General features: G+C 45.2%; 5 protein-coding genes across 5 annotated transcripts; 2 read left to right on the plus strand and 3 right to left on the minus strand.

Annotated features, from left to right (window-relative positions):
* Positions 1-9,346: 9,346 nt before the first annotated feature.
* On the plus strand, positions 9,347-12,205 carry LOC130267609 (E3 ubiquitin/ISG15 ligase TRIM25-like). Its single transcript, XM_056517643.1, has one exon. It carries the CDS (start codon positions 10,171-10,173, stop codon positions 11,854-11,856), a length of 1,686 nt encoding a protein of 561 aa, XP_056373618.1. The 5' UTR covers positions 9,347-10,170; the 3' UTR covers positions 11,857-12,205.
* A 3,490-nt stretch (positions 12,206-15,695) lies between these two features.
* On the minus strand, positions 15,696-80,496 carry LOC130367515 (uncharacterized). Its single transcript, XM_056569937.1, has 21 exons — positions 79,982-80,496; positions 76,761-76,928; positions 76,437-76,553; positions 76,209-76,286; positions 72,869-72,991; positions 71,526-71,635; positions 71,094-71,259; positions 70,725-70,804; positions 68,941-69,096; positions 62,131-62,135; positions 56,563-56,862; positions 56,227-56,469; positions 55,545-55,656; positions 29,085-29,148; positions 26,262-26,378; positions 25,305-25,382; positions 20,697-20,819; positions 19,740-19,849; positions 19,024-19,189; positions 17,917-17,999; positions 15,696-16,910 (listed from the first exon to the last, which is right to left on the minus strand). The coding sequence occupies exons 1-21, from the start codon at positions 80,066-80,068 to the stop codon at positions 16,868-16,870; spliced, it is 2,529 nt and encodes an 842-aa protein (XP_056425912.1). The 5' UTR covers positions 80,069-80,496; the 3' UTR covers positions 15,696-16,867.
* Positions 55,640-58,008, plus strand: LOC130267610 (E3 ubiquitin-protein ligase Midline-1-like). The gene has a single exon (XM_056517644.1). The coding sequence runs from the start codon at positions 56,284-56,286 to the stop codon at positions 57,913-57,915; it is 1,632 nt and encodes a 543-aa protein (XP_056373619.1). The 5' UTR covers positions 55,640-56,283; the 3' UTR covers positions 57,916-58,008.
* Positions 80,497-81,047: 551 nt separating the features above from the next.
* LOC130267632 (prostaglandin-E(2) 9-reductase-like) lies at positions 81,048-104,640 on the minus strand. Its single transcript, XM_056517675.1, has 9 exons — positions 104,480-104,640; positions 93,680-93,847; positions 93,468-93,584; positions 93,245-93,322; positions 86,033-86,155; positions 85,843-85,952; positions 85,013-85,178; positions 83,259-83,338; positions 81,048-81,408 (listed from the first exon to the last, which is right to left on the minus strand). Exons 1-9 carry the CDS (start codon positions 104,564-104,566, stop codon positions 81,366-81,368), a joined length of 972 nt encoding a protein of 323 aa, XP_056373650.1. The 5' UTR covers positions 104,567-104,640; the 3' UTR covers positions 81,048-81,365.
* A 3,302-nt stretch (positions 104,641-107,942) lies between these two features.
* Positions 107,943-119,921, minus strand: LOC130267641 (dihydrodiol dehydrogenase 3-like). The gene is made up of 9 exons (XM_056517695.1): positions 119,728-119,921; positions 118,118-118,285; positions 117,785-117,901; positions 117,561-117,638; positions 115,068-115,190; positions 114,860-114,969; positions 113,481-113,648; positions 111,133-111,210; positions 107,943-108,073 (listed from the first exon to the last, which is right to left on the minus strand). Exons 1-9 carry the CDS (start codon positions 119,812-119,814, stop codon positions 108,031-108,033), a joined length of 972 nt encoding a protein of 323 aa, XP_056373670.1. The 5' UTR covers positions 119,815-119,921; the 3' UTR covers positions 107,943-108,030.
* Between the last annotated feature and the right edge of the window lie 24,258 nt (positions 119,922-144,179).

The raw sequence follows: 144,179 nt of genomic DNA on the forward strand, positions 1-144,179 counted from the left end.
GCCGATAAGAACATTAGGGCCGATGCTCTCTCTCGTTCCTCGGACGCCTCGGAAGTAGAGCTTTCTCCGCAACACATCATTCCTCCTGACTGCCTGATCTCCACTTCTCCAGCCTCCATCAGGCAAACTCCTCCAGGGAAGACCTTCGTCTCTCCACGCCAACGCCTCGGAATCCTCAAATGGGGTCACTCCTCCCATCTCGCAGGCCATGCGGGCATCAAGAAATCCGTGCAACTCATCTCTCGTTTCTATTGGTGGCCGACTCTGGAGACGGATGTTGTTGATTTTGTGCGAGCCTGCACTGTCTGTGCCCGGGATAAGACTCCTCGCCAGAAGCCCGCTGGTCTTCTTCATCCTCTGCCTGTCCCCGAACAGCCTTGGTCTCTGATTGGTATGGACTTTATTACAGACTTACCCTCATCCCGTGGCAACACTGTTGTTTGGGTGGTCGTTGATCGATTTTCCAAGATGGCACATTTTATTCCTCTTCCTGGTCTTCCTTCAGCGCCTCAGTTGGCAAAACAATTTTTTGTACACATTTTTCGTCTTCACGGGTTGCCCACGCAGATCGTCTCGGATAGAGGCGTCCAATTCGTGTCAAGATTCTGGAGGGCTCTCTGTAAACAACTCAAGATTAAATTAAACTTTTCTTCTGATTATCATCCTCAGTCCAATGGGCAAGTAGAAAGAGTTAACCAGGTCCTGGTTTCTCTCCCAAACTTGTTTCTCCCACTCCTGTTTCCGGCTCCTCGGACATCTTCTCCGTTAAGGAGATACTGGCCTCCAAGAAGGTCAGAGGGAAAACCTTTTTTTTGGTCGATTGGGAGGGCTGTGGTCCTGAAGAGAGATCCTGGGAACCTGAGGACAATATCCTAGACAAAAGTCTGGTCCTCAGGTTCTCAGGCTCCAAGAAGAGGGGGAGACCCAAGGGGGGGGGGTACTGTTACGCCGAGCGCTCCGGGTCCCCGCTCCTCCCCGGAGCGCTCGCTACACTCTCGCTATTGCAGCGCTCCGGTCAGATCCACTGACCCGGTGCGCTGCGATCCTGCCTCCAGCCGGGATACGATTCGCGATGCGGGTGGCGCCCGCTCGCGATGCGCACCCCGGCTCCCGTACCTGACTCGCTCTCCGTCGGTCCTGTCCCGGCGCGCGCGGCCCCGCTCCCTAGGGCGCGCGCGCGCCGGGTCTCTGCGATTTAAAGGGCCACTGCGCCGCTGATTGGCGCAGTGGTTCTAATTAGTGTGTTCACCTGTGCACTCCCTATGTATACCTCACTTCCCCTGCACTCCCTCGCCGGATCTTGTTGCCATTGTGCCAGTGAAAGCGTTCCTTGTGTGTTCCTAGCCTGTGTTCCAGACCTCCTGCCGTTGCCCCTGACTACGATCCTTGCTGCCTGCCCCGACCTTCTGCTACGTCCGACCTTGCTTCTGTCTACTCCCTTGTACCGCGCCTATCTTCAGCAGTCAGAGAGGTTGAGCCGTTGCTAGTGGATACGACCTGGTCACTACCGCCGCAGCAAGACCATCCCGCTTTGCGGCGGGCTCTGGTGAACACCAGTAGTGACTTAGAACCGGTCCACTAGCACGGTCCACGCCAATCCCTCTCTGGCACAGAGGATCCACCTCCTGCCAGCCGGCATCGTGACAGGAACCATGGACAATTGGGTAGATTGGCCAGTGGTCTGTATCTAAAATAAGTCAGATCTAGTTATTTAGATGTCTTTTCTGGGTTCTGAATTTGTTTAGATGTTTATTCTGGGGTTTGAATTTATTTAAGGATCTGGTCTGGGATATGAATTAATTTTGTGATTTAGTCTGATTTACTTTTTAAAGGGGAACTCCGGTACTTAACTTCTTATCCTCCGGTACTTAACTTCTTATGTGTTTGATCGCAGGGGGTCCGACCGCTGAGACACCGGTGATCTCCTCTCTGGTGCCCTGGCTCTCCTAATTCACGGACGACCATCTAAGAGAAGTAGTCCTTCCGGTGAAGTCTATGGTGGTTTCACAAATGGCTGGGTGGTTTTGTTAACCTGGTGGATTGAGCAGCCTATGAAACTGGGTCTAGCACAATTTAGGAAGTCCTTGAACCCCGGGGTACACTAGAGTGAGGTGTCTGGGGGGTGTACCCGTGTTGTTGTATGCAGCAACCATACACTAGACACAGTTTACTGTGAAAGTAGAAGGCAGCTTTACTGACGTCCTCTGTGCATATTTCAAAAGATAGTGATTTAGCAGCACAGGATGGTGGGTTACAAGACTTCATTGTGAATGTAGAGAATTTGGGTCACAATTATCTTGGCAGCTGCTTTGTCAGGAGTTGTTTTGTCTAAAGGTCTCCAAATATGTTTCCCACATGTTTTCCCATGGTTTTCTATTTAGCTTTAGTAGATTACTTCTTTTTTTTATTGAAATTATTAAAGCTTAAAAGTACAAGAAAATACAAAGTAGCAAATTCTAGAAAGAAATATAATGTGCTGCAAAGAACATGTACAACAAGGTCTAAAGAAAAACAAAAGTAGAAGTAAACAAGTAGATTTCCGTAAACAGTCGTAAAACAGTGAAACAAATGAATTTAATATTCTTCATGGAATGGAAATTTTGGATGATCTTTAAATCTGCAAAATCAAGAAGAATTATGTTAAAATTGTATTCCGTCCTCATATCCCAATTTAATATACCAACCTCATATCCCATTCTCATATCCTGACCTCATATCCTGTTCTCATATCCCGACCTCATATTCCAACCTTATATCCCATCCTATCCTGTTCTCATAGCCCATCTTCATATCCCATCCCCATTTACCGTCTAGATAATCCGTCCTCATATTCCGACCTCATATCCCAACCTTATATCCCGTCATCATATCCTGACCTCATATTCCGACCTCATATCCCAACCTTATTTCCCGTCCTCATATCCTGACTAGAGATGAGCGAACTTTTCAAAAATTCGATTCGGCCGATTCACCAAATTTTCCGAAAAAGTTTGTTTTGGAGTGTGCTGGGGTAGTGAAATAATACTGTTATTCAGAATAACATGCAGATTACCGGCATCGCTTTTAGAATCACTGCCGCACAGCAACACAATGACAGAGCCTGGTGGTGGCATCAGTGTCAGGAGACCATATAGTGACTGAATGACACAGCATGGAGGTGTTGCCAGCATGAGGACACCATATTGTGGCTGAATGGCACAGTGTGGAGGTGTTGGCAGCATGAGGACACCATATAGTGGCTGAATGACACAGCATGGACATGTTGTCAGCATGAGGAGACCATATAGTGGCTGAATGACACATTGAGTTCACACCAGGGCTTCACAATCCACCCCCAAAAAACACCACAATTTTAGAAATTTTTGAAAAAGATTTTGGATAGCGGGTGCTACCTATGAGAAAATTTGAAATTATCAGACCCAGGCCCCACAGCGGCATCAGTAACCCATATATTGCCTGAAAGACACAGCCTGGAGTTGGCTGATGCACGAGTTCACACCAGGGCTTCACAATCCACCCCAAAAAACACCACAATTTTAGAAATTTTTGAAAAAGATTTTGGATAGCGGGTGCTACCTATGAGAAATTTTTTAATTACCAGACCCAGGCTCCACAGCGGCATCAGTAACCCATATATTGCCTGAATGACACAGCCTGGAGTTGGCTGATGCACGAGTTCACACCAGGGCTTCACAATCCACCCCAAAAAACACCACAATTTTAGAAATGTTTTAAAAAGATTTTGGATAGCGGGTGCTACCCATGAGAAAATTTGAAATTCCCAGACCCAGGCCCAGCAGCGCCATCATTTTTTGATTTGAAATTTAAAACAACCTTTGCTTGTCCCGGACCCCAGTGTGTGGGTACGAAGGACCAAATCCAACAAGCCCCCACAGGGCTCATGTGGCCGTGAGATTTAGGCGAAACGTCTCCATTGCCCTGACCGGCCATTGTTTCCAAGACTTCTCGCCAAGGCAAACCATGTGAAGAACAGCGTGACACCGCCGTGACCTGCACACATGGTATGCTGAAGGGCCACTGAGACTTGTCCGGGCAGTGGAGGCTTAAGACACAGTGGAGGATGTGGAGGCGGAGTAGCACACTGTCGCAGGACCAACGGGCTGACAGAGTGTAGCAGGAAGCAGCATTGAGTACACACCAGGGCTTCAGAATCCCAAAGTAAAAACAAGGATTTTTAAAATAATTTTAAGAATATTTAGGACAGCGGGTGCTACCTATATGTTGCATGAATGACACAACCTGGAGTTAGCTTATGCATGAGTACACACTAGGGCTTCACAATCCCTCCAAAAAAACACAATTGTAGAAATTTATGAAGAAAACCATATATTGCCTGAATGACACAGGCTGGAGTTGGCTGATGCATGAGTACGCACCAAAGCTTCACAATCCCTAATAAAAAAGACAAAACATTTTTACGAAAAATTTTTACGAAAATTTAGGACAGCAAGTGCTCTCTATATGTTGCCAGAATGACGCAGCCTGGAGTTGGCTGCAGCATGAGGAGACCATTGAAATGTGTTATTTTTTTATTTGGAATTTAAATCAAAATTTGCGTCCCGGACACCGCCGTGGGGGTACAAAGGACCAAATCTCACAAGCACCCACAGGGCTCATGTGGCCGTAAGATGTAGGCGCAACGTCTCCATAGCCCTAACCGGCCATTTTTGGTTTTTGTACCTTTGTTTAAGAACAAGCGCATATCCAAGAGTCCAGAAGACACTATAATGCAGGACGGTGGACCACCAAAAGACATTCTTCCCAAAAATAATAAACGACACAATTTGTGAAATTTAAAAAAAAAAATTTGAAATTCCAAGACCCATGCCCCCACCTCTGCTGCATCAGTAACCTATATATTGCCTAAAGGACACAGACTGGAGTTGACTGATGCACGAGTACACACCCGTCACCCGGGCTTCACAATAGTTCAGAAGACTCTATAATGCAGGATGGTGGACCACCCAAAGACTTTCTTCTCAAAAATAATAAACCACACAATGTTTGAAATAAAAAAAATAAAAATGATGACATATGTGTTTAAGCGCATCTGTCTCCAAAAGATCAGATCACCAAAGGAGTTTTTCGCCAAAAATGATTAAGCAGAGTTAATCCCTCTCAGTATTTTATTTATTTTTTTCATTAAAAAATCACACGCAACAAGCGTTCCGTTGTGTAACGATTGGCATTCTGCAAAATCAAATTTTATTACTGATAAAATTATCAGTAAATTTAAAAATAACACTACCCAAGAGTGTTTAATTACCCCATACATTGCACCAGGAACAGTCAGGAGTAGACCTCAGCAGTACCCAAGAGGCTTTAACAACCCCTTACATTGCACAATCAATTGCGAGATCGAGCAATAACAGGTGTGTTATGGCCTCAGATGTCCGGGCCGCACTAGCGCTCCACTGAACGGATTAGCGTGTCTCTATCTTTCAACGGCAGGTGCGGGTAACCCACTACCTCTCTGAAAGGTAAGCTGCCTCGAAGCAGGTGGTCTCCCCTGGGCACGTTTGTCTCCTGAATTTCCACTACTGCCACCATGCTGACTGCCAACCGTGCTACCGCCTTGCTGACTCAAGGGCAACCTGCAACTCTCTTCTCCTGATGATGATGAAGCCCCTTCTGCACCCGGCTCCCAAGTGCGATCGGCTTCATCATCATCAACAGTTGTGTGCACGTCACCGATGTTCCCCGACAGTGTCTGCTTCAAGACCCTGAACACTTGCAACACCGCCTCCCATGTCACTCTCCGCATCACTACTTGGCCGCCTAGCGGAGCAAGCGGCGCACGTCTCCTCCCCTTCTTGGCTGTCCAGTAGCTGCTGACTGTCCTCTATTGGATCGTCCTCAGTAAATAGAACCCACAGCATAAGATACTTCTTTAGGAGAGGGAACAGCATAGGACAAAGGCAATGGGAGGACAGGGACTGCTCCCAGGCCATGCCAACTGAGGGTTGTGTCTGAGGAACCCACCGACTGTTGACTGGGGGTGTCAGATGTCACTTGTGATGATGTGGATGAGCGTGTTAACCAATCCACGACGGCAGATGGGTTGCTGGTCGAGACACGACCGCTGGCTGATAACGGGAGCTCAGGCCTCTCGCTGCGACTCCTGCTGCCACTCGCCCCCTAGTCTGCTGCTAACTCTGCCTGAAGTATTTAGGCCTCCGCCACTCCTCTGTGCACGTCCTGGCACTTCTCTGCCTGACATAATTAGTACATTTATGAGGGTATTACAATACGCTACACTACTCTTTAGACAGTATTTGTCTAGAACAGCAGCAGGTGATTACTTAAGGCTGTCCTTGAACAGTGTGTAGGCCCTTGACAGCTTAACATGTACTAGATGGTACAATACTTGGATGTACCTATGCGCTATGCACTGATGAGGGCAGTAATATGCCTAACTATTAGCAGAAAAAACTCAGTTTTTTTGTAAAAAACACCAGCCGGTGGATACTATGGTTTGGACTTTGACGGTATGGAGCACCTTGACAGCTTAACGGGTACTAAATGGTACAATACTTGGATGTACCTATGCGGTATGCACTGATGAGGGCAGTAATATGCCTAACTATTAGCAGAAAAAACTCTGTATTTTTGTAAAACACCAGCCGGTGGATACTATGGTTTGGACTTTGACGGTATGGAGCACCTTGACAGCTTAACAGGTACTAAATGGTACAATACTTGCATGTACCTATGCGGTATGCACTGATGAGGGCGGTTATATATGCGTAACTATAAGCAGAAAAAACTATAAAAAAAAAAAACAGCCAGTGAATACTATTGTTTGGACTTGCACAGTTTGTAGCCCCTTGACAGATTAACAGGTACAAAATGGTACAAATGCACTACAGTCCACTGAACAATCACGTATTTCTGAACAGCAGCAGGACCCAACAGTGCAGCACCACAAAAAAAAAAAATCCAGGGATTAAACCCTAAATTGCACTCTGCCACACAATTCTGAGCAGCAGAAGATTTGTGGAGCAAATAAAAATAAACTCAATTGGGCTGAACAAGGAGGAGATAAGATGCTTCATAAAGTTCAGGCAGCTTGGAGATCTGTATGAGGCAGCTGACAGCTATCTGCCCCTCTCTGCTGCAATGCTCAATAACGTGAATAGGAGGTTTAGCAATCAATGGTCCTTCTCAGAGTAACAGCACAGCACTCTGCACTCCTGCCTTTCCCTAATGCTGATGTGACTAGCAGTTGCAGTGTAACGCTGTGGTATGAGCTACTCACACACACACAGTCCCGTCCTCTCCATCTGAGTGCATAGATGAAATGAAGAGAGGCAAGATGGCCGCCTATTATATAGGGGCTGTGACATCACAGGGGTCAGTGAACACTGATAGGCTGCATCTCACATGTGGTTCTGGGTCAGCCCGCCTACCTTCATTCCTGCCGCTATTTCCCGCCCTCCCATAATCCCCTGCCCCATGTAGTCACATGTGGATCTGCCATCTTAGCTCTCCAATAGCCTGGAACACTGTAAAATGGAGTTTAATGAAGCGATTTGCGCGATCGAATCGCGGCGATATTCGCATTCGTTACGAATCAAATTTTTCATGAAATTCGTAACGAATTCGGGTTCGTCAACTCCGATTCGCTCATCTCTAATAATAATTTTGCCGGCAGTCCTGTATAAATACAAATATTTCCAGGATATTTTGTGGCTACAATTAACTTTGGACAACCCTCTTAACAAAATATACAAATAGGCACTCTGTATCCATGTTTAAAGCACAAAGAAGAAAGGGTGGAGCGTTAAAGAGGGAGGGGCAGAGTGAACAGAGGAAGGGGGTGGATCTTAAACAGGTAAAGGTGTGGTCTTGATTTGAAGGGGCAGACAAATTAGACTACAAGGGTGCATAAGTTTAGTCAGGCCTTGGGCCGCGCAAAACCTAAACACACCACTGATGGAGCCAACCCTGGACACTCAGGAAACTTCAGGGAGTAGTTAGGATATGTGTAGTTAGGATATGTGTATGTGAAATATATTCATTACACTGTTTATTATATATCACTGGGTCCAAGAGGTTAATGTGGACATGGGTCATTCTTGCTGTAAAAAGAACAGAACCATGACCGATCAAGATAATAAGTCTTTGGGGTCTTTCAGCCACTGATGGGATCAAAGTTTCAGGCCCGTGTGATCTTTAGCTCCAGCGTGGGGGCACAGGCCACACTAGGCGGTACCGTTGTCTAGGCAACCGTCACACCCTCAGTAAAGCTCCATACACAAGCCATCTTCTGATGAATGGGACTCTATTGGCCTTCGTTCCCCCACGCTGCAGCTGAAGATCACGCAGGCCTGGAATTTTGGACTTGCACTTTGCATGGTCTATAGTCAGTTCCTCTTATAATGTCTGGGAAATGTAGAGACCTTTTCAAGGAAGGTTGTGGGGGGCCGTCGGTTGTTTCACACATTAGTGACAAAGTGTGTAGCTTTTAATATATTCTCTTTACAACTGGGCTAGACATTTCCACAACCATCGTCACGTCATATCTATCTCGATATCTTCATCAGAAAAAGTCTGATATGGCCAAACCCTAGCAAACATTACTGAACAATGGCAGGATTTATGAGGCGTGGTGTAGGTGACACAATCTTCTGATAAACAGTGGGCGAAATTTTTTAGACAATGTTCAGTAACTGCACTGGAAGACTATGGACCTTTTCTCGAAACAAGAAACATTATTTTTGAAGAGAAAAGTGGCAGGTGACCAAGAGGGTCAGTGTCTAGTGTAGTGGTCTTCAAACTGTGACCCTTTGGATTTTGCAAGACTAAAACTCCTGGCATGCCCCGAGAGCCAACGTTTGTCCGAGCATGCCGGGAGTTTTAGTTTTGCAACATCTAAGGGCCACAGTTTGTAGACCACTGGTCTAGAGAAGATCAGGTGTTATTGAACGCGGAAGCTTGAGTCTTCCATGTTTACGATGTCACGCCACACCCCTCCAAGGTGGAAGGGGGCATGATGACTAGTACATTGCTGCCATGCCTCCTCCAATAGACATGAATGGAGGAGACATGACAGCTGTTGTCCCCCGTCATCCGGCACAGAGTGGAGTTTGCTTTGTGCACTGCGGATGACAGGGTTGCCGCTGGCCTGTACAGTTGCCGTGGCAACAGTACTGAGTTCAGCGTCACTTCCTTGCACAAGTTCTTTTCATCAGAAAAGGGATCATGCAAGGTGAGTGTGGTACGACTGACTCAGCAACTGTAACATCTAAGATGGCCTGCGTTTCCCAAAGCTGGAGCTGAATAATGCATGGACCTGAAACTTGGGACTTTCATTTTAATTTAATGCATACACTAAAGGTCTTGCATAGGGCCAAGGGTTACTATTTTTTGCATATGCGGTACAAAGTTGATTAGTGCATTAGTCACATGCTACTGCAACCATTGTAGAAGAAAGTTTTTAGCCGAATCTTTATACCATAAGAAGGAGTGGACCTATACGTGTTAGAACCCATAAGTTAGTCTGGCTTAGGTCAGAGCCATGTAAACATCTCCTAACTCTGCCTTGCTGAGAGTTTTAGCCAGCCAGAAAAATGTTCATTTTCCTTACCCTGCTAATGTAAGGCATAACTACATCTAAGCCACAAATGTTATACCTAGGTCTAAAATCAAGTTATTGTTCCTGCTCATGTTCCTGAAAACTTTGTTGTTGCAAGAGAGGAGAACACTAAACAAGGGCCTCTATGAATTACTCTAATCTCTTTGCTGGTCAGGTTAGTGGCACCATCCCTCTGCCCTGGTGCAAGAACTTTTAAAGAAAATTTAGCTTTTTGGAGAAATAGGGAACATATGTGTGAAGCTGACTGGAGAGGCAGATACCACCATTTGACCTAAATTAAGTCAGAAAACGATCCTTGGAGCAATGTCCCATCTCGAAATAAGGGCATCTTGGCCCCTCTTGAACATATTCAATGAATCAAGACTAGCAACAGGAAGGGACTTCCATTATCTCATTGATCTTACTGTAAAGAAAGAGCGCAATGACTAAGTTTATCCTGGTAGATAATCAAAATCCAAACAGTCTAAAATAAAGAAAACTATGCCGGACCACACCCTTCTGCCAGTGATATAGGTCATATTTGGTTTTCTTCCTTCTAAGTAGTCTTTACTATGGCATCTAATGATCTGGAGGAAGAGCTGCTCTGCTCCATCTGTCTGCAGATCTATACTGATCCCATAACCCTGAGATGTGGACACAACTTCTGCCGAAACTGTATTGATCAGTTCTTGGATACACAGCATGAATCTGGAGTTTATTCCTGTCCTGAATGTAGAGTAAAGTTTCACGATCGACCTGTATTGATAAGGAACATAACTCTACATAATGTAGCAGAACGTCTCCAGTCTTCTCAGCCACCTCAGGAGGAGGCCACCGGGATCTGCTGCACTTTCTGCGTGGACTCTCCTGTACCTGCTGTAAAGTCCTGTCTGCACTGTGAGACTTCTCTATGTGAAAATCATCTGAGAGTTCACAGCAAGGAACCTGAACACGTCCTGACTGACCCCAGCACTTCTCTGGAGAAAAGGAAATGTTCTGTCCATAAGGAAGTTTTAAAGTACTATTGTCCTAAGGATGCTATATGTATTTGTGTGTCCTGTGGTTTGGCCGGAGAACATCGGGGACACCAAGTGGAGATGCTGGATGAGGCCTCTGAGAAGAAGATGAAGAAACTGAGAAATGTTCTGCAAATACTGACAACTAAGTGGATTCAGTCCAAGTACAGAGTCCAGAGTCTGGAGGAGCGATGGAAAAGAGCTCAAGAAAAGGCAGCTGGAGAAGTGGAGAGAGTCACTGCCGTATTCATAGACATGAGAAGACGGCTGGACGACCTGGAGAAGAAGGTCCTGAGTGAGATCTCCAGGCAGGAGGAGCAGATATCATTGTCACTGTCTGCTCTGATCCAGAATCTGGAAATAAAGAAGGACGAGCTGTCCAGGAAGATGAGGCACATTGAGGAGCTGTGTAACATGACGGATCCACTGACTGTCTTACAGGATCCAGACACAGGTGACTTGTGTGATCCTGAGGAGGGGGGAGGGGATGAGGACACAGGGGGACATGATCAGACACATGATGTAGATGGGGATCTGATTATAAGAATGATACATGCAGGTTTCTCTGTCATAATGACATATCTACCGACCATCTCACCTGCAAAACCAAAAGAAATGCCGCCAAAATCCCCCAAAGCTCGAACTCTTCCTAAGAAAACACAAGTTTTACGTTTGCCAAGTACCAAGTATGTGCCAAGTATAAAGTATGTAAACTTGGGGATCAAAGGTGTTGGGGGTAAGGTATCGGCTGCAGGAGATGGAGGGATCTATGGGCAGGGTCCTGCAGATATATCATTGGATGTAAACACGGCTGGGAATAATGATAATCAGGTGATAAGCAGAAGGAGATTCTCCTCGGGACGACATTACTGGGACGTAGAGATCAGTAAATCCGGATGGTGGAGAGTGGGGATGTGTTATTCCAGTATGGACAGGAGGGGTGGAGAGCCAGTCATTGGAGATAACAAGAAGTCCTGGAGTTTGTGTAAACGGCTGAGGTTTTTTGTTACTCATTATTCAGTCAGACATGATGGTAAAGAGACCCAGTTACCTCACCAGGTCTCCAGTGATAGAGTCAGGATCTGTCTGGATTATGGGGCCGGGCAGCTGTCCTTTTATGAGCTGTGTGACCCCATCAGACACTTACACACCTTCACCACCACCTTCACCGAGCCCCTTCATGCTGCGGTATGTATATGGGAAGGTTCTATAAAGATATCAGGGGGGGAGGAGCAGCTGTGAGGAAACATTATCATAGAATAATCCTGCCCAGATGACATCACAGAATCTGGTTGGTGGAGCAGGAAGTATATGATACTTGAGGGAGGGGCTAAATTTAATCTTTTTCTCTATATCACAAATTTTCCTGATGGTTATGAATACTTTCCCACTAAGAGATAATAAAGTTTAAATGTCAAGATGAAATTTTAGTAATAATCTGTTTATTATTTTCATTAAAAAAACGGATAACGTGCATAACACCCATCCCCCAGGTGTTCCTCAGTCCTGAGTTATGACTCTTTAAATTGATTGATACATTAATAAACCTGCTCTATTACTCCATGATGTTTCGGCCTCATTATTAAAGGGGTTATCCACCATAAGGTGATTTTAGTACCTGGCAGACAGTAATGGACATGTTTAGGAAGGATCTGCACTTGTCTTGTGGCTAAATGGCTATGTTGTGGGATTACGATAACACTGTGGCTAGCTTTTTGTGAACTGATATTTCCTATTTGACTTTTCTTTTTTTGACTACAAATGCCACAATTCCATTTTCCTCCCTCCCACACATCAGCCACCCCCCCCCCACTGAAACATAAATGAGCTGCATCCATTCAAAAGACCTGTGGTTTTCAATCAGGGTGCCTACAGCTGTTGCATTAGTTGCAGATTGATCTCTCTCCCACCAAGCGATCACTAGACCCATTGAAGCAGAGAGGCTCCCTGTCATCAGCTGACTAGTGAGTCAGGTCTCGGCCGCATTGCAAGATGGGAAAAATCTGAGACAACAGTAATGTTGTATGCTGGTAAAAATAAATATTGGAGTGAAAATCACAGAAGAATTGTGAGAAAACCGTCACACACAGGTACATACACTATATTATGAACTACACTAACTTTACAGTCCCTGTAGCATAATAACAAAATTTTTTTTTCCCAGAATACCCATTTAACCATAGCTAAGAACTAGTAAGAAATATTTTAAAGGTGACAGAAAATTGTTTTAATATGTTACATGAAATACATGGCCGCGTTCTTTAAGAAATAGTCCATCAGCTGTGTCTTGTAGCTGTGCACCAGTCACTTGATTGAAATACTAGACACAGTCCATGGCGCTGTTCTTGAAATAAATCGCCTACATTTTTTTTAATTTTACATAGTCCTTTTAAAAAGATAGCCCCGTGCCCCAGCGTTCTGAACACCCTGTCCAGAAGCTTGGAGCATGTGGCCGCAGTCGTGACATCATGGCCACGCACCCATTATGATGTCACACGACAGCCCCTCCATTCATGTCTATAGGAGGGGTCGTCATGCCCCCTCCCATAGACAAATGGAGGGGGCGTGATATCACATCACAATGGGGGTGTGGTGGGGATGTCTTGACCGCGGCCGCCTGCTCCAAGCTTCTGAACAGGATGTTCAGAATGCTGACGGTCGTCACGCCTCCTCCCATAGACATGAATGGAGGGGGCGTGGCATGACATCATGACCCCAGCCGCACGCTCCAAGCTTCTGAACAGGATGTTTAGAATGCTGGGGCACTGGAGTATTCCTTTAATTTTAAGTGTATGACAAGAATGAGCAGGGAGAGAAGCACATGGTTGTGCTCTCTTCTCCCACTGTGTGTCTGAGACATGAATGGACATACTTACATTAGGAGTCCACCCTAGCCAGGAGAAAAACACATGAATATACTTCTCTCAGCTTCTTCTTGGGATTGCTCAACCCTTGGACCACGACTGATAGAAACTTAATTTGTCTCTACTACATATAAAAAAAAAATAAAAAAAAACAGTGACCAAAGAAAAAACTTATGTATGGTGTCAAAAAGTATAACAGAGCAACTTAATATAACGTTGTTAGCCATAGTACTAAGATCTTCCATATCACTGTGTTCTCTCTTCCTTGTAAGCTATGATGTCATATCACAGGCTCAGAAAGCAAGTCTGTTCTATTCATGCTCCCCCCTTCCCTCATGTCAGCAGGGACGAGACCAGTAATGTGAAGGTAGGAAGCTGATGTTACTTTAGATTTAGGACTCACTATATAAGGTAGCAGGGAGACCATTCTGACGGAAACTACTGAGAATGGCTCTCTTTTGCCTTATTTAATAAGTCAAAGCTAAAAGGCAGTAATACCAGCTACCCCCTTCACTTTTCTCCTCTCGTCCCTGTACCTACAGAAGGAGAGGAGAAAGACGGAACAGGAGTTCTCTGCATTCAGAGCCTGTGATGTCATAGCTTACAAGGAAGAGAGCAGAGCTGATTGAGATATCTGTGCACAATGGCTTATAGCATTAAAAGGGTTAATCCCGTGGAAATCTTTTATTTTATTTTTTTTAGATCAACTGGTATCAGAAAGTTAAACAGATTTGTAAATCGCTTCTATTAAAAAAATCTTAATCCTTCCAGTACTTTTTAGGGGCTGTATACTAGAGAGAAAAGGTTTCTTTTTGGATTTCTTATGTCACGACCACGGTGCTCTCTGCTGACCATTTTAGGAACTGTCCAGAGCAGGAGAAAATCCCCATAGCAAACATGCTGCTCAACAGTTCCTAAAATGGACAGCAGAGGTCAGCAGAGAGTACTGTGCTCGCGACATAAGAGAAATCCAAAGAGAAAAACATTTCCTCTGTAGTATACAGCCCCTAAAAAGTACAGGAAGTATTAAGATTTACTAGAAGTAATTTACAAATCTGTTCAACTTTCTGGCACCAGTTGATTTAAAAAAAAGTTTTCCAAGGGAGTACCCGTTTAATAAGTTGTTTTATTATACTGTAACATATACAGGCCATTTCTTTTGGCAAACAACCCATTTCGTTTTTTTTATTTACAGTTCTTGGAGGAGGCATTCTTTTTTTTAAAGTCCTTGTTCCATGTCACCATATGTAAAGGTTTCATACTGTTCGCCCTTTATACTAACAAATATTTCACTATAGGTAAACCAGTTTGTTTCCAGGTTGTAATTTTTGTTTTCTTATTTTCGTTCATTATTATGGGGGCAGCAACAAGCCTCTGCTGTTAACAGCATTCAGATATAGTTTATGGCCAGTTCCATTGACATTCACAATAGACTAGCCTAAAATAAGTTAGTTGGTATTCTGGGCATGCTCTGTGACCTGGGCAGATGTCATTTAAGAGGGAGCAGGAGGCTGAGCCGTGAACATAATCTATTGGCTTAGCTTTATACTTGCATCACCTTTCACTCTAATCCTGTCTGTCAATAAGAAAGAGGCTGCTGGGAAATGATCGAACAGGAAGCTTAGTTTTAGGCTTAGTGGTCAGCAGAGGCATAGCTTTTAGTTTCTGGGCCCCGATGCAAAATCTGGCATATGGGTCTCTGTTGCAATTATACTAATCTCTTATGGGACATTTGCGCTTTTGGGCCCCCCTTAGGCACCAGGGTCCCGGTGCGACTGCTACCTCTATAGCTACGCCCCTGGTGGTCAGAATTAAAACTGCAAGCTCATTTTCTGATGTCACATTCACCTTAAATTGAGTCTTAGAAGTGGTTTGAATGTTCACAAATCTTTGAGCCTTTACAAGCAGGTAAGTATTTTTTTTATAATTTTTTTTGTATTTTTTTTTCTTCGTCAAAGTAGCTGTATGCTTGAGTAGTTATTGTTATGGGATTAGGGTGGGTCCACACTACAATTTTGGGAGTCAGATCCGGCTGGGGAAGTGAGAACCGAGTGTTCCCGTGTCCCATAGAGTGAACTCACCCTTAGTTGTATTTATTGCCATTATTGTTTCATGTATTTAATTTTTTGATTAGCATTAAATTTTTTATTTTATTTTTTTGGGGGGGGGGGGGAGGAGGAAATTAAAAGAATCAATAAATTCAAAATGATCTTTTATTTTTATTTATTTTTTATTATTTCACAATAAAAATATTGTCTGTCTGAAGAAACGCCCGGAGGGGCGTGAAACAATTGTCACTCAGTGTTACTCCCACTGCTCCGGCGTCCCACGCCGCTGTCAGCAGACTGCCGCATCTACAATAAAGAAGCCGTGATCCACCTTCTGAACGTGAGTGCCTCCTGATTTTTCTATCTTTCTTCTGCTTGACAATAAAAATATTGTTTTATAGAAAAACGTAACATTTGTGTTGTTGCGATCTTTTTTTCCCCCCCCAACTTAATCATATGGGAGAAAGGAGAACTTTTTCCAGAAACTGACCATTTCAAGAGATTATACTGATAAGGTTCTAGGGTCTTGAGAAATATAGGAGAAGACCACAAGAAAAATCCACTTGAGAAGCAGAGAGTCACTGCCCTGTTCATAGACCTCACAAGATGGCTGGACGACCTGCAGAAGAGGGTCCTGAGTGGGATCTCCAGGCAGGAGGAGCAGACGTCACTGTCAGTCTCAGATCTGATCCAGCAGATAGAAATAAAAATGGATTAGCTGGTTTATGAAATTAACTTTTTTGTTCTACTAGGAGACTTGAATCAATGTTCCATTGCTTATATAATGCTTTCATTTCTCTTCTGCCATAATAACTTAGAGAACAAACGAGGAAGAGACTGAAAATGTATTCAGAAACTGAACATCTTGAAAGATGATACAGAGAATAAAGTTCCAAGGCCTTGATGAATATTGGAAAGGACTACAAGAGAAATCAACTCTAGAAGCCAAAAGAATGTCTGTCCTGGTTATAGACATGAGGAGACGGCTGGACGACCTGGAGAGGAGGGTCCCGAGTGAGATCTCCAGGCAGGAGGAGCAGACGTCACTGTCAGTCTCTGATCTGATCTAGCAGATAGAAATAAAGAAGGACGAGCTGGACGAGAAAGATGAGGCACAGAGCAGTGTAACATGACGAATCCTTTGATTTTCAGGTCAGTATAATCTTTAATATGTTAAATCTTTTGTAATGAAGCAAGTTTTGTTGTATCAGATTCTATTTATTGAGTTCAATCTCTATCTTCCAGTAGGTTTGTGGCCTGTGCGCAGACTCTTATTTTGACTAGTACTTTTCTTTATTATTTTTGGACAGAAGAAAAAATGTTCCCATACTTCAAAGGAGTTTAATATTCTTCATGGAATGGATATTTCGGGTGATCTGCAAATTTGAAAAATAAAAAGGAATTGTTAAAATTTGTAGGAAAACAGCGGTAGGATTGAACTTTTTCAGCCAATTTTTATAATTACTGCCAAATCGCAGAAACGGTTGTAGACCGCAGCATAGAGCATTATTGGGTACTCCGGAGGGAAGACATTTTTATTTTTTATTTATTTTTTTAATCAACTGGTGCCTAAAAATGATAGAAGTAATTTACAAATCTTTATTTAAAAATCTGAATTATTCCACTATTTCTCAGCTGCTGTATGCTCCACAGGAAGTTGTGTAGTTCTTTTCAGTCTGACCACAGTGCTCTCTGCTGACACCTCTGTCCATGTCAGGAATTGTCCAGAACAGGAACAAATCCATAGTGAACCTCTCCTGCTCTGGACAATTCCTGACATGGACAGAGGTGGCAGCAGAGAGCACTGTGGTCAGACTGAAAAGAACTACACAACTACCTGTAAAGAATACACTAGCTGATAAGTACTGGAAGGGTTAAGATTTTTATATAGAAGTTATTTACAAATCTGTATAACTTTCTGCCACCAGTTGATGTTGATTTGACTTTTTTTCCTCTGGTGTAACCCTTTAAGGGGTCATTTCTTAACACTTGACTTTAGTTTTTTCCCCCCCATCTATTTGGCGACTTAATAAAAGGCCGGCTAATCTCTATGGAGCTAATGTGGAGCGCATTTGTAAGTAATCCCGGCGCAGCTATCTGCACCTGGTCCTGACTGGAGTGGCCCTTGCGCAAAACTGTCACACCTCATAAATCAGTGCGTAAACTGTGCGCCTTGCAAACCACACCACGTAACGCTCACTGGATTTTAAAGATACCATTTCTCGCATCATAAACGTGGCGAACACCATGTGTCGAGACTTTCGGAAAATTTTAACTGATTTGCCCATTGATAAATGACCCCCTAAGTGTATTAATGAGGCCTAAATTTCATTTGTAATATTTTTTTTATAGAAACCTATAAAAACATTTTTTTACAACTTTTTACTTACTTGGAGATGTCCACGTAGCGTTTGTTCAGGTTCTGTCCATTCAGAGCTTTTACTTCTTCCTCGCTCAACTCAAAATCAAATACCTGAAATTGAAATTAAAGAAAACTTTGTCAATTCCTATAATAATTAAGTTATATATATACACACACATATGTATATATAGTATTTATAGTCCTGAAATCATTACAATCCACTTTTGCAAAAAAAAATATTCTACCATTTTGTCTCCACAGCTCCTATGCAGATCTATGTATCTCTGTGGTAACAGACGACAATCCCCCTTGTGTTACTGTCTCTTTTCCCCTCCTGCTAACTGTAGATTATTAAAGGGGTAATCCACTGCCTCAGCATTTGGAACATTTTGTTCCGAACGCAAAGTGCAGGCGCCAGGGCTCATGATGTCACGGCCACTCCCTTTTGTGATGTCATGCCATGCCCCCTCAATGCAAGTCTATGGGAGGGTGTGTGGCAGCTGCAATGCCCCCTCCATAGACTTGCATTGAGGGGGCTTGGTGTGACGTCACAGGGGGCGTGGTCATGGGAAGGGCCTTCACACCCCCTCCAATTGACTTGCATTGAGGGGGCTTGGTGTGACGTCACAGGGGGCATGGTCATGAGAGGGGCCTTCACACCCCCTCCAATTGACTTGCATTGAGGGGGCTTGGTGTGATGTCACAAGGGGGCGTGGTCATGGGAAGGGCCATCACACCCCCTCCCATAGACTTGCATTGAGGGGGCTTGGTGTGATGTCACAAGGGGGCATGGTCATGGGAAGGGCCATCACACACCCTCCCATACAATTGCATTGAGGGGGCGTGGCTCTGACGTCACAAGCCTCCGGAGCTGCACCTGAAGCTCTAAACAAACACCAGGTGTAGCAGGGAGATCTAGGGGGGTCCCCAGTGGCAGGAGCCCCATGTCATGATCAGACATCCTTAGGATAGGGGATAAGATGTCTAGGGGCGGAGTACCCCTTTATTACTTGTTTCTGGGTATTCCATAAAGAAGATCACAGACATGGTTTGGCCACATGATGTCACTATGAGATGATCTTTAGTGGACCACTTATCAAAAGTGTGCACCTTCTCAAGTTTCTCAGTCTCCCACCTGAAGATTCTTCTTGATCCTCTCTGGCTGAAAACTCTTGGCAAGTACGACTATGCCCCTCTGCAGCATGTGTCTCATTGCTACTTGGGCAGGAGTTCGGCCATGTTTTTGGGCAATTGCATTGAGTACAAGGTCCTCCAGTAGGACAGGAGCAGTTGGGTCAATCCTAAAAGAGCAAAGATAGAATATAGAAAAATGTAAATTCATATGGACTAAGATTTACTCTAGAATATTAAAAGGCAACAGTGTAACTTAAAGGGGTACTCCGCTGTAACCATCTTATCCCTATCCAAAGGATACTGGGGACCCCGGGATCTCCGGGCCAGCAGCAGCATAGTCCGCAACATGGAAGCATGCAGCAAGTACATAGCCGCCACGCCTCCTCCCATAGACATGAATGGAGGGGGTGTGGTGGCCGACATCACCAGTCATCGGGCACGGAGCGGAGTTTGCTCTGTGCACCAAATGACAGGGGTCATGGGGATTGCCCAGCGGAGGGATGCCTGCAATCTAACATCTTATCCCCTATCCTGTGGATGGGGGACAAGATTGTTTCCAGCGGAGTACCCCTTTAAAAAAAAGTACAGGATCAAGTAGTCTAAAGTAAAAGCACGATGACAGTGATGTCCTGGCATCGGGGATTGGAGGGGGAGGCTATAAGTTTTGGTATGAAGTTGCAGTTGTAACTTTTTCATTTCTAAGAGAGTGCTCCTTACCAATCCATACCACGAGGGGAGCCCAGTACTCCATATGCTACCAGGACTATGTTGTGTGACTTGCAGAACTTCAGTAGCTTAGACTGACTCAAGTAGAGGTGACACTCCACCTGGAGATGGACAAAATGATAAAAAATACATGTAACCCTCATTCGATAATAGGACACATAACCTTAGTGTAGATAGGATTAATTGGGATAAGAAATATTGGGGTACTCTTTACAGATACCAATGGCGATTTTACAAGTTTTATCCCCTATCCCCTGAAATCTGTAGGCCGGCACCATGGCGTTCTGAACATTTATGGGCGGCCGTGGTTGTGACGTCATGTCCCCTCCCATAGACATGAATGAAGAGGGTGTGGTGTGATGTTCATGATGCAGGGGTGCTGGCCTGGAGATCGTGGAGGTCCAAGCGGGCTCCCCACGATCAGACATCTTATCGTCTACCCTTTGGGTAGGGGTTAAGATGTCTAGAGGTGGAGTACCCCTTTAAATAAATTAAAAGGAAGCATGTGACCTGGTTGGCCCAACACAACTATTTCTACTTTGCATTACTGGTCATTCTTGGATCCCAAAACTTTCATACATATAAACCTGATATAGCAACATTTAGGGCCTCTACTGTTAGACATTTAAAGTTGGGTTTAGTAACATAATTCCCTTTCTCCAAGTGCTGAATTTCAACTGTGCCAGAAATTTAGATTCTCTCAAGAATGGGTGCACCAGAAAATCGGGTGGCCATAGTAATGTTTCCAAGACGTGAGACACCAGTAGACTTGCTGTTGGGCCCATGAATATTTTGTTAATGTTTTCACTGCTTATAAGTATCGGGCTACAAAGTAGGGTTTTGGTGGAGAAGCCCATAGACAATTTGCTATTGGACCGGCTCGTCTAAGTACATGTCATGTCAAAGACTTGTATATTTTTGTGTGTGCTTGATATAGGCAACACTTACCTGGTTGCACACAGGTTTGTATCTCAGTCCCGACATGTTGAGGATGAGCTCGATTTGTTTGTGGTTGAAGTTGGAGACACCGATAGATTTCACCAGCCCGGCTTCTTTACAGTCCTCCATAGCCTGGGATTATTGTAAAAAAAAAAAAATCCACAAAGATCACAGAATTAACATAAATCTCTAACCGGAACTCAATGTCACCCCCTGCCAAGTGATTTTTAAATTGTTAAAGGGGAACTCCGCCCCTAGACCTTTTATACCCTATACAAAGGACTCTGGGTAAGGCTGGTGGGGGTCGTGACGTCACAACCACGCACCGTGTGATGTCACACCTCGCCCCCTCAATGTAAGTCTATGGGAGGGGGCGTGGCAGCCGCCACGCCCCCTCCCATAGACTTGCATTGAGGGGGCAAGGCGCGACATCACAAGGGGTGCGGTCGTGACCTCATGACCCGACGCCCGCTCCATGCGCTTGGAACAAACTGTTCCGAACGCTGGGGCAGCGGAGCACCCCTTTAATGCTTGAAGGGATACTTCTGATACAAACATTTATCACCTATTATATACAGTATGTTTGTTATTGTTAGATTATTGTGAATCAAGCCATGTAAAGAGCTTAAAGGGGTACTCCGCCTCTATACATGTTATCATCTATTATAAGGATAGGGGATAACATGTCTGATCGCGCGGGGGTCCGGCCACTGCCCCCCCCCCCTCCTGGCCTGCGCTGCAGCGTTATGTGATCGTGACGTCACGTCCCCTTCATTCATATCTATGGGAGGGGGTGTGGCAGCTAGTACACAGCCGTCACGCCTCCTCCCATAGACATGAATATAAGGGGGGTGGCTGCTGTGGATAACTGGGGTGCCACAGCAGAGATCGTGAAGGGTCCCCAGCAACCAGATCGCCGTGATCAGACATGTTACCTCACAGAATGTGATAAGGGGTGCAGTGAGCATTTACACCCCACAGGTGTCTGGCAGATTTTTTGGAACAGTGGTCTGTAAAAACTAAAACTCACTGCACCCATTATTACATTCAGTGAGGGGTGTAGTTTACAAAATGGGGTCACGTGGGGGGGGGGGGCGGGTCTACTGTTCTGGTAGCATGGTGTCTTTGTAAACGCACATGGCCCCCGTGCAATGTGCAAACAAATTCTCTCTCCAAAAGCTCGAAAGCTCCTGCTCTTCTGAGCATTGTAGTTCGCCCGCAGAGCACTTAACATCCACACGTGGGGTATTTCCATACTCAGAACAAATGGGTTACGAATTTTGGGGGGCATTTTTTCCTATAACCTTTTATAAAAATTGTAAATTATGGATAAAAACTGCATTTTAGTGAAAGAAAAAAAAATTCCATTTACACATCTATGGTGCCTTGTGGGTGTGAATGGTGATCGGGATGTTGCTGTGCAGGTTATAAAGGGTGTTATTAACCCTTGTCAGTCGTGATGCCAGGGTGAGGGTTAAATGCTGTATGACTTGGCCTATTGACACCCTTCCCAAGGACTATAGGTGTTTGCAGAATAAAGTTTTGTCCACAACCAGAGCTTCGCTGAAAACTTGCATAAACTTTCCTGAAGATTTTCTGTAACATGCGAACATAAGAACAGTCTTTGTAACAGTCTATGAACAGCTTGGCTGAGATTGACAGTTAGTTGGGACTTTTAGTAAGTTCTTTAGCTTGTAGGGATTTCGGATGCGCAGATCCGCTGGATTTAGGGTTATGTTTAGGTCCAGGGTCCTTGCAGATAATTGTGGGGAAATTTAGAAGAACTCACTGTGTAATTCAGCCGAGGCCGCAAGGCTTTGGCCTAGTAATTGCCATTGAAAGTTGCGGAGGTCCTACCTCATTCAGTGACAGCAACCCAAGAGAATAATGGACGCAGCTCCCGTATATGGGCAGGGGCTGGCCGTTTTAGGATAGGTCCACGCCATCTGTCAATCAGCCTCACAAAGCATTGTGGGTATCACATGGCCTATGAACCTCCAAAGGTCCTTTTTAACTACCATAGAGACTAGAGCATCGTCACGTGACCCGCAGGTCCTGCGACGCTAGCGCAAGGTAAGTACACTCTATATACATTTATACACATTTACCTGAGCAATATATAAGTTATTTAAGGGGTGACTAGGGAAAGACTAGACCCCATAGTTCCTAGAAACTCTGACTTGGGGGACCCCTACCAAGGTACGGTATGTATTACGGTACCGGGACACCACACATCCGACTTTAACGAAAAGTCATCAAACACCTGTGGGGTGTTAAGGCTCAGTGTACCCCTTTTTAAGTGCCTTGAGGGGTGTAGATTCTAAAATAGAATACCATGTGTTTTTTTTTTTGCCGTTATGGAACCATAGGGGCTTCCTAAATGTGACATGCCCCCCAAAAACCATTTCAGAAAAACTCACTCTCCAAAATCCCATTGTCGCTCATTCCCTTCTGAGCCCTTTAGTGCACCCACAGAGCACTTTACATACACATATGAGGTATTTCCTTACTCAAGAGAAATGGAGTTACACATTTTGGGGGGCCTTTTCTCCTTTACTCCTTGTAAAAATTCAAAAACTGGGTCTACAAGAACATATGAGAAAAAAAAAATGGAGATTTTTAATTTTCTCCTTCACTTTGCTGCTATTCTTGTGAAACACCTAAAGGGTTAAAACACTTACTGAATGTCATTTTGAATACTTTAAGGGGTGCAGTTTTTATAATTGGGTCATTTGTGGGGTATTTCTAATATGAAGACCCTCAAATCCACTTCAAAACTGAGCTGGTCCCTGAAAAATTCCAATTTTGAAAATTTTGTGAAAAATTTTAAAATTGGTGCTGAACTTTGAAGCCCTATGGTGTCTTCAAAAAGTAAAAACACGTCAACTTTATGATGGAAACATAAAGTAGACATATTGTATATGTGAATCAATATATAATTTATGTGGTTTGTCTATTTTCCTCACAAGCAGAAAGCTTCAAAGTTAGAAAAATGCTAAATTTTTAAATTTTTCATGAAATTTGGGAATTTTTCACCAAGAAATAATGTAAGTATCGAAGAAAATTTACCACTACCATAAAGTAGAATATGTCACAAAAAAAACTCTGAATCATATTCATAAATAAAAGCATCCCAGAATTATTAATGCTTAAAGTGACAGTGGATAGATGTGCAAAAAATGCCAGGGTCCTTAAAGGAGATCTGTAGTGCTCTAAACTTTATCCCCTATCTGAAGGATAGGTGATAAGTTTTAGATCATGGGGGTCCAAGCGCTGTGGCTCCCCGCGATCTCCTGTACGGGGCCGTGACAGTGTACAGGAAAGGGGCGTTCCGTCCCCACATGACGAGGCAGCCGGCACGCCCCTCCATATATCTCTATGGGATTCATGGAGGGGCGTGCTGGCTGCCGCGTCATGCGGGGACGGAATGCCCCCTTTCCTGTACATTGCCGCAGCCCCGTACAGGAGATCGTAGGGGGGCCCCAGCTCTCGGACCCCCCTCAATCTAAAACTTATCCTCCATCCTTCCTTAAGGGGTTAAGGTTTCCCTTTACTGGAACTATGGCACCTAGAAAAACCCTTTAAAAAAACATCCCTCTAGTATTATCCTTCCTTTATTAAACCCTACAGCTGGCACAATGAAGTCAGGTAGGTAACATACTCCTGGCATTCACCAAACCAAAACTTGTCCACCACCCAATCCGATGGTTGCCATTGTTCTTGGTGGTATATGGCTTGCAGCGCGACCATGGAAAACTGTGCTCTGAAGCTCCTGGTGCTGGTATGGTCGCAGCAGAGCGTTGGCAAATTTTACGCACTATGCTCCTCAGACGACCCTGTGATTTCACCTGATCGGATGCTGGAAGATCTAGGAGGGAAATCATTGCAGGATGTGAATTGTTTCAATGGTGGATCCTATTATGGTACCACACCCTTTGAATGACCCTTTCTTTCTCAATTGTGTAATAAAACGCCTTACTTCAAGGATTACAAGGTTCACTATTATTTTTGTCCATTCATGTCTATGGGAGGGGGGGGGGGGCGTGATGGCTGTGGGCGAACAACCACAGCCATCACACCCCATCCCATAGACCTAAATGAAGGGGGCTTGACGTCACAACCATGGTCACCCAAAGCCAGCATTCTGAACATAAATTTTCAGAACGCTGGGGTGCCAGGACGGAAATCACAGGGAGATCCCAGCAGCAGGGCCCCCGCAATCAGACATCTTATTCCCTATCCATGATAACCCGGATTAGAAAAACAGAACTGAGTTCTTCCAAAAATAGTGTCATGTCTGTCCCCAGGTGGTGTGTGGTATTGCAGTTCAATTCTTTTGAAGGGTATAAAGCCTAGTTGTAATACCACACACAACCTGGGGACAGATGTGGCACTGTTTTATGGAAGAAATTAGCTCTGTTTTTCTATTCCTGGGTAATCCTTATAAGATTCGGTCTGAAGATCTAAGGGTTGAAATAATCGTAGTCACTGGAGTAAGAATTAACCACTATAAGTGCCCGTGATAAAATCAGATGATTGTGTTAGCATATAGGACAACAGGGCTATATCTTCAGGAACTTTAGGTCCACCTACAGATTTTGGGGTTGGTCTTCATACCTTCCAGGTGTCTCGTATATCAGTATTGTGATAAATCACTTTTCCGTTTTCATCTGTTGGGTGTGGATCGTCACCGGGCTTAAGAATCAAAGAGAAAGTCATGAAAATAAAACCTTGAAAATAAAAAAATGGAGAGGATGGGACAAGCGGGACCTGTCCTACAGTCTCCCATCCACATTAAATGGGCAACCCAGTGAAAAACGATATATTTTTTTTAAATCAACTGGTGCCAGAACATTAAACAGATTTGTAAATTAGTTATAATAAGTACTTAGCTGCTGTATGCTCCACAGGAAGTTCTTTTCTTTTTTACATTTCTTTTCTGTCTGACCACAGTGCTCTCTGCTGACACCTTTGTTCATGTCAGAAACTGTCCAGAGCAGGAGAGGTTAGCTATGGCTATTTGTCCATGTCAGGAACTGTCAAGACCAGGAGCAGAGGTGTCAGTAGAGAGCACTGGTCAGACAGAAAATAAATTAAAATTGAAAAAAACTTCCTGTGGAGTATACAGCAGTTGATAAGTACTGGACGGGGTTAAAACATTTTTAATAGAAGTAATTTACAAGTCTACAAAAAAAGAAGGTTGCAGCACACTTGGTCAAAAAAAATGGAGGCTCTTAGCACACTTTTTGATGAAAACGTGTCCCCCATGCGGAGGTGGCCTCATTTCGAATGGGACCCTAACAGTCATTGTGAGCCTCCATTTTTTGACCAAGTGTGCTGCGGCAACCTTCTTTTTTGTATACTCTAATAGCCACAGCAGCATGCACCCGTGTATTAGGTAGTTGTGCTGGCTATTTTATTTTATTTTTCTAATTTACAAGTCTGTTTAACTTTCTGGCACACGTTGCTTTAAAAGGAAAAAAATTCAATTAAATAAAAGTTTTTCACCGGAGTACCCCTTTAGGCTCTAAAACATTAATTAAATGTTGAGCATTTTGAGGGTAATATCCAGACCTTGAACTCCAAGGGACTGTGAATAATAAAGAGATCCAGGTAATCCAGCTGTAGATCCTTCAAGGATCTCTCAAGAGCCGGACGGACCAACTCCGGGGACTGAAAGGTGCTCCAGAGCTAGAAGAGGGGGGAAAAGCAGAAGAGAAAGTGTGTAAGAATAGTATTTCAGTTAAGAGAGCGAGCTAGCTATGAGAGAGCGAGCTAGCTGTATATGAAATAGATATGAGACAGCTAGATAGATGTAAATGAGATAGATATGAGATAGTGTTAGGGACAGGGAGAGAGCCCTAAACTGACCCTAATACCGCTCTCCCTACCTACTCACCTTAAACGGTGAGTCGACAACTGGGTGTCGGTCCCTCCCATTACTAAAGTGCTGGGGCCTAATAAAAACACACTAACAATTAGTCATCAACCAGAAAACTAACCGAAACATACAACTCTGATATATAAGTTCAGCGGACACAGATCAGAGAGCAGCACAGAGGACACAAGAGCAAACAGTGTGAACAGACACATAACAGAAAGGATAATAAAATCATAAAACCGACTAAACGAACACAGCTAAAAATCTACTAAGAGCATGCCAAATAACAGCTAAAAGTGCAAGAGCATGCCAAATAACAGCTAAAAGTGCAAGAGCATGCCAAATAACAGCTAAAAGTGCAAGAGCATGCCAAATAACAGCTAAAAGTGCAAGAGCATGCCAAATAACAGCTAAAAGTGCAAGAGCATGCCAAATAACATAGCTAAAAGTGCAAGAGCATGCCAAATAACAGCTAAAAGTGCAAGAGCATGCCAAATAACAGCTAAAAGTGCAAGAGCATGCCAAATAACAGCTAAAAGTGCAAGAGCATGCCAAATAACAGCTAAAAGTGCAAGAGCATGCCAAATAACATAGCTAAAAGTGCAAGAGCATGCCAAATAACAGCTAAAAGTGCAAGAGCATGCCAAATAACAGCTAAAAGTGCAAGAGCATGCCAAATAACAGCTAAAAGTGCAAGAGCATGCCAAATAAGAGCTAAAAGTGCAAGAGCATGCCAAATAACATAGCTAAAAGTGCAAGAGCATGCCAAATAACAGCTAAAAGTGCAAGAGCATGCCAAATAACAGCTAAAAGTGCAAGAGCATGCCTAATAACAGCTAAAAGTGCAAGAGCATGCCAAATAACAGCTAAAAGTGCAAGAGCATGCCAAATAACAGCTAAAAGTGCAAGAGCATGCCAAATAACAGCTAAAAGTGCAAGAGCATGCCAAATAAGAGCTAAAAGTGCAAGAGCATGCCAAATAACATAGCTAAAAGTGCAAGAGCATGCCAAATAACAGCTAAAAGTGCAAGAGCATGCCAAATAACAGCTAAAAGTGCAAGAGCATGCCAAATAACATAGCTAAAAGTGCAAGAGCATGCCAAATAACATAGCTAAAAGTGCAAGAGCATGCCAAATAACAGCTAAAAGTGCAAGAGCATGCCAAATAACAGCTAAAAGTGGAAGAGCATGCCAAATAACAGCTAAAAGTGCAAGAGCATGCCAAATAAGAGCTAAAAGTGCAAGAGCATGCCAAATAACATAGCTAAAAGTGCAAGAGCATGCCAAATAACAGCTAAAAGTGCAAGAGCATGCCAAATAACATAGCTAAAAGTGCAAGAGCATGCCAAATAAGAGCTAAAAGTGCAAGAGCATGCCAAATAAGAGCTAAAAGTGCAAGAGCATGCCAAATAACATAGCTAAAAGTGCAAGAGCATGCCAAATAACAGCTAAAAGTGCAAGAGCATGCCAAATAACAGCTAAAAGTGCAAGAGCATGCCAAATAACATAGCTAAAAGTGCAAGAGCATGCCAAATAACATAGCTAAAAGTGCAATAGCATTCCAAATAACATAGCTAAAAGTGCAAGAGCATGCCAAATAACAGCTAAAAGTGCAAGAGCATGCCAAATAACAGCTAAAAGTGCAAGAGCATGCCTAATAACAGCTAAAAGTGCAAGAGCATGCCAAATAACATAGCTAAAAGTGCAAGAGCATTCCAAATAACATAGCTAAAAGTGCAAGAGCATGCCAAATAACAGCTAAAAGTGCAAGAGCATGCCAAATAACAGCTAAAAGTGCAAGAGCATGCCAAATAACAGCTAAAAGTGCAAGAGCATGCCAAATAACAGCTAAAAGTGCAAGAGCATGCCAAATAACAGCTAAAAGTGCAAGAGCATGCCAAATAACATAGCTAAAAGTGCAAGAGCATGCCAAATAACAGCTAAAAGTGCAAGAGCATGCCAAATAACAGCTAAAAGTGCAAGAGCATTCCAAATAACATAGCTAAAAATGCAAGAGCATGCCTAATAACAGCTAAAAGTGCAAGAGCATGCCAAATAACATAGCTAAAAGTGCAAGAGCATTCCAAATACCAAAATGCTCGGCTGAGTAACCATGCTATAGGGGGGGGGGGGGGGGGGTGAATGGCTACTGGACAACTCCAGGGACAATAGCAGAAGATGGCAAATAAAACTCGGCCAATACAATCTACTGCTCCCTGTTATCATCTGTTTCCGGCTGGGGTAAGGCTATGACTGTAGACGACATTAGTGGAATGAATGATAGGAAATCCTCACCTCACATATCTCCACCACTGAGGACCCCAAAAACATCCATCAGCGGCTCCTCTTATAACATCCCGGACTATTATAAGCTGCGGTGATAACTCTACCGTATGACTAAATCAGCTAATTCCTAACACTACATCCCCCTAATAAATCTTGTGGGATTACTGTACTATTATTATTGATAGAACGAGTGACCCCCAGACTTGTAGCCAACAGCTCTGACTACCCACCTCCGGCGGGGCATAGGTGCCCAGGCCAACAACCGGAATCTTGTGCCCATCGTTCAGGGTAATTCTTGAATGTTTTGTCAGCGCCATAATGCTGCTCATAGCTCAGACCCGTACTGAAGTTCCTGTGTGAACGTTGACTTGTTGGCCCAGCCCCAGCAGCTCCACCTCTTGGCTGCATTATCGTATGATCTGCTCTAGTAGACTTGTGCCAGCCTATGCCAAGATACTATTCTGCGTAATTATTCCATTATCAAAGTTCACTCAGGGCTGGTGCCTCGTACGGAGTAAGGGGGGGGGGGGGGGGGGGCTGGATACTAAACAGGATCTTATATACAGGGCCGGGCCTGGTCACACAGAAAACAGGAGGCAGTCACGGCAGCACAGACAGAAAATCTAAACCACTGTGGTAGGTATTGACTGCTACGCCTTCCTATGCCACTAGGTGGTGGTGTAACTGATGTAAAAAAAAAAATAATAATAAATATGTGTGAAGGCTAATTTATTAAGCCTGAATTTGTGGGAGGGGCAGGGAGTCCCTATAACAACCCGCGGCAGTACCTGTCCTGACGCCGCGGGTTCTTCACGTGATCTCGATCAGCTGATGTACTGCCAACCCGGCCCCCGGTTTTCATATTCTGGGACCCATGTGCCCTGTGACTGTTCGCTGGAATAGTATATTTTGGCGCAGGGAGTTAGTATGGGGAGCCTAGACGGGGGCTCCGGTCCAGCTATTGAGGCCAGGTCTATGGGCGGCTTGGGCCCACTCCCGCAGTAGACCTTGTGTGGAGTTCTCGGGTCAGCTGACACGGCGAGTCAGCTGACCGGAAGCGGTTTCAGCAGCAGGGTTCGAGTAGATGACCGGGGCTGGCCTGGGTGGCGGCATTTCCGCGCAGCCCCCTCTCCGGAGGTAAGCCAGAGGCAGGGGTGTACCCTTGGCCAGGCTCGGCCTTGGGCTCAGTAACTAGGGGATATACGCCCCATGGGGGGAGATTTTCTTCTCCAGTGTTAGGCGCACAGCGGGTCACCTCCAGCAGCGGGACCTGTGATGGTGACACGCTGTTGCCGACTGGGGATGTCTGCATGAGACCTCGTTCCCCCACGAAACCCTGAGGAAGTACGGATCCCCTGTGTCAGTATGGATCCCCTGTGGCAGTACGGATCTGAATGGTTCATAGGTGAATCGGTGCTGTCGCCCTGGGGCTGGCCCCCTGCTCGTCGTATCAGAGGGGTGATCACAGGCTTAGATTGATCCCCTTGGCGCTGCTATTTTATGGAGAGTCAAGAGTGGGTTAGAATTTGGCATGTCTATATGTTTAGCATATGCGTCGCATAAACCCGCCTTGTTTTTCAGGTGCCCGTAAATATGCGGCATTTAGCTGTTACATACCCTTAGATTATATTTCCAGGCACACGGTCATTTATTTGGTGCATATGATTATATATTTATTCTGTGCACATTCCTATAATTTACTCTATAGGTACGGGTAGTTGTTCTGTGCACCCATTTCAAAATTTGCTCTGCATGCGTGCTCATATATTTTATCTTATGAATACAGTCATAGAGTTGTTCTGTGCACGCGCTCCCATAATTTATTCCACGCATACGCTCATATGGTTATTCTGTGCACACGCTCCCATAATTCCACGCATACGGTCATATAATTTTTGTTCACATATCAGTGTCACGTTAGGGTTATTTATTTTAACTGGTTGCACGAATGATACTGTCACAGTACACGCATGTTAAAGTTGTCACATTTATGACCTACGGGTTATGACGAGCTTCAGTTTGCTTATCATTTTTTCTTATACATGCCACTAGCCTCGCTGACGCATTATTTTCCATTATAGTTGTTGTTAATCTTAGGTCCCTGTGGGCATTACTGCGCACACGCTCATAGCATTTATACATAGGTTATACACACGTTCGTAGGATTTATACTGTACAGACACTCGTAGGATTTATACTGTACACACGCTCGTAGGATTTATACTGTACAGACGCTCGTAGGATTTATACTGTACACACGCTTGTAGGATTTATACTGTACACACGCTCGTAGGATTTATACTGTACAGACGCTCGTAGGATTGATACTGTACAGACGCTCGTAGGATTTATACTGTACACACACTCGTGGGATTTATACTGTACACACGCTCGTGGGATTTATACTGTACACACGCTCGTGGGATTTATACTGTACACACGCTTGTAGGATTTACACTGTACACATGCTTGTAGGATTTACACTGTACACACGCTTGTAGGATTTATACTGTACACACGCTCATAGGATTTATACTGTACACACGCTCGTAGGTTTTTACTGTACACACGCTCGTAGGTTTTTACTGTACACACGCTCGTAGGTTTTTACTTTACACACGGTCGTAGGATTTATACTGTACACATGCCAGCAGCATTATACTGTACACACGCTCGTAGGATTTATACTATACACACGCTCTTAGAATTTATACGGTACACACGGTCATAGGATCATACTGTACACACGCTCGTGGGATTGATACTGTACACACGCTCTTGGGATTGATACTGTACACATGCTCGTGGGATTGATACTGTACACACGCTCGTGGGATTTAAACTGTACTCACGCTCGTGGGATTTATACTGTACTCACGCTTGTAGGATTTATACTGTACACACGCTCGTGGGGTTTATACTGTACACACGCTTGTGGGGTTTAAACTGTACACACGCTCGTGGGGTTTATACTGTACACACGCTTGTGGGGTTTATACTATACACATGCTCGTAGGATTATAGTGTACACACGCACGTGGCAGGTGTTCGGTACATACAGTCATATAGTTGTTCTATGTACACGCTCCTACAATTTGTGCTATGCAGACGGTTATAAAGTTGTCCTGTGCACATGTTCCCATAATTCATTCTTCACATAGTCATATAGTTGTTCTGTGCACATGTTCCGATAAATTATTCTACGCTTATAATCATGTAGTTCTGGGCACACGCTTCTATAAGTCCTCTTACAATCATAGTTGTTCGGTGCACAAGTGTCACGATTCGGCTCACAGGTTGTGGATCCACTGTGTCAGCGAGGGATTGGCGTGGACCGTGCTGGTGGACCGGTTCTAAGAGGCTACTGGTTTTCACCAGAGCCCGCCGCAAAGCGGGATGGTCTTGCAGCGGCAGTAGCAACCAGGTCGTATCCACTAGCAACGGCTCAACCTCGCTGACTGCTGAGAAGGCGTGGGACAGAAGGACTAGGCAGAGGCAAGGTCAGACGTAGCAGAAGGTCGGGGGCAGGCGGCAAGGTTCGTAGTCAAGAAGGATAGCAAGGGTTCAGGTAACACAGGCTTTGGACACACTAAACGCTTTCACTGGCACAAGGCAACAAGATCCGGCAAGGGAGTGCAGGGGCAGTGAGCAGATATAGTCTGGGAGCAGGTGGGAGCCAATTAAGCTAATTGGGCCAGGCACCAATCATTGGTGCACTGGCCCTTTAAGTCTCAGAGAGCTGGTGCGCGCGCGCCCTAGAGAGCGGAGCCGCGCGCGCCAGCACATGACAGCAGGGGACCGGGACGGGTAAGTGACCTGGGATGCGACTCGCGAGCGGGCGCGTCCCGCTGTGCGAATCGCATCCCCGACGTCCATGACAGTGCAGCGCTCCCGGTCAGCGGGACTGACCGGGGCGCTGCGGGGAGAGAGACGCCGTGAGCGCTCCGGGGAGGAGCGGGGACCCGGAGCGCTAGGCGTAACAGTACCCCCCCCCCCCTTAGGTCTCCCCTTTTCTTTGTCCGGTAACTGCCTCCCCTGGGATGAGGACACCGGGAAAGAATGGAGGGTTTCCTCAACGGCAGGCAGTACAGCAGGAGTGGGAATGGGGAGGGAGGGCAGAGGGCGAAGCCTGGCACGGGGCAGTGTGACACCAGGACGGGGGCCATGAGGAGGCACTGAGGCTTGCCTGACGGGACTGGGAGGGGGGGAGAGGCACTTCCTATGGCAGGCAGAGTCCCAGTTCTTGATCTCCCCGGTGGTCCAATCAAGGGTGGGAGAATGAAGCCGGAGCCATGGCAGACCGAGGAGGACCTCAGAGGTACAGTTGGGAAGGACGAATAACTCAATCCTTTCGTGGTGGGGTCCAATACACATCAGGAGGGGTTCTGTGCGGTAACGCACGGTGCAATCCAATCTGACTCCGTTGACCACGGAAATGTAGAGCGGCTTGACGAGACGGGTCACCGGGATGCTGAATTTATTCACAAACGACTCCAAAATAAAATTCCCAGAGGCACCAGAGTCCAAGCAGGCCACGGCTGAGAGGGAGGAGTTGGCTGAAGGAGAAATCCGCACGGGCACCGTGAGACGTGGAGAAGCAGACTTAGAACCAAGAGACGCCACACCCACGTGAGCTGGGTGCGTGCGTGCATTACCCAGATGTGGAGGACGGATAGGGCAATCCACCAAGAAATGCTCGGTACTGGCACAGTACAGACAAAGATTTTCTTCCCTACGGCGATTCCTCTCTTCCTGGGTCAGGCGACACCGATCCACTTGCATGGCCTCCTCAGCGGGAGGCCCATGCGTAGATTGCAACGGAGGCTGTGGGAGAGGTGCCCAGAGATCTAAGTCTTTTTCCTGGCGGAGCTCTTGGTGTCGCTCAGAAAAACGCATGTCAATGCGGGTAGCCAAATGGATGAGTTCTTGCAGGTTGGCAGGAATCTCTCGTGCGGCCAGCACATCCTTGATGCGACTGGATAGGCCTTTTTTAAAGGTCGCGCAGAGAGCCTCGTTATTCCATGATAACTCGGAAGCAAGAGTACGAAATTGGATGGCGTACTCGCCCACTGAAGAATTACCCTGGACCAGGTTCAACAGGGCAGTCTCGGCAGAAGAAGCTCGGGCTGGCTCCTCGAAGACACTCCGGACTTCAGCGAAGAAGGACTGGACTGTGGCTGTGGCAGGATCATTGCGGTCCCAGAGCGGTGTGGCCCAAGACAAGGCCTTTCCTGAAAGAAGGCTTACTACGAAAGCCACCTTAGACCGTTCTGTAGGAAACAAGTCCGACAACATCTCCATATGCAGGGAACACTGAGACAAAAATCCACGGCAGAGTTTAGAGTCCCCATCAAATTTGTCCGGCAGGGACAAGCGGAGGCTAGGAGCGGCCACTCGCTGCGGAGGAGGTGCAGGAGCTGGCGGAGGAGTTGGTTGCTGCTGAAGCAGAGGCAGAAGTTGCTGTAACATGGCGGTCAACTGCGACAGCTGCTGTCCTTGTTGGGCAATCTGCTGCGATTGCTGAGCGACCACCGTGGGAAGGTCAGCGTGACTTGGCAGCGGCACCTCAGCGGGATCCATGGCCGGATCTACTGTCACGATTCGGCTCACAGGTTGTGGATCCACTGTGTCAGCGAGGGATTGGCGTGGACCGTGCTGGTGGACCGGTTCTAAGAGGCTACTGGTTTTCACCAGAGCCCGCCGCAAAGCGGGATGGTCTTGCAGCGGCAGTAGCAACCAGGTCGTATCCACTAGCAACGGCTCAACCTCGCTGACTGCTGAGAAGGCGTGGGACAGAAGGACTAGGCAGAGGCAAGGTCAGACGTAGCAGAAGGTCGGGGGCAGGCGGCAAGGTTCGTAGTCAAGAAGGATAGCAAGGGTTCAGGTAACACAGGCTTTGGACCCACTAAACTCTTTCACTGGCACAAGGCAACAAGATCCGGCAAGGGAGTGCAGGGGCAGTGAGCAGATATAGTCTGGGAGCAGGTGGGAGCCAATTAAGCTAATTGGGCCAGGCACCAATCATTGGTGCACTGGCCCTTTAAGTCTCAGAGAGCTGGTGCGCGCGCGCCCTAGAGAGCGGAGCCGCGCGCGCCAGCACATGACAGCAGGGGACCGGGACGGGTAAGTGACCTGGGATGCGACTCGCGAGCGGGCGCGTCCCGCTGTGCGAATCGCATCCCCGACGGCCATGACAGTGCAGCGTTCCCGGACTGACCGGGGCGCTGCGGGGAGAGAGACGCCGTGAGCGCTCCGGGGAGGAGCGGGGACCCGGAGCGCTAGGCGTAACAACAAGTTTCCATAATTTATTCTACACATACAGTCATATAGTTGTTCCATGCACAGTCATTTAGTTGTCATGTGCATACGCTCCTTTAATTGTCATGCTCCCACAATTGTTCTATGTATACGGTCACATTCCACATATATGCTCTTTATTTATTGCTTTATTCATTTGGGTGCGACACGGCCCTCCTGCAAATAGGAGGGGCAGGTCATGGGTTATCATTGCATCGTGCACTTGTAGCCTTTGTGCAGTGGCAGTATTGTTGTGCGGTGCAGTCGCTGCACAGTACACATGCTCATAGTTTTATACCATGCATACGCTCATAGTGTTCTACTGCTCATAAGCTTGTAGAAGTATACTCGTAGCCGTTACACTGTGCATGCACTGGTAGCATTTATGCTGTACATGCACTGGTAGCATGCCGTACATAGGCACTTGGCTTTATGCTGTTTGCACTTGGTAATACAGTGTAGGGAATATGATGTGCATGAGTACGTGAGCATTTAATTTACTTCATGCGTGCGTTTGGTTTTTCTGTGCATACGTTTAGTAAGTCTGTTTGTGAGGACGCTCATATAGTTTTAGGGAAGTGCGTATACGCATATCTTGTTCGGAGCATTCGCGCATATAGTTTGTTCTCTGCATGGTTCGTTCATGCACACATGCACAGTTTGTTTCGTGTTTACGCTCACAGTTGTCCTGGGCACACGATCGGGTACTTCGTCCATTACATACGGGCATGTATTTCGTTCAGGGCATATGCTCACATAGTTATTAGGTGCTTACGCTCATATAGTTTCTCTACACATTCAAGCATAATTTGTTCTCGGCAAGTTCACATTGTTCATGTGCATAAGTGTATACAGTTGTTTCTGTGTATACGGTCATAGAGGTATTCTGTGCAGAGTTGTTCGTGGCGTACGCGCAATTAGTGAGTTCTAGGCATGAGCGCTTTCATATGTGGTCCTGGATTACGCTCATATTGTTGTCAGGTCCCCATGCTCATACAGTCCTGTGATTACACTTATTTAGTCCGTCATAGTTATGCTAAGGTGTTGGTTCTGTGCTTATAGGCTTAGTCTATCTGGCTATACGCTCAAATTATTTGTTCCATGCGCATGCTAGTTAGTCGTTGTTGGTTCTGGGCAGATGCGTGTGTAGTTTGCCTTGTGCGTCTACTCATTAGTGGCTCGGGGCACATACTCATTTAAGTTGTATACTTTCTCAGTCTGGTCTGCACTTACGTTTATGTTGTTGGGTCCATGCACACTGTCTTTGTTTGGCCATACGCGCACATTTGTGCTGTGTATTTGCTCATAGTCTTTCCAGTCACAAGGGCATATGACTTGTTCTGGTCACTCACGCATTTAGTTCATCCAGGCTATCTTACACTATTATATACTTATTCAGACCACTCGGTTATTCAGTTGATTGGTGCATACGCCCGCACAGTTTGTGCCGTACGTAGCTACATAGCTTGTTTAATATGTACATTATATATAGGGTATGCTGGCAATTTGTTCAGGTTGTGGGGTTAGGGCATTCAGTCTTAGTTTCTCCAGATATACGCGTTGACAGTCTGCTCTGACCATACGTTCCGACAGCTCGGTTGTTAGAATTTAGTGTTTCATAGATGTGGTGAAGTGGGGTAGACAGCGTTTGTAGGAATTCATGATTTGGGTCTAGCATCAGGGCGTCATGCAATAATACTGTTTGTACTGGGCATAGGCATGTTGATATAGGTGGATCAGTTCATACGTTAATTCATGTAGTCCAGTTCAGCCTCACATTCACATAGTTTGGGTGGTACAGGCTCTCATGTAGCTTAGTCGGTATGTCTAGCATTTATGCTAGACATATGCTTAGAGCATCTATACTCGGTACATGTTCATACGTTAGTTTGGTACATACGTTACTTTAGTTGAGGCTTTCAATTCCAGGATTGACCAGTCACGTCTACAGGTCGATCCGGATACAACCTGACACGGTTTCAGGTTGGCGACAATGCCGTTAAATACGTGGTGTTGGGTTAGACAAAAAAATAAATACATTTTTGCGTATATAGGCCAATTCATGCTTATGAATTGTCTCTGCTTCAAGTTGGTAGTGATACTATTAGTTATATTTAGTGGAGTTTGTTTTCAGCCAGACCTGTCACGTCTACAGGTCGGTTCAGTCACTACCTGACACGACTTTGGGTTGACGATAATGTCATTTTATGTGGTATTTGGGATGTGCATTTAGGGATATAGATTGGTTCTGCTGAGGTTTTTCTGTCTCAACTTCAGGTTGTAGATGATATTGGTTATGTATTGAGTTTCATGATCATGCCTGTTGCATAAGTGGTTCATGGCCTGTCACGTTCACAGGTCGGTCAGTTACATCCTAACACGGCTTTAGGTTGATGTCTAGGTGCTTATCTGTGTTACGTGTTTAGCACTAGGATTTGTGTCCACGGGCAAGGTTTGTTCTGTTTAGATACCATTCATTCCTACTTGCATTTGTTGGGTTTTTGGCCACTATTAGCTGCATTTAGCCCATACTGTCTAGGCATGTCTGTCAGGCTATTAGTATCATGTAGTGTTGTCTTTCCTGACAGGGCGTCTTTGGACACATATCATGCTGGCAACGCGGCTCTGAAGAGCATTCAAAGATGGAAGTCAGTGGGCCTTCTGGCCATCAGGCATTGACAGCTGGCCTGGTAAGAGGCTTAGCAGACGCCACATAATTCCAGATTGGATATCTGGGCAGCTTAATGAAAGCCGCTTTTCCCAGGTAATTATGGTTTTCTAGGGTTTGAGGAATTCACACACAGGTGTATGATTACGTCAGGTATGTGGTGATACAGTTAATCACTCATCAGAATTGTATAGCAGCATAATGTTATTGCTCGGTCAGGTTGTCAGCATAAAGTTTTCCCAAAAGTGGGCCCAGCTCGAGCATTTTGAGCTTTACCTTACGCACGTTAAGGATCCAATGTGGATCAGCCATTTCTGTCATTTAAGGTGGGGCGGCACTCACTACGATATAGTTTATCGAACATGTACGTGTTTCGGTTAAATGCTTAGGTGGGGATCCGTCCATTCTATCCACATACGCATTGGGGGAGCTGCTCCGATGTCACGTCATAGCATGCTAATACATGTTATTAGGAATAGGGGCACTGGAAATCCAGTGCTATATGCGTTGTACCCCCGACCTTAAAGGGGTACTCCACTGCTCAGCGTTTGGAACAAACTGTTCCGTACGCTGGAGTCGGGAGCGCGTGACATCATAGCCCCGCCCCCTCAATTAAAGACTATGGGAGGGGCCGTGACGGCTGTCATTCCCCCTCCCACAGACTTGCATTGAGGGGGCGGGGAGTGATGTCATGAGGGGGTGGGGCTATTATGTCACAAGCTCCCAGGGTCGGCTCCAGCGTTTGGAACAGTTTGTTCCAAACACTGAGCAGCGGAGTACCCCTTTAAGTCAGATATGCACAATGCATTCCAGTCATTAGGGATGTGATCACTATGGGTCTGAATAGCGCTTTGTTCTGATATTGGGTTTTTGCCCTCTATTTTTCAGGTGTACTCCTACGCGGCAGTATATGGCACAAATCTAACTGCCTAGATAGGTTACAGGATTCAGTAGGATATAGGAGTTTAGTAAGAAGTTCAGTTAGGTAGGCTCGCTATACTCATGAGCACCGACCACAAATATATATATATATATATATATATATATAAGCAATGTTGTTTTTTTCTGTTTCTTCGTTCTTATATATATATATATATATATATATATATATATATATATATATATATACACACAGAGAGAGAGAGACTGAGAGAGACTTGTTGGTTTTGATTTAGTCCCCATTTTGGTTGGCCAGTAAAAACATTGGTCATTGTTGCCAATTGTTATGTCTAGTAATTCTTTATAATCGAAGACGAGAACAATGCGATAACAATGGTATAAGTCTCTGTACCACACTGCTTCCTCCACGAGTGGGGTACAGCCAAAAAAATGCTCACAAAAAAAAAATATAGTTTTGGGAGGGCTTTAGAGAAAAGTCAGATATACCTAGTGCACGTGCCGGTGTCCTGTTAACCAAACTTATTTTGTCTTGATGTTAGAAAAGAGGTTGGGGACAGCTATGGGAGACACTTTTTTAGCCATTTTTGCCATTCCGAATCCAAAATTAAATAAAAACTTCAAAGATTTAATCATCTGTAATCTATAGATGGGGTCTTGATGAACCAGCAATAACCATAAATAATATCCTTATATCAGACGACCTGAAAATTGCAACAATCATCCACAAAAAGCTTTCCTTTTATGAGCTGTGTGACCCCATAAGATACTTACACACCTTCACCATCACCTTCACTGAGCCCCTTCATGCTGCGTTCAGGGCCGCAATCAGGGGGGTACGGCCAGTACCCCTGTAAGGGGCCCGGGCGCCAAGGGGGGCCTGGGCCCCAGCGGACACCATCGCACACCGTGCCCTGCCTGTTACTCCACTAATGGGGCTGAACAGATTGATACCTTCGCCAGGGCCGCTACCACTTTAAGATAGCAGTGGTCGGCGGGAGGTAGGGTAGCAGCATGTCACACAGCCTGCGAGCAGGCACGTCTGCTACAAGGATTATCATCAGGCCGACATCACACAGAGCGGTGGAAGCCTGGGCCATCCTTCTGTCACCTTCAGACCCCTGGAGGAGTTGGGTTTGAGTACCATAGAAGAACAGTAAATTAACCTGTTCTCTACTGCTATGTTCCAGGATTGGGATCTACAGGCCAGGCCTTGAGCTGTGTAAGGGGCCCCACGATTTGTGATGGCAGCCCTGGCTGTGTTACATATATTGGGAGGTTGTCACGATGCCGGCTGGCAGGAGGTGGATCCTCTGTGCCAGAGAGGGATTGGCGAGGACCGTGCTAGTGGACCGGTTCTAAGTCACTACTGGTTTTCACCAGAGCCCGCCGCAAAGCGGGATGGTCTTGCTGCGGCGGTAGTGACCAGGTCGTATCCACTAGCAACGGCTCAACCTCTCTGACTGCTGAAGATAGGCGCGGTACAAGGGAGTAGACAGAAGCAAGGTCGGACGTAGCAGAAGGTCGGGGGCAGGCGGCAAGGTTCGTAGTCAGGGTGGATAGCAGAAGTTCTGGTACACAGGCTTTGGACACACAAAACGCTTTCACTGGCACAAGGCAACAAGATCCGGCAAGGGAGTGCAAGGGAGGAGATCAGATATAGCCAGGGAGCAGGTGGAAGCCAATTAAGCTAATTGGGCCAGGCACCAATCATTGGTGCACTGGCCCTTTAAGTCTCAGGGAGCTGGCGCGCGCGCGCCCTAGAGAGCGGAGCCGCGCGCGCCAGCACATGACAGCAGGGGACAGGAACGGGTAAGTGACCTGGGATGCGATTCGCGAGCGGGCGCGTCCCGCTGTGCGAATCGCATCCCCGACGGCCATGACAGTGCAGCGCTCCCGGTCAGCGGGACCGACCGGGGCACTGCGGAGAGAGAGACGCCGTACGCGCTCCGGGGAGGAGCGGGGACCCGGAGCGCTAGGCGTAACAGTACCCCCCCCTTAGGTCTCCCCTTCTCTTTGTCCGGTAACTGCCTCCCCTGGGATGAGGACACCGGGAAAGGATGGAGGGATTCCTCAATGGCAGGCAGTACAGCAGGAGTGGGAATGGGGAGGGAGGGCAGAGGGCGAGGCCTGGCACGGGGCAGTGTGACACCAGGACGAGGGCCATGAGGAGGCACCGAGGCTTGCCTGACTGGACTGGGAAGGGGGGAGAGGCACTTCTTAAGGCAGGCAGAGTCCATAAAGACCTTAGGGAGACCGGATACAGGGGGAACCACAGGGTCACGGCAGGGAGTACTGGGAACCGGTTTAAGGCAGTCCTTGAAGCAAGAGGTACCCCAGCTCTTGATCTCCCCTGTGGACCAATCCAGGTTTGGGGAATGGTGTTGAAGCCAGGGTAGTCCAAGGAGAATTTCGGAAGTGCAATTGGAGAGGACCAAAAAATTTTTCGTGATGAGTTCCGATGCACATTAGGAGGGGCTCCGTGCGGTAACGCACGGTGCAATCCAGCCTGGCTCCGTTGACCGCGGAAATGTGGAGTGGCTTGACGAGACGGGTCACCGGGATGCGGAATTTATTCACCAAGGACTCCCGAATAAAATTCCCAGAGGCACCAGAGTCCAGGCAGGCCACGGCTGAGAGGGAAGAGCTGGCTGAAGGAGAAATCCGTACAGGCACCGTGAGACGTGGAGAAGCCGACTTAGCATCAAGAGACGCCACACCCACGAGAGCTGGGTGCGAGCGTGCGTTTCCCAGACGTGGAGGACGGATAGGGCAATCCACCAAAAAATGTTCGGTACTGGCACAGTACAGACAAAGATTCATTTCCTTACGGCGATTCCTCTCTTCCAGGGTCAGGCGAGACCGATCCACTTGCATGGCCTCCTCGGCGGGAGGCCTAGGCGCAGATTGCAATGGAGACTGTGGGAGAGGTGTCCAGAGATCTAAGTCTTTTTCCTGGCGGAGCTCTTGATGCCTCTCAGAAAAACGCATGTCAATGCGAGTGGCTAGATGAATGAGTTCATGCAAGTTAGCAGGAGTTTCTCGTGCGGCCAGAACATCTTTAATGTTGCTGGATAGGCCTTTTTTAAAGGTCGCGCAGAGGGCCTCATTATTCCAGGATAGTTCAGAAGCAAGAGTACGGAATTGTATGGCGTACTCGCCAACGGAAGAATTACCCTGGACCAGGTTCAGCAGGGCAGTCTCAGCAGAAGAGGCTCGGGCAGGTTCCTCAAAGACACTTCGAATTTCCGAGAAGAAGGAGTGTACAGAGGCAGTGACGGGGTCATTGCGGTCCCAGAGCGGTGTGGCCCATTACAGGGCTTTTCCAGACAGAAGGCTGACTACGAAAGCCACCTTAGACCTTTCAGTAGGAAACTGGTCCGACATCATCTCCAAGTGCAGGGAACATTGCGAAAGAAAGCCACGGCAAAACTTAGAGTCCCCATTAAATTTGTGCGGCAAGGACAGGCGGAGGCTAGGAGTGGCCACTCGCTGCGGAAGGGGTGCAGGAGCTGGCGGAGGAGATGGTTGCTGCTGTAGCAGAGGCAGAAGTTGCGACTGAAGTTGCTGCACCATGGTGGACACTTCCGACAGCTGGTGGGTTAGATGGGCGATCTGTCGGGATTGCTGGGCGACCACCGTGGTGATATCAGAGATATAAGGCAGAGGGACCTCAGCGGGATCCATGGCCGGATCTACAGTCACGATGCCGGCTGGCAGGAGGTGGATCCTCTGTGCCAGAGAGGGATTGGCGAGGACCGTGCTAGTGGACCGGTTCTAAGTCACTACTGGTTTTCACCAGAGCCCGCCGCAAAGCGGGATGGTCTTGCTGCGGCGGTAGTGACCAGGTCGTATCCACTAGCAACGGCTCAACCTCTCTGACTGCTGAAGATAGGCGCGGTACAAGGGAGTAGACAGAAGCAAGGTCGGACGTAGCAGAAGGTCGGGGGCAGGCGGCAAGGTTCGTAGTCAGGGTGGATAGCAGAAGTTCTGGTACACAGGCTTTGGACACACAAAACGCTTTCACTGGCACAAGGCAACAAGATCCGGCAAGGGAGTGCAAGGGAGGAGATCAGATATAGCCAGGGAGCAGGTGGAAGCCAATTAAGCTAATTGGGCCAGGCACCAATCATTGGTGCACTGGCCCTTTAAGTCTCAGGGAGCTGGCGCGCGCGCGCCCTAGAGAGCGGAGCCGCGCGCGCCAGCACATGACAGCAGGGGACGGGAACGGGTAAGTGACCTGGGATGCGATTCGCGAGCGGGCGCGTCCCGCTGTGCGAATCGCATCCCCGACGGCCATGACAGTGCAGCGCTCCCGGTCAGCGGGACCGACCGGGGCGCTGCGGAGAGAGAGACGCCGTACGCGCTCCGGGGAGGAGCGGGGACCCGGAGCGCTAGGCGTAACAGAGGTATTATAAAACTATCAGGGGGAGGAGCAGCTGTAAGGAAACATCATAATACAGGAAATCTGCCCGGAGAGTGATGACTTCACAGGGAGAAGAATCAGGCAGAGCGGACAGGAACTGCATCATTTTTTATTTTTTTTTTATTTTTTTTTTGCTTTTCTCTTCTCCATTTTATTTTATTACATTTGACTATTTTACTACTGGGAGCTATAATACAATTTTATTGTTATGATGAGTAATATTCTTGTTGTAATATATAATTTTCTAACAATATACTGAAAAGATAAATAATCCCCCGAAATGTTACGAAACTGACAGCTGTTCACCCGCACTAAACCCAGTGGGTTATAGTGCAGGTGAGGGGCTTTAAAATGATGCGTGGCTCATGGTTTTACCTCACGTATATTCATATTTCTGCCTGTTCCACGGTCTTAGTACAATGTGCTCTAGTACGCATTGGAGGCAGGGAGCAGATGCTCACAGCTCCCCTGCATCATCAATTCCACCCCCGGTCCACCCCCTTTTGTGATGTGAGCAGGGCTGGTTTTAGACTACGTGTGGCCCTGGGCAAAAATAAAAAATGGGGCCCATGGGTCACCTGACCAAAGATCACCATGCTGAATTGTGTTGCCTCTCAGCTGAAGGCCATAACACAAATGCATTATAGGGTCCAAATCTAAGCTATATAGGGGGAGACAAAAACTCGTGCAGAGGTTCAGTGGTGGAGTTGCCCATAGCAACGATCAGAGGCCTTTTTAACAATGAGAGTAGCATCCTCTACATAAGCTTTCATAAATCTCCCTATAGTGAATACTTTTTGTTTAAAGCGCAACTGTCACATGAAAATAGGTCAATAACCCATCAGCGCAGCACAAGCCGATCACTGGTATACTGCAGCCATACATTTGTGTTGGCACTCCTTGTCTTCTATGCTGTAAAAATGACACAGTTGCCAAAAGTCAGAGAGGCGTAGTCAGGGATCTGCAATCTCTTTTCCGACATCACAGCACCGCCCCGGCACTGCTCACTGACTGAGAAAGAGTCAGAGCTGCGTGCCAGTCAGACTCTGATGCCAGAGAAGAGAGGGGCATTGTAGATCCCTGGCCACTCCTCTCTGACTTTTGGCAACTGTGGGTAAAAGTAATTTTTACAGCATAGAAGAAACAAAGTGCCAAAACAGAGAGATGGCTGCAGTATACCAGTGATCAGCTCATAGGCTGCAGTATACCAGTGATCAGCTCGTAGGCTGCAGTATACCAGTGATCAGCTCGTAGGCTGCAGTATACCAGTGATCAGCTCGTAGGCTGCAGTATACCAGTGATCAGCTCGTAGGCTGCAGTATACCAGTGATCAGCTCGTAGGCTGCAGTATACCAGTGATCAGCTCCTAGGCTGCAGTATACCAGTGATCAGCTCGTAGGCTGCAGTATACCAGTGATCAGCTCGTAGGCTGCAGTATACCAGTGATCAGCTCGTAGGCTGCAGTGTACCAGTGATCAGCTCGTAGGCCGCAGTATACCAGTGATCAGCTCATAGGCTGCAGTATACCAGTGATCAGCTCGTAGGCTGCAGTATACCAGTGATCAGCTCGTAGGCTGCAGTATACCAGTGGTCAGCTCGTAGGCTGCAGTATACCAGTCATCAGCTCGTAGGCTGCAGTATACCAGTGATCAGCTCGTAGGCTGCAGTATACCAGTGATCAGCTCGTAGGCCGCAGTATACCAGTGATCAGCTCGTAGGCTGCAGTATACCAGTGATCAGCTCATAGGCTGCAGTATACCAGTGATCAGCTCGTAGGCTGCAGTATACCAGTGATCAGCTCGTAGGCTGCAGTATACCAGTGATCAGCTTGTAGGCTGCAGTATACCAGTGATCAGCTCGTAGGCTGCAGTATACCAGTGATCAGCTCATGGGCTGCAGTATACCAGTGATCAGCTCATAGGCTGCAGTATACCAGTGATCAGCTCGTAGGCTGCAGTATACCAGTGATCAGCTCGTAGGCTGCAGTATACCAGTGATCAGCTCGTAGGCTGCAGTATACCAGTGATCAGCTCGTAGGCTGCAGTATACCAGTGATCAGCTCGTAGGCTGCAGTATACCAGTGATCAGCTCGTAGGCTGCAGTATACCAGTGATCAGCTCGTAGGCTGCAGTATACCAGTGATCAGCTCGTAGGCTGCAGTATACCAGTGATCAGCTCGTAGGCTGCAGTATACCAGTGATCAGCTCGTAGGCTGCAGTATACCAGTGATCAGCTCATAGGCTGCAGTATACCAGTGATCAGCTCATAGGCTGCAGTATACCAGTGATCAGCTCATAGGTGTTACGCCTAGCGCTCCGGGTCCCCGCTCCTCCCCGGAGCGCGTACGGCGTCTCTCTCTCCGCAGCGCCCCGGTCGGTCCCGCTGACCGGGAGCGCTGCCCTGTCATGGCCGTTGGGGATGCGATTCGCACAGCGGGACGCGCCCGCTCGCGAATCGCATCCCAGGTCACTTACCCGTTCCCGTCTCCTGCTGTCATGTGCTGGCGCGCGCGGCTCCGCTCTCTAGGGCGCGCGCGCGCCAGCTCCCTGAGATTTAAAGGGCCAGTGCACCAATGATTGGTGCCTGGCCCAATTAGCTTATTGTGTTCACCTGTGCACTTCCCTATATCTAGTCACTTCCCTTGCACTCCCTTGCCGGATCTTGTTGCCTTAGTGCCTAGTGAAAGCGTTCCCTAGTCTGTTCCTAGTCCGTGTTCCTGACCTCCTGCCGTTGCCCCTGACTACGATCCTTGCCGCCTGCCCCCGACCTTCTGCTACGTCCGACCTTGCTTCTGCCTACTCCATTGTACCGCGCCTATCTTCAGCATCTTCAGCAGCCAGAGAGGTAAGCCGTTGCTAGTGGATACGACCTGGTCACTACCGCCGCAGCAAGACCATCCCGCTTTGCGGCGGGCTCTGGTGAAAACCTGTAGTGGCTTAGAACCGGTCCACTAGCGCGGTCCTCGCCATCCCTCTCTGGCACAGGGGATCCACTACCTGCCAGCCGGCATCGTGACAGTAGATCCGGCCATGGATCCCGCTGAAGTTCCTCTGTCAGTGGTCGCTGACCTCACCACGGTGGCCGCCCAGCAAGCCCGACTGATCGCCCTTCTAACCCGTCAGCTGTCGGAAATGTCCACCATTTCGCACCAACTTCAGTCGCAACTTCTCCAGCAATCTTCTCCTCCGCCAGCTCCTGCACCTCCTCCGCAGCGAGTGGCCACTCCTAGCCTCTGCCTGTCCTTGCCGGACAAATTTGATGGGGACTCTAAGTATTGCCGTGGCTTTCTTTCGCAATGTTCCCAGCACTTGGAGATGATGTCGGACCAGTTTCCTACTGAGAGGTCTATGGTGGCTTTCGTAGTCAGCCTTCTGTCTGGAAAAGCCCTGTCATGGGCCGCACCGCTCTGGGACCGCAATGACCCCGTCACTGCCTCTGTACACTCCTTCTTCTCGGAAATTCGAAGTGTCTTTGAGGAACCTGCCCGAGCTTCTTCAGCCGAGATTGCCCTGCTGAACCTGGCCCAGGGTGTTTCTTCCGTTGGCGAGTACGCCATTCAGTTCCGTGCTCTTGCTTACGAGTTGTCCTGGAATAGTGAGGTTCTCTGCGCGACCTTTAAAAAAGGCCTATCCAGCAACATTAAAGATGTTCTGGCCGCACGAGAGACTCCTGCTGACCTACATGAACTCATTCATCTTGCCACTCGCATTGACATGCGTTCTTCCGGATGGCGTCTGGAGCTTCGCCTGGATATGGACTTTGTTCGCACGAAGCGTTTTTTCCCCCCGGCTCCTCTCTCCTCTGGTCCTCTGCAATCTGTTCCTGTGCTTCCCGCCGCGGAGGCTATGCAAGTTGACCGGTCTCGCTTGACACCTCAAGAGAGGACACGATGCCGTATGGAGAACCTCTGCCTGTACTGTGCTAGTACCGAACACTTCCTAAGAGATTGTCCTATCCGTCCTCCCCGCCAGGAAAGACGTACGCTGACTCCGCACAAAGGTGAGACAGTCCTTGATGTCTACTCTGCTTCTCCACGTCTTACTGTGCCTGTGCGGATGTCTGCCTCTGCCTTCTCCTTCTCTACAGTGGCCTTCTTGGATTCCGGATCTGCAGGAAAATTTTTTTTGGCCTCTCTCATCAACAGGTTCTACGTTCCTGTGACCAGTCTCGCCAGACCCCTCTACATCTATTGTTTTTACAATAAAAGATTGGATTGTCTCGTTCGTTTCCACACAGAACCCCTCCTAATTTGCATCGGACCTCATCACGGAAAAATTGAATTTTTTTTCCTCAGGTTCTTTGGCCCCAAGAAGAGGGGGAGACCTAAGGGGGGGGGTACTGTTACGCCTAGCGCTCCGGGTCCCCGCTCCTCCCCGGAGCGCGTACGGCGTCTCTCTCTCCGCAGCGCCCCGGTCGGTCCCGCTGACCGGGAGCGCTGCCCTGTCATGGCCGTTGGGGATGCGATTCGCACAGCGGGACGCGCCCGCTCGCGAATCGCATCCCAGGTCACTTACCCGTTCCCGTCTCCTGCTGTCATGTGCTGGCGCGCGCGGCTCCGCTCTCTAGGGCGCGCGCGCGCCAGCTCCCTGAGATTTAAAGGGCCAGTGCACCAATGATTGGTGCCTGGCCCAATTAGCTTATTGTGTTCACCTGTGCACTTCCCTATATCTAGTCACTTCCCTTGCACTCCCTTGCCGGATCTTGTTGCCTTAGTGCCTAGTGAAAGCGTTCCCTAGTCTGTTCCTAGTCCGTGTTCCTGACCTCCTGCCGTTGCCCCTGACTACGATCCTTGCCGCCTGCCCCCGACCTTCTGCTACGTCCGACCTTGCTTCTGCCTACTCCATTGTACCGCGCCTATCTTCAGCATCTTCAGCAGCCAGAGAGGTAAGCCGTTGCTAGTGGATACGACCTGGTCACTACCGCCGCAGCAAGACCATCCCGCTTTGCGGCGGGCTCTGGTGAAAACCTGTAGTGGCTTAGAACCGGTCCACTAGCGCGGTCCTCGCCATCCCTCTCTGGCACAGGGGATCCACTACCTGCCAGCCGGCATCGTGACAATAGGCTGCAGTATACCAGTGATCAGCTCATAGGCTGCAGTATACCAGTGATCAGCTCGTAGGCTGCAGTATACCAGTGATCAGCTCGTAGGCTGCAGTATACCAGTGATCAGCTCGTAGGCTGCAGTATACCAGTGATCAGCTCATAGGCTGCAGTATACCAGTGATCAGCTCATAGGCTGCAGTATACCAGTGATCAGCTCATAGGCTGCAGTATACCAGTGATCAGCTCATAGGCTGCAGTATACCAGTGATCAGCTCATAGGCTGTGCTGATGGTTAATGACTTATTTTTATGCGACAGTTGCACTTTAACCATTAAAATAAATCAGACCCTAAAACACTCCTGTATTGTGGCCATGTTAGAGCAGCTCTCACCTGATCAGAAGCAGTCACAGCACACAGGACTATTAAATCCAGTGACGACAGGGGGCGTCTTCTCTGATTGTATATGTTCTCTTCTCCATCCAGCCCAGGTACATATGATGATGTCTCCTGATGACTGAAGACTATACCAAGACATCTGTGGCCCCTTCTACCCAAAACTCTATAGTAACACAACCCCCATCCTTTACACTGCCATCCTGCTTCTCTAATACTGTGCTTGCTGCTGCCCCATTACCATGTCTACAGCATACCCAGGGGACAGTGTACAAATCTAATTGGTTGGATCCGACCACTGGAACCCCTGGGTGATTGGAGCAGCAGCACATGACCCCTCCATTAATTCTCTATGGGGTCTCCATACATGTGAGTGTAGCGATCAGCAATGTTTATAAGTCCCATAGAGAACCAATGGAGCTGCAGGTGATCATGTGCTCCTGCTCCATTCATTTGGTGGACAAGGGACCTCCAGGGCTGGTTTTAGGCTTAGCGTGGCCCTAAGCAAAATCAAAAGAGGGGCCCCAAAAGTCGTAATAGTGCACTAACCAGATTTGCACATTTTTGGTCACTTCAAATACCATAAAAAATATCTAAAAAGCAATTGAAATGTCCCATCAAAACAAAAATGGTACCGATAAAAACTACAACTCAAAGCGCAAAAAATAACCCTCATCCATCCTCATATACAGAAAAATAAAAGAGTTATAGGGATCAGAATAGTACAATTTTATATTTTTGTATAGTTCCCCCACATAAGGCTGGCTGTATAGTCCCCCCACATTAGGTGCAGTACAGTTCTACCCACATTAGGTGCAGTACAGTTCCCCCCACATTAGGTGCAGTACAGTTACCCCCACATTAGGTGCAGTACAGTTACCCCCACATTAGGTGCAGTACAGTTCCCCCACATTAGGTGCAGTATAGTCCCCCACATTAGGTGCAGTACAGTTCCTCCACATTAGGTGCAGTACAGTTCCCCCACATTAGGTGCAGTACTGTTCCTCCACATTAGGTGCAGTACAGTTCCCCCCATTAGGTACAGTACAGTTCCTCCACATTAGGTGCAGTACAGTTTCCCCACATTAGGTGCAGTACAGTTCCTCCACATTAGGTGCAGTATAGTTCCCCCCATTAGGTACAGTACAGTTCATCCACATTAGGTGCAGTACAGTTCCCTCACATTAGGTCCAGTATAGTTCCCCACATTAGGTGCAGTATAGTCCCCCACATTAGGTGCACTATAGTTCCCCACATTAGGTGCAGTATAGTTCACCACATTAGGTGCAGTATAGTTCCCCACATTAGGTGCAGTATAGTTCCCCACATTAGGTGCAGTATAGCTCCCCCACATAAGGTGCAGTATAGTTACCCCACATTAGGTGCAGTATAGTTCCCCCCACATTAGGTGCAGTATAGTCTCCCCACATTAGGTGCAGTATAGTTCCCCACATTAGGTGCAGTATAGCTCCCCACATTAGGTGCAGTATAGTTCCCCACATTAGGTGCAGTACAGTTCCCACACATTAGGTTGGCTGTATAGTTCCCCCATATTAGGCGCAGTATAATTCTCCCCACATTAGGTGCAGTATAGTTCCCCACATTAGGTGCAGTATAGCTCCCTCACATTAGGTGCAGTATAGTTACCCCACATTAGGTGCAGTATAGTTCCCCACATTAGGTGCAGTATAGCTCCCTCACATTAGGTGCACTATAGTTACCCCACATTAGGTGCAGTATAGTCTCCCCACATTAGGTGCAGTATAGTCCCCCCACATTAGGTGCAGTATAGTCTCCCCACATTAGGTGCAGTATAGTCTCCCCACATTAGGTGCAGTATAGTTCCCCCACATTAGGTGCAGTATAGTTCCCCACATTAGGTGCAGTATAGTTCCCCCACATTAGGTGCAGTATAGTTCCCCACATTAGGTGCAGCATAGTCCCCCCACCGACATACAGCCTTTAGCCCTGTACAGTGTATGGTTGGAGGCTGTATGCCTGTGTACTGCCCCACTTCAGCGTTCCAACCACCGGTCCTCTGGTTAGGGGTCACGATCTACTGCTATGGCCTATAGACCATAGCAGCAGGTCCCGTGACCGAAGGAGCGGTGGTCGGAAGACCGAAGATGACGTGCTGTCAGTTGGTGCTGGTGACTTACCATGCTGGCCGGCGCATCCTCCTCAATGCTCCCGGAGGAGGCCTTTGCGTTTTTAAAGTTAACGCGGGGGCCACCGCAGAAAGGTAACCGAGACATACTGTCTCGGCCGCGGACCCCCCAGGGCTTGATTAGGGTGTGCCCAGCACACCCGACACACCACGTGCGCATGTCTATGCTGAGCAGCCGGCAGGTGGCCCCCTGGGGGATGGGGGCGATAGGCAATTGCCTGGTTTGCCCCGCACTAACGCCAGCCCTGGGGACCTCTCTTCCCATGATCGGTGGTGGTCCCAGGGGTCAGGTCTTACCGATCATATATTCTGTGTATTGGTGATGACCTTTGGTGTACAGACCCCAGACTGGACCAAACGACCCTCCCCCTGACCCCTATCTGACATATACTGCTCAGTATGTCCCACTATCTCACATATACTGCTCCGTATGTCCCCCTATCTCACATATACTGCTCCCTATGACCCCTATCTCACATATACTGCTCCCTATGACCCCTATCTCACATATACTGCTCCCTATGACCCCTATCTCACATATACTGCTCCGTATGTCCCCCTATCTCACATATACTGCTCCATATGTCCCACTATCTCACATATACTGCTCCGTATGTCCCCGTATCTCACATATACTGCTCCATATGTCCCACTATCTCACATATACTGCTCCATATGTCCCACTATCTCACATATACTGCTCTGTATGTCCCCTATCTCACACATACTGTTCTATATGACCCCGTATTTCACATATATACTACTCGCTATGACCCCCATCACATATATACTGCTCCCTATGACCTCCTATCACATATATATACTGCTCCCTATTACCCCTATCTCACATATACTGCTCCGTATGCCCCACTATCTCACATATACTGTTCTGTATGACCCCATATTTCACATATATACTGCTCCCTATGACCCCCTATCACATATATACTACTCCCTATGACCCCCTATCACATATATACTGCTCCCTATGACCCCATATCACATATATACTGCTCCCTATGAGCTCCTATCACATATATACTGCTCCCTATGATCCCTACTACATATATACTGCTCCCTATGACCTCCTATCACATATATACTGCTCCCTATGACCTCCTATCACATATATACTACTCCCTATGACCCCCTATTACATATATACTGCTCCCTATGACCCCCTATGACATATATACTGCTCCCTATGACCTCCTATCACATATATACTACTCCCTATGACCCCCTATTACATATATACTGCTCCCTATGACCCCTACTACATATATACTGCTCTCTATGACATCCTATCACATATATACTGCTCCCTATGACCTCCTATCACATATATACTGCTCCCTATGACCTCCTATCACATATATACTACTCCCTATGACCCCCTATTACATATATACTGCTCACTATGACCCATCATCACATATATACTGCCCCCTATGACCTCCTATCACATATATACTGCCCCCTATGACCTCCTATCACATATATACTGCTCACTTTGACCCCCTATTACCTATATACTGCTCCCTATGACCCTCTATCACATATATACTGCTCCCTATGACCTTCTATTACGTTTATACTGCTCCCTATGACCCCCTATTACATATATACTGCTCACTATGACCCCCTATTACATATATACTGCTCCCTATGACCCCCCTATCATTTATATCTATCTACACAAAGAGAGATGCGAGGACAGCACACCGAAGTAATTCCACAGCAGGTGGGTGCAGGCCAAAGTCGACAGTCCCAGTCGCAGACTGTATAGCCAATATCCAAAGTAGGTATTAGGCCGCACACCAAATAGTGTTCAAATCAAAGTGCAGTTTAATATCCCATATCAAGATACAACGTTTCGGCAGTATCACACTGCTGAAACGTTGTATCTTGATATGGGATATTAAACCGCACTTTGATTTGAACACTATTTGGTGTGCGGCCTAATACCTACTTTGGATATATATATATATATATATATATATATATATATATATATATAGCTCCCTATGACCCCCTATCTCACATATACTGTTCTGTATGACCCCGTATTTCACATATATACTGTTCTGTATGACCCCATATTTCACATATATACTACTCCCCATGACCCCTATTACATATATACTGTTCACTATGACCCCTATCACATATATACTGCTCCCTATGACCCCCTATCACATATATACTGCTCCCCATGGCCCCCTTCTCCTATTATACACTGCATTCTATGCTCCCCATTTACTTCTACTTATACCCCATATATTGATAACTTTACCCCCTATATACAGATTGTATGCCCCCATCACATGTACTGGTGTCCCCACCTTCCTCACAGCCCCTTCCCCTATGCTTTTCCCTATTACCTCCTCTTCCTCTTTGTACACTGTATGGTAAAGGACGTGCGCTGACATCATCAGGAAGGTCCTTTACCATACAGTGTGAGTGTCTATTCTGCTCTGTGGGCTCTCTGAAGCCCAGGCTCCCACAGGGCCACTCACACATTATTGTAGTCTGCCATTTTTGCACAAATTGTGGCAAAATGCAGTAATGTTCCTCTAGAGTTCAGGGATCTCTTTTGGACATGGGAGCCCTGGACAATTGCCCAGGTTTGAGCTGGATAACGCACGGTTTAGTGGCTGCGGAAGATAAGGCTTCAGGCCTAGCTTGGAATGATTATTTGTGCTCTGAGATTAGTGCTGCTTGATAGTCCTGAACTAAGAGAGATAATTTAGTGGCAGCAGCCTCTTATATATTAAGGGGGTGGGACAAAGCTCATTGGATAGCCAAACATGTCAGTCCTGACCTCTGGAACTCTGGGTAGATCACATGACCCAAAGGTCCTTAAACCATTGCATAACACAAATCAAAGGCACGTGACCTCTAAGGTCCTATACAGAGGTATCATAGATTAATTACATATATAAATATATACATTAAATATTACCATATTAAGAGGCGACTAGGGGTTAGCCCTTCAGGAGAGTCCATTAGCATGGAGGGACTCTGGCTGAGGGGACTCCAGACAAAGAGACAGGACCAGGTCCTGTACCAGGTCACCACAAATGATTAACGCTTAAGGCTCAGAGCTGGAAGCTAAACCCTGTGGAACAATCATGCAGGGCAGGGAAAAGATGTGCATGCTGCAGCTCACCTCAGCCTCTTTGACACTTTAACATGGGAGGAAAACATGATTCCGTAGCTTCCCACAGCATTGAAATGCTGATCGGACAACAAAGAGGCAGGTAAGGGCCCTCCTGCCGTCCTTGCAGCTGATCGGGACCCTTCGGTTTTGCTGCGGGTGTCCAGATCAGCTCCACTTAGCTACCGCCACTTGATTTTCGGGATTTTGGAAGCCGCAATCAATTTTGATCAGAGCGTCTAAAGGGTTAATGCCAGACATCGGCCTCATTGACGATGTCTGGCATGAGCCTGGAGTCCTGGATGCTATCAGCATCACATCACCGAACAGATATGAACAGATATGTATGCCATATATACACGACAGCAGTTGTTAAGGGGAACATTTTATTGTTCCTGTACAGAATTATATGGGAATAGTTGCTTAATCTGAGGTGTGGGTCACATTTTGAATACTAGTTGTGTTCTGTGTAATAATGTTTTATGCCTTTAATTCGTGTGTACGGTGCAGAGACTGCTCACACGTCACAATCACACCAGGTATTATTGCTTCCTAGACTAGATAGACAATTAATGGTTAACACACCCAAAGCAAGGTTCTCTAGAAAAGATAATAAAAAACCCTGATAACCTGTTACGAGATTAAGATAGAGATAGACAAGAACTGTAGGTAGACATAGCCAAGTCGAGGGAGAGAGAGAAACGAGTATAAAGAGCTTAAAGGGGTACTCCAGCCCTAAGACATCTTATCTCCTATCCAAAGGATAGGGGATAAAATGTCTGATTGCGGACATCCTGCCACTGGGGCCCCCGCTATCTCGCATGCAGTACCCACCACTGGGAGCTGCATGCAGCGCTGCAGCCTCGGAGTCTGGCGGGTCACAACTACAGGGCTGGAGTATGGTGACATCATGACTCCGCCCCCTTGTGATGTCATGCCCCGTCCCCGCAATGCAAGTCTATGGGAGGGGGCATCACAGGGCTCCCAGTGTTCTTTTTTAGACTATGATTTCTCTGAAACGTCCAAGAATATTCAGAGTGAATCATAGTGTTCCAGGACACGGCCCCCTGTACCTGTTTCAGGCACTACCATAGAACTTGTGAAACAACAGCAAGGTCCTTGTCCAGGTAATCCTTACTACACCTCTTAAAGAAATGTAGATGTGCAGAATATCCTTACAGCAGGATTTGGGCTAGGCTCAGTAACAATTGTACTGCAGAAAGAACTATTGACAATGTGGTATATGTGTAGGAGGCATGCCTGACATTAACAGTACTCAAGCTCATTGCACTTAAGTCATTTCTGGAAATAACCGAGCTGAGGAGCAAGACATGGGCATGTGGATAGGCCAAGCCTCAACTAATAGAAGAATGTTAGGTCCACCCCTATTCCCGAGGAGAGGAGGGTGGACTTGGGACAGACTTCTGCATTCATTAGTGAGGAGTCCAACTTGTGACCAAATCAATCATTTAGCTGTACAAGATGAGGCAATGCATGGAGACATACTATACATCTAGAAAACCATGTTTTATCTCAGCCACCCAATGACTCTGATGGTTAGCAGCTGAAGATGTGGTACTGGTGCACCACACATCTGTCGGTAACAACACTCCGTCTTGCTGCACAGTACTACAGTACTGGATCCTTTTCTCTTTTTGGGGATCCACAGGGCAGTTTCTACCCAGGCTCTTAGTCACTAGTTCCTGCTGCCTTTGCTTTAAGCCTACTGGCACATTTTTCAGTGAACAACCTTAGAAAAATCCATAACATGTAAGAAGATAGTGATGACGCACTCACCGTGACTGTTGTAGAATAATTCAGGCTTTATTGATTATAAAAAAATAAACATCAACACGACAGGTACACAGGGAGTTGGGGGCATTCACAGGGGCGGGACATGTTTCACGCGCTGCAGCACTTCATCTAGCCCGTACGGGCTAGACGAAGCGCCGTAGTGCGCAAAACATGTACCTCTTGGTTGTGGTTTACGGTTCCAGACTTTACGGTGGTTTACGGTGCTACTTTGTGAATATCAACCTTAGAAGAATTTTACTCTCAGGCAAATAACAGGTTTTCCAGGCACCTCAATGGGCATGGAACGGGATTTAGGTGTTCTGGTTCTAACGTCATGACTACCATTCTCATAACTAGTATGAGAGATATAGTGCAAAGTGCTACACAATCGGAAGGGCAGACGCAGAACTCTCACCTACGTGATGACCTTGACATTGAAGGCTTACAAAGCCGGAAGAAATGATGAAAATACTTAACTGGGTAGAAAAAAACCTGTCTGTAATAAAATAGAATATGCTGAACACACCCTGCTGCCAGTAACATAGGTCACATTTGGTTTTCTTCCTTCTAAGTAGTGTAAGCCATGGCGTCTGCTGGTCTGAGAGACGAGCTGGACTGTTCCATCTGTCTGAACCTTTATACAAATCCTGTAACCTTGAGATGTGGACACAACTTCTGCCGGGTCTGTATTGATCGTGTGCTGGATACACAGGACCAGTCTGGAATTTATTCCTGTCCTGAGTGTCGAGTAAAGTCTCCAAAGCAGCCACTGCAGAGGAACATAACTCTACATAATGTAGTAGAACATTTCCGGTCTACTCAGCCACATCAGGAAAAGGTCACCGGGATCTACTGCACCTACTGTGTGGACTCTCCTGTCCCTGCTGTGAAGTCCTGTCTGCACTGTGAGGCTTCTCTGTGTGATAAACATCTGAGAGTTCACAACAAGTCACCAGAACACGTCTTATCTGAGCCCAGAACTTCTCTGGAGAACAGGAAATGTTCTGTCCATCAGAAGGTCCTGGAATATTACTGCACTGAGGACGCTGCTTGTATCTGTGTGTCCTGCAGTTTGGCCGGAGAACATCGGGGACACCAAGTGGAGATGATGGATGAGGCCTCTGAGAAGAAGAAGAAGAAACTGAGAAATGTTTTCCAGAAACTGATAACAAAGAGAGAGAAGACTGAGAAAAGGGTCCAGAGTCTAGAGGAACGCAGGAGAAAAGCTCAAGAAAAAGCAGATGGAGAAGTCGAAAGAGTTGATGTCCTGTTTATAGCCATAAGGAGACAGCTGGACGACCTGGAGAAGAAGGTCCTGAGTGAGATCTCCAGGCAGGAGAAGGAAGAGTCACTGTCACTGTCTGCTCTGATCCATCAGCTGGAAATAAAGAAGGACGAGCTGTCCAGGAAGATGAAACACATTGAGGAGCTGTGTAACATGACGGATCCACTGACTGTTTTACAGGAACCAGACACAGGTGACTTGTGTGATCCTGAGGAGGGGGGAGGGGATGAGGACACAGGGGGACATGATAAGGCACATGATGTAGATGTGGATGGAATTGCAGGGATGCTACACAAAGGTTTTTCTGACATATTGACATATTTACCATCCATTTCACTTGCAAAACCCAAAGAAATAGAAATCTATGAGGAGGGTCCTGCAGACATATTACTGGATGTAAACACGGCTGCGAATGATATTCTTATATCAAAGAACCTGAAAACTGCAACCTGGACAAAAATAACACAGAATCGTCCAGAAACAGCAAAGAGATTCCAAAGTCCTCAGGTGATGAGCAGCCGGAGATTTACCTCAGGACGACATTACTGGGATGTGGAGATCAGTAGATCAAGGGATTGGATGGTGGGGGGGTGTTATCCCAGTATAGACAGGAGGGGGGATCGGTCACACATTGGAGAGAATAACAAGTCCTGGAGTTTATGTGGAGGACTGGAGTATAAAAATCAGTGTACGGTGAGACATGACAGTAAAGATGTCCTGTTACCTCACCAGGTCTCCAGTAATAGAGTCAGGATCTGTCTGGATTATGGGGCCGGGCAGCTGTCCTTTTATGAGCTGTGTGACCCCATCAGACACTTACACACCTTCACCACCACCTTCACCGAGCCCCTTCATGCTGTGCTATGTGTCTGGGGAGGTTCTATAAAGATATTAGGGGGAGGAGCAGCTGTGAGGAAACGTCCTCAATGAACAATTCTGCCCGGTGACTGGTGACGCTGCAGGGTGAAGAACCTCATTGGTCGGGCAAACAGTCTACAAAACAGTGGGGGAGACTAAACATAGGGGGAGATTTATCAAACTGTGTGAGAGAAAAAGTGATTTCCCCACAGTAACCAATCACAGCTCAGCTTTCACTTTACCAGAGCTTGGTAGCTGAGCTGTGATTGGTTGCCGTGGGGAAATCTCTCCACTTTTTCCTCTCACACAGTTTGATAAATCTCCCCCATAGTTTTTTCTTCTTCTTTAGCCCTACATCATTTTATTTGGCTATTGCCCTTTTACCACATATTAGACATATTAGAAAAGAATTGTCATGGTAACATTTCAGAATAGTCCAGCCTAATGTTCCTATAATATCCAATGTAATTCTCTTACTTTAATGTATTATTTTCATTAAAAAAATAATAATAATAATAATATATATATATATATATATATACACTGATCACATCCACTACCCCATCTTCCCCAGTTGTTCTTCACATAAAGTCTCTAGTTGTGACTTTCCCCTGATCTCTTGATTGATAAATTAATAAACCTCCTATATTACTCCATTATATGTCTGTCTCATTCTTTAAAGGGGTAGTCCTTATAGGGGATAAGATGTCAGATCACCGCGGTCCCGCTGCTGGGGACCCCCGGCATTGCCGCTACGGCACCCCGCTGTCATTACTGCACACAGCGAGTTCGCTCTGCACGTAATGACGGGCAGTACAGGGGCCGGAGCATCGTTATGTCATGGCCCCGCCCCTCGTGTCTATGGGAGGGGGCGTGGCGGTCGTCACCCCCTGCCATATACTTGTATTGACGGGGGCGGGCCGTGATGTCACGAGGGGCAGAGCCATGACGTCACGCTGCTCTGTCCCCTGTATCGCCCGTCATTACGCACAGAGCGAACTCGCTCTGTGCAGTAATGACAGCGGGGTGCCGCAGCGGTGATCCTGGGGGCCCCCAGCAGCGAGACCGCGGCGATCTGACATCTTATCCCCTATCCTTTGGATAGGGGATGAGATGTCTAGGGGCAGAGTACCCCTTTAAGGGCTTTAAAAAACATGTATTACTTTTCCACAGGGTAGGGAATAAGTGTCTGATTGTAGTGCTCCAGAACAGTGCTCGACTCTTCTTGCTTAACCCTCTGATCCCCCACCCCTCTACCGATAATTATTGGTCTCGGGTGACACGCCCCCTCCCATAGACATGAATAGAGGGGGCGTGGTGTAAGGTTACAAGGGGCGTGGCCGTGACCTCACGACCACTGGCACAGGTACCCGGCATTTGTTTAGAACGCTGTGTGCTGCGGGAGATCGCGGGGGTCCTTTGGATAGTGGATAAGATGTCTATCAGCGGAGTACCCCTTTAACGCTAAGGAGGTAGTTTTGCAATATAAAATAATACACAGGTATTATAAAAATAATGTGTAACCACTACACATCACATCACATGACTTCAAGAATGGATATATTCCATTCAAGGATATAACATGGAAGAGATACGGTATCCTTCCGCCCCATTCTGGACTATTTTCACACATGACTTTGGTAAGAAATATAGCAAAAATATATGATTTTTGCTATGCACTATATTTTAGAGGAAATGCTCAGAAGCTCCCTTTTGTGTGAAATTAACCCATAACACTAAGCTTGGCGATACAGAGGTTCTATCATCTAAAGCAGTAGTTCAATGCTTTACTATAGGTCCGGAGAATGCATTCTTCTGCAGTTAGGATCCGGAATCCAGAAGATCCTAAGACTATAATCTCAATATAGAGATGATTAATTAATTTATCATTTTGTTCCGAACACTAGGTGCAGGCTGCGGGATTGGGGGGGGGGGGGGGGGGTTGTTGTGACGTCATGGCCATGCCCCTGGTGACACCACGCCCCCCAATGCAAGTCTATGGGGGGTGTTGTGGGGGCAACCACGCCCCGTCCCATAGATTTGCATTGATGGGGCGTGGCATAAAGTCACGACCCCCGAGGCAAAATGTTCCAAACGCTTGGGCAGTGGAGTACCCCTTTAACCAATCTAAATACAGATGTGTATGATGCATATATTACAATATGATATGTTATAAGGATTATCTCATACATGAAGAACAAAGGTTCATTATATGGAGTTTCTCCATTTACCCCCCTTATCTACTCTTGGGTGAATTGTACCCAGAACGTCTACTCTAGAGAATATGGCTAACGAGCCCCCTCTTATGTATTATCTTACTAGTCATAGTACTGACTGATCTCTTTCTTTTTCTTTTGGGAGTTTGACAGCTGTCATTTTGATGGGGCGCAATGGGCAATATTGGGTCCTGATGGACCCCATTATAGTCAATGGGGTCCATCGGGCACCACTAGCGAATAGCGGGAGGAAAAGACAATGCAAGCACTAGTTTTTCTCCCTTTATTCTCCCTGGCGGTCCTGATGGCCATCACACTACCAGGTCATAAAAGTAGTGTCAAAGGGGCCTAAGAAAGTCACTTTTGTAGAGAAATAGGGGGAGATTTATCAAAATCTGTGCAGAGGAAAAGTTGACCTGTTGCCCATAGCAGCCAATCAGATCACTTCTTTCATTTTTGAAAAGGCCTCAGAAAAATGAAAGAAGCGATCTCATTGGTTGCTATGGGAAACTGGTCAACTATTTCTCTGCACAGGTTTTGATAAATATCCACCATAGACTCTAGAACTTAGGCCTGCATAGCTTACATCCAAGATGGTCACCACTCACAATATGGCTGACACAATCATTTTTATCAGGCCTTTGATTCATTACGGGAATAAAACCATTGCCACACCAGATGTGAGAACTTAGTAAGGTATTAGGGACCTATCACACATGGGGACTATCGGCCAAATAGGGCCAAAGATCAGCCAAAAATTGAATCATTGGCTGATTGGGTCAAAAAGTTATTGTCCATCATCCAGACATCTTCTCGTGTAAAGGGGGATGTGTGGCCGACGGATGACAACTTCATAGGGGCCCATGAACCATCCAGTGACTGTAGAGTGCAGCTCTCCCTACATGATAACTAAGCAATAAAATACAAAGTGGAGGCTTCCAGCTCCCGTGCTTTGTTTACATCAGGGCATCACGGCAAGAACAGGAGTGCAAATTCAAAAATATTACTGTGTAGTAAGGCAAGAGCCTGGCCTTAAAGGGGTTATCCACTGTTTTTTTTTTTACTTTCCGCGTGGGCTGCAAAAAGAAAAATAACAAACCTTAACTTACCTTCTGCCGATATCGGTCTCCCATTCTTCCCATTCTGTGGTTCTACATGTCACACTGAGCTGAGCGTTAGGACAACCTGAGTGATGTCCCACCCCTTCTGGTGATATTCTTGAGCGGCCGTGTGATGTAATGGATCCAGGTACCAGGAAGATTTCCGGCAGTGTGATGTTTTAGGCCCCAGAATGCAAAAGAAGACCAGGGCCAAAGGCTGGGAAACCGATATCGGTGGAAGGTAAGTTAAGGTTTGTTATCTTACTTTTTGCAGCCCGGGTAAAATGGAAGTATATAAAAAAATCAGTGGATATTCCAATTAATGGTACATGGGGCCAAACTTTAAGAGTACCTCTTGATAAATGTTATAATCCTCCCAGTTCATTGCCCCCATCATAATAAACCACCCCCTGCCTTTATTTTTATAATTTTTTAGTTTTCTACCTTGATATTTGTCAGTATTTTCTGCTCAGTCTCAGACTAGGAAGGGGTGTTCCCCAACAGGTGTGACATCATCTGAAGCCATACAGGGGAGAACTTCCTCCCTCACTCTGCTACACACAGCCCAGAGCAGTTCAGTGTGAGATGAGCTATGATTGGCTGCACACACACACTCAGCACTCCAGACTGCATTTCCTGATTTTGGACTTCTGCCAGGACACAAATAAAACATAGAAAACTTGTTTTTTTTTTTTCAATGAAAGGACATTAGAAAGATCATTTATTCCCCATAAGGAATACAATTGCAAAAATTAGTTTTCATGATTATGCCCATTTAAAGCAACATGGCACCGCCTGTATCAGTCTTTTTTATAAAGACAGAGGTGGTGCAGTGGTGAGGCTACAACTTTTGACCAGTAACTGCATTTGCAATTTTGGCTTGACTTAGTTCTGAGAGTTCCCCTTCAAATATGGCAACATGTCTCTTCTTACTAGTTCAGGTCACAAGTACAGCCCAAGACCCCATATACCTGAGCTGATGGATAAGGAATGTCTTAGAGATGAGATGGGATGTGTCTGAGACTTCAGAAGAGCTCAAATCCATCCCTCATGGCAGCATAGTGGAAAGTACGTGCGAGGGTGTGCCTAACATTCTGGCAGACCATGCGACTGCTATGGGGCCATCCTAGTTGGTCCCATTCCTTTCTCTTCGGGTAAGAAACTAGGCAGATCTCCTCTCTATGGGGAACGGCATTGCCAGCAAATTAATGTAGTAGGGTATTGACCAATGGGTCATGAAAAGCATGGAGGAATAAACATCATACCTTTTTGTCCTAGGAGCAAAATCAGTAGGAAGGAATGTCCTTAGGTAGTCCTCTTCTCTTTCCAGATAGGCAGGTAATTTCCCCCAGCTAGGCATGTATGTCTTCAGGTAGTTTCCCCCCAGGTAGGCAGGTATGTCCTTCTGTAGCTCCCCCCAAGTAGGCAGGTGTCTCCTAAGGTAGTATACATTTTCCACCAGGTAGGCAGGTATGTCCTTAGGTTGTCCCCCCAGGTGATTCATAACCCAAAACATACCTAAGCCAAGCCAAAAACATACCCAGAGCCAAACCCAAAAATATTCAGACTGAACCTAAAATGAATTCAGGCCATGGTGTATATAAACTAATACTCTTTATTTTAGCTTTCCCAGTTACTTTATTGCATCGGCACAAAACTAGAACATTTCTAAAGTTCTCCGTACGTCAGAGGACATTATTATGGTCCTGGCACAAAAATAAGAAAGAATTTAATATTCTTCAAGAAATGGATATTTTGGATGATCTTCCCACCTGCAAAAGCAAGAAGAACAAGGTTAAAATTGTGTAAGTACGAAAGCAATGTGACCCAGAGGTCTTCACTACAGCCGACTGTCCTGTGTCCTCTCTCTAGCGGGTGTGGTGGAGGCGAGGGGGCTCATGTGTGTTCGTGTGTATGTATATACTCTATACATAAGAACTATTTGTGATTTTTCTTTTTTGCTAAATTTTTGGAAACTGTTCTACAATGGGTTTGACCTACCTGCGTCCGACCACTGGGATCCCCCCCCCCCCCCCCCCCCCCCCACCGATCTCCCATTCAGGGCACCGACTCGGCCCTAGCTGAGCTGCTGTGTGTGATGTTTCATTCATCTTTATGGGAGAGGCGGAGACCCAGCCTTCCTGTGTCTCCACCTCTACCATAAAGATGAATAGGGGGGGGCATGTGTGTACCAGCTGATGTTCTGGGTACCAAGCGCACTCTAGCAGCGCAGAAACAGGGTTGAGCCGGGGCCCATTTCTTAGCATTGGACATCTTCTTTAAATGGGCACTATTTTTTGCTATTGCACTCCTTATGGTAAATAAAAAATCTTTCCAATGTACTTTGTTTAAAAAAAAAAAAAGTTTTCTATGTTTTATTTGTGTTTAAAAAAGCTGTCACTAGTTGTCTCCCTACTTATCCAAAGCACATTTCTCCCCCCGTCTCTTGCACAGACTTTGGACTCCTGCTGGCTTGGCAGAATCAGGAATTGCAGCCTGGAGTGCCGAGGGGGTGTTTGCAGCCTTATCCAGTCATAGCTCATCTCACACTTAACTGCTCTGGGCTGTGTGTAGCAGAGTGAGCCGGCAATTGCCCCGTTGCCCCCCCCCCCCCCCCCCCTGGATCCGCCAATGAAATTCGGGACATCCCTATTTATTTTAAATTGGGGGGGCACAAGGGGGGACACGGCCTGAACTAGGGGGGGCCATGGCCCCTTCTGCCCCCCCCTAGCGATGCCACTGGCCTGTACCCCATGTATTATGTCTGCTGTGACCCCATGTATTATGTCTGCTGTGCCTCCATGTATTATGTCAGCTGTGCCCCCATGTATTATGTCTGCTGTGCCTCCATGTATTATGTCTGCTGTGCCCCCATGTATTATGTCTGCTGTTTCTCCATGTATTATATCTGCTGTGCCCCCATGTATTATACCTGCTCTGCCTCCATGTATTATGTCTGCTGTGCCTCCATGTATTATATCTGCTGTGCCTCCATGTATTATGTCTGCTGTGCCTCCATGTATTATGTCTGCTGTGCCTCCATGTATTATGTCTGCTGTGCCCCCATGTATTATGTCTGCTGTGTCTCCATGTATTATGTCTGCTGTGCCCCCATGTATTATATCTGCTGTGTCTCCATGTATTATGTCTGCTGTGCCTCCATGTATTATGTCTGCTGTGCCTCCATGTATTATGTCTGCTGTGCCTCCATGTATTATGTCTGCTGTGCCTCTATGTATTATGTCTGCTGTGCCTCCATGTATTGTTCTTGCTGTGCCTCCATGTATTATGTCTGCTGTGCCTCCATGTATTGTTCTTGCTGTGCCTCCATGTATTATGTCTGCTGTGCCTCCATATATTATGTCTGCTGTGCCTCCATGTATTATGTCTGCTGTGCCTCCATATATTATGTCTGCTGTGCCTCCATGTATCATGTCTGCTGTGCCTCCATGTATTATGTCTGCTTTGCCTCCATGTATTATGTCTGCTGTGCCTCCATGTATTATGTCTGCTGTGCCTCCATGTATTATGTCTGCTGTGCCTCCATGTATTATATCTGCTGTGCCTCCATGTATTATGTCTGCTGTGCCTCCATGTATTGTTCTTGCTGTGCCTCCATGTATTATGTCTGCTGTGCCTCCATATATTATGTCTGCTGTGCCTCCATATATTATGTCTGCTGTGCCTCCATGTATCATGTCTGCTGTGCCCCCATGTATTATGTCTGCTGTGCCTCCATGTATTATGTCTGCTGTGCCTCCATGTATTGTTCTTGCTGTGCCTCCATGTATTATGTCTGCTGTGCCTCCATATATTATGTCTGCTGTGCCTCCATATATTATGTCTGCTGTGCCTCCATGTATCATGTCTGCTGTGCCCCCATGTATTATGTCTGCTCTGCCTCCATGTATTATGTCTGCTCTGCCTCCATGTATTATGTCTGCTGTGCCTCCATGTATTATGTCTGCTTTGCCTCCATGTATTATGTCTGCTGTGCCTCTATGTATTATGTCTGCTGTGCCTCCATGTATTATGTCTGCTGTGCCTCCATGTATTATGTCTGCTGTGCCTCTATGTATTATGTCTGCTGTGCCTCCATGTATTATGTCTGCTGTGCCTCCATGTATTATGTCTGCTGTGCCTCCATATATTATGTCTGCTGTGCCTCCATGTATCATGTCTGCTGTGCCTCCATCTATTATGTCTGCTGTGCCTCCATGTATTATGTCTGCTGTGCCTCCATGTATTATGTCTGCTGTGCCTCCATATATTATGTCTGCTGTGCCTCCATGTATTATGTCTGCTGTGCCTCCATGTATTATGTCTGCTTTGCCTCCATGTATTATGTCTGCTCTGCCTCCATGTATTATGTCTGCCGTGCCTCTACGTATTATGTCAGTCCCTGCTCTTGGTATCCTGCCATTAACATGCACCAGACAGTCCACTGAGAGAATATCATCTCCGAGGAGAACTACAGAGTGCTGACCATAACATACAATACAATGTAATACTGTCTATTATTAGGTATATTAGTTCGGATACAGACTATGACTATAGAATTGTCTAATGAGTGAAAATACAGACACTTCTTCATCCCCATCACATATCTCCAGGGCAAAGAAACAAAAAATATGGTAACACCCATTGCCTGCCGCTCTCATTACATCCCCCACACCAATATACGCTGCACTGATAATCCCAACAGCAAAAACTATTCTTAAACTACCGTATATACTCGAGTATAAGCCGAGTTTTTTAGCACGATTTTAAATGCTGAAAACACCCCCCTCGGCTTATACTCGAGTGAACTCTCCGCCCTCAGTGGTCTTCAACCTGCGGACCTCCAGATGTTTCAAAACTAAAACTCCCAGCAAGCATGCTGGGAGTTGTAGTTTTGAAACCTCTGGAGGTCCGCAGGTTGAAGACCACTGCGGCCTTCGTCATCATCCAGCCCCCCCACCCCCATTTAGTTTTGTACTCACCTCCCCTCGGCAGGACGTTAGGGTGAGCTGGTCCGGGCCATCTGTGCTGCAGGGACCGTCCGATGGGGAGGGATAGTCGTTCCGGGCTGTCCATCTTCACCGGGGGGGGGGGGGGGGCCTCTTCTCCGCGCTTCGGGCCCGGCCCCGGAATAGTTACGTTGCCTTGACGATGACGCACAGGGAAGTTCATGAGCAACGTCCATGTGCGTCGTCGTCAAGGCATCGTCTCTATTCCGGGCCCGAAGTGCGGAGAAGAGGCCCCCCTGGTGAAGATGGACATCATTTAGGGTGATTCGTGAATGTTTTGTCAGTGCCATAATGCTGCTCACAGCTCTGTCCTGCCCTGAACTGCTCTGAACTTCCTTCGGTGAATGTTGAATTGTTGGCCGAGCCCCCAAGGACTCTGGGGCAATGGTCCAGGTCCTGGCTCCAGGCCACAATGGGAGTTGGATTAGAACATTCTTATATAAGAAATAAAGGCTGCACACCAACCTCATGACAACCAATAAGAACTTTTCTGTTATATTGCTTCTCAAATAGAAAAGTCCAGTTACTTGTTTGTCCCAGTCTTGTCCTGCGTCTTGGTTAGTGTTCACACCTGTTTCTGTGAATCCTGACTCTTTAAAGGGGTACTCCCGTGCCCCAGTGCTCTGAACATCCTCTTCAGAACACTTGGAGAGGGCGGCCACGGTCGTGACATCACGGCCATGCCCCCTCATGGTGTCATGCCATGTCCCCTCCATTTATGTCTATGGGAGGGGGCATGACGACTGTCACGCCTAATCCCATAAACATGAATGGAGGGTTGCATGGCGTCACATCCCAAGGGGGTATGACCGTGACATCACAACCACGGCTGCCCGTTCAGAATGCTGGGGCACGGGAGTTCCCCTTTAACCGTGGTTAGATGTGTTTTTACTTTACGTATTCCTCCAAGGTCAGGTCCTGTCCCACATAGTTGTCGTGTCCTATAGTCTATTTAGATTGTTTATTCCCACCATGTTTGGAGTTTGGGTTTTTAAGTTTATCCGGTTCCTCCTATTGGTTAGGTCCATTCCTGAGCTTTGCTATTTCCCCAACAAGGGAGCCAGTTTGTTTTTTGTAGCTAGTGTGTATTAGTTCTAGTGATTCCTGATCTGTTTAGTATCTTGACCTGTGTTCAGACCTCTTCTTGTGCTTATGCTTATGTGCATTTTTGTATTTTGTCTAGTGTGAATTGGTTCTCATGCATCCTTGATCTATATAATGTCTAGACTTCAGGTTACCTGTCTATTCACTGCATTCCTGGTTTAGTCTTGCCGTATATATTTCTAGTTATCCTGTCTTGTTCATATTATCATATCTGCTGTTTATCTTGCTTTGGTTTTTAGTTTGTTGTCTGTGCACTATATACCTGCTGCCATGATTCCCTGATATCCGTTCACTACTTTGCATTCCAGTATTTTGGTTTCCTGACTTGTGTGTCTCCGACTTTGTACAGTTTTTGTTTTGACCATGACACCCCTGCACTTAAGTTAGTGTAAGGACTGTCGCCCAGTTGTAGAGTCACCGTTTAGCGAGTAGGCAGGGATAGAGGTTCAGTCTTCCCTGCCCTACGTGACGTGACGTTCACACAAGACATATACAAAACATTTCCTGGTAGATTTCACATGAGGACGACGGGATGGGGCTGTGCATTCCCCTACAGACTTCTCTTTGTCAGTATCCAACTCTAAGATGAGGATTCAACAAGCTTAGAACCTGACCAGGTCCAGTACCTGTCATTACTATCCAGCGACAGGTATATGTGAATTCTCATAGCCTAAGACTTGACCTTACATCAGGAGTCGAAAGGCATGGGACTTCTGGCATTTCAACCCCTGATCGAGTCATGTCAGGCCAAGTCTCCCATTACAAGAATTTCCAGCCAGTTTACACATTTCATGCCACTGGATTGTTGTGACGAGTAGAGTACCTATCATTCTGGCCCAGCTTCAGGTTCCCTAAAGTAAGAGAGTGGTCTATAAAATTGCGGTTCCGAAGACAAAGGTCATGGAGTACGAACTTTTCCTAGTGACAATGGGACGGCTACTGTGTATTGTTGCCTATTTCCATAGAGTTTGCTATTAGGCATACTGTATCTTTAAGTGCTGTGAGGGGGAAAAAAGCATAGGCAACATGGCTGCCCCCTAGAAAAATTTAATTTTTTTTTTAATTACAATTAGATGTTAGAAGCATTTCAGTAAAAACAATCTAGCCGATACATTTTCCTTAATTTATTCCATAAGGTGGCGCTGTGACACGTATTCTCAGACTGTTATATATCTTAGTTTCAGACGTTATCGAAGTGAATTTAACATTCTTCGAAAATTTAGAAACGGACAAATTTAATATTCTTCATCGAATGGCCATTTCGGGTGATCTTCCATCCTGCAAAATCAAAAAGGATTATGTTAGAATTGTGGATGTTTACTGGTTGGTCCATCATGCCTCCAGTGATTGGCAGTATTGACTCAAAGCCTAAACATGGGTATGTATATTTATGCTTATGGGGCTGATCCAAGGCATTTACTTCACTTTTAAACAGGTACTGTTCACCGGTCAATGTGGAGGTTAGCCTGGTTCTTGCACTGGTTCTCTCTCAAAATTACAACTGCCCTGGACTCCAGTGTCCTAGGGCGTCCTCAAGTTCAGAACCCCCTAGGAGATTTTATGGTGGAATGGAAAAAAATTCTGCTCCAGTCTTAGTTCCAGTCATTGTTCCTTCTTGGCTTTTGTAGCCAAGTGAGTGGGTCAATTTAGAATTCGAGGACTACTTACCTCCCATGGTTATTCACTTGTCCAGGTTCCAGAATTGTCTTTGGTGTAACAGGAGGCTGCATGGTGATTGGCCTTTCTCCTGTTCCTTTCTTGCATTGTTCATAAAGATGTGTGCAGGGAAGGGAAAGAGAGAACTGTTCAGCCACGCAGTTCTCTCTGCGATCAGGCAAAGCGTTTTATGAATGATCTTCCCGATTTGTAAGGAGAGATTTTTTTAGTTTTTCAGACCTTTCCCTGAGGGAGAGTCTAAACCTTGTGGCCACACTGCTACACAGCTAAAAAGGTTCTTCCAGTAGTAATTTCCTTTACAATCTGCGCCCTACCATAGAGAGAACCATGCAGCTGTTGGGGTCTTTGCCAAACAATTATTTGCTGTGCAAGTCCCGGATAAGAGCTCGTTCACACTGCCATTGGGCTCTGTTAGGTGGAGTTCTGTCTGCAGTTCCGTCAAGTTTAGCGGAGAAAAAAATAGTGCAAACACAATATTTTTTCTTTGCTAAACTCCTGTAAAATTACTGGATCACCAATAGACATCACCAATAGACCCCATGCAAGTGAATGGGGTCCATCAGTATCCAGCAGTAGCCATTTGCACCTGACCCATTTCAGGGTCCATTCGGCTCAAGAAAAAAAAGAGCCAATCGGACCCTAAACAGGTCGGATGCAAACAGCAATGTAATCCTAGCATTACCCAGCTCACCAGGGCCAGTAAGGCCATAGGCAGAAGCTAAGAGCTATCAATGCACCCCCCCCCCCCCCAGGGACGTTTACCATTAACCCCTATATTTCCTTAGACAAACACAGACTTTAAAATCAACCCTTTCACTGCCTTGGACCACTAAGGAACTTGTGCTTAACTGCTTCACTGCCTAGATCACTAAAAGAAAATTGACAGCACTAGACCAGCAGGGAATTCAAAATTTAGCCATTCTCTGGGCACTTACTGGTGACGTTATTTGAGCCATTTATACCTGTATTGTGTGATTCCACAGAGTTGACAACAGAAGAGATGGCTGCTTAAAGGGTTTATCCAGAAATAGAAAAACAGAGCTAATTTCTTTCAAATACTGCTCCCCGTCTGTCTCCAGGTTAGGTGTGGTTTTGCAGCTAAGTTCCATTGAAGGGAATGGAGCCAAAATGTAATACCACACCCAACCTGAAGACATCTGCTATTATTCTACACCTATCCTCAATCACTATTCACTACTACTCCAACTATCCTGAGCACTGTAGCAGTTCTGCTACAGCCCGCCTACAGACCGAGTACACCTGTAGGGACCCCTTGTACTTGTGACAGAACTATGACACCCAGCCTGCCCTGAGGCCCCTCAGTCAACCACCATGCACATTGTAATGTTGTCCCTCCTGGCAGTCTGCCGGATCTTGTCCTACGGGTTTCTGCAAGTATACTGCTTCATCACCTCTTCACTTGTATTTTAGTCATTTCTTAGTTCACAAACGCATCTCATGTTCTAACAAACCATTCTCTTCCTTCTGTAGACCAATGTTTGCCCCTCCGGTATTATTATTATTCTCTGTATTACTATTCAAATAGATCCCATACTTTATGTATGTGTATGTGTTCTGAATAGATGTATATATAACCCTAGTTGTTTATACCCTTTATAAACAGTTTGAATAGAATCCATTATTTGTTGTGGACACCATATCATTCTTAGAATATGTATCTGTATTATAATACCAGCTTTATTTTTTTATTTTTTTCAAAAACATGTTTTTTGTCAATATTCTTTGGAACATATTTTACCATGTGTATTACTTACTTAAATTCCACGTAGCGTCTGTTTTGGTTCAGTCCGTTCAGAGTTTTTATTTCTTCGTCACTCAACTCAAACCCGAAAACCTGAAATTGCAGTCACCAAAGGTAGAAGTCAGTCCCTCATGCACAGGACCAGAGAGTCTAAGGGTGTGAATACTTCTGTAATCAATTGTTTTATTGTGTCAAGGGGTAAAGCTACTATATATCCTGATCCCATAGAGATAGCAGCAGTATGCAGATAGTGCTGGAGGGGATGTGTATAACTGCTATATATGCTGATCCCATAGAGATAGCAGCAGCAGTATACAGATAGAGCTGGGAGGGGAGGGCTCTAGGAGCTAGTAGGACAGGATCTGATAATATGTACACCTACCTCAAGATTCTCCTTGATCCTTTCTGCCTTTAAACTCTTAGCAAGAACCACTATCCCCCTCTGCAGCATGTGTCTCATTGCCACTTGGGCAGGAGTTCGGCCATGTTTTTTAGCAATTGCATTGAGCACAGGGTCATCCAGTAGGATCGGAGCAGTCTGATCAATCCTGAAAGAGTAAAGATAGAATATAAATAAACTTCCATGCACTAAGAATTAGCTATTACTTATTGAAAGACATTAGTGTGACCTTAATGGTGCAGAATCATAGGGGTTCACTGAAGGCAACATGGCACCACCTGAAGCAGTCTTTGTATAGAGACAGGGATGGGGGCGGGGAGGCTATAACTTTTGACCAGGACCTGCATCTTGCAACTTTGGTTGGCCCAATTCTGAGAGAGTCATCCTTTAGATATGACACATGTCCCTTCTTACCAGTTCGGATCCCGAGTAGAGCCCAACACCCCATACGCCTCCAGGACTATGTTGTGTGACTTGCAGAACTCCAGCAGCTTAGACTGATTCAGGTAGAGATGACACTCCACCTGAGGATGGACAAAATGTCTTAATGGAGTCAATGATAGATAACAAGGTACAAAAACCTAGTACAGATGTTATTTAGAGAAATATGGGGGTCCGAGTGCGGATAGCTGGGGCATTTATGGCATTTTCAAAGGTAACATTCAGGAAACAAAAGAAAACATCTGGAATTGTTGAGCCAACAACAAACATTTTTTTTTCTGTACTATAGGTAATACTAGAACCCTAAACATGTATAGATAAGACCTGCTATATAGGCATTCAGGACCAAGAATAGGTGCACAAGCAATGGGGGTGTGGATGGCACCAGGATTTAAAGGAGATGTCCGGTGCTCACTTTTCTTATTTTATCCGTTCCAGGCTGAAAAATAAAAGAAAACAAATTTTCTCTTACCTGCCTAGGCTCCCCCGGTGCTCCGATACAGGTGTTCGGTCCCCGGGCTGTATTCTTCTTACTTCCTGTTAACGCGGCACGTCACACGGAGTTTCAAACTATCACCGGCCGCAGCGATGTCCCGCCTCGGCCAGTGATAGGCTGAAGTTCTGTGTGACGTGCCAGGCTAACAGGAAGCAAGAAGAATACAGCCCGGGGACCGAACGCCTGTATCGGAGCACCGGGGGAGCCTAGGCAGGCAAGAGAAAGCTTATTTTCTTTTTTTTTGCAGCCCGGAACGGATACAATAAGAAAAGTGAGCACCGGACATGTCCTTTAAGGTCCGTTAAGCACTTCCTAAAGGAATCAGGCACAAAGTTATTTGAGAAGTCCGAACTGGGCTACACTTCCTACACTGAACTATGTGCAGTGCATCAGAGAAGTTAGAATAGTCAGACACAACAGGCCGGTAATACACAGGCAGATAAGGTACAAGATCACAACGGCAAATACAGAGTCAGGACAAGCTATGGGTCAAACCTAGAGAGTAGTGTGATACAAAATCAGCAACATCAGAAAACAGGCATAAGGTCAGATCACAGGGGGAACACAGGGTATACAGGAACAGTGATGGGAAGAACCTCTATCATGGGTACTGGTTTGCAATAAGAGCAGGTTTAAATCCAAGTCTCCAGGAGGTGTGAGCCCCAGCATCGAGCCGATTGGTCCAGTGCTCTCACCTCCTGATAGGCCTGGCAGCCTGTACATCAAAGTGTAGGGTTGTGGGGAAAACAATGAGGGAAGCAACCGGGCGCACCGAGAGTAATACAATAATTTATTGGCAGACAAGATATTTCTAGTTTACCTGGTTGCACACAGGTTTGTATCTCAGTCCCGGCATGTTGAGGATGAGCTCGATTTGTTTGTGGTTGAAGTTGGAGACACCGATAGATTTCACCAACCCGGCTTCTTTACAGTCCTCCATAGCCTAGGATATAGAATCATTTTATATGCAAATTATAAGGATAGGGATCCTGTGCCCTCACCATCACTATGCAATACATACCCATCATTTCACAGGAACTGCATGGTCACATGATGTTCCCTAAGCCTCATGCTTTAGGAAGTCCCTTGTCTAGTCTTCTCTTCCAGGAGAAGGAGTGAAGCCCAAACCAATAAATTCCAGTTTGACTCAGGTCACGGTGTGTGAAGATTAAGTTAGTCTAGGGCTGGCTTTTGCCAGAACAACATCTCATAGCTACACCTAGGCCAAAATGTTATTTTTTAGCTGGAATCCTGTTCTACAAGCAAGTTACAGTTCTGCTTCTGTTCCAAGATAAAGTGCCTAAGTCTTCTGCTAAAAGACAGAGTTTTGCCTTAGACAGAGGAGGAGGAAGCTGAGCAAGGACCCCTCTGCGTTCACTAATCTCTTCAGTGACCCTGCAAATATTGTGCCGCAGCAAAGTTTGTCAGTATAAGTATTACTTTATAAGTATTACTTTATGTCACACAAAAGACATTCCAGTTGGTGACTCTGCTGCAAAGGCAACCTTTAACCTCTTAAGGACGCAGGGTTTTTCCGTTTTTGCATTTTTGTTTTTTCCTCATCACCTTCTAAAAATCATAACTTTCAATTTTGCAATTTCAATTTTGCACTTACAGACCCATATAAGGGCTTATTTTTTGCACCACCAATTGTACTTTATAATGACCTAAATCATTTCACCACAAAATTTACAGAGAAACCAGGAAAAAAATATTTGTTGGGCAAAATTGGTAAAAAAAAACTACACCATTTTCTAATTTATGGGGGCTTCCGATTCTATGCAGTGCACTTTTCAGTGAAAATTACACCATATCTTTATTCTGTAGGGCCATACAGTTACAAGGATAACTAATTTATATAAGTTTTATTTTATTTTACTACTTTAAAAAAGTTATAACTACATGCACCAAAATTAGTATGTGTAAAATTGTCATCTTCTGACCCCTATAACTTTTTATTTTTCCATATACAGGGAAGTACGAGGACTCATTTTTTGTGCCGTGATCTGAAGTTTTTATCAGTACCAAATTTGTTTTGATTGGACTTTTTGATCGCTTTTTATATATATATATTTTTTTAGGGTATACAAAGTGACCAAAAATAGGCAATTTTGGAATTTGGAATTTTTCTTACGTGCACGCCATTGACCGTGCGGTTTAATTAACATTATATTTTTATAGTTTGGACATTTATACACGCGGTGATACCATATATGTTTATTTTTATTTACATTATTAAAAAAATGGGAAAAGAGGGGTGATTCAAACTTTTATTAGGGAAGGGGTTAAATCACATTTATAAACAATTTTTTTACCCTTTTTTTTTTTGCAAATTTATAGCCCCCATAGGGGACTATAACATGCAATACCTTGATTGTGCACACTGATCAATGCTATGCCATAGCATAGCATTGATCAGTGTTATCGGTGCTTTGCTGCTCCAGCCTGGATCTCAGACATGGAACAACAGAGCGACGAGGTAAGAAGCCTCCCGCTGTCCTCTCAGCTGTTTGGGATGTTCGGTCCCAAACAGCCCACTGAGCTAACTGGCAACAGTTTTCTCCGGTTTTAGACGCTGCGATCAACTTTGATTGTGGCGTCTAAAGGGTTAATACCGGACATCAGCCCAATCGGCGATGTCCGGTATTAGCAAAGGCTCCTGGTTTCTGATAGCAACCGGGACCAGCCGGGTATGAAGGCGCTCAGCCCCTGAGCACACTTCACATATTGAGAGCGTAAATATACATCCTGCGTCGTTAAGGGGTTAAAGGGACAGTGATCAAATATTTATTGGATTGAAGCTTCAGTAAATTGTTAAACTTGTTTCACAGAATCCTAGTTTCCAAAGGTTTCATTCCTGCACTTTGCACTATGGAAATAACACATTTGACAAATAGTGGCGTTCACAGGGGTCATCAGGTTGGCCCCACCATCCTGCCATGTGACATATTCCCAGTACTACTATAAGCTAAATTGCAGCATAATGTTCATCAATCCTGTGGTCACAGTGAGTATCTATGCCATGTTGCTGTTTACAGTATTCATTGTAGGAGTTTAGCTCGGTAGAGATTGAAACACCAGTCAGAGACAGTGACACAGTTAAAATGTAGGGCTTTTTGTGCTGTTTATTGTCCAAAAACCAAATACAACCATATTTATCCAGCACTAACTAAACACCTTAAAGGGGTACTCCCACCCTAGACATCTCATCCCTTATCCAAAGGATAGGGGATAAGATGTCTGATCGCGGGGGTCCCGCCTCTGCCAACCCCCACATTATTGCTTGCGCCACCCACCTGTGTTCTCACCGGAACCGCTGGAGGGTCTGAGTCGCGACTCCGGGAACGGAAGTCCGTGACATCAAGACTCCGTCCCCGTGTGACGTCACGCCCGTCTCCTCAATGCAAGTCTATGGGAGGGGGCATGATGTCACACGGGGGGCGGAGTCCTGACTTCACGGACTTCCGTTCCCGGAGTCACGACTCAGACCCTCCAGCGGTTCCGGTGAGAACACAGGTGGGTGCTGCAAGCAATAATGCGGCGGTCCGCAGCGGCGGGACCCCTGCGATCAGACATCTTATCCCCTATCCTTTGGATGGGGAAAATAGATGTCTAGGGTGGGAGTACCCCTTTAAGTGGCCCTTGCTATATAGGTGGCCTGAGGATCAGGATCCTCTCAGTCTCACTAGCAGACTATGTGTCAGCTAGCTTTAACACCAGCTGAATTCAGCACCTGTGCTGATCAGGGCTTGTCTGAAAATCTGGCGCGGCCAATCCTGCATTTTATGCCATAATAATCCAGGCCAAAACATAGGACCAAAGTTCCTTTCCTGTATTTTACATATCTCATCCAATTTTTCCTGTATGCAACATGAATCTTATAAAATCCAGCTGCTACATATGACAGGTACCTTGGGGAAATATAGCGATTCCCGGCCTCCATTCCTGTCACTGTTTTACGGCATATAGAGTGCACTATGGGGCGATTATGTAGGGAGCGAAATCATCATCATAATTAAAGGAAAAACTAACAATACAAGTGACAGCGGTAAAATCGGGTGTCACTGGTGGCATTTAAGAGCACCAGGAGGCATCAAAGTCAGGGAAATAGCTCTAGGACATTTAGGTCCCCGTACAGATTTTGGGGTTATTTTTCATACCTTCCAAGTGTCTCGAATATCAGTATTGTGATAAATCACTTTTCCATTTTCATCTGTTGGGTGTGGATCGTCACCGGGCTTAAAAGAAAAAGAAAGTCATGAATGTACAACCTGAGGAATGTATCTAAAGAAGGAATATCAGGAGACACGTCCGACCACCGCTCCTCCAGATCCAGCTCTGAACTATTTATAAAATATTGGACGGAATTTTGACGGTAATATCCAGACCTTATACTCCATGGGAGTGTGAATTAGATAGAGATCCACGTAATCCAGTTTCACATCCCTCAAGGACCTCTCAAGGGCCGGACGGACCAACTCCGGGGACTGAGAGTTGTTCCAGAGCTGAAAGGGAAGAAGTAAAATAGAAACTGTCTGAGGATGATATTAAAAGTAAAGAATCTTCTAAGTCTGTGGAATTCTGAATGATGACTGAGAACCACAACGGCAGCCATTAGTGGTTGTCACACTGTATCTGATACTTGTGTAAGTGACCAAGATAACAAATGAAGAAGACAACCGATGGCTGTATATATAGAGATATATCATTACCTTACTAGTATAGAAAACGTCTTCTCTCTTGACCGTCCCGTCCGCGATCTTGGCATTGATAGCTCGACCAACCTCAACCTCATTGCCGTATATGAATGCAGAGTCAATGTGTCGATACCCGACCTCAAGAGCAACTTTCACAGCCTTTTCTACCAGAGACTTGGAAAACTATATGTAATGATATGAAACTATTTTAGCTGGTAATTTATAAGGCTCTGCGTTACATTATATTTGCGGTAAATGACAGATTCAATGTTTGAGCGTTGCTGGCTTTAGCCCTGAGTATGGCCTCCATAGCCTTGTCCTAGATTCCTTAGGTGAGTACCAATTGTGCACATATGGGTGAAAGCTGTCAGTGTAAGGCTGCATTCACATCTCGTTTTTACATTACGGTTGCTGGATCCGGCTGGGGGAGGGGCAAACCAGGCTCTCCCGTACTACAGCCGGACCAGCGCTGAACTCCATTCACTTTAATGAGCCGACCGGAGTCAAACGGTGACTCCAGTCGGCTCATTTTTGACCCGTATCCAGTTTTTTGACTGGACCTAAAACCGTAGTGTACTACGGTTTTAGGGCCTGTCAGGAAACCGCATACGGGTCAAAAATGAGCCGGCTCATTAAAGTGAATGGAGTTCAGCGCTGGTCCGGCTGTGGTACGGGAGAGCCCGGTTTGTCCCTCCCCCAGCCGGATTCGGCAACCGTAATGTAAAAAACGAGATGTGAATGCAGCCTAAGCCACAAGCCTGCAGCTTACACTGACAGGCTTGCACCTCAATTTTTTATTTTTCATTACAGCAATATAGCATTTCAGATTTCATCTATATCTTTGTGCTAACAGTGTGCTGCTGTATTCTCCTGCTTGTGTATATTTAGCCTAGCATGCCTACATGCATCTGTATGCCAGGTCCATGCAATAGTTGTATATTAGTATGTGCTGGCCAACTTACCCATTTTTGTATTGCCTAACTAGCTAGTAGTGTTGAGCGGCATAGGCCATATTCGAATTCGCGAATATTCGCGAATATTCATCATATATTCGCACATATTCGCATATTCGTAATATCCTCGATTTATTTTCGCATATGTGAAAATTCGCGTATGCGAACATTTACATATGCGAAAATTAGCATATACAGAAGTTAACATAACCTAAAATTCGCATATGCGAAAATTCGCACACCGGTCTCACACAGTAGTATTAGAGCCTTCTTTACACCACACAAGCTGGAAGCATAAAGGGATGATCACTGTGATGTGTACTGTGAAAAAAATAAAAAATAAAATAAAAGACTATTCGTAATTACGAATATATAGTGCTATATTCACGAATATTCGCGAATTCGCGAATATGCGATATTCGCGAATAAAATTCGCATTGCGAATATTCGCGAGCAACACTACTAGCTAGCTATCTACCTACCTACCTACATACCTCACTGCCTAACTACCTAGTTACCTACATTCCTGGCTACCTAGAAACCTATCTAGCTACCTGGCTTCCTAACTACCTACCTACATACCTGACTACCTTACTACCTATATACCTGGCTACATAACAACCTACCAACATACCTGGCTACCTAACTATCTAGCTACTTCATACCTGGCTACCTAAATACCTAGCTACCTACATACCTGATTACATAACTATCTAGCTAGCTACATTCCTGGCTATCTAACTACCTAGCCATCTACATATCTGGCTACCTAACTACCTAGCTCCCAAAATAACTGGCTACCTACCCACATACTTACCTAGTTACTTGCTTACATACCTGGCTACCTATCTTCCTACCTACCTTGCTACCTAGCTATTACTTTACCTGGCTACATAGCAACCTATCTAGTTACCTGGCTAACTGCCTAAATACCTAACTACCTAAGTGCCCAGCTACCTATATACCTGACTACCTTACTACCTATATACCTGACTACCTCACTACCTATATATCTGGCTAAATAACAACCTAACAACAAATCTGGCTAGCTAACTATCTAGCTACTTCATACCTGGCTACCTAGCAACCTAGTTACCTACATACTATGTTAATGGCTGTGTGAGACAGCCAAAATGTAGCTGCTTGTAACAAAAGACGAATAAAGCCACACACTGCTTCATCTGAATGAATGGATTGTCGCTGATTTTTTTTTACCTACCTAACTACTTACCTGCATACATGGCTACCTAACTACCTAGCTAGCTAAATACCTAGCTTCCTAACTAGCTACCTACCTACATGCCTGGCTACCTAATTACCTGGTAGATGGAGAAGTAAAGGAAAGAGGATGCCACCAATCAGAAAAGATGTCACCGGTAAGTCAATAGATTTAACTCTAATCCCTCTAAGAGTCTGCAGATCCTGTAAATAGCTGGTATCTAGCTCTATATTGTCCTGTATATAATCACGTATATGGTCTGCAGATCCTGTAAATAGCAGGTATGATAGGAGTATATGGTTGCAGCAATCACACTCATAACTTTCAGGCTGTATGTATATGGGTGATAGGAGTGTGATTGCTGAAACCACACTGTACAGTTACCCGCTGGTAGTAGTGTGTCGCCCTAAATAGCTTTGGGTACATGGCGATATTATCACTAGTAGTATATTTATGTATTATACCGACCATGTAGCCAAGTATTACGCCTGCTGTGCCTCCATGTATAATGTTTGCTGTGCCTCCATGTATGTTTGCTGTGCCTCCATGCATTGTGCTTGCATTGCCTCCATGTATAAAGTCTGCCGTGCCTTGATATGTTGTGCTTGCAGTATCTACATGTAGATACAAGTGTCTGCCGCTCCTCTATGTATTATGTCAGTCCCTGCTCTTGGTATCCCGTCATTAACATGCACCAGACACTTCACTGATCGTAAATGTTGTAAGGGTGGAGGAGTGAATATCATCCCCGAGGAGAACTACAGAGCGCTGACCATAACATACAATACAATGTAATACTGTCTATTATTAGGTATATCAGGTCGGGCACAGACTATGACTGCAATATTGTCCAATGAGTGAAAATACAGAAACTTCTTCGTCCCTCATAACATATCTCCAGGGCTGAGAAATAACAAAGACAGCAACACCCATCGCCTAGAAAGAGTTTGTGTGCATTTTAAGACTGAACGAGAAACCTTCAAATTATAGGTAACAGCTGTGACAACCTACCGCCTGAGGGGCAAGAAACTCTAGACTTGTAGTAACCAGCTATGACAACCCACCTCCTCGGGGGCATAGGTGCCCAGTCCAACCACCGGTATCTTGTGTCCATCATTAAGGGTGATTCGTGAATGTTTTGTCAGCGCCATAACTCTGCTCGCAGCTCTGTCCTACCCAAAACTGCTCTGAACTTCCCTGAACTTCTTTCAGTGAATGTTGAATTGTTGGCCGAGCCCCAAGCAGAGGGGAGGACTCTGGGGCAATCGTCAAAGTCCTGGCTCCAGGCCACAGTGGGAGTTGAATTAGAATATTCTTATATAATAAATACAGGCTGCACAAAGGGGTGAGATGATTGTTCTTCCTTACCCGGCCCGAGACAATGCATCACAAGTCGGTTACTAAAAGGGGGCTTGGCTGCTTGGTCTGTTGTGTGTGAAGCTAGACCCCTGATGAAGTTACCCTTACACATGTGCGTGCATTCATCATCACACAGATCCACCACTTGTGTGTCAGGTTGGGCTGTGCTACAATGGGTGGGGTGACCATGTATAAGAGGGAAATAAGTCACTTCCCACCTTGAAACAAAAGATCCTGGGGATAATGGTCTGAAGGAGGCCACAGAAACAGGAAGTAGCCAGCACCTAAAATAAGACAGTGGTGTGATAGGGGACACAGGCCATTTAACACTAACACAAGCACAGATCCTTGGTAAGCATGTCCATTATTGTATGACACTTAATTACTAAAGTCACCTTATGTTGGATAACCCTTTTAATATACAAAACCTTACAGATTTCACATGTAGATAAGGTGATGGGGATGTGCATTCCACTACAGACTTCCCTTGGTCATTACCCAACTCTAAGATGAGGGTTCAACAAACTTAGACCTGACCAGGCCCAGTACCTGTCACCATTATCCGGTGCCAGAATACTGTATGTGTTAACCGGCCGGCATTCTCGTAGCCCAAGACATGACTCAACATGGCGCTATTGGAAGTCGAAAGACTGGAAATCCCATAGACTTTGCATGGAACTTCGGGCATTTCGACTCCTGATCACGTCATGTCAGGCCAAGTCTCAGGCTACGAGAATTACCATCCAGTTTACAAATATCCTGCAGCCAGATTATCATGACAAGTACTCTTTAAAGGGTACCTATTATTTTGGCCCAGTGGCTGGATCCCTAAATAACCAAGTGGTTCCATAGAAAAAGGTCACAGAGTACAAACAGTAACTTTTCCTATTAACAACGGGACGGCTCCTGTATATTGTTGTCTATGTCCATGGAGCTCTAAAATGCTGTTAAAAAAACTGTCTAGCAAATACATTTTCTTTAATTAATTTGTTCCTTTAGGTGGCGCAATATTCTCACACACATATTCTCAAAAGTATTTTAGCTTCAGATTATTTTATTGAATTTTCACATATTTAGAAACAGACAAATCTAATATTCTTCATCGAATGGCCATTTCGGATGATCTTTCCACCTGCAAAATCAGAAATATTTTGGTAAAGTTGTGGATGTTTACTAGTAGGTCCAGCATGCCTCCAGTGATCAGTATTGATTTATAGAGAAAAAACAAGGTTATGTATACTTTAGGGGTTACCTTCTTACAAAGCTTCTTATGGGGCTGATCCAAGGCATTTACTTCACTTCACTTGGAAAACATGGTGTCTGGTTCTCCCTCAATATGACAATTGCCCTGGACTCCAGTTTCCTAGGGGGTCCTCAAGGTCAAGACTCCCAAGAGAAACAAGATGGTGGAAAAACATTCTGCACCAGTCTTCACTCCAACCAATGTTCCCTCTTAGCCATTGTAACTAGGGAGTGGGTCACTTTGGAATCTGAGACTACTACCTCAAACCCTGGCAATCCTTATCGGAGACAAATAAATACTGCAATATAGTGCCAAATTATTCTCCAAAATTAGCTACAATAGTAGGTGGGTTTATAGGAAGAATCTTAAAGTTAATAAACAGAGCTGCTCATCAGGATTTTGGGAATACTTTTTGTTATTCGTGCAGTCTTCGCCAAGTCTTATTATTGATATGAAAACAAGGCTCAAGTGCCCAGGGGGTGTTCCCCTGCAAAGCAAGACACCAGGTAAGTCCAGCCCATGTCCTCTCTTACTGTCAGTCAAATAGCATAGATGGATACAAGCAGGCCATGGGGCAGTGATAAAGAGGAGGACATGGGCTGAGGACATGGCCTGGACTTACTTGGGATTTCGCTGTGCAGGGGAACACCCTCTGTGCACTTGAGCCTAATATTCATAATAACAAAAAGACTTAGATCTTGGCTCTGGAAAGGACTATAGAGAATAAAAAGATTGGACAGAATGAGAAGTCCTAACCAGCTATGTGATTATTTGGTTCCTTGCTGACAGGTCCACTTTAAGGTCTTGTGGTTAGTGTTTGCAGGACAAATAATCCAGGGCAGTGAAGGCATTCAGGCAAGTATCTCTGATGTTCTGTAGAAGTAAAGTGTTTACTGCTAGGCTCTCTGGTGGTCTTGAGCCTAGAACTATTACATCCAGCCTTGAACCATAATACCCAGCCTGGAGCCATAACACCCAGCCTGGAACCACAACACCCAGCTTGGAGCCATAACACCCAGCTTGGAGCCATAACACCCACCTGGAGCCATAACACTGAGTCTGGAGCCATAACACTGAGTCTGGAGCCATAACACCCAGCCTGGAGCCATAACATTCAGTCTGGAACCACAACACCCAGCCTGGAGCCATAACACCCAGCCTGGAGCCATAACACTCAGTCTGGAGCCATAACATTCAGTCTGGAATCACAACACCCAGCCTGGAACCATAACACCCAGCCTGGAGCCATAACACTTAATCTGGAACCAAACCACCCGGCCTGGAGCCATAACACCAAGCCTGGAGCCATAACACCAAGCCTGGAGCCATAACATTTAGTCTGGAACCATAACACCCAGCCTAGAGCCATAATACCCAGCCTAGAGCCATAACACCCAGCCTGGAGCCATAACACCCAGCCTGGAACCATAACACCCAGCCTGGAACCTTAACACTTAGCCTGCCAACAGATCCCTCAGTTTACCACCATGCTCTATGCTTGTGACATTCCTCCTGGCAGTCTACCTGATCCTGTCCTACGGGTTTCTGCGGGTACACTGCTTCATCACTTATTCAAGTGTATTTTAGTCATTTCTTAGTGGACACCAATTCTTGAAAATTTGTGTTATTATACAAATACATATTATAAGAATTATAATATGTATTTGCATTATAACACACATTTTCAAGAATTTTCTTCAATATTCTTTGGAACATATTCAACCATGCATATTACTTACTTAAAATCCACGTAGCGTCTGTTTTGGTTCAGTTCGTTCAGAGTTTTTATTTCTTCCTCACTCAACTCAAATTCGAAAACCTAAAAAATTGCAATCACCAAAGGCAGAAGTCAGTCCCTCATGCACAGGACCAGAGAGTCTAAGGGTGTGTAGATTTTTGCTGCCAATTGTTTTAATGACAGACATACTGTTTTGCTTATATAGTGCAGCATAGGCTATTATTAGAGAACAATTTAGAGGTTCTTGTGTATGTTTTCTCAGATATGGCAGGCGTAATAGGTGCTGGTTCTGGAGGCAGGGAGGACAGGTTGGGCACTACCCGAGGGCTCGGCCAGAGTGGGGGTGCCCGATGCTCCTGTTTGCTTAAGCAAGTTGCCGATAAAAGAAAAACAATACAAAGTCAATATATATATATATATATATATATATATATATATATATATATATAAGGCTCTCCTCCGATTTTGGAATACTTTGTCCAATAATCAAAGGTTGGAGCTTCAATGCAGAACAATGGGGGAGATTTGTCAAAGCCTGTATAGAGGAAAAAGTTGACTAGTTGCCCATATTAACCAATCAGATGGCTTCTTTCATTTTCCGTAGGCCTTTCCAAAAATGAAAGAAGCGATCTGATTGGTTGCTATGGGCAACTGCACCACTCTTCCTCTACACAGGTTTTGATAAATCTCCCCCTATTTGTCTACATGGTTACAGATTATGCTAAATACTTATCTTCCTTCCACTGTCTGCAGGTTATCAAAAAGATGGAGTAGAAGGAATAGAGACACTTAGGTCTACATCCAATGACTAGTAAGACATTTTTTTTATTTTTTTTTAAGATGCATTGGGCCAAGGAAACAAAATTTGGTTCATTGGTTCACACTGACTTTTAACACGTTTTTACAATTTAAAAGAAACATGCGTGTACATTTGACAATCTCAATGGGGGAGATTTATCAAAAATTATCAAAATTTGCCCAGTTGTCCATAGCAACCAATCAGATGGCTTCTTTCATTTTCCAGAGGCCTTTTTCAAAATGAAAGAAGTGATCTGATTGGTTGCTATGGACAACTTAACAACTTTTCCTCTGGACATGTTTTGATAAATCTCCCCCCTAATATGTAGATGTTGTTCATGATAGTCCGGTACAAGAAATTCAGGGTAACAAACCAATAGGGTTGTAAGTACTGCAGAGGCAAAACATGGGGCTCCTATTGGATCCAAGATAGTTGTTTGCTTTATTAGAATGGGTGGTCAATCTTTGTTGTGTTCCCCCTCTTCACTATTCTTCACTTTTAGTGAGCAGTGAATCCACCCATCCCAGAGGTTTGGAGTGGTAATGTAACCATCACCAGCAGGGGGCTCTAGTTTAATCCCTGCTTTGGGGCCCTCTGACATCTATCTTACCCCTGTATCAGACTATTGTTGGTCCACATGAACCCTCATCATCTTGGTAATCCAATAGAATGTCTTCTATTTTCTGATGGTTGTGAACACTGAACAGTGACTTTCTGGGTTGTTCTCCCAGCCTTTGCTTTACGTGTTCATTTTGGTACGTTGACAAGGTTGTTTGGGGTGTGAAGAGTCCACAATGGACTTAATTATGACATTGCTCTTCTCTCTTGCCTACCTCAGTTCTAAGAGGTTGAGGTCTCCCCATGGTTTATCCGCATCACTAGGTTGTGAGACCATCCAAGGTTGGGTCACCCTTTTATCTAGAGTGTGTACCTTCTCAAAATTCTTTGTCTCCTACCTCAAAGTTCTGCTTGATCCTCTCCGGCTTAAAACTCTTGGCAAGGACAACTATCCCCCTCTGCAGCATGTGTCTCATTGCCACGTGTGCCGGAGTTCGGCCATATTTTTTTGCAATTGAGTTGAGCACAGGGTCCTCAAGCAGGATCGGAGCAGTCTGGTCGTACCTGAAGAAGCAAAATTATAATATGGATACGTGTAAAGTTACTCAATGCGTATTAAAAAGCAGCAAATGTACATCACCAGGAGGCTAGACTACAGACAACATGACCAAACTGGGCACTGTCTTTGTATGGAGACACCAATTGGGAGAAAAGACCACAGTTTTTGGTTATAAGTAACAGTTACAACCCTACTCAGAAAGAGTTACTCCTTAAAGGGGTACTTCGCCCCTAGACATCTTATCCCCTATCGAAAGGATAGGGGATAAGATGTTTGATCAGGGGGGGGGGTCTCCCTGCTGCACCCAGCATTCTTTTAGAGCGTCGGGTGCAGCGTCGGAGGCTCGTGACGTCACAGCCACAACCCCCTCGTGATATCACGGCCACGCTCTTTAAATGCAAGTCTATGGGAGGGGGCCTGATGGACGTGCATTGAGGGGGCATGGCCGTGACATCACGAGTGGGCTGTGCCCGTAACGTCACAGGCCTCCTCCCCGCATCGCCAGTCATCCGGCATGGAGCGAACTTCGGATGTCTGGGGTGCCGCAGCCAAGATCGCAGGGGTCCCAAGTGGCGGGACCCATGTGATCAGCCATCTTATCCCCCATCCTTTGTGTACGGAATAAGATGTTTAGGGGCGGAGTACCCCTTTGAGGATGTCATTTCTTACCAGTCTGGATCCCGAGTAGAGCCCAACACCCCATACGCCTCCAGGACTATGTTGTGTGACTTGCAGAACTCCAGCAGCTTAGACTGATTCAAGTAGAGGTGACACTCCACCTGCGGATAGACCAGATTTCTCAGATATAAGAACCTGTGTGGAGGGGACTGCGAGGAGAGGAAGAATATTTCTATGGTACCTGGTTGCACACAGGTTTGTATCTCAGTCCCGGCATGTTGAGGATGAGCTCAATTTGTTTGTGGTTGAAGTTGGAGACACCGATAGATTTCACCACCCCGGCTTCTTTTAGGTCTTCCATTGCCTAAACATAATAAATCATCAAATATTAAACCAATAAGGAGTAAAGGATGAGCAGTGACAAGTACCCAATTTGGCTATTGGGAATCTCAACTACATGTGACTGCTAAAATATTCAAATACGTCATAGTAGCTTTATAGAGAACTTAACTAATAAAATGTCACCTCATACATGGGCAGAAGTGAAGGTTCCAACTAGATATAAGACAGCTGTATACAGCCCCTATATTGGCCCATGGGTCTCCATGGTTACAGACTATCAACAGTCCTGTGTAGTCTGATCTTGCAGTCAGCCCCACTTCTATCTGTCCCCTACTACTATCTAACATACATTCAGCAGACAAGTAAGGGTGTATTCACACGGCAGAATTTCCGATTGGGGAATTGCCCCTGAAATTAAAGCCCATAGACTTCTATGGGATTCCGCACTCCCATTCACACTTCTGAATTTCAGCTTGCGGAATTCCGCAAGTGGAAATTCAGAAGAATAAATAGGAGTACAAAATCCCATAGAAGTCTATGGGCTTTAGTCTGAACTGGAATTCCGCAAGCGGAAATTCTGCTGTATGAATAGACCCTAAGAAGCAAGGAACAGATGGATTGGAATATAACTGCAGGATACGACTACACAGGGATTGATGATAGTCTGTTACCATGGAAACATATAGGCCAGTACAAGAGCTGGATACGCAAAATAGGAAATTTTTAATAAAGGCTCTTTACAAAGTTGCAGTAACGATAACACCCTGTGCATGTTTCTCTCTGGTCAGGTAACGCTTACAGGCCCGGGCCAATCAGCAACGGAGATGGGGTATTTCCTGCCTCCTGGCCTTGCTCTTGATTTTACTTTAGCTTTCAGTTTTGTTCTGATTCAATTCAGTGTTAATGTCCCTCCTGTCTGTGTCTGTTCACACTTGTAACTTTGTTTTAGCCCAACTTTGTAGTTCTGATCAGTTCTGATCAGCTTTAAGCCTAGTCCTGTTTGTTAGTTATATCTGTCTACTATGGTCGGATTAGTCTTGTCTAGTTTGGTATCTGTGTTAGTAACTGGTTTCTTGAATTGTACTCATATGTTTTTGTGTTTTGGATCCCTTCATGGTTATAAGTCCTGATCCATAGCTTTGCTTTGCCCCTGGCCTGGAGTTTGGTTTGGATGTTAGTCCTGTGTAATCCAGGACCTGTTAATCCTGATCTGTATAGTGTCTTGACCCGTATTCGAATCTGTTTGTCTTTATACAAAATGAAAGGGAACACTCTCCTCAAGCCTGGAAAAAGTGATCCAGCAGATCCCGAAACGCGTCTAGCTACACTTTTCTATACAGTAATCCATCTATACAGCCGTTCAAAGCCACCCCTGACCGATTACCAAAGTGAGGATACAGTGACAAGAAACCGACACCTAATTCCGGCACGCGCAGCGCACAAGGAAACCACCGACATGCCGGCCAGCAGACCTCTCCCTCCCCCGGCTCGCTGGCGCTGACGACTAGCAAGCGCAGGAGCGACTAGGCGACCATGCTAGAAGCCACAGCGGGTGAGTTGAGAGAATGTTGTGGAACCACTTCAGGAATGGTGGGACATACCGTCTAATCATGATACACAGTATCAAAGAATTTTATATAACTAGTTACCTAGTTACTGCCGCGGACTGCCAATACCTTCTACAGTTGCACAGTAACTACTTAAAGGGGTACTCCGCTGCTCAGCGTTTGGAACAAACTGTTCCGAACGCTGGTGCTGGCGGCGGGAGTTGTGACGTCATAGCCACGTCCACTCATGACATCAAGCCCGCCCCCATAATGCAAGACTATGGGGGGGGGGGGGGTGACAGCCGTCACGCCCCCTCCCATAGACTTGCATTGAGGGGGCGTAGCGGCTGTCACGCCCCCTCCCATAGACTTGCATTGAGGGGGTGGGCATGATGTAATGAGGGGGTGGGGCTATGACGTCACAAGCTCCCGGCACCAGTGTTCGGAACAGTTTGTTCCAAACGCTGAGCAGCGGTGTACCCCTTTAACCGAAACCAATAGAAGGTAAAATCAGCTCACCCTGTTGCCGAGATATTGAGCACGGAGCACGTGGCAGGATGTGACGCGTTTCGGCCAGGTTCTGGCCTTACTCATACTCGTATGAGTAAGGCCAGCACCTGGCCGAAACGCGTCACATCCTGCCATGTACCTGTGACTCATGTAGCTATATGTAAATGTAGTCGACTATTGGATCTGCAACTGAGCTGGAGTGTTCGTGCTTTTTCATACTTAACGGATACGGACTATAATATCATCAGTTACATAGTAACCCCCCCTCACTACGGACTATAATATCATCAGTTACATAGTAACCCCCCCTCACTATGGACTATAATATCATCAGTTACATAGTAACCCCCCCTCACTACGGACTATAATATCATCAGTTACATAGTAACCCCCCCTCACTACGGACTATAATATCATCAGTTACATAGTAACCCCCCCTCACTATGGACTATAATATCATCAGTTACATAGTAACCCCCCCTCACTACGGACTATAATATCATCAGTTACATAGTAACCCCCCCTCACTATGGACTATAATATCATCAGTTACATAGTAACCCCCCCTCACCACGGACTATAATATCATCAGTTACATAGTAACCCCCCCTCACTATGGACTATAATATCATCAGTTACATAGTAACCCCCCCTCACTACGGACTATAATATCATCAGTTACATAGTAACCCCCCCTCACTACGGACTATAATATCATCAGTTACATAGTAACCCCCCCTCACTATGGACTATAATATCATCAGTTACATAGTAACCCCCCCTCATTATGGACTATAATATCATCAGTTACATAGTAACCCCCCCTCACTATGGACTATAATATCATCAGTTACATAGTAACCCCCCCTCACTACGGACTATAATATCATCAGTTACATAGTAACCCCCCCTCACTACGGACTATAATATCATCAGTTACATAGTAACCCCCCCTCACTACGGACTATAATATCATCAGTTACATAGTAACCCCCCCCTCACTACGGACTATAATATCATCAGTTACATAGTAACCCCCCCTCACTACGGACTATAATATCATCAGTTACATAGTAACCCCCCCTCACTACGGACTATAATATCATCAGTTACATAGTAACCCCCCCTCACTACGGACTATAATATCATCAGTTACATAGTAACCCCCCCTCACTACGGACTATAATATCATCAGTTACATAGTAACCCCCCCTCACTACGGACTATAATATCATCAGTTACATAGTAACCCCCCCCTCACTACGGACTATAATATCATCAGTTACATAGTAACCCCCCCTCACTACGGACTATAATATCATCAGTTACATAGTAACCCCCCCTCACTACGGACTATAATATCATCAGTTACATAGTAACCCCCCCTCACTACGGACTATAATATCATCAGTTACATAGTAACCCCCCCCCCTCACTACGGACTATAATATCATCAGTTACATAGTAACCCCCCCTCACTACGGACTATAATATCATCAGTTACATAGTAACCCCCCCTCACTACGGACTATAATATCATCAGTTACATAGTAACCCCCCTCACTACGGACTATAATATCATCAGTTACATAGTAACCCCCCCCTCACTATGGACTATAATATCATCAGTTACATAGTAACCCCCCCTCACTACGGACTATAATATCATCAGTTACATAGTAACCCCCCCTCACTACAGACTATAATATCATCAGTTACATAGTAACCCCCCCCTCACTACAGACTATAATATCATCAGTTACATAGTAACCCCCCCTCACTATGGACTATAATAATATCATCAGTTACATAGTAACCCCCCCCCTCACTACAGACTATAATATCATCAGTTACATAGTAACCCCCCCTCACTACGGACTATAATATCATCAGTTACATAGTAACCCCCCCTCACTACGGACTATAATATCATCAGTTACATAGTAACCCCCCCTCACTATGGACTATAATAATATCATCAGTTACATAGTAACCCCCCCTCACTACGGACTATAATATCATCAGTTACATAGTAACCCCCCCTCACTACGGACTATAATATCATCAGTTACATAGTAACCCCCCCTCACTACGGACTATAATATCATCAGTTACATAGTAACCCCCCCCTCACTATGGACTATAATATCATCAGTTACATAGTAACCCCCCCTCACTACGGACTATAATATCATCAGTTACATAGTAACCCCCCCTCACTACAGACTATAATATCATCAGTTACATAGTAACCCCCCCCTCACTACAGACTATAATATCATCAGTTACATAGTAACCCCCCCTCACTATGGACTATAATAATATCATCAGTTACATAGTAACCCCCCCCCTCACTACAGACTATAATATCATCAGTTACATAGTAACCCCCCCTCACTACGGACTATAATATCATCAGTTACATAGTAACCCCCCCTCACTACGGACTATAATATCATCAGTTACATAGTAACCCCCCCTCACTATGGACTATAATAATATCATCAGTTACATAGTAACCCCCCCTCACTACGGACTATAATATCATCAGTTACATAGTAACCCCCCCTCACTACGGACTATAATATCATCAGTTACATAGTAACTGTCACGATGCCGGCTGGCAGGAGGTGGATCCGCTGTGTCAGCGAGGGATTGGCGTGGACCGTGCTAGTGGACCGGTTCTAAGAGGCTACTGGTTTTCACCAGAGCCCGCCGCAAAGCGGGGTGGTCTTGCTGCGGCAGTAGCAACCAGGTCGTATCCACTAGCAACGGCTCTACCTCGCTGACTGCTGAGAAGGCGTGGGACAGAAGGACAAGGCAGAGGCAAGGTCAGACGTAGCAGAAGGTCGGGGGCAGGCGGCAAGGTTCGTAGTCAGGATGGATAGCAGAAGTTCAGGTACACAGGCTTTGGACACACTAAACGCTTTCACTGGCACAAGGCAACAAGATCCGGCAAGGGAGTGCATGAGAGGAGATCAGATATAGTCTGGGAGCAGATGGGAGCCAATTAAGCTAATTGGGCCAGGCACCAATCATTGGTGCACTGGCCCTTTAAGTCTCAGAGAGCTGGCGCGCGCGCGCCCTAGAGAGCGGAGCCGCGCGCGCCAGCACATGACAGCAGGGGACCGGGACGGGTAAGTGACCTGGGATGCGATTCGCGAGCGGGCGCGTCCCGCTGTGCGAATCGCATCCCCAACGGCCATGACAGTGCAGCGCTCCCGGTCAGCGGGACTGACCGGGGCGCTGCAGGGAGAAAGACGCCGTGAGCGCTCCGGGGAGGAGCGGGGACCCGGAGCGCTAGGCGTAACAGTAACCCCCCCTCACTATGGACTATAATATCATCAGTTACATAGTAACCCCCCCTCACTATGGACTATAATATCATCAGTTACATAGTAACCCCCCCTCACTATGGACTATAATATCATCAGTTACATAGTAACCCCCCCTCACTACGGACTATAATATCATCAGTTACATAGTAACCCCCCCTCACTACAGACTATAATATCATCAGTTACATAGTAACCCCCCCTCACTACGGACTATAATATCATCAGTTACATAGTAACCCCCCCCTCACTATGGACTATGCCATCACATGCAGCGTGTCACATATGATTATTGTCTGTACACAGAATTCACTACTTCTAAAGACGCTGTATAATATACTGTATAGATATTATATTTATTTTTATGTCTATTTTATCCTATTTTCCTATTGGATTTTATATATTTAATATTCTACAATTATATAGAGATATAGAGGATCAACTATAACACTTTGATACCTCATTGACTTTGATCCCTCATTGACAATCAATATATAAGCAGTAGCTGTTAGTCAGCACGCTATATACCTGCAGCTATGTTTCCTTGATATCTTATTTGTTACTACTTTACATACCCCCTTTTGGTTTTTATAGTGTGTTAACCTCTCGTATCCCGACCTGTTTCCGCAACCTCTGCACAGTTCTTTTTATTGTTGTGACTATGTCGCCTTTGCACTTTAGTCCAGAGGAGGGACTGGCGCCCAGTTGTAGAACCGCTGCTTAGGGTGGATATACAAGTAGGAGTTAAAAGAGGTTCTGGGTAAGATCTATGTGACTATTGCTTCATTTTTTATTTTGGCTATTTTGGCACACTGCTTTTGGACAGTCCTGATGATTCATGATTAAAGAGGTACTCTGCCCCTATCCTTACCCCCGCAATCTCCGTGCTTCACCCGGCTTTGGTTTAGAGCGTTTAGGCTTGTGACATCACGGCCGCACCCTGCTGCTGATGTCACGCTCCCTCCCATAGACTTGAATTGAGGGGGCATGGCTGTGACGTCACGAGCCTCTGCCCCGCATTGCCAGTCATCCGGCACGGAGCGAAGTTCGTTCCGTGCACCAAATGTCTGAGGTGCCGCAGTCGAGATCGCGGGGGTCCCCAGCAGTGGAATCCCCACCATCAGACATTTTATCCCCTATCCTTTGGATTGGGGATAAGATGTCTAGGGGCAGAGTACCCCGTTAAGGCAACGACAAAGTGATGACAGGTCCCCTTTAATGCCATACAATCATAAGTAATACATCCATTCTGTGTTGCTTCTTCTATATGTAAAACACAACATTTGGTCTGTGCCAGGTAGGAGGGTGGGAAATCATCATCTCTTAACGATGAATTAACCAATTCAAGAGTTGTGTTGACTAGGAAGACTAGGTGGCTTTAAAGGGGTACTCCGCTGCTAGACATCTTATCCCCTATACAAAGGATAGGGGATAAGATGTCTGATCGTGGGAGTCCCGCTGCTGGGCCCCCCGTGATCTAACAAAACAAACGCTGAGTCCCTGTGGCAGTGGTTGTGAAGCGACGCCACCCCCCCCCCCCTCCATTCATGTCTAGTGTCGTCAAATAGACATGAATGGAGGGGGTGTGACATGACGTCACAAGGGGCATGGCCTTGAAGTCCTCCCACTCCGAGCCTTCTGAAAAAAATGTGAACAAAACACCGGAGTACCCCTTGAAAATGTAGATTCCCTTACAGATTTTGGGGGAAGTTTTCATACCTTCCAGGTGTCTCGAATGTCAGTATTGTGATAAATCAGTTTTCCATTCTCATCTGTCGGCTCTAGATCATCACCGGGCTTAAAAACAAGAGCAAATAAATAGAACCTAAGAAACAAGAAGAACCATGAAATAAGCTGGACCTGTTCAAGAGCCTCCTCCCCACTACAGTCACTGACAATTTTCATAAAATATTGGGCAACATTTTTAGGCTAATGTCCAGACCTTGAACTCCATAGGAATGTGAATAAGGAAGAGATCGATGTAATCCAACTGTAGGTTCTTCAAGGACTTCTCTAGAGCAGGACGGACCAACTCCGGGGAATGATAGGTGCTCCAGAGCTAGAAGGGATAGAAAAGCAGAGTCACTGTGAGAGTTGTCAATGATACCAGCTAACGAGGACAACCAATTACTGTCTATAGAGATATACCATTACCTTACTAGTATAGAACACTTCCTCTCTCTTGACCGTCCCGTCCGCGATCTTCGCATTGATAGCTCGTCCGACCTCAACCTCATTGCCGTATATGAATGCAGAGTCAATGTGTCGATACCCGACCTCAAGAGCAACTTTCACGGCCTCTTCTACCAGAGACTTGGGGTCCTATGTGGAACAATATGAAAAATGATGGCTGGTAACCATGCGGATCTTAGGCACAATAGTTTAATAAAATCCCATTTAGTACAATCGAAGTCAAGATCATGGGCAAAATATTCTCAAACAGCATCTATTTCCCTTATCCTTTCTCGGTATCTGGTCAACACATCTGGTCACCTACTTGACTTCTTCTACTCTGTCCTACTCTCCAAGACCTGCAGCTGCAGAATGCCATGGGTACCCCACTATTACCCCAGTATTATGCCTGCTGTGCCTCCATGTATTATGTCTGCTGTGCCTCCATGTATTATGCCTGCTGTGCCTCCATGTATTATGTCTGCTGTGCCCCCATGTATTATGTCTGCTGTGCCTCCATGTATTATATCTGCTGTGCCTACATGTATTATATCTGCTGTGCCTCCATGTATTATGTCTGCTGTGCCTACATGTATTATGTCTGCTGTGCCTCCACGTATTATGTCTGCTGTGCCTCCATGTATTATATCTGCTGTGCCTCCATGTATTATATCTGCTGTGCCTCCATGTATTATGTCTGCTGTGCCCCCATGTATTATATCTGCTGTGCCTTCATGTATTATGTCTGCTGTGCCTCCATGTATTATGTCTGCTGTGCCTACATGTATTATGTCTACTGTGCCCCAATGTATTATGTCTGCTGTGTCTCCATGTATTATGTCTGCTGTGCCTCCATGTATTATGTCTGCTGTGCCTACATGTATTATATCTGCTGTGCCTCCATGTATTATGTCTGCTGTTCCTCCATGTATTATGTCTGCTGTGCCTCCATGTATTATGTCTGCTGTGCCTCCATGTATTATGTCTGCTGTTCCTCCATGTATTATGCCTGCTGTGCCTCCATGTATTATGTCTGCTGTGTCTCCATGTATTATGTCTGCTGTGCCTCCATGTATTATGTCTGCTGTGCCTCCATGTATTATGTCTGCTGTGTCTCCATGTATTATGTCTGCTGTGCCTCCATGTATTATGTCTGCTGTGCCTCCATGTATTATGTCTGCTGTGCCCCATCTATTATGTCTGCTGTGCCTCCATGTACTATGTCTGCTGTGCCTCCATGTACTATATCTGCTGTGCCTCCATGTATTATGTCTGCTGTGCCTCCATGTATTATGTCTGCTGTGCCCCATCTATTATGTCTGCTGTACCTCCATGTATTATGTCTGCTGTGCCTACATGTATTATATCTGCTGTGCCTCCAGGTATTATGTCTGCTGTGCCTTCATGTATTATGTCTGCTGTGCCTCCATGTATTATGTCTGCTGTGCCTCCATGTATTATGTCTGCTGTGCCTCCATGTATTATGTCTGCTGTGCCTTCATGTATTATGTCTGCTGTGCCCCCATGTATTATGTCTGCTGTGCCCCCATGTATTATGTCTGCTGTGCCTCCATGTATTATGTCTGCTGTGCCTCCATGTATTATGTCTGCTGTGCCTCCATGTATTATGTCTGCTGTGCCTCCATGTATTATGTCTGCTTTGCCTACATGTATTATGTCTGCTTTGCCTACATGTATTATATCTGCTGTGCCTCCATGTATTATATCTGCTGTGCCTCCATGTATTATGTCTGCTGTGCCTCCATGTATTATGTCTGCTGTGCCTCCATGTATTATATCTGCTGTGCCTCCATGTATTATGTCTGCTGTGCCTCCATGTATTATGTCTGCTGTGCCTCCATGTATTATATCTGCTGTGCCTCCATGTATTATATCTGCTGTGCCCCCATGTATTATGTCTGCTGTGCCCCCATGTATTATGTCTGCTGTGCCTCCATGTATTATGTCTGCTGTGCCTCTATGTATTATGTCTGCTGTGCCTCCATGTATTATATCTGCTGTGCCCCCATGTATTATATCTGCTGTGCCTCCATGTATTATGTCTGCTGTGCCTCTATGTATTATGTCTGCTGTGCCTCCATGTATTATATCTGCTGTGCCCCCATGTATTATGTCTGCTGTGCCCCCATGTATTATGTCTGCTGTGCCTCCATGTATTATGCCTGCTGTGCCTCCATGTATTATGTCTGCTGTGCCTCCATGTATTATGTCTGCTGTGCCTCCATGTATTATGTCTGCTGTGCCCCCATCTATTATGTCTGCTGTGCCCTCCATGTATTATGTTTGCTGTGCCTCCATGTATTATGTCTGCTGTGTCTCCATGTATTATGTCTGCTGTGCCCCCATGTATTATGTCTGCTGTGCCTCCATGTATTATGTCTGCTTTGCCTACATTTATTATGTCTGCTTTGCCTACATTTATTATGTCTGCTGTGCCTCCATGTATTATATCTGCTGTGTCTCCATGTATTATGTCTGCTGTGCCTCCATGTATTATGTCTGCTGTGTCTCCATGTATTATATCTGCTGTGCCTCCATGTATTATGTCTGCTGTGCCTCCATGTATTATGTCTGCTGTGTCTCCATGTATTATATCTGCTGTGCCTCCATGTATTATGTCTGCTGTGCCTCCATGTATTATGTCTGCTGTGCCTCCATGTATTATGTCTGCTGTGCCCCCATGTATTATGTCTGCTGTGCCCCCATCTATTATGTCTGCTGTGCCTCCATGTATTATGTCTGCTGTGCCTCCATGTATTATGTCTGCTGTGCCCCATCTATTATGTCTGCTGTGCCTCCATGTATTATGTCTGCTGTGTCTCCATGTATTATATCTGCTGTGCCTCCATGTATTATGTCTGCTGTGCCTCCATGTATTATGTCTGCTGTGCCTCCATGTATTATGTCTGCTTTGCCTCCATGTATTATGTCTGCTGTGCCTCCATCTATTATGTCTGCTGTGCCCCATCTATTATGTCTGTTGTACCTCCATGTATTATGTCTGCTGTGCCCCATCTATTATGTCTGCTGTGCCTCCATGTATTATGTCTGCTGTGCCTCCATGTATTATGTCTGCTGTGCCCCCATCTATTATGTCTGCTGTGCCCCCATGTATTATGTCTGCTGTGCCTCCATGTATTATGTCTGCTGTGCCCCCATGTATTATGTCTGCTGTGCCTCCATGTATTATGTCTGCTTTGCCTACATTTATTATGTCTGCTGTGCCCCCATGTATTATATCTGCTGTGCCCCCATGTATTATGTCTGCTGTGTCTCCATGTATTATGTCTGCTGTGCCCCCATGTATTATGTCTGCTGTGCCTCCATGTATTATGTCTGCTTTGCCTACATTTATTATGTCTGCTGTGCCCCCATGTATTATGTCTGCTGTGCCTCCATGTATTATGTCTGCTGTGTCTCCATGTATTATGTCTGCTGTGCCCCCATGTATTATGTCTGCTGTGCCTCCATGTATTATGTCTGCTTTGCCTACATTTATTATGTCTGCTGTGCCCCCATGTATTATGTCTGCTGTGCCTCCATGTATTATGTCTGCTGTGCCTCCATGTATTATATCTGCTGTGTCTCCATGTATTATGTCTGCTGTGCCTCCATGTATTATGTCTGCGGTGTCTCCATGTATTATGTCTGCTGTGCCTCCATGTATTATGTCTGCTGTGTCTCCATCTATTATGTCTGATGTGCCTCCATGTATTATGTCTGCTGTGCCTCCATGTGTTATGTCTGCTGTGCCCCCATGTATTATGTCTGCTGTGCCTCCATGTATTATGTCTGCTGTGCCTCCATGTATTATGTCAGCTGTGCCTCCATGTATTATGTCTGCTGTGCCTCCATGTATTATGTCTGCTGTGCCTCCATGTATTATGTTTGCTGTGCCCCCATGTATTACGTCTGCTGTGCCTCCATGTATTACGTCTGCTGTGCCTCGATGTATTATGTCTGCTGTGTCCCATCTATTATGTCTGCTGTGCCTCCATGTACTATGTCTGCTGTGCCTCCATGTATTATGTCTGCTGTGTCTCCATGTATTATATCTGCTGTGCCTCCATGTATTATGTCTGCTGTGCCTCCATGTATTATGTCTGCTGTGCCTCCATGTATTATGTCTGCTTTGCCTCCATGTATTATGTCAGCTGTGCCTCCATGTATTATGTCTGCTGTGCCTTCATGTATTATATCTGCTGTGCCCCATCTATTATGTCTGCTCTGCCCCCATGTATTATGTCAGCTGTGCCTCCATGTATTATGTCTGCTTTGCCTCCATGTATTATGTCAGCTGTGCATCCATGTATTATGTCTGCTGTGCCCCCATGTATTATGTCTGCTGTGCCTCCATGTATTATATCTGCTGTGCCTCCATGTATAATGTCTGCTCTGCCTCCATGTATTATGTCTGCTGTGCCTCCATGTATTATGTCTGCTGTGCCCCCATGTATTATGTCTGCTGTGCCCCCATGTATTATGTCTGCTGTGCCTCCATGTATTATGTCTGCTGTGCCTTCATGTATTATGTCTGCTGTGCCTCCATGCATTATATCTGCTGTGCCTCCATGTATTATGTCTGCTGTGCCTCCATGCATTATATCTGCTGTGCCTCCATGTATTATGTCTGCTTTGCCTCCATGTATTATGTCAGCTGTGCCTCCATGTATTATGTCTGCTGTGCCCCCATGTATTATATCTGCTGTGCCTCCATGTATTATGTCTGCTGTGCCTCCATGCATTATATCTGCTGTGCCTCCATTTATTATGTCTGCTGTGCCTCCATGTATTATGTCTGCTGTGCCTCCATGTATTATGTCTGCTGTGCCTCCATGTATTATGTCTGCTGTGCCTCCATGTATTATGTCTGCTGTGCCCCCATGTATTATGTCTGCTGTGCCCCCATGTATTATGTCTGCTGTGCCTCCATGCATTATGTCTGCTGTGCCTCCATGTATTATGTCTGCTGTGCCTCCATGCATTATATCTGCTGTGCCTCCATGTATTATGTCTGCTGTGCCTCCATGTATTATGTCTGCTCTGCCTCCATGCATTATATCTGCTGTGCCTCCATGTATTATGTCTGCTGTGCCTCCATGTATTATGTCTGCTGTGCCTCCATGTATTATATCTGCTGTGCCTCCATGTATTATATCTGCTGTGCCCCCATGTATTATGTCTGCTGTGCCCCCATGTATTATGTCTGCTGTGCCTCCATGTATTATGTCTGCTGTGCCTCTATGTATTATGTCTGCTGTGCCTCCATGTATTATATCTGCTGTGCCCCCATGTATTATATCTGCTGTGCCTCCATGTATTATGTCTGCTGTGCCTCTATGTATTATGTCTGCTGTGCCTCCATGTATTATATCTGCTGTGCCCCCATGTATTATGTCTGCTGTGCCCCCATGTATTATGTCTGCTGTGCCTCCATGTATTATGCCTGCTGTGCCTCCATGTATTATGTCTGCTGTGCCTCCATGTATTATGTCTGCTGTGCCTCCATGTATTATGTCTGCTGTGCCCCCATCTATTATGTCTGCTGTGCCCTCCATGTATTATGTTTGCTGTGCCTCCATGTATTATGTCTGCTGTGTCTCCATGTATTATGTCTGCTGTGCCCCCATGTATTATGTCTGCTGTGCCTCCATGTATTATGTCTGCTTTGCCTACATTTATTATGTCTGCTTTGCCTACATTTATTATGTCTGCTGTGCCTCCATGTATTATATCTGCTGTGTCTCCATGTATTATGTCTGCTGTGCCTCCATGTATTATGTCTGCTGTGTCTCCATGTATTATATCTGCTGTGCCTCCATGTATTATGTCTGCTGTGCCTCCATGTATTATGTCTGCTGTGTCTCCATGTATTATATCTGCTGTGCCTCCATGTATTATGTCTGCTGTGCCTCCATGTATTATGTCTGCTGTGCCTCCATGTATTATGTCTGCTGTGCCCCCATGTATTATGTCTGCTGTGCCCCCATCTATTATGTCTGCTGTGCCTCCATGTATTATGTCTGCTGTGCCTCCATGTATTATGTCTGCTGTGCCCCATCTATTATGTCTGCTGTGCCTCCATGTATTATGTCTGCTGTGTCTCCATGTATTATATCTGCTGTGCCTCCATGTATTATGTCTGCTGTGCCTCCATGTATTATGTCTGCTGTGCCTCCATGTATTATGTCTGCTTTGCCTCCATGTATTATGTCTGCTGTGCCTCCATCTATTATGTCTGCTGTGCCCCATCTATTATGTCTGTTGTACCTCCATGTATTATGTCTGCTGTGCCCCATCTATTATGTCTGCTGTGCCTCCATGTATTATGTCTGCTGTGCCTCCATGTATTATGTCTGCTGTGCCCCCATCTATTATGTCTGCTGTGCCCTCCATGTATTATGTTTGCTGTGCCTCCATGTATTATGTCTGCTGTGTCTCCATGTATTATGTCTGCTGTGCCCCCATGTATTATGTCTGCTGTGCCTCCATGTATTATGTCTGCTTTGCCTACATTTATTATGTCTGCTGTGCCCCCATGTATTATGTCTGCTGTGCCTCCATGTATTATGTCTGCTGTGTCTCCATGTATTATGTCTGCTGTGCCCCCATGTATTATGTCTGCTGTGCCTCCATGTATTATGTCTGCTTTGCCTACATTTATTATGTCTGCTGTGCCCCCATGTATTATGTCTGCTGTGCCTCCATGTATTATGTCTGCTGTGCCTCCATGTATTATATCTGCTGTGTCTCCATGTATTATGTCTGCTGTGCCTCCATGTATTATGTCTGCGGTGTCTCCATGTATTATGTCTGCTGTGCCTCCATGTATTATGTCTGCTGTGTCTCCATCTATTATGTCTGATGTGCCTCCATGTATTATGTCTGCTGTGCCTCCATGTGTTATGTCTGCTGTGCCCCCATGTATTATGTCTGCTGTGCCTCCATGTATTATGTCTGCTGTGCCTCCATGTATTATGTCAGCTGTGCCTCCATGTATTATGTCTGCTGTGCCTCCATGTATTATGTCTGCTGTGCCTCCATGTATTATGTTTGCTGTGCCCCCATGTATTACGTCTGCTGTGCCTCCATGTATTACGTCTGCTGTGCCTCGATGTATTATGTCTGCTGTGTCCCATCTATTATGTCTGCTGTGCCTCCATGTACTATGTCTGCTGTGCCTCCATGTATTATGTCTGCTGTGTCTCCATGTATTATATCTGCTGTGCCTCCATGTATTATGTCTGCTGTGCCTCCATGTATTATGTCTGCTGTGCCTCCATGTATTATGTCTGCTTTGCCTCCATGTATTATGTCAGCTGTGCCTCCATGTATTATGTCTGCTGTGCCTTCATGTATTATATCTGCTGTGCCCCATCTATTATGTCTGCTCTGCCCCCATGTATTATGTCAGCTGTGCCTCCATGTATTATGTCTGCTTTGCCTCCATGTATTATGTCAGCTGTGCCTCCATGTATTATGTCTGCTGTGCCCCCATGTATTATATCTGCTGTGCCTCCATGTATTATGTCTGCTCTGCCTCCATGTATTATGTCTGCTGTGCCTCCATGTATTATGTCTGCTGTGCCCCCATGTATTATGTCTGCTGTGCCCCCATGTATTATGTCTGCTGTGCCTCCATGTATTATGTCTGCTGTGCCTTCATGTATTATGTCTGCTGTGCCTCCATGCATTATATCTGCTGTGCCTCCATGTATTATGTCTGCTGTGCCTCCATGCATTATATCTGCTGTGCCTCCATGCATTATGTCTGCTTTGCCTCCATGTATTATGTCAGCTGTGCCTCCATGTATTATGTCTGCTGTGCCCCCATGTATTATATCTGCTGTGCCTCCATGTATTATGTCTGCTGTGCCTCCATGCATTATATCTGCTGTGCCTCCATTTATTATGTCTGCTGTGCCTCCATGTATTATGTCTGCTGTGCCTCCATGTATTATGTCTGCTGTGCCTCCATGTATTATGTCTGCTTTGCCCCCATGTATTATGTCTGCTGTGCCCCCATGTATTATGTCTGCTGTGCCTCCATGCATTATGTCTGCTGTGCCTCCATGTATTATGTCTGCTGTGCCTCCATGCATTATATCTGCTGTGCCTCCATGTATTATGTCTGCTGTGCCTCCATGTATTATGTCTGCTCTGCCTCCATGCATTATATCTGCTGTGCCTCCATGTATTATGTCTGCTGTGCCTCCATGTATTATGTCTGCTGTGCCTCCATGTATTATGTCTGCTGTGCCTCCATGTATTATGTCTGCTGTGCCTCCATGCATTATATCTGCTGTGCCTCCATGCATTATATCTGCGGTGCCTCCATGTATTATGTCTGCTGTGCCTCCATGCATTATATCTTCTGTGCCTCCATGTATTATGTCTGCTGTGCCTCCATGTATTATGTCTGCTGTGCCTCCATGTATTATGTCTGCTGTGCCCCCATGTATTATATCTGCTGTGCTTCCATGTATTATGTCTGCTGTGCCTCCATGCATTATATCTGCTGTGCCTCCATGTATTATGTCTGCTGTGCCTCCATGTATTATATCTGCTGTGCCTCCATGTATTATGTCTGCTGTGCCTCCATGTATTATGTCTGCTGTGCCTCCATGTATTATATCTGCTGTGCCCCCATGTATTATGTCTGCTGTGCCTCCATGTGTTATGTCTGCTGTGCCTCCATGTATTATGTCTGCTGTGCCTCCATGTATTATGTCTGCTGTGCCTTCATGTATTATGTCTGCTGTGTCTACATGTATTATGTCTGCTGTGCCTCCATGTATTATGTCTGCTGTGCCTCCATGTATTATGTCTGCTGTGCCTCTATGTATTATGTCTGCTGTACCTCCATGTATTATGTCTGCTGTGCCCCCATGTATTATGTCTGCTGTGCCTCCATGTATTATGTCTGCTGTGCCTCCATGTATTATGTCTGCTGTGCCTCCATGTATTATGTCTGCTGTGCCTCCATGTATTATATCTGCTGTGCCTCCATGTATTATGTCTGCTGTGCCTCCATGTATTATGTCTGCTGTGCCTCCATGTATTATGTCTGCTGTGCCTCCATGTATTATATCTGCTGTGCCTCCATGTATTATGTCAGCTGTGCCTCCATGTATTATGTCTGCTGTGCCCCCATGTATTATATCTGCTGTGCCTCCATGTATTATGTCTGCTGTGCCTCCATGCATTATATCTGCTGTGCCTCCATTTATTATGTCTGCTGTGCCTCCATGTATTATGTCTGCTGTGCCTCCATGTATTATGTCTGCTGTGCCTCCATGTATTATGTCTGCTGTGCCTCCATGTATTATGTCTGCTGTGTCTCCATGTATTATGTCTGCTGTGCCTCCATGTATTATGTCTGCTGTGCCTCCATGTATTATGTCTGCTGTGCCTCCATGTATTATGTCTGCTCTGCCTCCATGCATTATATCTGCTGTGCCTCCATGTATTATGTCTGCTGTGCCTCCATGTATTATGTCTGCTGTGCCTCCATGTATTATGTCTGCTGTGCCTCCATGTATTATGTCTGCTGTGCCTCCATGCATTATATCTGCTGTGCCTCCATGCATTATATCTGCGGTGCCTCCATGTATTATGTCTGCTGTGCCTCCATGCATTATATCTTCTGTGCCTCCATGTATTATGTCTGCTGTGCCTCCATGTATTATGTCTGCTGTGCCTCCATGTATTATGTCTGCTGTGCCCCCATGTATTATATCTGCTGTGCTTCCATGTATTATGTCTGCTGTGCCTCCATGCATTATATCTGCTGTGCCTCCATGTATTATGTCTGCTGTGCCTCCATGTATTATATCTGCTGTGCCTCCATGTATTATGTCTGCTGTGCCTCCATGTATTATGTCTGCTGTGCCTCCATGTATTATATCTGCTGTGCCCCCATGTATTATGTCTGCTGTGCCTCCATGTGTTATGTCTGCTGTGCCTCCATGTATTATGTCTGCTGTGCCTCCATGTATTATGTCTGCTGTGCCTTCATGTATTATGTCTGCTGTGTCTACATGTATTATGTCTGCTGTACCTCCATGTATTATGTCTGCTGTGCCCCCATGTATTATGTCTGCTGTGCCTCCATGTATTATGTCTGCTGTGCCTCCATGTATTATGTCTGCTGTGCCTCCATGTATTATGTCTGCTGTGCCTCCATGTATTATATCTGCTGTGCCTCCATGTATTATGTCTGCTGTGCCTCCATGTATTATGTCTGCTGTGCCTCCATGTATTATGTCTGCTGTGCCTCCATGTATTATATCTGCTGTGCCTCCATGTATTACGTCTGCTGTGCCTCCATGTATTATATCTGCTATGCCTCCATGTATTATGTCTGCTGTGCCTCCATGTATTATATCTGCTGTGCCTCCATGTATTATGTCTGCTGTGCCTCCATGTATTATATCTGCTGTGCCTCCATGTATTATGTCTGCTGTGCCTCCATGTATTATGTCTGCTGTGCCTCCATGTATTATGTCTGCTGTGCCCCCATGTACTATGTCTGCTGTGCCTCCATGTATTATATCTGCTATGCCTCCATGTATTATGTCTGCTGTGCCTCCAGTTCCTGCACTTTTTTCACAGCAGGAACACCGTTCCCATTAGCAGTTCTGCGGGACCAGCCCTTGAGTGGAAATCTTGGGTGAGTTCCTGCACTTTTTTCCCCCAGGACTTGACCCCTGGATATATCCCTGAGCGAGCAACCCTATACTTACATCCGTGACTACCCACCTCATCGGGGGCGTAGGTGCCCAGGCCAACCACCGGTATCTTGTGCCCATCATTCAGTGTAATACGTGAGTCCTTTGTCAGAGCCATAATACTGCTCGGATCTCTCCTCCGGTGAGTGTCACCTCCCAGCAGCTCAGCTCTGTGTGCACTCCAGTGAGTGAGTGGTCACCGCCCAGTTCCTTTATGTGTTGTGGGGGGATGGGGGGGACGTTTCACGTGGTTATTCTATATATGAGCCTGTGCTGCTCTCCTGTGGACTTTGTATCATATATGTGCATTATGTGAAAAGTCTACAAGGTGCAAAACCAGGACTGGCCAGTTGTGTAGTGAGTACAGGGACCTCCTGACAGCAGACATGGTGGGGAGAAGAAGATAAAATGAAGGGTCCATGCAGCCCGTATAACCAGATGAGGCCTCAGGCGGAACATGATCATGAGGCCCCTCCACCTCCCCCATAAGAGAATGGCTGTGCATACAGTGTAATCATCAATGCTCATACGGGAAGCACGCAGGTCAAGGTTAGGGTTAATAATAGCAGCCCCCTTTAGGTGGTAGTATTAGCAGCAGCCCCCTTTAGGTGGTAGTAATAGCAGCAGCCCCCTTTAGGTGGTAGTATTAGCAGCAGCCCCCCTTTAGGTGTTAGTATTAGCAGCAGCCCCCTTTAGGTGGTAGTAATAGCAGCAGCCCCCTTTAGGTGGTAGTATTAGCAGCAGCCCCCTTTAGGTGGTAGTATTAGCAGCAGCCCACTTTAGGTGGTAGTATTAGCAGCAGCCCCCTTTAGGTGGTAGTATTAGCAGCAGCCCCCTTTAGGTGGTAGTAATAACAGCAGCCCACTTTAGGTGGTAGTATTAGCAGCAGCCCCCTTTAGGTGGTAGTATTAGCAGCAGCCCCCTTTAGGTGGTAGTAATAGAGGCCCCCTTTAGGTGGTAGTAATAACAGCAGCCCCCTTTAGGTGGTAGTAATAGAGGCCCCCTTTAGGTGGTAGTAATAGAGGCCCCCTTTAGGTGGTAGTAATAGAGGCCCCCTTTAGGTAGTGAAAACAGCAGCAGCTTCTTCTAGGTAGTAAAATTATCATCATCCTCTTTAGGTAGTAAAATCAGCAGCAGCCCCCTTAAGCTAGTAAACATGAGACCGGCCACTGTGGAAGCATGCAGGACTTTTTTCAAGGGTTAGGATAATAATGGAAGCCCCCTTTAGGTGATAGTTATAGTAGTCCCCTCTAGGTAATAAAAACAGCAGCAGCCACCTTTAGGTAGTAAAATCAGCAGCAGTCCCCTTTAGGTAGTAAAATCAGCAGAAGCCCCCTTTAAATAATAAAAACAGCAGCAGTCACCTCTAGGTAGTAGAAACAGCAGCAGTCCCCTTTATGTTGTGAAAACAGCAGCAGCCCCCTCAAGGTAGTGTAAACAGCAGCAGTCCCCTCTAGGTAGTAGAAACAGCACCAGTCTCCTTTACGTTGTGAAAACAGCAGCAGCCCCCTCAATGTAGGAGAAACAGCAGCAGCCCCCTCAATGTAGGAGAGACAGCAGCAGTCCCCTTTGGGAAGTGTAAACAGCAGCAGTCCCCTTTAGGTAGTGTAAACAGCAGCAGTCCCCTCAAGGTAGTGTAAACAGCAGCAGTCCCCTCTGGGTGGTTACAGAAAACAAATAGAGATACTCACCTGGCTCCCGTGGTCCTCAGTCTGACCTCTTCTCTCCTCTTCTTCCTCCAGTCTGTGTTTAGGCACATGACATCACTCATGCGAAGGAGTGCAGAGGAAGGACGCTCGGGCATCTTGCGGCGGTCTGCATAACGCAGGCAGCCACAAGAGAGATTGACAGGGCAGGGAGACAATGGCTCTTCGCTCTGTCAAAAAGCAGAGCGCTGCATTTAACTGTAGACGTGTCATAGTTAAATGCGTCCAGGACCGGTGATACGCCTACGAAGAACCTTTCTTTTCACTACATCGGCCGGCTCTGCAGAGTAGTGATGGGTACATTGTACGCATAGCCACTTACTTTTGGGGGGTGAGTTAGGCCTAATGGGAGCACCACCTCTGCGTATAACCTCTGCGTATAACAACCTGATCTATTCACCGCTCCTGGAGTTGGAGGCGATAATACCGAGGCACAAAGTTCTCCGGCAGCAGCTTCTGACAAAAGGTAAAACATGTTCTAGCAATAGATAAAACACAATCCTAAATTCCACTACGTTAGAAACACAAAAGTACAAAAACAGTTACAGTTGTGCGCAAACGTTTACATTCCCCAGCAGAAATGATAACATTTTGGCATTGATTTAGGAAATATGACACCTCTTTTATTTAAGGCTCATGAAGACATAAAGCCATATAGTGTCACATATTTGTTTTACTACTTCTTAGAATGATGATAGAAATTGCCCATATGGCTCTGATCAGAACTTTACCTACTCTTGAATGTTTGATCTATATGAAAAAGTTTGGTTTGAAGTGAACAAGTCCTGCGTTGTGCACTGTGTATAGTAAATAACACAATAAAGGACAGAGCCCTGTACATATAGTAGATAACACAATAGAGGACAGTGCACAGTGTCTAGTAGATAACACAATAGAGGACATACCAGGTGTACACAGGATCTATATACCATATAAGTGATTATATACAGGAGCATATAGAGGTAGATACCAGCTGTAAACAGGGTATAAGTTATTACAGTTACATCTAGGGACTCGCAATTACCGTCTTTTAGTCCTCTTTTTTTTTCCTTCTCCAACCAGATCAGACCACCATGTGGACTTCTCTTAGCCAAAACCAATCTCTTTAGCATCTGCAGGACAAACATGGACAAACAAGTTTTCCAGGGCCCTTCCTTCATCTATAGGCCCAAACTGTTATAATGCCCCCCTTGGTGTCCTCCACAGTAAAAGGGCAGGAAGGTTGGTAGCCAGGTAATTAGGTAACCAGGCATGTTTGTAGGTAGCTAGGTAGTTAGGTAGCCAGGTATGTAGATAGGTAGTCAGGTAGCCAGCTAGGTATGTAGGTAGCCAGGTATGTAGATAGTTATTTGGCTAGTTAGTTAGATAGCTAGATATGTAATGGGTTATTTAGGTAGCAGAGTAGTTAGGTAGCCAGGTATGTAGGTAGTTAATTACCTGGGTAGTTAGGTAACTAGCTAGGTAGCCCAGAATGTTTGTGGGTAGTTAAGTAGCCAAGTATGTAGGTAATTAGTTAATTAGCCAGATATGTAGTAAGGCAGGCAGGCATGTAGGTAGGTAGTTAGGTAGCCAGGTATCTAGTTAGGCAGCAAATGATGTAGTTGGGTAGCCAGATATGTGGTTAGATAGCCAGGTAGGTTGACAGTTAGGTACTTGGATCCCCATTAGCGAGCAAGCCTAGGCCAGACTCAGGGCTATGAGCATCAGAGCCAGGACTATAGCCCCATTAGCTCACCCCTAGCGATGCCATTGCTTCTGTGTTATTCCTTCCTTTAGATGGCATTGTGACACATATTCTCTGACTCTTGTGATTTTCAGCTCCAGCTGTTATTTTATTGAATTTGCACAGAATTAGTCAACGTAGAAACAGACAAATTTAATATTCTTCATTGAATGGAAATTTTGGATGATCTTTCCACCTGCAAAATCCAAAAGAATTATGTTAAAATTGTGGATGTTGGCTGGTAGTTCTAAAATGTGTCCATTGTCTAAACCTGGGCCAAACCAACTTTATGAAGACCTGGCCTATCAAAGGGAAAGTAAGTATGGTCCTTAGACTATATCTCCCTCATGCTGGGCAGTTGTCCTTGACTTTAGTTTCCTAGGGGGTCCTCAAGGTCAAGACCCCCCCCCCCCGATGCAAATCTGAAAGCGGACTAGAAAAGCATTCTGACCCATTCTCAGTTCAAGTCAATGATTCCTCTTAGTCCTGGATTTTGGCTTATATAGGGACCTGAGCATTGTTCCCAAGCAGTAACAAATAATTATTGTCATATATCCAAATAATTGTCTATAGCTCCGTAGGGTCGTTTCTGAGTTTATTATAACATTCTTGAGGTCTAGTGATTAGTATTTGCAGGCCAAAGGATCTAGGGCAGTAAAGACATTGATGTCTCTGGTGGGGGACACTATAGAAGGGATTACTGCCTGGATACTTGTTTAGGGTGATTATTTACATCCTTAGTTGTATAGGGCACAAAGAGGGTTAATAACACCATCCCTGGTTGTGTAGGGCAATATATATATATATATATATATATGTGTATATATATATATATATATATATATATATATATATATATATATATATGTTAATAACATCCCTGGAGGTTTAGGGCAGGAAAGGAGTTAAAGGTGTACTCCGCCCTTAGACATCTTATCCCCTATCAAAAGGTCAGGGGATAAGATGTCTGATTGTGGCGTTCAGAACCGGAGGCTTGTGACATCACGGTTGCGCCCCGCTCGTGACATCATGACCACGCCCCCTCAATGCAAGTCTATGGGAGGGGGCGTGATGGCCATCACGCCCCCTCCCATAGACTTGCATTGAGGGGGAATGGCCGTGATATCACAAGCCTCCACCATACATCGCCAGTCATCTGGCACCGGATGTCTGGGGTGCCACAGTCAAGATCGTGGGGGTCCCCAGCAGCGGGACCCCCCGTGAACAGACATCTTATCCCTTAACTTTTGTATAGGGGATAAGATGTCTAGGGGCAGAGTACCCCTTTAATACCTGGGGTCCAGTGGGCAACTCACCTCGCCAGGTTTCAGAATTGTCTTCACTATGACAGGAGGCTGAACACTGATTGTTCAGCTTCCTGTTCTCTACCTTCATTGATCATAAAGATGAGTGCAGGGAGGGGAAAGAGAGGACTGTTCATCTGCTACTGTACAGCCACACAGTGGACGGTCGGGTAGGGCATTTTATGGACGATCTGCATAATTTCAGAGGGGCTATGATTCATTATTACGGGATCTACACAAGACCAAATCAAAGTAGGGGGGAGATCCTAAGCGGTGTGCCCTACCACAGTGCACAAATAGTTTTACCAAAGAGTTGTTTGCAATGCAAGATCTGAGTTCCCAGGCCACTAGGACCAGTTGGGTCAGAGGAGGAAGCTGAGAATTATAAGTGTGGACTTCTACTTTACATCCCTAGACCACCAGGGATTGTTAAAACATAAGTCCAGAGCTGCTTTCCAGCTTATTCTGCACAAGACAGTGTTGAGAGTCGCAGCTCATGCTGTTACCGAGGCAACTGTTTTTGATGGAACACGTGCATGGAACTTGCTGACCCTTGTACGGTTGGCTTCCCAAATGTACCGCCCAGTGTGAGCTACGCCTCTCCGCACTGACCTCGCAAAGTGGGCCGGAGAGAAGCTCTGGACTTACACTTTAACCCCTTTAGTGTTTTGGACTCATAGAGACTTTATAATAAAAAAATGTTACCATCTTGGCTCCGCCCCTAGACATCTTAAAGGGGTGCTCCGCCCTATAGACATCTTATCCCCTATCCAAAGGATCCGGGAGAACTCCCTGCTGTCGGGTGCAGCCCCAAAGGCTTGAGACATAACGGCCACGCCCCGCTCGTGACATCACGACCACGCCCCACTCAATGCAAGTCTATGGGAGGGGGCGTGACGCCCCCTCCCATAGACTTGCATTGAGGGGGCGTGGCCGTGACATTATGAGCAGGGTGTGATCGTGACGTCACGAGCCTCCGGCGCTGCACCTGACGCTCTAAACGAGCGCCGGGTGCAGCAGAGAGATATAGAGGGGGTCTCACGCCCCCTCCCATCGACTTGCATTGAGGGGGCGTGGCCGTGACATCACAAGCAGGGCATGACCTTCATGTCACGAGCCTCCATCTCACATCTACAGTCATCCAGCACGAGGTGAAGTTCACGGATGTCTGGGGTGCCACAGCCGAGATCGTGGTGGGACCCCCGCAATCAGACATCTTATCCCTTATCCTTTGGCTAGGGGATAAAATATCTAGGGAAGTAGTGCCCCTTTAAAGGGGTACTCGGGTGGAAAACTTTTCTTTTTTTTTTTTTTAAATCAACCCCAGGCCAGAAAGTTAAACAGATTTTTAAATTACTTCTATTAAAAAAATCTTAATCCTTCCAGTACTTAATAGCATCTGTATACTACAGAGGAAATTCTTTTCTTTTTGGATTTTTTTTTCTGTCACGAACACAGTGCTCTCTGCTGATGACACCTCTGTCCGTGTCAGGAACTGTCCAGAGCAGGAGAAAATCCCCATAGCACACATATGCTGCTCTGGACAGTTCCTGACATGGACAGAGGTGTCAGCAGAGAGCACTGTGCTCGTGACAGAAAAGAAATCCAAAAGGAAAATAATTTCCTCTGTAATATACAGACGCTAATAAGTACTGGAAGGGTTACGTTTTTTTTAATAGAAGTAATTTACAAGTCTGTTTCTTTTATGGCACCAGTTGATTTAAAAAAAAAAAATTAAAAAATTCCACCGGAGTACCCCTTTAAGAAATTTACCATCAATGCATATGTTATTTATTTATGTTTATGACATTATACTGCAATATTGTATTGTGTTATTGTACATCATTATAGTTTACTATAGTCACATTATTCGGGGAACATTTATGTTTTAACCATTTACATGAGGCCTAAACAGCACGTGTACTTTTATTTTAGGTAAAGTTCTACTTACTTTATCTCCACGTAGCGTCTGTTTTGGTTCAGTCCATTTAGAGTTTTCATTTCTTCCTCACTCAACTTAAAGTCGAAAACATGGAAATCGGAATCACCAAAGTTAGTAGACAGTTTCTGAAGCCGCGCACGAACATGACCAGAGAATTTGACGTTTTTTTACATTATTAATGCAGAACCGTGTGTCTACAGACGATAAACGACCCATCTGTTGGTTATGAAGAAAAGGGGTTCAGAGGGAATCGAGACATATGGGTCTGTTAAGGCAGCCATATGAGTGGCCCACAGCTTTCCTCCCATTTCCTCCATATACATGAACATTTGCTTGGCCCACTAAATTGAGAAAGGAGGGGTAAGCTGCTGCCAGACTCCTTTGGTGACCTATCAAGAACAAAGGGTCAGGCAGTTGAAATCCTACATGCTCAATCTTTCTCTCCCCCAATATCATGTCAGAGAATAGAGAGGCCACCTTACACATAAGTTGGTTGTCCAGTTCTGCCCAATTATTGGGTTCAGTTGACTTTTTTCTTTTGTTCGTGGGGGGCTTTATTTTACTTCCTTCTATTGTTTACAGGGGTACTCCACTGGGAAAAAAAAGTTTAATCATCTGGTGCCAGAAAGTTGAACAGATTTGTAAATGACTTCTATTTAAAAAATCTTTACCCTTCCAGAACTTATCAGTTGCTGTATGTTCCAGAGGAAGTTCTTCTCTTTTTGAATTTTTTTTTCAGTGCTCTCTGCTGACACCTCTGTCCATTTTTGGAATTGTCCAGAGTACGAGCAAATCCCCATAGCAAACCTACCCTGCTCTGGACAGTTCCTGACATGGACAGAGGTGTCAGCCATAGAGCACTGCGATCAGACAGAAAGGAAATTCAAAAAGAAAAGAACTTCCTGTGGAGCATACAGCAGCTGATAAGTACTGGAAGGGTTATGATTTTTATATAGAAGTAATTTACAAATCTGTTTAACTTACTGGCACCAGTTGATTAAAAAATAAAATAAAAAATGTTTTCCATTGGAGTACCCCTTTACGGGACATCAAGGAAAAGGGGTAAAGGGAATGGAGACATATAGGTCAGGATTATTGGCCTAGATTTTTTTATGCACTGAAGCAATAGATAAAAAATTTGGTCGCAAAAGTATACGATCCCCTAAAGTGTCCTTGGGACAGGTACATTTTTTTATTGGTCGGGGGTCTAAGCGTTCAGTCTCTGACCGATCAGTTGAATGAGCAGGAAGAGAAACACTCTGCTGAGCTCTTCACCCCCCACTCTGTGTCTATGTGAGAAGGACAGTCCCATAGACTTACATTATGAGGCCGTCACATGACTCAAACATACGTCTCCACGCTCTAATGATCGATCGGTCGGTCTATAAAAACTCTATGACATATCAACCTTTTTTTTATGACTTTCAAGCAGGGACGTGCACATAGACTAAAAAGGGGGCTTGGGCCCCTGCCCTTTTGATGCCTTCTCTTTCGGGCCCCTTTTGTCCTAGACAACGAACGCTGCTGCTGATAGCAGTAAGATCAAGCCATTTTTTCAGTTGGGCCCCTGCCCCCCAAAATGTCTGTGCACGTTCCTGCTCCCAAGCATGTTTGTAGAACTGGGAAGAAACGTGAACGTACACTAGAGAATGTCTATGGAGAGTCAAATCCATTGTCCAATATTGGGAATCCAGGATAGCAAACCAACGTCTATGTACCAGAGCAACAAAAAGATGGTACGGCCCATATGGGGGCCCATAAAGAGAGGAAACCCATACCGGAAGAGCTTATGTTGGCCAATCTATGTGGGAATTAGTCTTTACAGGTCAGTGTTGAGAATTTGTAAGGAAAATACATAGATTTGGGCAAAAAGTTTAAAAATAGAAAGAAAATATGGGGAAAGAAGCATCAAGTCCTCCTTTTCCCATTGCATCGGGATATTGTGATGTTGCCCAGCACCAGAAGGAGGCTTCATTTTAATTTTTGCTATGGAGCCCCATCACATCCATGTACCCCCTTTATAGAGACAGCTACCATATTGCTGTGGAGACCTAGGATCTGGGGGGCATCTGATGGGCCTTTTTTGGGGGCTTTCATCTGCTAATCCCATAAAATGACTCCTGTTGACTAAGGGTTGTCAACGTGTCAACATTGGGTTGTGATAAGATTTTTTGTTTTCGGGTCTCCTCATGTGTTGGGCACAATTTTGGTGGACTGACAGAGTCAGGGTGTGAAAACTTCTCAAGAGACAAGGAGACTTGAGGTCATGTGATTGAGATGGCCAGATGCTGTTGTTGTGGGGCCGTCCTTTTTGTATCCCCTTTTACCTATATTGTGGTTGGTCCCAAAATTCTCCTACCTCAAGGTTTTGCTTGATCCTCTCCGGCTTAAAACTCTTAGCGAGAACCACTATCCCCCTCTGTAGCATGTGTCTCATGGCCACTTGGGCAGGAGGTCGGCCATGTTTTTTTGCAATCGCATTGAGTACGGGGTCCTCTAGCAGGATCGGAGCAGTCTGGTCAATCCTGAATAAAGTTACAAAATTGATAAATATAAGTCATCGTGCATGAAATACAACAACAGGACCTCAAAAGTACAGCACTAAAACTAAAACCAACATGGCTCCACCTCATATGGAGACAGCAACTGGGAGGAAAGGCTACAATTATAGTGTTTTTCTACTTAAAGGGCTACTCCACCCCTACACATCTTATCCCCTATCCTTTGGATAGAGGATAAGATGTCTGATCGTGGGGGTCCCGCTGCTGGAGACCCCCGCAATCTCAGATGCGGCACCCCAGACATCCGGTGCACGGAGCGACCTGGCCGATGTGGGGCGGAGGCTCGTGACGTCACAGTCACGCCCCGCTTGTGACGTCACCACCACGCCCCCTCAATGCAAGTCTATGGGAGGGGGCGTGACGCCCCCTCCCATAGACTTGCATTGAGGGGGCGTGGCTGTGACATTATGAGCAGGGTGTGACCGTGACGCTGCACCTGACGCTCTAAACGAGCGCCGGGTGCAGCAGAGAGATAGAGGGGGTCCCCAGCAGTTGGGACCCCCTGCGATCAGACATCTTATCCCCCATCCTTTAAATAGGGGATAAGATGTCTAGGGGCGGAGTACCCCTTAAAAGGGATTTCAGGTGCGGCACCCCAGACATCGGGTGCACGGAGCGACCTTCGTGCCGGATGACTGGCGATGTGGGGCGGAGGCTCGTGACGTCACGGGTACCCCTTAAAAGGGTTTATCCACCATAAGGTGATCTTAGTACTTACCTGCCAGACAGTAATGGACATGCTTAAGAAGGATATGCACTTGTCTTGCAGCTAAATGGCTGTGTTGTGAGATTACCATAAAGCTGTAGCTATCTTTTGTGAACTGGGTATTTCCTGTTGGAGTTCCCTCCCTCCAACTACAAGTCCCATGATCCCTTTGGCTCTCCGGGCATGCTGAGAGTTGACGTTTTGCCACATCTGGAGGGCCACAGTTTGAGACCACTCACGTAATGCGTCAGTGTAGAACTATTTATGTACATGGAAGCCCCCTTTATGGTCCCATTCACACCGCCGAATTTTCATTTGCAGCAGACTCCCATTGATTGCACATGGCCCAATTGCCAGGGCAGAGGATATTTTCGAGCGGTGCTAGCGCCAGCCTGTCTATGCCAAACATTTCCGGGTGGACATTGTGCCGTGTGAATGGGGCCAGAGGATAGTTTTTGTCCCTTCTTACCAGTTCGGATCCCGAGTAGAGCCCAGGACCCCGTACGCCACCAGAACGATGTTGTGTTTCTTGCAGAACTCCAGCAGCTTAGACTGATTGAAGTAGAGGTGACACTCCACCTAAAAATGGACCAAATGTCTCACATATAAACCCCTGTGTGTGGAGGGTGGCAACATTTTGGAGGAATTTCGGGAGAGGAAGAATATTTCTATGGTACCTGGTTGCACACAGGTTTGTATCTCAGTCCCGGCATGTTGAGGATGAGCTCGATTTGTTTGTGGTTGAAGTTGGCGACACCGATAGATTTGGTCAGCCCGGCTTCCTTGAGGTCCTCCATAGCCTAAACATAAAATTAAATCTCAAGAAATCAAATAACAAAGGAGAGGATTTAAAGGGGAACTTCAATGGAAATTTTTTTTATTTTTTTTTTTATTCAAATTAACTGGTGCCAGAAATTTATACAGATTTGGTAAATTACTTCTATTTAAAAATCTTAACCCTTCCAGTACTTATCAGCTGCTGTATGCTTCAGAGGAAGTTGTGTAGTTTTTTTCCAGTCTGACCACAGTGCTCTCTGCTGACACCTCTGTCCGTGTCAGGAACTGTCCAGAGCAAGAGAGGTTTGCTATGGGGATTTGCTCCTACTCTGGACAGTTCCTGACATGGACAAAGGTGTCAGCAGAGAGCACTGTCAGACATAAAAGAACTACACAACTTCCTCTGTAGTATCCAGCTGCTGATAAGTACTGGAAGGATTAAAGGGGTACACCGGTGGAAAACTATTTTATTTTTTTTTAAAAAAATTTATGAACGGATTTGTAAATTATTTCAATAAAAAAAATCTTTACCCTTCCAGTACTTATTAACAGTTGTATGCTACAGAGGAAATTCTTTACTTTTTAAATTTCTTTTTTGTGTTGTCCACAGTGCTCACAGAGCAGCATAGGTTTGCTATGAGGATTTTCTCCTGCTCTGGACAGTTCCTGATACAGGCACCAGGTGTCAGCAGAGAGCACTGTGGACAACACAAAAAAGAAATTTAAAAAGAAAAGCATTTCCTCTGTAGCATACAGCTGGTAAAAAGTACTGGAAGGGTAAAGATTTTTTAATAGAAGTCATTTACAAATCTGTTTAACTTTCTGGCACCAGTTGATTTAAAAAAACAAATATTCCCCTGGAGTACCCCTTTAAGGATAAGAAGTGACAACTACCCTGTGAACTATCTCTACTAGATCTACAGCTTGTGTCATTAGAAAGCAGAGATCCTAAAGGGAACAGTGCGGAAGTCAAGTTTTAGCTAGATATGACAAGGCAGGATACTATATACAGTTCGATATAGGCCCATACGTTTCCATGGTTACAGACTACCAATAACCTTTGTGTAGTCAGATCCTGCGGTCCTACTCGCCTCTATCTGTTCCCTACTAAGGGGTAACATTTATTTAGTAGTCAAGTAAGAAGTAGATAGATGGGAATATGACTGTGAGATCAGACTACACAGGGTTATGTTGGTAGTCTGTGACCACGGAAACAGCTGGACACCAAAAACAATAGGAATTGTGTTTAAAGGGGTACTCCACTGGAAAACATTTTATTTTCTAAATCAACTGGTGCCAGAAAGTTAAACAGATTTGTAAATTACTTCTATTTAAAAATCTTTATCCTTCCAGTACTTATCATTTGTTATATTGCTCCACAGAAAGGCCTTTCCTTTTTGAATTTCCATTCTTTCTGACCACAGTGCTCTCTGCTGACACTTCTGTCCATATCAGGAACTGTCCAGAGTAGGAGCAAATCCGCATAGCAAACCTCTCCTGCTCTGGACAGTTCCTGACATGGACAGAGGTGTCAGCAGAGAACACTGTGGTCAGAAAGAAAGGAAATTCAAAAAGAAAAGAACTTCCTGTGGATCATACAGCAGCTGATAAGTACTGGAAGATTTTTTAATAGAAGTAATTTACAAATCTGTTTAACTTTCTGGCACCAGTTGATAAAAATGTTTTTTTCTGTGGAGTACCCCTTTAACGAAGGCTACTTACAACATAGCTTTTTTTCCCCATTTATGATACTTTTAAATTGTGAAAAATGGATTATAAAGGTAGTATTGATACATATGTACTTAAAGGGGTACTCTACCTCTAGACATCCAAAGAATAGGGGATAAGATTTCTGATCACGGGCAGTCCTGATGCTGGGACCTCCGCGATCTCCGCGGGCAGCTAAGCCTTCGGGCAGCCGTTATCATGACGTCACGCCAATCCCCCTCTATTTACTGTATGTGTATGATAAGGGGCGGGACATCATGACCACGGACACCCAAAGCCAGTGTTACACACAACTTCAGAATGCCAAGTTGTCGGCCCGAAGATCGCGGGGGGTCCCAGCACCTGGACCCCCCCTCCGCAACATTTTTTACCCTATCCTTTGGATAAGGGATAAGATGTCTAGGGGCAGAGTACCCCCATTAAATCCTACTCCTACAGCGCTGCTACAGTACATGTAAAAAAACTAAATAAGATGTTTTAAAGAAGTTTTAAAGATTTGATCTCAGCGTGTAGGGGGTGAAATCATCATCACTCAAGGAAGAACGAGCCAATACAATCCCCCACGGTAAAATCAGATGTCACAAGTGTCATATAGGAAGCCTAGGTGGGCTCGAAAGGCAGGAGGAGACTCAACACTGTGCAGGTTTTGGGGTTGGTCTTCATACCTTCCAGGTGTCTCGAATATCAGTATTGTGATAAATCACTTTTCCGTTTGCATCTGTTGGCATCAGGTCATCGCCAGGCTGAAAAAACAATAAAAAATTATCAAAATACAACCTGAGAAATAAGAAGAACCTTGAGACAAGCTGAACATTTCCTACGGCCTCCATTGAAACGCCGACCATTTAAAAAAAAAAATTGGGTAAAATTTTTGGGTTAATCTCCTGACCTTGAACTCTATAGGATTGTGGATGAGGAACAGATCGACGTAATCCATCTGAAGGTCCTTCAAGGACCTCTCGAGAGCAGGACGGACCAGCTTCGGGGTCTGGAAGGTGCTCCAGAGCTAGAAGAGAGACGAAGGTGAAATAAAAATTGGTGGAAAATTTAAGTAAATTTCATTCGAGGTCTACGAAATTCTGAATGATGGGACTAAAGCCCCAATACTGTAATGGTGACCATTAATGGTTGTCAACGGCAAATGTTACTGGTGTAAGTCGCTAAGATAATAGCAGGAGAGGACAACTTATAGGGATATATATATAAATATCACTGTTATTACCTTCCCGGTGTAGAATACGTCTTCTCTCTTGACCGTCCCGTCCGCGATCTTCGCATTGATAGCTCGTCCGACCTCAACCTCATTGCCGTATATGAATGCGCCATCAATGTGTCGATACCCGACCTCAAGAGCAACTTTCACGGCTTCTTCTGCCTCTGATTTGGCCACCTATATGCAAGAATATGAAATAATGGCAGTCGGTAACATAACTATACAAAATGTATTTAAAGGGGTACTCCGCCCCTTAAAGGGGTACTATCGTGCTGACAACTTATCCCCTATCTAAAGGATAGGGGATAAGTTGCCTGATCACGCGGGGTCCCACCGCTGAGGACCCCCGTGATCTCGCACGCAGCACCCTGCTATCATCTGGCCCCGGAACATCAGCTCCGGGTCTGATGACGGGGCCGGTGATCGTGACATCACAGCTCCGCCCCTGTGTGACGTCACGCACCCCGCCCCTCAATGCAAGTCTATGGCAGGGGGCGAGACAGCTGTGAACAGGAATGAACATTACTAATAGTGTCTTTATCAGATGTGTGGAAATGTATTCACAGTCCCTTTAGGGTGGGGTCACGCTGCAAGAAATCTGCTGGCCAGCGGGAAATAGCCTGTGGGGTTTTTTTTTTAGGCTAGGGCTAAACAGCAACACGTCACATGACCAAAACATTTGCGCATCTGGTGCACAATTTTATGACACGACTTTGATTCAGTTGCGATTTGGCTGCATAGTACAATAGTCACATTGCAGAGAAGTCGCAAGCCGGGCGCAGTCATGTGGAACCTGAACTGAGGTAAATGGTAGCAAAGTCTCGTGCAACTTGCGACCCAAAAATACGGCCACAGTATTGTTGCAATCGCAGTGCAGCACTATTCACTAACATTACATGCAACACTGCGCTGCGACACTGAGGTCTTCGCTTCGCCCTGAATGAGCAACCTTAGACTTACATCTAACAGCCATGACTACCTACCTCCTGGGGAACAAGAAACTCAAGATTTATAGCTAACAGCCATGACTACCCACCTATTGGGGAGTAAGAAACCCAAGATTTATAGCTAACAGCCATGACTACCTACCTATTGGGGAGCAAGAAACCCAAGATTTAAAGCTAACAGTCAAGACTACCTACCTCATGGGGAGCAAGAAACCCAAGATTTATAGCTAACAGCCATGACTACCTACCTCCTGGGGAACAAGAAACTCAAGATTTATAGCTAACAGCCATGACTACCTACCTCATGGGGAGCAAGAAACCCAAGATTTATAGCTAACAGTCATGACTACCTACCTCATGGGGAGCAAGAAAACCAAGATTTATAGCTAACAGCCATGACTACCCACCTATTGGGGAGCAAGAAACCCAAGATTTATAGCTAACAGCCATGACTACCCACCTATTGGGGTGCAAGAAACCTAAGATTTATAGCTAACAGCCATGACTACCCACCTATTGGGGAGCAAGAAACCCAAGATTTATAGCTAACAGCCATGACTACCCACCTATTGGGGTGCAAGAAACCCAAGATTTATAGCTAACAGCCATGACTACCTACCTCATGGGGTGCAAGAAACCCCAGACCTGCAGCTCACAGACATGACTACTCACCTCTGCAGGGGCGTAGGTGCCCAGGCCAACCACCGGTATCTTGTGCCCATCGTTCAGAGTAATCCGTGAACATTTGTTGAGAGCCATAATGCTGCTGGGAGCTCAGACCCGTCCTTCAGTGAATGTCGTCTTGCGGAGCGGCTTTTATGAGCTCCAGCAGCTCAGCCCCAGGTGTGTCATCATGTGCCAACGCCCTGGCACTTTTGTTGGCAGGGTGGAGTTGTTCTGTAAGGCATCTCGGACCCTGTTACTCTTTATACCTACCTGTTTGTATCCGTGGACTGACAAAAAGAGAAGATTCCAATCCTCCTGGTCACACACTTCAGAAGAATAAAGCAAGAAAAAGGAAATTCTATCCCCCCCCCCCCCCCCCGTCCAGAAGGTAAATCCAGACAGAGCCGGCGAGGTGCGCAGGTGGACACTCAAAAACAAACAAAGACTCCAAAAAGAGTAAAATCCCAGCACGCCGGATGCCATCTCCTTCCATAATATGGGTCAAAGTTCTTAAAATTACTACTACTATAAAGACTGTTAAAAAAATGTAGAGAAGCGAGGCTTTTAAGAATTAAAGGGGTACTCCACTGAAATTTTTTTTTTTTAAATCAACAGTTGCCAGAAAGTTAAACAGATTTGTAAATTGCTTCTATTAAAAAAATCTTAATCCTTCCAGTACTTATCAGCTGCTGTTATGATCCACAGGAAGTTCTTTTCTTTTAGAATTTCCTTTCTGCCTGACCACAGTGCTCTCTGCTGACACCTCTGTCCATTTTGGGAACTGTCCAGAGTAGGAGCAAATCCCCATAAAAAATCTATCCTGGTCTGGACAGTCCCTGATATGGACAGAGGTGTCAGCAGAGAGCACTGTGGTCAGACAGAAAGGAAGTTCAAAAAATAAAAGAACTTCCTGTGGATCATAACAGCAGCTGATAAGTACTGGAAGGATTAAGATTTTTGTTAATAGAAGTAATTTACAAATCTGTTTAACTTTCTGGCACCAGTTGATTTAAAAAAAAAAAAAAAAAGGTTTCCAGTGGAGTACCCCTTTAACCTTTTTTTCTAGGTCAATTTTTCTAAATATCTTTTTCCGAAAAAATAGGTGAATAACCTGTATAGTCCCACCTCCTCAGGGAGTAAAACCTGTTCCTGTTAACCCTTTTACATCCGAGAAAGGAAGAATGCCAAATAATCCAGCACACTATGGATGTAATATTCCAAACACCATTAAAACAGATGAAAAGACGCACGGATACAAGGTAGCAAAACATAATATATGTGAGAAAAACTTAAAGGGGTGCTCCACCCCTAGACATCTTATCCCCTATTCAAAGGTTAGGGGATAAGATGTCTGATCACGGGGGTCCTGCCTTTGGAAAGGGGACAAGATGTCTAGGGGCGAAGTACCCTTTTAAGTAAAATAAAGTAGTATCCAATGTATTATTCGTGCCCTGCGGTGAACTTGATCCCAATTCACATAATCTATTGGGATCACACGTAAAGAAGATGTACTGCCACTATCCATAACGAAAAACGTGCATATTTCACATAGTTATAATAATGACAACCAAAATGAGGTGATTTAAAAGCATAGCAGAAACACTGACGCGTTTCGAACCATCATGGTTCTTAATCATGGCACACCAATGTATGCTACATGCATCTCTTATATACTATGGACAATAAAGAATAATTGTGTGTACAATGTCTATGTTAATGTCTATGTTGAGAATAATGTCCATGTCAATGTCTATGTTGAGAATAATGTCTATGACAATGTCTATGTTGAGAATAATGTCTATGACAATGTCTATGTTGAGAATAATGTCTATGACAATGTCTATGTTGAGAATAATGTCTATGACAATGTCTATGTTGAGAATAATGTCTATGACAATGTCTATGTTGAGAATAATGTATATGTCAATGTCTATGTTGAGAATAATGTCTATGACAATGTCTATGTTGAGAATAATGTCTATGACAATGTCTATGTTGAGAATAATGTCTATGTCAATGTCTATGTTGAGAATAATGTCCATGTAAATGTCTATGTTGAGAATAATGTCCATGTCAATGTCTATGTTGAGAATAATGTCCATGTCAATGTCTATGTTGAGAATAATGTCTATGACAATGTCTATGTTGAGAATAATGTCTATGTCAATGTCTATGTTGAGAATAATGTCCATGTCAATGTCTATGTTGAGAATAATGTCCATGTCAATGTCTATGTTGAGAATAATGTCCATGTCAATGTCTATGTTGAGAATAATGTCTATGACAATGTCTATGTTGAGAATAATGTATATGTCAATGTCTATGTTGAGAATAATGTCTATGACAATGTCTATGTTGAGAATAATGTCTATGACAATGTCTATGTTGAGAATAATGTCTATGTCAATGTCTATGTTGAGAATAATGTCCATGTAAATGTCTATGTTGAGAATAATGTCCATGTCAATGTCTATGTTGAGAATAATGTATATGTCAATGTCTATGTTGAGAATAATGTCCATGTAAATGTCTATGTTGAGAATAATGTCCATGTCAATGTCTAAGTTGAGAATAATGTCCATGTCAATGTCTATGTTGTGAATAATGTCCATGTCAATGTCTATGTTGAGAATAATGTCTATGACAATGTCTATGTTGAGAATAATGTCTATGACAATGTCTATGTTGAGAATAATGTCTATGACAATGTCTATGTTGAGAATAATGTCCATGTCAATGTCTATGTTGAGAATAATGTCCATGTCAATGTCTATGTTGAGAATAATGTCAATGTCTATGTTGAGAATAATGTCCATGACAATGTCTATGTTGAGAATAATGTCCATGTCAATGTCTATGTTGAGAATAATGTCTATGTCAATGTCTATGTTGAGAATAATGTCCATGTCAATGTCTATGTTGAGAATAATGTCCATGTCAATGTCTATGTTGTGAATAATGTCCATGTCAATGTCTATGTTGAGAATAATGTCTATGACAATGTCTATGTTGAGAATAATGTCTATGACAATGTCTATGTTGAGAATAATGTCCATGTCAATGTCTATGTTGAGAATAATGTCCATGTCAATGTCTATGTTGAGAATAATGTCCATGTCAATGTCTATGTTGAGAATAATGTCTATGACAATGTCTATGTTGAGAATAATGTATATGTCAATGTCTATGTTGAGAATAATGTCTATGACAATGTCTATGTTGAGAATAATGTCTATGACAATGTCTATGTTGAGAATAATGTCCATGTCAATGTCTATGTTGAGAATAATGTCCATGTCAATGTCTATGTTGAGAATAATGTCCATGTCAATGTCTATGTTGAGAATAATGTCTATGACAATGTCTATGTTGAGAATAATGTCCATGACAATGTCTATGTTGAGAATAATGTCTATGACAATGTCTGTGTTGAGAATAATGTCCATGTCAATGTCTATGTTGAGAATAATGTCCATGTCAATGTCTATGTTGAGAATAATGTCTATGACAATGTCTATGTTGAGAATAATGTCTATGACAATGTCTATGTTGAGAATAATGTCTATGACAATGTCTATGTTGAGAATAATGTCTATGACAATGTCTATGTTGAGAATAATGTCTATGACAATGTCTATGTTGAGAATAATGTCCATGTCAATGTCTATGTTGAGAATAATGTCCATGTCAATGTCTATGTTGAGAATAATGTCTATGACAATGTCTATGTTGAGAATAATGTCTATGACAATGTCTATGTTGAGAATAATGTATATGTCAATGTCTATGTTGAGAATAATGTCCATGTCAATGTCTATGTTGAGAATAATGTCCATGTCAATGTCTATGTTGAGAATAATGTCCATGTCAATGTCTATGTTGAGAATAATGTCCATGTCAATGTCTATGTTGAGAATAATGTCCATGTCAATGTCTATGTTGAGAATAATGTCTATGACAATGTCTATGTTGAGAATAATGTCCATGTCAATGTCTATGTTAATGTCTATGTTGAGAATAATGTCTATGACAATGTCTATGTTGAGAATAATGTCTATGTCAATGTCTATGTTGAGAATAATGTCTATGACAATGTCTATGTTGAGAATAATGTCCATGTCAATGTCTATGTTGAGAATAATGTCTGTTACGCCGAGCGCTCCGGGTCCCCGCTCCTCCCCGGAGCGCTCGCTTCACTCTCGCTACTGCAGCGCTCCGGTCAGATCCACTGACCCGGTGCGCTGCGATACCGTCTCCAGCCGGGATGCGATTCGCGATGCGGGTGGCGCCCGCTCGCGATGCGCACCCCGGCTCCCGTACCTGACTCGCTCTCCGTCTGTCCTGTCCCGGCGCGCGCGGCCCCGCTCCCTAGGGCGCGCGCGCGCCGGGTCTCTGCGATTTAAAGGGCCACTGCGCCGCTGATTGGCGCAGTGGTTCTAATTAGTGTGTTCACCTGTGCACTCCCTATTTATACCTCACTTCCCCTGCACTCCCTCGCCGGATCTTGTTGCCATTGTGCCAGTGAAAGCGTTTCCTTGTGTGTTCCTAGCCTGTGTTCCAGACCTCCTGCCGTTGCCCCTGACTACGATCCTTGCTGCCTGCCCCGACCTTCTGCTACGTCCGACCTTGCTTCTGTCTACTCCCTTGTACCGCGCCTATCTTCAGCAGTCAGAGAGGTTGAGCCGTTGCTAGTGGATACGACCTGGTCTCTACCGCCGCAGCAAGACCATCCCGCTTTGCGGCGGGCTCTGGTGAAAACCAGTAGTGACTTAGAACCGGTCCACTAGCACGGTCCACGCCAATCCCTCTCTGGCACAGAGGATCCACCTCCTGCCAGCCGGCATCGTGACAGTAGATCCGGCCATGGATCCCGCTGAAGTTCCTCTGCCAGTTGTCGCCGACCTCACCACGGTGGTCGCCCAGCAGTCACAACAGATAGCGCAACAAGGCCACCAGCTGTCTCAACTGACCGTGATGCTACAGCAGCTACTACCTCAGCTTCAGCAACCATCTTCTCCGCCAGCTCCTGCACCTCCTCCGCAGTGAGTGGCCGCTTCAGGCCTACGACTATCCTTGCCGGATAAATTTGATGGGGACTCTAAATTTTGCCGTGGCTTTCTTTCTCAATGTTCCCTGCACTTGGAGATGATGTCGGACCAGTTTCCTACTGAAAGGTCTAAGGTGGCTTTCGTAGTCAGCCTTCTGTCTGGAAAGGCTCTGTCATGGGCCACACCGCTCTGGGACCGCAATGACCCCGTCACTGCCTCTGTACACTCCTTCTTCTCGGAAATTCGAAGTGTCTTTGAGGAACCTGCCCGAGCCTCTTCTGCTGAGACTGCCCTGTTGAACCTGGTCCAGGGTAATTCTTCCGTTGGCGAGTACGCCGTACAATTCCGTACTCTTGCTTCAGAACTATCCTGGAATAATGAGGCCCTCTGCGCGACCTTTAAAAAAGGCCTATCCAGCAACATTAAAGATGTTCTGGCCGCACGAGAAATCCCTGCTAACCTACATGAACTCATTCATCTAGCCACTCGCATTGACATGCGTTTTTCTGAAAGGCGTCAGGAACTCCGCCAAGATATGGACTCTGTTCGCACGAGGCGTTTTTTCTCCCCGGCTCCTCTCTCCTCTGGTCCTCTGCAATCCGTTCCTGTGCCTCCCGCCGTGGAGGCTATGCAGGTCGACCGGTCTCGCCTGACACCTCAAGAGAGGACACGACGCCGCATGGAGAATCTCTGCCTGTACTGTGCCGGTACCGAACACTTCCTGAAGGATTGTCCTATCCGTCCTCCCCGCCTGGAAAGACGTACGCTGACTCCGCACAAAGGTGAGACAGTCCTTGATGTCAACTCTGCTTCTCCACGTCTTACTGTGCCTGTGCGGATATCTGCCTCTACCTTCTCCTTCTCTACTATGGCCTTCTTGGATTCCGGATCTGCAGGAAATTTTATTTTGGCCTCTCTCATCAACAGGTTCAACATCCCGGTGACCAGTCTCGCCAGACCCCTCTACATCAATTGTGTTAACAATGAAAGATTGGACTGTACCATACGTTTCCGCACGGAGCCCCTCCTAATGTGCATCGGACCTCATCATGAGAAAATTTAGTTTTTGGTCCTCCCCAATTGCACTTCCGAAATTCTCCTTGGACTACCCTGGCTTCAACACCACTCCCCAACCCTGGATTGGTCCACTGGGGAGATCAAGAGTTGGGGCCCCTCTTGTTCCAAGGACTGCCTTAAACCGGTTCCCAGTACTCCTTGCCGTGACCCTGTGGTTCCCCCTGTAACCGGTCTCCCTAAGGCCTATATGGACTTTGCGGATGTTTTTTGCAAAAAACAAGCTGAGACTTTACCTCCTCACAGGCCTTATGACTGTCCTATTGACCTCCTCCCGGGCACTACTCCACCCCGGGGCAGAATTTATCCTCTCTCTGTCCCAGAGACTCTTGCTATGTCTGAGTATATCCAGGATGACTGGGCAGATCTTCTACCATGGGCCGAATTCTCGTATAACTTCAGAGTCTCTGAATCTTCCTCCAAATCCCCATTTTTCGTGGTGTACGGCCGTCACCCTCTTCCCCCCCTCCCTACTCCCTTGCCCTCTGGTTTGCCCGCTGTGGATGAAATATCTCGTGATCTTTCCACCATATGGAAAGAGACCCAAAATTCTCTTTTACAGGCTTCATCACGCATGAAGAAGTTTGCTGATAGGAAAAGAAGAGCTCCCCCCATTTTTTCTCCTGGAGACAAGGTATGGCTCTCCGCTAAATATGTCCGCTTCCGTGTCCCTAGCTACAAATTGGGACCACGCTATCTTGGTCCTTTCAAAATTTTGTGCCAGATTAATCCTGTCTCTTACAAACTTCTTCTTCCTCCTTCTCTTCGTATTCCTAATGCCTTTCACGTTTCTCTTCTTAAACCACTCATCATCAACCGTTTCTCTCCCAAACTTGTTTCTCCCACTCCTGTTTCCGGCTCCTCGGACATCTTCTCCGTAAAAGAGATACTGGCCTCCAAGAAGGTCAGAGGGAAAACTTTTTTTCTGGTCGATTGGGAGGGTTGTGGTCCTGAAGAGAGATCCTGGGAACCTGAGGACAATATCCTAGAAAAAAGTCTGCTCCTCAGGTTCTCAGGCTCTAAGAAGAGGGGGAGACCCAAGGGGGGGGGGTACTGTTACGCCGAGCGCTCCGGGTCCCCGCTCCTTCCCGGAGCGCTCGCTTCACTCTCGCTACTGCAGCGCTCCGGTCAGATCCACTGACCCGGTGCGCTGCGATACCGTCTCCAGCCGGGATGCGATTCGCGATGCGGGTGGCGCCCGCTCGCGATGCGCACCCCGGCTCCCGTACCTGACTCGCTCTCCGTCTGTCCTGTCCCGGCGCGCGCGGCCCCGCTCCCTAGGGCGCGCGCGCCGGGTCTCTGCGATTTAAAGGGCCACTGCGCCACTGATTGGCGCAGTGGTTCTAATTAGTGTGTTCACATGTGCACTCCCTATTTATACCTCACTTCCCCTGCACTCCCTCGCCGGATCTTGTTGCCATTGTGCCAGTGAAAGCGTTTCCTTGTGTGTTCCTAGCCTGTGTTCCAGACCTCCTGCCGTTGCCCCTGACTACGATCCTTGCTGCCTGCCCCGACCTTCTGCTACGTCCGACCTTGCTTCTGTCTACTCCCTTGTACCGCGCCTATCTTCAGCAGTCAGAGAGGTTGAGCCGTTGCTAGTGGATACGACCTGGTCTCTACCGCCGCAGCAAGACCATCCCGCTTTGCGGCGGGCTCTGGTGAAAACCAGTAGTGACTTAGAACCGGTCCACTAGCACGGTCCACGCCAATCCCTCTCTGGCACAGAGGATCCACCTCCTGCCAGCCGGCATCGTGACAATGTCCATGTCAATGTCTATGTTGAGAATAATGTCCATGTCAATGTCTATGTTGAGAATAATGTCTATGTCAATGTCTATGTTGAGAATAATGTCCATGTCAATGTCTATGTTGAGAATAATGTCTATGTCAATGTCTATGTTGAGAATAATGTCCATGTCAATGTCTATGTTGAGAATAATGTCCATGTCAATGTCTATGTTGAGAATAATGTCCATGTCAATGTCTATGTTGAGAATAATTTCTATGACAATGTCTATGTTGAGAATAATGTCTATGACAATGTCTATGTTGAGAATAATGTCCATGTCAATGTCTATGTTGAGAATAATGTCCATGTCAATGTCTATGTTGAGAATAATGTCCATGTCAATGTCTATGTTGAGAATAATTTCTATGACAATGTCTATGTTGAGAATAATGTCTATGACAATGTCTAAGTTGAGAATAATGTCCATGTCAATGTCTATGTTGAGAATAATGTCCATGTCAATGTCTATGTTGAGAATAATGTCTATGACAATGTCTATGTTGAGAATAATGTATATGTAAATGTCTATGTTGAGAATAATGTCTATGACAATGTCTATGTTGAGAATAATGTCTATGACAATGTCTATGTTGAGAATAATGTATATGTCAATGTCTATGTTGAGAATAATGTCCATGTCAATGTCTATGTTGAGAATAATGTCCATGTCAATGTCTATGTTGAGAATAATGTCCATGTCAATGTCTATGTTGAGAATAATGTCCATGTCAATGTCTATGTTGAGAATAATGTCCATGTCAATGTCTATGTTGAGAATAATGTCTATGACAATGTCTATGTTGAGAATAATGTCTATGACAATGTCTATGTTGAGAATAATGTCCATGTCAATGTCTATGTTGAGAATAATGTCCATGTCAATGTCTATGTTGAGAATAATGTCCATGTCAATGTCTATGTTGAGAATAATGTCTATGTCAATGTCTATGTTGAGAATAATGTCCATGTCAATGTCTATGTTGAGAATAATGTCTATGTCAATGTCTATGTTGAGAATAATGTCCATGTCAATGTCTATGTTGAGAATAATGTCCATGTCAATGTCTATGTTGAGAATAATGTCTATGACAATGTCTATGTTGAGAATAATGTCCATGTCAATGTCTATGTTGAGAATAATGTCCATGTCAATGTCTATGTTGAGAATAATGTCCATGTCAATGTCTATGTTGAGAATAATGTCCATGTCAATGTCTATGTTGAGAATAATGTCTATGACAATGTCTATGTTGAGAATAATGTATATGTCAATGTCTATGTTGAGAATAATGTCTATGACAATGTCTATGTTGAGAATAATGTCCATGTCAATGTCTATGTTGAGAATAATGTCTATGACAATGTCTATGTTGAGAATAATGTCCATGACAATGTCTATGTTGAGAATAATGTCTATGACAATGTCTATGTTGAGAATAATGTCCATGTCAATGTCTATGTTGAGAATAATGTCCATGTCAATGTCTATGTTGAGAATAATGTCCATGTCAATGTCTATGTTGAGAATAATGTCCATGTCAATGTCTATGTTGTGAATAATGTCCATGTCAATGTCTATGTTGAGAATAATGTCTATGACAATGTCTATGTTGAGAATAATGTCTATGACAATGTCTATGTTGAGAATAATGTCCATGTCAATGTCTATGTTGAGAATAATGTCCATGTCAATGTCTATGTTGAGAATAATGTCCATGTCAATGTCTATGTTGAGAATAATGTCTATGACAATGTCTATGTTGAGAATAATGTATATGTCAATGTCTATGTTGAGAATAATGTCTATGACAATGTCTATGTTGAGAATAATGTCTATGACAATGTCTATGTTGAGAATAATGTCCATGTCAATGTCTATGTTGAGAATAATGTCCATGTCAATGTCTATGTTGAGAATAATGTCCATGTCAATGTCTATGTTGAGAATAATGTCTATGACAATGTCTATGTTGAGAATAATGTCCATGACAATGTCTATGTTGAGAATAATGTCTATGACAATGTCTGTGTTGAGAATAATGTCCATGTCAATGTCTATGTTGAGAATAATGTCCATGTCAATGTCTATGTTGAGAATAATGTCTATGACAATGTCTATGTTGAGAATAATGTCTATGACAATGTCTATGTTGAGAATAATGTCTATGACAATGTCTATGTTGAGAATAATGTCTATGACAATGTCTATGTTGAGAATAATGTCTATGACAATGTCTATGTTGAGAATAATGTCCATGTCAATGTCTATGTTGAGAATAATGTCCATGTCAATGTCTATGTTGAGAATAATGTCTATGACAATGTCTATGTTGAGAATAATGTCTATGACAATGTCTATGTTGAGAATAATGTATATGTCAATGTCTATGTTGAGAATAATGTCCATTTCAATGTCTATGTTGAGAATAATGTCCATGTCAATGTCTATGTTGAGAATAATGTCCATGTCAATGTCTATGTTGAGAATAATGTCCATGTCAATGTCTATGTTGAGAATAATGTCCATGTCAATGTCTATGTTGAGAATAATGTCTATGACAATGTCTATGTTGAGAATAATGTCCATGTCAATGTCTATGTTAATGTCTATGTTGAGAATAATGTCTATGACAATGTCTATGTTGAGAATAATGTCTATGTCAATGTCTATGTTGAGAATAATGTCTATGACAATGTCTATGTTGAGAATAATGTCCATGTCAATGTCTATGTTGAGAATAATGTCTGTTACGCCGAGCGCTCCGGGTCCCCGCTCCTCCCCGGAGCGCTCGCTTCACTCTCGCTACTGCAGCGCTCCGGTCAGATCCACTGACCCGGTGCGCTGCGATACCGTCTCCAGCCGGGATGCGATTCGCGATGCGGGTGGCGCCCGCTCGCGATGCGCACCCCGGCTCCCGTACCTGACTCGCTCTCCGTCTGTCCTGTCCCGGCGCGCGCGGCCCCGCTCCCTAGGGCGCGCGCGCGCCGGGTCTCTGCGATTTAAAGGGCCACTGCGCCGCTGATTGGCGCAGTGGTTCTAATTAGTGTGTTCACCTGTGCACTCCCTATTTATACCTCACTTCCCCTGCACTCCCTCGCCGGATCTTGTTGCCATTGTGCCAGTGAAAGCGTTTCCTTGTGTGTTCCTAGCCTGTGTTCCAGACCTCCTGCCGTTGCCCCTGACTACGATCCTTGCTGCCTGCCCCGACCTTCTGCTACGTCCGACCTTGCTTCTGTCTACTCCCTTGTACCGCGCCTATCTTCAGCAGTCAGAGAGGTTGAGCCGTTGCTAGTGGATACGACCTGGTCTCTACCGCCGCAGCAAGACCATCCCGCTTTGCGGCGGGCTCTGGTGAAAACCAGTAGTGACTTAGAACCGGTCCACTAGCACGGTCCACGCCAATCCCTCTCTGGCACAGAGGATCCACCTCCTGCCAGCCGGCATCGTGACAGTAGATCCGGCCATGGATCCCGCTGAAGTTCCTCTGCCAGTTGTCGCCGACCTCACCACGGTGGTCGCCCAGCAGTCACAACAGATAGCGCAACAAGGCCACCAGCTGTCTCAACTGACCGTGATGCTACAGCAGCTACTACCTCAGCTTCAGCAACCATCTTCTCCGCCAGCTCCTGCACCTCCTCCGCAGTGAGTGGCCGCTTCAGGCCTACGACTATCCTTGCCGGATAAATTTGATGGGGACTCTAAATTTTGCCGTGGCTTTCTTTCTCAATGTTCCCTGCACTTGGAGATGATGTCGGACCAGTTTCCTACTGAAAGGTCTAAGGTGGCTTTCGTAGTCAGCCTTCTGTCTGGAAAGGCTCTGTCATGGGCTACACCGCTCTGGGACCGCAATGACCCCGTCACTGCCTCTGTACACTCCTTCTTCTCGGAAATTCGAAGTGTCTTTGAGGAACCTGCCCGAGCCTCTTCTGCTGAGACTGCCCTGTTGAACCTGGTCCAGGGTAATTCTTCCGTTGGCGAGTACGCCGTACAATTCCGTACTCTTGCTTCAGAACTATCCTGGAATAATGAGGCCCTCTGCGCGACCTTTAAAAAAGGCCTATCCAGCAACATTAAAGATGTTCTGGCCGCACGAGAAATCCCTGCTAACCTACATGAACTCATTCATCTAGCCACTCGCATTGACATGCGTTTTTCCGAAAGGCGTCAGGAGCTCCGCCAGGATATCGCACGAGGCGTTTTTTCTCCCCGGCTCCTCTCTCCTCTGGTCCTCTGCAATCCGTTCCTGTGCCTCCCGCCGTGGAGGCTATGCAGGTCGACCGGTCTCGCCTGACACCTCAAGAGAGGACACGACGCCGCATGGAGAATCTCTGCCTGTACTGTGCCGGTACCGAACACTTCCTGAAGGATTGTCCTATCCGTCCTCCCCGCCTGGAAAGACGTACGCTGACTCCGCACAAAGGTGAGACAGTCCTTGATGTCAACTCTGCTTCTCCACGTCTTACTGTGCCTGTGCGGATATCTGCCTCTACCTTCTCCTTCTCTACTGTGGCCTTCTTGGATTCCGGATCTGCAGGAAATTTTATTTTGGCCTCTCTCATCAACAGGTTCAACATCCCGGTGACCAGTCTCGCCAGACCCCTCTACATCAATTGTGTTAACAATGAAAGATTGGACTGTACCATACGTTTCCGCACGGAGCCCCTCCTAATGTGCATCGGACCTCATCATGAGAAAATTTAGTTTTTGGTCCTCCCCAATTGCACTTCCGAAATTCTCCTTGGACTACCCTGGCTTCAACACCACTCCCCAACCCTGGATTGGTCCACTGGGGAGATCAAGAGTTGGGGCCCCTCTTGTTCCAAGGACTGCCTTAAACCGGTTCCCAGTACTCCTTGCCGTGACCCTGTGGTTCCCCCTGTAACCGGTCTCCCTAAGGCCTATATGGACTTTGCGGATGTTTTTTGCAAAAAACAAGCTGAGACTTTACCTCCTCACAGGCCTTATGACTGTCCTATTGACCTCCTCCCGGGCACTACTCCACCCCGGGGCAGAATTTATCCTCTCTCTGTCCCAGAGACTCTTGCTATGTCTGAGTATATCCAGGATGACTGGGCAGATCTTCTACCATGGGCCGAATTCTCGTATAACTTCAGAGTCTCTGAATCTTCCTCCAAATCCCCATTTTTCGTGGTGTACGGCCGTCACCCTCTTCCCCCCCTCCCTACTCCCTTGCCCTCTGGTTTGCCCGCTGTGGATGAAATATCTCGTGATCTTTCCACCATATGGAAAGAGACCCAAAATTCTCTTTTACAGGCTTCATCACGCATGAAGAAGTTTGCTGATAGGAAAAGAAGAGCTCCCCCCATTTTTTCTCCTGGAGACAAGGTATGGCTCTCCGCTAAATATGTCCGCTTCTGTGTCCCTAGCTACAAATTGGGACCACGCTATCTTGGTCCTTTCAAAATTTTGTGCCAGATTAATCCTGTCTCTTACAAACTTCTTCTTCCTCCTTCTCTTCGTATTCCTAATGCCTTTCACGTTTCTCTTCTTAAACCACTCATCATCAACCGTTTCTCTCCCAAACTTGTTTCTCCCACTCCTGTTTCCGGCTCCTCGGACATCTTCTCCGTAAAAGAGATACTGGCCTCCAAGAAGGTCAGAGGGAAAACTTTTTTTCTGGTCGATTGGGAGGGTTGTGGTCCTGAAGAGAGATCCTGGGAACCTGAGGACAATATCCTAGACAAAAGTCTGCTCCTCAGGTTCTCAGGCTCTAAGAAGAGGGGGAGACCCAAGGGGGGGGGTACTGTTACGCCGAGCGCTCCGGGTCCCCGCTCCTTCCCGGAGCGCTCGCTTCACTCTCGCTACTGCAGCGCTCCGGTCAGATCCACTGACCCGGTGCGCTGCGATACCGTCTCCAGCCGGGATGCGATTCGCGATGCGGGTGGCGCCCGCTCGCGATGCGCACCCCGGCTCCCGTACCTGACTCGCTCTCCGTCTGTCCTGTCCCGGCGCGCGCGGCCCCGCTCCCTAGGGCGCGCGCGCCGGGTCTCTGCGATTTAAAGGGCCACTGCGCCACTGATTGGCGCAGTGGTTCTAATTAGTGTGTTCACATGTGCACTCCCTATTTATACCTCACTTCCCCTGCACTCCCTCGCCGGATCTTGTTGCCATTGTGCCAGTGAAAGCGTTTCCTTGTGTGTTCCTAGCCTGTGTTCCAGACCTCCTGCCGTTGCCCCTGACTACGATCCTTGCTGCCTGCCCCGACCTTCTGCTACGTCCGACCTTGCTTCTGTCTACTCCCTTGTACCGCGCCTATCTTCAGCAGTCAGAGAGGTTGAGCCGTTGCTAGTGGATACGACCTGGTCTCTACCGCCGCAGCAAGACCATCCCGCTTTGCGGCGGGCTCTGGTGAAAACCAGTAGTGACTTAGAACCGGTCCACTAGCACGGTCCACGCCAATCCCTCTCTGGCACAGAGGATCCACCTCCTGCCAGCCGGCATCGTGACAATGTCCATGTCAATGTCTATGTTGAGAATAATGTCCATGTCAATGTCTATGTTGAGAATAATGTCTATGTCAATGTCTATGTTGAGAATAATGTCCATGTCAATGTCTATGTTGAGAATAATGTCTATGTCAATGTCTATGTTGAGAATAATGTCCATGTCAATGTCTATGTTGAGAATAATGTCCATGTCAATGTCTATGTTGAGAATAATGTCCATGTCAATGTCTATGTTGAGAATAATTTCTATGACAATGTCTATGTTGAGAATAATGTCTATGACAATGTCTATGTTGAGAATAATGTCCATGTCAATGTCTATGTTGAGAATAATGTCCATGTCAATGTCTATGTTGAGAATAATGTCCATGTCAATGTCTATGTTGAGAATAATTTCTATGACAATGTCTATGTTGAGAATAATGTCTATGACAATGTCTAAGTTGAGAATAATGTCCATGTCAATGTCTATGTTGAGAATAATGTCCATGTCAATGTCTATGTTGAGAATAATGTCTATGACAATGTCTATGTTGAGAATAATGTATATGTAAATGTCTATGTTGAGAATAATGTCTATGACAATGTCTATGTTGAGAATAATGTCTATGACAATGTCTATGTTGAGAATAATGTATATGTCAATGTCTATGTTGAGAATAATGTCCATGTCAATGTCTATGTTGAGAATAATGTCCATGTCAATGTCTATGTTGAGAATAATGTCCATGTCAATGTCTATGTTGAGAATAATGTCCATGTCAATGTCTATGTTGAGAATAATGTCCATGTCAATGTCTATGTTGAGAATAATGTCTATGACAATGTCTATGTTGAGAATAATGTCTATGACAATGTCTATGTTGAGAATAATGTCCATGTCAATGTCTATGTTGAGAATAATGTCCATGTCAATGTCTATGTTGAGAATAATGTCCATGTCAATGTCTATGTTGAGAATAATGTCTATGTCAATGTCTATGTTGAGAATAATGTCCATGTCAATGTCTATGTTGAGAATAATGTCTATGTCAATGTCTATGTTGAGAATAATGTCCATGTCAATGTCTATGTTGAGAATAATGTCCATGTCAATGTCTATGTTGAGAATAATGTCTATGACAATGTCTATGTTGAGAATAATGTCCATGTCAATGTCTATGTTGAGAATAATGTCCATGTCAATGTCTATGTTGAGAATAATGTCCATGTCAATGTCTATGTTGAGAATAATGTCCATGTCAATGTCTATGTTGAGAATAATGTCTATGACAATGTCTATGTTGAGAATAATGTATATGTCAATGTCTATGTTGAGAATAATGTCTATGACAATGTCTATGTTGAGAATAATGTCCATGTCAATGTCTATGTTGAGAATAATGTCTATGACAATGTCTATGTTGAGAATAATGTCCATGACAATGTCTATGTTGAGAATAATGTCTATGACAATGTCTATGTTGAGAATAATGTCCATGTCAATGTCTATGTTGAGAATAATGTCCATGTCAATGTCTATGTTGAGAATAATGTCCATGTCAATGTCTATGTTGAGAATAATGTCTATGACAATGTCTATGTTGAGAATAATGTCTATGACAATGTCTATGTTGAGAATAATGTCTATGACAATGTCTATGTTGAGAATAATGTCCATGTCAATGTCTATGTTGAGAATAATGTCTATGACAATGTCTATGTTGAGAATAATGTCTATGACGATGTCTATGTTGAGAATAATGTCTATGACAATGTCTATGTTGAGAATAATGTCTATGACAATGTCTATGTTGAGAATAATGTCCATGTCAATGTCTATGTTGAGAATAATGTCTATGACAATGTCTATGTTGAGAATAATGTCTGTGACAATGTCTATGTTGAGAATAATGTCTATGACAATGTCTATGTTGAGAATAATGTCCATGTCAATGTCTATGTTGAGAACAATGTCTATGTCAATGTCTATGTTGAGAATAATGTCTATGACAATGTCTATGTTGAGAATAATGTCCATGTCAATGTCTATTTTGAGAATAAAGTCTATGACAATGTCTATGTTGAGAATAATGTCTATGACAATGTCTATGTTGAGAATAATGTCCATGTCAATGTCTATGTTGAGAATAATGTCTATGACAATGTCTATGTTGAGAATAATGTCTATGACAATGTCTATGTTGAGAATAATGTATATGTCAATGTCTATGTTGAGAATAATGTCTATGACAATGTCTATGTTGAGAATAATGTCCATGTCAATGTCTATGTTGAGAATAATGTCTATGACAATGTCTATGTTGAGAATAATGTCCATGTCAATGTCTATGTTGAGAATAATGTCCATGTCAATGTCTATGTTGAGAATAATGTCCATGTCAATGTCTATGTTGAGAATAATGTCTATGACAATGTCTATGTTGAGAATAATGTCTATGACAATGTCTATGTTGAGAATAATGTCTATGTCAATGTCTATGTTGAGAATAATGTCCATGTCAATGTCTATGTTGAGAATAATGTCTATGTCAATGTCTATGTTGAGAATAATGTCCATGTCAATGTCTATGTTGAGAATAATGTCCATGTCAATGTCTATGTTGAGAATAATGTCTATGACAATGTCTATGTTGAGAATAATGTCCATGTCAATGTCTATGTTGAGAATAATGTCCATGTCAATGTCTATGTTGAGAATAATGTCTATGTCAATGTCTATGTTGAGAATAATGTCCATGTCAATGTCTATGTTGAGAATAATGTCCATGTCAATGTCTATGTTGAGAATAATGTCTATGTCAATGTCTATGTTGAGAATAATGTCCATGTCAATGTCTATGTTGAGAATAATGTCTATGTCAATGTCTATGTTGAGAATAATGTCCATGTCAATGTCTATGTTGAGAATAATGTCCATGTCAATGTCTATGTTGAGAATAATGTCCATGTCAATGTCTATGTTGAGAATAATGTCTATGACAATGTCTATGTTGAGAATAATGTCCATGTCAATGTCTATGTTGAGAATAATGTCTATGACAATGTCTATGTTGAGAATAATGTCCATGTCAATGTCTATGTTGAGAATAATGTCCATGTCAATGTCTATGTTGAGAATAATGTCTATGACAATGTCTATGTTGAGAATAATGTATATGTCAATGTCTATGTTGAGAATAATGTCTATGACAATGTCTATGTTGAGAATAATGTCCATGTCAATGTCTATGTTGAGAATAATGTCTATGACAATGTCTATGTTGAGAATAATGTCCATGACAATGTCTATGTTGAGAATAATGTCTATGACAATGTCTATGTTGAGAATAATGTCCATGTCAATGTCTATGTTGAGAATAATGTCCATGTCAATGTCTATGTTGAGAATAATGTCCATGTCAATGTCTATGTTGAGAATAATGTCTATGACAATGTCTATGTTGAGAATAATGTCTATGACAATGTCTATGTTGAGAATAATGTCTATGACAATGTCTATGTTGAGAATAATGTCTATGACAATGTCTATGTTGAGAATAATGTCTATGACAATGTCTATGTTGAGAATAATGTCCATGTCAATGTCTATGTTGAGAACAATGTCTATGTCAATGTCTATGTTGAGAATAATGTCTATGACAATGTCAATGTTGAGAATAATGTCCATGTCAATGTCTATGTTGAGAATAATGTCTATGACAATGTCTATGTTGAGAATAATATCTATGACAATGTCTATGTTGAGAATAATGTCTATGACAATGTCTATGTTGAGAATAATGTCCATGTCAATGTCTATGTTGAGAATAATGTCCATGTCAATGTCTATGTTGAGAATAATGTCTATGTCAATGTCTATGTTGAGAATAATGTCTATGACAATGTCTATGTTGAGAATAATGTCTATGACAATGTCTATGTTGAGAATAATGTCCATGTCAATGTCTATGTTGAGAATAATGTCTATGACAATGTCTATGTTGAGAATAATGTCCATGTCAATGTCTATGTTGCGAATATATGGACAAATATTCGTCATATTCGCATAGGCGTAATAGTCTCGTTTTATTTCCGCATATGCGCATATAATTTGCATACACAAAAATTTGCACGCAAGCGTAAATTCGCATATGCGAAATTAACATATGCTACATTTTCGCATATGCGAAAATGCGCACACCGGTCTCACACAGTAGTATTAGAGCCTTCTTACACCACATAAAAAAAAAATAAACGAATATTCGTAATTACGAATATATAGCGCTATATTCGCGAATATTCCCGAATATATGAAAATTTACATACGAGAAAATGCGCATATTAAAATTCGTATATAAGAAAAGTTAGAATACATAAAAATGCGCATATACAAAAAATTTCATACCAGAAAATTCGCATATAGGAAAATTAACAAAAGCGAAAATTTACATAGGAGAAAATTCGCATATGAAAAATTCGTATATAAGGAAAATTAGCATACATGAAAATGCGCATATACAAAAAAATTTCATACCAGAAAATGCGCATATCAGAAAATTAGAATATGTGAAAATGCGCATATACGAAAAATGTCATGCCAGAAGATTCGCATATAGGAAAATTAACATAAGCGAAAATTTACCTAGGAGACAATTCGCATATAAGAAAATTGGTACGTGAATAAATTCGCAAATGCGAACATTTACATAGTTGAAAATCCGCAGCTAAGAAAATTAGCATATGTGAAAATGAGCATTTGCTAAAATTTGCATAAGCGGAAAAAAAACGACTATTCGTAATTGCGAATATATAGTGCTATATTTGCGAATATTCGCGAATGTGCGATAATCGAGAAAAAAAATTCGAATTGCGAATATTCGCGAGCAACACTATATATGGTTAAGAATTTTTTCATGAATTTTTGTTGGAGACCATGGATTGGTGCACACCTTCAATGGGATAGAGAATATAGTATATTCGGGTAAAAATGGGAATGTTACTGCAGAGTCATTGGGGGAGATTTATCAAAACCTGCGCAGAGGAAGAGTGGTGCAGTTGCCCATAGCAACCAATCAGATTGCTCCTTTCATTTTCCACAGGCCTGTGGAAAATGAAAGGAGCAATCTGATTGGTTGCTATGGGCAACTGCACCACTCTTCCTCTGCACAGGTTTTGATAAATCTCCCCCATTGTGTCTGGCACGAGAAGGTGTTTATTCTGCAGGCAGGTTTATTGGCCGTATTAATATTGTTTTTATTGGCGCAGGGAGTATATTGACAATTCTATTAGCGATATCTCTGCTGGCTGTGATTCTGCCATTGATAGATTCTTCTATTGAACTCCATTGACCTGTATGAGGAATCTAATAATTCCTCCTAAAAGTCCCCTAAGGGCACTAATAAAGTCTAAAAAAATTTTTATAAAAGGTTTAACCCACAAACATTAACCCCTTCCATCAGGGGCGTAGCTAGAAATCACAGGGCCCCGATGTCCTGGGCCCCCCTACCCCTCGATGACCCGCTTCCCCAATCCCTGACGAACTCCTTACCCGGCCTCGACCACACAAATATAATAATGAATGACAGGCAGGGCCGGACTGGGGCCAAAAATAAGCCCAGGCATTATAAAATAAGCAGCCTATTTTCATGGTAGGGGTCCGGCTGCTTAGACCCCCACCAATCAAGTGGTTCAAGTGGCTGTTAGAAAGCTACAACTCCCATCGTGTCTGGAGATCCTCAGGCATTATGGAAGTTGTTGTTTTGTCACAGATTGGATCAGACAGAACACACAGGGATATCAGTGACCTGAGTGACATCTTCTCTGTTGTCTTCTCTTTCTCATCTTGTCCGAGCACCAGGTCTTCATCATTGATTCCTCAGCTTGTCAGCAGATCCTCATTCTCTATATAAAGACATTAATCATTATAACCCTGCCAAATACTGTGTCCCCTGAATATAATACTGCCACCCACTGTACCCCCTGAATATAATACTGCCACCCACTGTACCCCCTGAATATAATACTGCCAACCACTGTACCCCTGAATATAATACTGCCAACCACTGTACCCCCTGAATATAATACTGCCACCCACTGTACCCCTGAATATAATACTGCCACCCACTGTACCCTCTAAATATATTATTGCTACACATTGTACCCCCTGAATATAATACTGCCAACCACTGTACCCCTGAATATAATACTGCCAACCACTGTACCCCCTGAATATAATACTGCCACACACTGTACCCCTGAATATAATACTGCCAACCACTGTACCCCCTGAATATAATACTGCCAACCACTGTACACCCTGAATATAATACTGCCACCCACTGTACCCCTGAATATAATACTGCCACCAACTGTACCCTCTAAATATATTATTGCTACACATTGTACCCCCTGAATATAATACTGCCAACCACTGTACCCCTGAATATAATACTGCCACCCACTGTACCCCTGAATATAATACTGCCAACCACTGTACCCCCTGAATATAATACTGCCACCCCCTGTACCCCCTGAATATAATATTGCCAATCACTATACCCCCTGAATATAATACTGCCAACCACTGTACCCCCTGAATATAATACTGCCACCCCCTGTACCCCCTGAATATAATACTGCCAACCACTGTACACCCTGAATAAAATACTGCCAACCACTGTACCCCCTGAATATAATACTGCCACCCCCTGTACCCCCTGAATATAATACTGCCAACCACTATACCCCATGAATATAATACTGCCACCCACTGTACCCTCTAAATATATTATTGCTACACACTGTACCCCCTGAATATAATACTGCCAACCACTGTTTCCCCTGAATATAATACTGCCAACCACTGTACCCCCTGAATATAATACTGCCAACCACTGTACCCCCTGAATATAATACTGCCAACCACTGTACCCCTGAATATAATACAGCCACCCACTGTACCCTCTAAATATATTATTGCTACACACTGTACCCCCTGAATATAATACTGCCAACCACTGTACCCCCTGAATATAATACTGCCAACCACTGCACCCCCTGAATATGATACTGCCAACCACTGTACCCCCTGAATATAATACTGCCAACCACTGTACCCCCTGAATATAATACTGCCACCCACTGTACCCTCTAAATATATTATTGCTACACACTGTACCCCTGAATATAATACTGCCACCCACTGTACCCCCTGAATATAATACTGCCAACCACTGTACCCCCTGAATATAATACTGCCAACCACTGTACCCCCTGAATATAATACTGCCACCCCCTGTACCCCCTGAATATAATACTGCCACCCCCTGTACCCCCTGAATATAATACTGCCACCCACTGTACCCTCTAAATATATTATTGCTACACACTGTACCCACTGAAAATAATACTGCCACCCAGTGTACCCCCTGAATATAATACTGCCACCCACTGTACCCTCTAAATATATTATTGCTACACACTGTACCCACTGAAAATAATACTGCCACCCACTGTACCCCCTGAATATAATACTGCCACCCACTGTACCCCTGAATATAATACTGCCACCAACTGTACCCTCTAAATATATTATTGCTACACATTGTACCCCCTGAATATAATACTGCCAACCACTGTACCCCTGAATATAATACTGCCACCCACTGTACCCCTGAATATAATACTGCCAACCACTGTACCCCCTGAATATAATACTGCCACCCCCTGTACCCCCTGAATATAATATTGCCAATCACTATACCCCCTGAATATAATACTGCCAACCACTGTACCCCCTGAATATAATACTGCCACCCCCTGTACCCCCTGAATATAATACTGCCAACCACTGTACACCCTGAATAAAATACTGCCAACCACTGTACCCCCTGAATATAATACTGCCACCCCCTGTACCCCCTGAATATAATACTGCCAACCACTATACCCCATGAATATAATACTGCCACCCACTGTACCCTCTAAATATATTATTGCTGCACACTGTACCCCCTGAATATAATACTGCCAACCACTGTTTCCCCTGAATATAATACTGCCAACCACTGTACCCCCTGAATATAATACTGCCAACCACTGTACCCCCTGAATATAATACTGCCAACCGCTGTACCCCTGAATATAATACAGCCACCCACTGTACCCTCTAAATATATTATTGCTACACACTGTACCCCCTGAATATAATACTGCCACCCACTGTACCCCCTGAATATAATACTGCTACCCCCTGTACCCCCTGAATATAATACTGCCACCCACTATACCCTCTAAATATATTATTGCTACACACTGTACCCCCTGAATATAATACTGCCAACCACTGTACCCCCTGAATATAATACTGCCAACCACTGCACCCCCTGAATATGATACTGCCAACCACTGTACCCCCTGAATATAATACTGCCAACCACTGTACCCCCTGAATATAATACTGCCACCCACTGTACCCTCTAAATATATTATTGCTACACACTGTACCCCTGAATATAATACTGCCACCCACTGTACCCCCTGAATATAATACTGCCAACCACTGTACCCCCTGAATATAATACTGCCAACCACTGTACCCCCTGAATATAATACTGCCACCCCCTGTACCCCCTGAATATAATACTGCCACCCCCTGTACCCCCTGAATATAATACTGCCACCCACTGTACCCTCTAAATATATTATTGCTACACACTGTACCCACTGAAAATAATACTGCCACCCAGTGTACCCCCTGAATATAATACTGCCACCCACTGTACCCTCTAAATATATTATTGCTACACACTGTACCCACTGAAAATAATACTGCCACCCACTGTACCCCCTGAATATAATACTGCCACCCACTGTACCCCTGAATATAATACTGCCAACCACTGTACCCCCTGAATATAATACTGCCAACCACTGTACCATCTAAATATATTATTGCTACACACTGTACCCCCTGAATATAATACTGCCACCCACTGTACCGTCTAAATATATTATTGCTACACACTGTACCCCCTGAATATAATACTGACACCCACTATACCCCTGAATATAATACTGCCAACCACTGTACCCCCTGAATATAATACTGCCACCCACTGTACCCCTGAATATAATACTGCCAACCACTGTACCCCCTGAATATAATACTGCCAACCACTGTACCCCCTGAATATAATACTGCCACCCACTGTACCATCTAAATATATTATTGCTACACACTGTACCCCCTGAATATAATACTGCCACCCACTGTACCGTCTAAATATATTATTGCTACACACTGTACCCCCTGAATATAATACTGACACCCACTGTACCCTCTAAATATACTATTGCTACACACTATACCCCCTGAATATAATACTGCCACCACTGTACCCTCTAAATATATTATTACTACACACTGTACCCCCTGAATATAATACTGCCACCACTGTACCCTCTAAATATATTATTGCTACACACTGTACCTCCTGAATATAATACTGCCACCCACTGTTTATAATACTGTCACACAGTGTTTCTTCTTAGTCCAGCTGAATCCCACCCTTGCACTGTCCTCCTCCAGGCTTCTCAGCCCCCTAAGTCTTTACGTAAGTCATTACCGCATACACCGCCACTCACGACCCCCCCTGGCACACCATCCTCAGTCTCCTCATCACCTCATACACCACCACCCAGCCCCCCCCCCCCCCGTACCCCATCCTCAGTCTCCTCATCACCTCATACACCGATGTGGGGCGGGCGGCTGCACTTGCCTCTGCCTGGTATCAATAACACAGGGTCAGAGGCAGGGACGCGTCAGGGGCTTTGAGCTGACGTGCGTGCGTGCCTGCGCGGCGCACGTCTACTCCCATCAGCCCCTGGCCTCCCATCATGCCCCTGACCCTGCGCTGAGTTTTAAGGGGCCGGCGCTCAGGTAATTGAAAAAAAAAATAATAAAGATTGCTGGCAGCGACGGTCTCGGGCCCGAGTGGCGGACCTGTTGCTGCAGCTGCACAGTGTAGTGACATGGGGGGGCCCTGCGATCCCTGCGACCTCTATAGCTACGCCACTGCCTTCCATGTTAAAAGTTT

Source organism: Hyla sarda, chromosome 4, assembly GCF_029499605.1.
Source record: "Hyla sarda isolate aHylSar1 chromosome 4, aHylSar1.hap1, whole genome shotgun sequence".
Lineage (NCBI taxonomy): Eukaryota > Metazoa > Chordata > Amphibia > Anura > Hylidae > Hyla > Hyla sarda.

Excerpts from the sequence above, each read along its gene's own strand:
- LOC130267609 (XM_056517643.1), top strand. The coding sequence starts at position 10,171 with ATGGCATCTAATGATCTGGAGGAAGAGCTGCTCTGCTCCATCTGTCTG.
- LOC130267610 (XM_056517644.1), top strand. The coding sequence starts at position 56,284 with ATGGCGTCTGCTGGTCTGAGAGACGAGCTGGACTGTTCCATCTGTCTG.
- LOC130367515 (XM_056569937.1), bottom strand. The coding sequence starts at position 80,068 with ATGGCGCTGACAAAACATTCACGAATCACCCTTAATGATGGACACAAG. Across the intron at positions 76,929-79,981 it reads GCACCTATGCCCCCGAGGAG|TTTTCCAAGTCTCTGGTAGA; the intron begins GTGGGTTGTCAT and ends CATTACATATAG. Across the intron at positions 55,657-56,226 it reads CCTATGTTACTGGCAGCAGG|GTTGTTCACTGAAAAATGTG; the intron begins GTGTGTTCAGCA and ends GATTTTTCTAAG.
- LOC130267632 (XM_056517675.1), bottom strand. The coding sequence starts at position 104,566 with ATGGCTCTGACAAAGGACTCACGTATTACACTGAATGATGGGCACAAG. Across the intron at positions 93,848-104,479 it reads GCACCTACGCCCCCGATGAG|GACCCCAAGTCTCTGGTAGA; the intron begins GTGGGTAGTCAC and ends TGTTCCACATAG. Across the intron at positions 86,156-93,244 it reads ACATTCGAGACACCTGGAAG|GCAATGGAAGACCTAAAAGA; the intron begins GTATGAAAACTT and ends TATTATGTTTAG.
- LOC130267641 (XM_056517695.1), bottom strand. The coding sequence starts at position 119,814 with ATGGCTCTCAACAAATGTTCACGGATTACTCTGAACGATGGGCACAAG. Across the intron at positions 117,902-118,117 it reads ACGTATTCTACACCGGGAAG|CTCTGGAGCACCTTCCAGAC; the intron begins GTAATAACAGTG and ends TCTCTCTTCTAG. Across the intron at positions 115,191-117,560 it reads ATATTCGAGACACCTGGAAG|GCTATGGAGGACCTCAAGGA; the intron begins GTATGAAGACCA and ends TTTTATGTTTAG.